Below are 144,179 nucleotides of genomic sequence, written 5' to 3' on the forward strand. Positions count from 1 at the left end.
TTAACTGAGTTCTATGGGAAATTTGTACAGAACTATTCCACAATTGTTCATCCTTTACGATCTTTACTTAAGAAACAGGCAAAATTTGTTTGGAGTAGTGATCAACAGGCTTCTTTTGACATTCTCAAGAGTAAAATTGTTGAGGCACCTTTTCTAAAACCCTTTTCTGTCAATAAGGAGTGCATTGTGTGTGTAGACGCTAGCAATGTTGGTCTAGGTTCAGTTTTGATGCAGAAAGATAAGTTTGGAGAGTATGTTGTCTCGTATGCTTCAAGGACTTTACGTGGTGCTGAGTTCAATTACTCCACAATCGAAAAGGAGTTACTTGCTTGTACTTGGGCTGTCCAGCATTCCCGCCAATTCCTCTGGGGTACAAAATTCTCTTTAAGGACGGATCATAAACCCCTTGTGAGCATGTTATCAGCTGGTGGCGGTAGGATTCTTACTGCTCGCTTAGCGAGGCTTGCTGCTAAGTTGCAAGAATATCGTTGTGAGGTGGTTTATGTTCCTAGAAGGTTAAATGTTCATGCGGATTGCATGTCTCGTTTTCCTGTCTGTGACAGTTCTACTCCTCTCCACTCCGAAGAGTGTGATGTTGCTTTTTCTTTTCGTGCAATGGTTGGCCTGAAGAGAGAAAGTTGAGCGATGACTTGGCTTCTTTCTTTAAAGTTCGGGATGAACTGATGGAAAATTTTGGCATGGTCTTTAGGTCTGATAAAATTGTTCCTCCCAAAAATATTAGAGAGTCTATCTGTAAACTTGCACATGAGGGGCATATGGGGATGTCTACTACCAAGAGGAGGAAAAGAGAATTTTACTGGTGGCCTAGTATGGACACCATGATTGACAGATGGGTCAGGAATTGCACTCCTTGTTCCTTGAGTGATAAAACTGTTAAACCTATTTCTGTTGGTGTTACCCCCATTGAGTTTGCCCAAAGTCCTTGGAGTAAATTAGGAATCGATATTATTGGTCCTTTTAATTACCAGTCTGGCAAGGATATGTTCGCTGTTGTTTTGGTCGACTATTTTTCTAAGTGGCCTGAGTTGAAAATAGTTGAAAGAGTCAACTTTGATGTCATTATAGAGTTTTTGAATGAGGTTTTCTGCAGAGAAGGTTTGCCTGAGGAAATTACAATGGACCACAGTTTGTCAGCGTTGTTTTTACATCTTTATTTCCAGCTGTGGTATTGTTCACAAGAGGGTTTCTAATTATTTTCCTCAAGCAAACGGTCAAGTTGAGCGTTTTAACAGAGTAATTAAAGAGTCTTGCCAATTAGCTTTATGCAGTGGTTTGAAATGGAGAGAAGCTTTGCAAGCTACACTTTTTACTTACCGTATGTCCCCCAATTCTGTGACTGGGATTTCTCCGTTTGAGATGTTACGTTTCAGGAAACCTGCCTCTAAGCTCATGCCTTGGTGGTTGAAAACCTTGGATAGTGATTACTTGGAATTGGATTTGAATGGTGTACGAGATCGTGTTAGTAAATACCAAGCGAAAATGTCACAGAATTCTGGCCAGAAAACCAATTCTCCTAAATTACGTGTTGGTGATTTTGTACGTGTGAAGTTTGGTGGTCAAATTCGCAAAGGAGTTTCTAGATGGTCTTCTCCTGTTGTGGTGACTGAAGTCTTCAGTAAAGCTGTTAGAGTTGAAGGCGGTAAGATTTGAAATTTTCAACGCATTTCCTTATGTAAATCTGATGTTTCTCAGCCTGCTTTACAACAACCTCTAACCTCTAATCTCAAGCCTTCTGTCTACCCACACGTTGTAAATGATGATTCTTGCTTTTCTGGTACTCATGAGGTTTTTGATAATCTTTCTCCTCAGGGTGTAAGCAACTGTCATGACAATGCAACCAACGTTAGTGTTTCTGATAATTCTATTCATGTAAATGTTTCTGATGATTTTGCTCCTAATCCTCCCGTTCTTGATGGTGTTCCCATCAATATTTCCACTAATTGTTTTCAAGATTCAAATGTTTCTTGCAGGAGTTCTCGTGTGAAATTTACTCCTGTTAAATTTAAGGATTTTATTCGTTATTAGTTTTTTTTTTGTTGTTGTTTTTTTTTTATTTTAAGGGGGGAGGTGTGTGGTATTCCATTCCTGTCACGACTACGTGTTTTGGAATCTGTGAGGTCATGTAGAATGTGAGGTGGTAGCGAGGAGTTTCTGTGGGGAGCGGTTGATTATTTATCCTGTTCCCACTTGTGGATGTTAAGCTGTTTCCTTTTCCGAATAAATGCTACTTAAGAACCTACGGACGTGTGGACCTTCTTTCTACAGTAACCAACAAAGAGTTGGTCATCCACCCGGAACTGGTGTGTGCGATCCAAATAGAATGAGAGCGCACATTTTGGGTCCAGACGGTGGAGCCGCTCTTCCTGTTTTGAGGGATGCGGAGGCGGAAAGAAGGTGGGCAAGGTGAAAGACTGCCCGATGTGGAAGGCCGTGACAACCTTGGGCAGGAAAGAGGGTCTTGTCTGCAACACAACCTTGTCCGGATGGACAGAAAGGAAAGGAGGTTTAGAGGAAAGAGCCTGGAGCTCACTCACTCTCCTGGCAGAGGTGATGGCAACCAGGAAAGCAGTCTTCAAACTAAGAAGGCGGATAGGACAGTTGTGAAGTGGCTCAAAGGGAGCGCACATCAGATAAGTAAGAACCAGGTTCAAGTCCCACTGAGGCATCACGAAGGGAACAGGTGGAAACGTGTGGGTTATGCCTTTCAGAAAGCGATTTACAATAGGGGACTTGAAAAAAGATGGTTGATCAGGCAGCCTCAGAAAGGCCGAAAGGGCAGAAAGGTAGCCCTTGATAGTGCCCAGAGCAGAGCACTGTCGGGAAAGAGAAAGAAGGAAGAGAAGAACCTCAGAAAGAGGGGCAGAGAGAGGATCCACAGCCTTTGCTGTGCACCATGCCACAAATCTGTTCCACCTGCAGGCGTATACCGACTTAGTGGAGGGACGCCTGGCTGCCAGAATGATATCACAAACCTCAGGAGGCAAGTCAAATGGCCTCAACTGTCCCCGCTCAATCTCCAAGCATGGAAGTGGAGACTGGACAGGTTCGGGTGGAGGACCGTCCCCTGCCTCTGCGACAGAAGGTCCTCCTGAAGAGGCAGACGAATCGGGGGATCGACTGACATGCTGAGTAGCTCGGGATACCAGTATCTTCGTGCCCAGTCCGGAACCACAAGGATGACTTGGGCCCGGTCGCGTTTGATCTTCTTCACCATTCTGGGCAGAAGTGGTATAGGCAGAAAGGCGTACAATAGACCGCAACTCCACTCGCGACGAAAAGCGTCTCCGAGCGAGTGCCGCCTTGGAAATTCCAATGCCCAGAACTGATGACATTGCGCCATCTCTTCGGTGGCGAATAGATCTAACCAAGGCTCTCCTCACTGCTGAAAGAGGTCTTGCGCCACGTCCGAGTTCAGACGCCATTCGTGATCCATCATGCACCGGCGGCTGAGTTAGTCCGACATGGCGTTCAGAGAACCTGCCAGGTGTTGAACCACCAGGGTCACCCCCTGATGTTCCAGCCACTTCCAGAGGCGCAGAGCCTCCAGACACAGGGTCCACGACCCCACCCCGCCCTGTTTGTTGCAGTACCACATGGCGGTGGTGTTGTCTGTGAACACTTGCACTACACTCCCCCGGACAGAGGGGAGGAATGCCTTCAGTGCTAGACGAATCGCCCGCAGCTCCAAAAGGTTGATATGGAGCCGGGACTCCGCCGGAGACCAGAGGCCTATGATCTCCGCCTCTCCCATGTGGCCTCCCCAGCCCTGGAGGGACGCGTCCGTCACAACTACGTGCTCCGGTTGGGGAAGGGAGAGGGATCTGCCACTGACCCAATCGCGGTCCGTGAGCCACCACTGCAGCTGTCTCGCAGTGCCCTCCGAGATCAGGACATGGTCGGACAAGTTGCCCTGATGCTGGGCCCACTGAAACTTCAGGTCCCACTGCAGAGCCCGCATCCGCCAATGGGCGTGATGCACCAGGAGGATGCAGGAGGCCATCAGCCCCAGAAGCCGCAGCGTCAACCTGACCGAGACTCAGGACAAAGGCTGAAAGATCGGAATCAGAGCCTGTATATCCCAAACCCGCTATTTGGGGGGTTAAACCCGAAACTGCGCCGAGTCGAGAACCGCTCCGATGAAGAGGAGCTTCTGAGAGGGGCCCAGGTGTGACTTCGGCACATTGATGGAGAACCCCAGCTAGTGCAGGAGGTCTGCCGTCGTCTGGAGGTGGCTGACGACTGTCTGGGGCGAGTCCGCCTTCAACAACCAGTCATCGAGTTAGGGGAAGACTGAAACCCCTAACCTGCGCAGATGAGCTGCGACCACTGCCATCACTTTCGTGAACACCCGTGGGGCGCTGGTAAGGCGGAAGGGGAGCACGGTAAACTGAAAGTGCTCGTGGCCTACCGTGAACCGCAGGTAGCGCCGGTGGGCCGGCAGGACGGGGATGTGGAAATAAGCGTCCTGCAAGTCCAACGCTACCATCCAGTCTCCTGGGTCCAGGGCAGCTAAGACCTGAGCCAGTGTCAGCATCTTGAACTTCTCCTTCTGGAGGAAGCAGTTGACATTCCGTAGGTCCAAGATAGGGCGTTGTGGGAGTAGCAACCACACCCTACTTCTGGCCCAGGAACGCGCTCGATGGCCCCCTTGGCCAAGAGGGCTGTAACTTCCTCCTGCAGAAGCCGCCGATGATCCCCCGATACGCGGTGGTATTGCGGTGGCACGGCTTGAGGGGTTGTCTCGAAGGGGAGGGAGTAGCCCCTTCGGACGATTTGCAGCACCCACCTGTCTGATGTGACAGTGCGCCAGTGGGAGTGGTGATGGCGAACCCTGCCCCCCACTGACATCACATGGGCATGAAAACACGGACTAGGAGGGTTTTGAGGCGGATGCTGTGGGGGACTGTGTGGACTGGCCTCTCTGTTGTCCCCGACCGCCTCCAAGGCGATTTCCACGGCCGCCACTGCGTTGGATGTTAGCCTGCGGTGCGTGGCTGACAGCACGTGTGGGGGCGCCCCTTCCTTGGCCACGAAAGGAGCGTAAGGGACCCGTTTGCTGGCGCGGGGCCGAGAGGCCCAAGGACTTGGCCGTAGCCTTGGAGTCCTTAAAGCGCTCAAGCGCATGGTCTGCCTTGTCGCCAAACAGGCGACGGCCATCAAACGGCATGTCCATGAGAGTATTCTGGACATCCGTTGAAAAGTTGGCGGACCTTAACCAGGCGTGGCGACAAATCGCCACCGTCGTTGCCATCGCTCTGCCCAGTGAGTCGGTGGTATCCAGCCCACACCAGATGGAGAAACGTGCTGCATCTCGACCCTCCGCAAGGGCTTGGGCGAGTTTAGCCTTGACCTCCGCCAGGCATTGTGGCAGCACGTCCGCGACTGTGTCCCACAGGGAGTGGGTGTAACGGCCCAAGAGGCATGCGGTGTTGGAAGACCGCAGTCCCAAACTAAGGGAGGAGAATATTTTCTTTCCATAATTCTCATACCTCTTAGATTCCCGATCAGGCGGAGCCGACGGGAATGCGGTCTGGGAATTAGAGGCCTGGATGACCAGGCTCTCTGGGTGGGGTGGGTGGACAGGAAACAAGGGTCGCCCGGGGACGGGTGGTGGCGTCTGGCCACGTTCCTATCTACAGGCTGGCCTGTAGCGAGCCTGGACCAAGTGCCCAAAAGAACGTCTGTCAAGGCCTCATTAAACGGCAGCGGAGGCTCTGTTGAGCTTGACTGCGGTTTAAGGACCTCAGTGAAGTGGTTAGTCCTCACGGCCGCGACGGGGAGCTCAAGGCCCAAGGCCTTGGCTGCCCGCGTCAAAACCACACTGAAGGTTGCCCCCTCCTCCGTAGCCACGGTAGGGGGGGGAGACAAAACCAGTGTCCTGCGAAGTGTCCAGACCACTGGCATCGCCAAGTCCACCTGTCCAGTCCTCCTGGGACTGACACTCACGTGTCAGAGGGTCCTCAGACCCCTCCCAATACTCCTCTTCACCCATCTCCTGATAAACAGGGTTGTCAAAGGACAGGGCCGGTTCATTGAAGTAAAACTACCCAAGCGGCGTTGAGAGCGGCGCCCAGCGGCGCCGCTCCGATGCCGGAACCGGGTCGAGGGAGGTATTGGGGACGGCGCCGCCGGTGAGGTCGTCAGGTCAACCGGCGACGATCCAGAAGCGGATCCAGTGGGGCCCTGTGGCGCCGGGCCCGAAGCACCCAGCGGCGTTGGGGCCGAAGCACCCGACCCGCTAGGGCCCCCAGACGGGTCCGCTGGGCCCGAAGGCGCCGGGGAGCCCGTCGGAGGAGAGAGGGACCTCATGGCCACGAGGAAATGCTCGATCTCCTCCGGCGTCGCTTGCTGCCCAGGGTAAGGGGCAGGTCGCGACGCCCGCGACTCCGATGGAGCCGCGTGGGCGGTGTCACCCGAATCCCCGGCCGCATTGCGCGAGCGTCGGGGGGAGTCGGAAGAGCGATGACGTCTCTTCCACTTCTTGTGCTTACCTGACGACGACTTCGACCCGGAGGAGTGATGCCGACTCCCGGAGCTATGATGGCTCCGCCCCCGCGACCGGTCCCTCGACCTCCGTCCGGACCGAGACCTCTCACGGCGCGGGCCCGACTTCCGGATCTTAAGCCGCTTGCGGGACCGCTCCCGCCTAGCCTTCGAGGTTAAGGCCCGACAGTTGGAGCAGGCCTTGTCGTCATGATCGACGCCGAGACAATGGAGGCACCGACGGTGAGGGTCGGTGACCGACATCCGTCGGTCGCAGTCCCCACAAGGCTTAAAACCTGGCATCCCTATCAGCACCGATCGGAGTCGAAGACTCGAGAAATGATCAAAAAGATCTCAAAAAAGTTAGTCAAAAAGTGACTAAGGTACCACTTTTTCTGGATCTGTGCTGCTGGCGCGGAAAAAAGAAGAACTGATGTCAGCACGCGGAGGCGGCGTCTAAGTACTCCGACGACGTCATCACGGCGCCCACGACGGACGCGGAGCCGCAGACGACACCTACCGACGCGCAAGGGTACTGCTACGCAAAAGTTTCCGGATCCAGTCTGACACCTGGGGATATTCTAAGGTAAGGAATCTAATACTAACCTGTTTCTTTCAGATAATGCATGTATACCACTAACAAGCATTGGCAAGTGTCTTTTGTGTTACTGATAGGTTTAGGCAATGAGTAAGTCATCATGCATGTACTTTGTCTCTCACCCTTGCACTCTTGCATCCATTCATTCATCCACTGACTCATTCTTACATTCTCCCACTGACACAACCACGAAAAAACCTACACAAACTCAACAAAATAATACAATAAATTAAAAAAATAGAAGTAAAAAAATATATATTTTGCTGTCTAAACCTGGCTGATATGGGCTTGCCATAACAAAACTAATCATAGCGGGAGTGTCTTGCAAAAGTATTGTGAATAGTCTAGCATTGATTTATATTCTAGGATGGTCACTCCGTTTGGAACCAACTTGTTGGCCATTTTGACATGGTAAAACAATGATACACTGTGAACATCAGCATTCCATAATAGGCTCCTGGAAGTGGCCATCTGGGATGCTTTGCCCTGCAGATAAAATGAGCAGCAAGCAATTGACCGGTTAGCATTGTCTGGAGAGCGGAAGTTTAATCTTAAGAAATATTGAAATAGAAAGAGAAGCAAAGAAAGGAAAGTGGAACTACAAAAGGAGAACATCAAAATCTTAAGGAATGGCCAATCAGCCCTGCCGCTGAAGCACACTCATTTTCAGGTGGATGTACATATGTGATCAGAAAATGCTGTAATTAGCAGAACATGAGAGCTTATTCCTGGCTCCCGTCATGCGAGCCGCACCAAAGGTCCTCGTGGTGATTGTCACATATTTGTCTGGCGACAGCTGTGCTGTCAAGACCAGACCATAAAAATAACTGCTTAATGTTCTCATGGGAGTAAAACACATACCCATTTATGTATTTCCCCCTCAGTAAAATGGTGTGGCATAAAGTGCCTCTGCTGCCTAAAACAAGATAGAATCAGGTGACGTGAGGCAACTAGTTGAATATATAACTTGAAAATAAACATTAAATGGCACCATTGGACACTGCCTGTGAAGCGGTTTCCTAGTACCTTCTATGTGCACTTTGGCGAATACAGAGTAACTTCCATGTGCCCCTCAGCCCATCCAAACCCATCAGTATGAAAATACCATGGCGAAACCACTTACCTGATCAGGAACAAAGACATCCAGTAAGTGCCGCAGTGAGTCGCATTCAATTACTGGTGGGACAAGGAATGATCAGATGTTAGTGAGTTTATTGTGCAGACCTCTATACACAATTCTATTATGTGAACACATCAGTAATTTGAATTCTCTTCAGTGGTGCCAAAGGGTAAACATGGCAAAACAGAAGTCGAGATGAAAGTGTTATGATTTCTGAATTTTATCGCTCTCTTTTCATGGTTTTTCCTTCTAAGAACGTGGACATTCGTAAGTTAGTTAAAAAAAGTAGGCTTGCTTATTTGTGGGAACCATCTAAACAGGGTCTTCCACTACTTAGGGCTCAGGTCCAATCCTTTAACAGAGTGACCCCTGGCATTGATGCTTTTGCGAGAAGGCTGGGACTTCCCCATGTCAAATCGATACTGGCTCTATACAGATCCAAGAGAGCCTCACAATATCATGTTGTACTGAGGTGTGGGGATACCAGCCTTGCAACCTCTTTCAGGTGGCGGAGAATACATTTCTCATGAGGATCCTGAGGTTACCACAGTCGGTTCCAGCAGAAGTTGTCCATGAGGATCTGGGTGTGGGCTTTATTTCAGATAGTATTCAATTATGCACTTTTCTTCTATGGCTGGCCCTCTGTGTGAATCATACCTAGCATTGGATATGTCGTTTTTTCACAGACGTCTTTTGTTGTACTTCTGACTAAATCTGTTCCCTCACTCATTAGTCAGAAGGCAAAGTCCCTCAGAGGCTGTGATTTGTACCTGTGATAATGTTATTGTACTTGACACTTTACAAGTCGTTTTCATTTGCCCCATTTTCAATATTCTCCGATCTAAATAAATGTGCCATTTACTGTGCCCACTGGGTTTTACACAAGCCAGACCAGTTTTACTTTACCTTCAATTTCTAGACAATCATATAGTTTTTTTTTATATATCATGATTTTAGCAAGAGTTTTCCATTCCTCCCGATAAACTGCAATAATTGTTCTTTGATATTTGTAATGCTTATATATTGTATTGATTTTATGATTTTTTTCATAAATCAATTAAAGTATTTAGACCAGTACTTTGTTTTCACTGTGACATACATAACAATATGGATATCTGTTCATTTCTCATTTATCTTTTTCCTCTGAGACAATGAGGGCACCGCCCTCAAAGATTGTCTTATCTTTGAATTTAAAATTTTAGTAGAAAATGTATATAATTATAACATAATAATTTTGTTAGACCTGGCATAATTGGTGTGGGCTTCCCCTGTACTTTTGCCTTTGCCTGCTGTGATTTTGCTGTGTGTGGAACTTTGTTTTGCTGGTCCAGATGCTTTGGGCACTTTGCCACTGCTGTTCAGTGCCAAAGTGCAAGTGCTCCCTTTGTAAAGTGTTTTTATGGATTGATGTTTCCACAATTGGTGTATTTGATTTCCTTGTGAGTCCCTAGTACAGTGCACTGTGTGTGCCCAGGGCCGGTAAATCAAATGCTGCTAGTGGGCCTGCAGCACTGATTGTGCCACTCACATAAGCAGCCTGTAAATGTAACTCAGGCCTGCCATTGCAATTCCTATGGGCAGTCTAATACTGCCATGTCGACCTGGCAAGTGCACTCACTTGCCAGGCCCTAACCTTTCCTTTTCTTACATGGTCTTCACTACTATGGTAGGCCCAAGGTTCCTCAATGGCAGGGTGCAGTGTATTAAAAAGGTAGGACATGCCCTGGTGTATGTACGATGTCCTGATAGTGAAATACTGCCAATTTCGTTTTTCACTATACTAAGGCTATCTGTTCTCATAGGATAGAATTGGGAGTTTGCTCATAACATCTTATAAACATAACTACCCCTGGGAACATGGTAGGAAAGTAATGTTTAGTATGCTTGATCCATAATCCATAATCTCCTTCTCTCTCACAGGAATCTCTGTGGTTAATAGCCCCAGGTATACACCTGTTACAACGCATTCGTTACTCCGCACTACCATTACAACGCGACTTTTACAGCGCATACCATTACAACGCATTGCGCTGGGGGGCGCTCTAGGATAGGGAATAAGTATAATTTACTATCCAACACCTTCCCTAGGGTCCACGGGGACTGGAGTTAGAATAGTAAATTATACTTACCAATCCAATCCAAGAAATCTTTATTTCGGCCATTAAGACCATAAAAGATGCATAAAAAGACATACAACATTTAAATCTACATTTGATACATGTTATACAAGTGGATACAGTTTTGGGAATAGAGATAAACGAGATAGAAATGGGTAAGAGAGATGCATCACAATTATAATAACTGAATTTAAAATGACATAATATAAAAGACTTTGCCATAAGGGCTAAAATTTGGTTTAAGACAGCGGCCGGAACTCTCATCCTATGTTGGTAAAACCTTAATCAACTTGGACCTAATACGCCACATGGCGAACAGATATTTGGCGACAGCAAAAACAATGTGAGGGGAGGAATCAGATTTCAATATTCTATAAGAAGTTGAATAGTTTCTTATTGCCATGTTTCTGCATAAAGGCACCAACCAGTACTTCCTTGGAGACCTATAGGTGGAGCAGAAAAACAGGACATGGATTTCCTCCTCAACACAGGAATTGCAGCCAGGGCATAATTTGTCCCCTCCATTGGTCCATTTGCTCGTGAAGGATTTAAGGGGGAGGGTTCCAAACCGCCACTGTAAAAAGAGCTTCCTAGCTGCAACCGGATAAATAAAATCCAAAAAAGATTCAAATTTATAGGTATTTTTGGATTGGGTAAAACAGTGGGTTAAAATACCAATGCTAGGTGCAGTTAGTTGGGTCACGAGATTTTGTTGCTTGCAGGCTTTCACTAAACTTTTCCGGGGGACCTTGATACAACCAGTTTCGGGGGCCAACCACAGTTCGTTTAAGCCTAGCCGAAACAGTTCTTTTTTCACAAAAGTCAGCCAAGGGATCTTGTCATTAACGTTTAGATTCATAACATGCACAAGATCACTCCTGTAGTGGTTAAGCTCCTTAGTTGACCAAAGTCTATGCCAGAATCTTATGGGGTTGAGTTCGGCATCCTCCCTGATAGATGATAAGCCCAAGTCGAGACGTAGGGGAAGCAAGGGACTTACCACTATCCAGCACCTCAAAGCGCTATGCGTTGTAATGGTATGCGTTGTAATGGTCGCGTTGTAATGGTAGGTAGTTGTAACGGTATGCGTTGTAACATGGTACATCCATAGCCCCACCTACGTGCGGGCATCCCAGAGCAGTTCTTTCTAAGTCACAATTTTTGCAGCATCTTCACTTCACTTCAGAAAGGCCAGCATTTATGTGTTACAAAAACAGAACATTTGCAGCCTTTAAACAGAATATATTGCAAATCAAATTATTTTACTTTAAGAAACAGGAAGAAAGAAGGCACACAACTTTAAAAGCCATTAAGAATAATTAAAAGTGACCTTTAAAAAACGTTCAACACAATGTTTTACTTTTTTTTTTTAAGTAAATGATAGGGGAAGATGTGGCAATCTACCTGTAAAGTTAAGTATGGGCAGAATTAGCAAATTCGTGATTTGCGAATTCGCACAAATTCGTAATCGCGATTTGCAAAATCCGCCAAATTCCGCGAGCTTGCGAATGTATTTATTTTTGCGAGGTTGCAAGATTTTTTTACCAGTTCGGGAACGAAAACTTGCGCATGCGGTCGCGAACATATAGTTTCCACTTAACCAGCCTGCTCGCGATGCCTTTTTCCTGTTTCGGGTCGCAATGACCTGTCCGCAATTTCCTGTTTCGGGTCGCAATGACGTGTTCGCGCTCGCAATTTCCTGTTTCGGGTCGCAATAACGTGTTTGGGATTGCGGCCTCGAGCGGCTAGCTACCAAAATCTTGCAGCGCACGCGAACAGGGAGGAAAACTCATCAGCGAACGCAGAATCATGGTAAGTCAATGCAGCGCGCGCGAGATAGTATTTTTGAAGCGCGAACAAGAAAAAAAAATCTGCCAACTCGCGAATTGCAGATTTCTGGGCAATTTCACGCGATTCGCGAATTTGCCAAAAATCAGCAAATTCCGCGAGCGGAACGAATTTTCCGCCCATACTTACTGTAAAGCCTGCAGCATTGAAAAATAGGGAATAGAACACTACAACTTTAAGGGCACCCCAACCTTAAGAGTCCGATCATGCTTTGCAAATAGCAGTTTACACAGTTCTCTTTTCTGGCACCTGCTGACAGGATCTTAGAGCTGAGCCTTGCCTTTTTAAGGCTTTTTTACTCAAAATGTTTCAACAGTTTCTTTCCAAAAGTAATTCATTTGACGTCCTTAGGGGGAAGAGTATTTTTGTATATTTTCCTGACAGGAAATGTATATTTTTCCCAAAATGCCATCTCTTTTTGTGAAATGCCATAATGTGGCAGAAAAATGGCAAAAACAGATTTGCAAAGGATCTTTATTTTCTGTTTGTCAGACCCATATGACACTCAGATGTCATCACTGCAGGACCCTCTCCAGGCGCACTTTGAGAGAGAGAGAGAGAAGATTCGCCTACATGGTCAAGTGGAACATCAGAGAAGGCAAGATTCCCTGGCTGGAGAGACATCTGAGGTGCAAGGAGAAACTGTTCCCTGTATGAGTGCCCCTATATCACCCTCCGAGGACACCTGCAGAGACAGATGCAAAAGCAGAAACAATATCCAGGTTCAACATCGACAACATAGACATTGAGAAGAGGTTCGACATTGATAACACACACGCCATCGAGAGGTACTTCAACGCTGAGGCACCGGCCGATATCGAGAGTTTCAAAGACAAGACATGGTTTGACGTCAAGACATCACTCCACTTCCCAGACAAAGACAGAGGCATGGCTTTCACACATGAAAGCTCACAGAATCCCATCTACATCAGACTCTGACTACTCCAGAACCTACTCACTGTCTCAAATGACATTACCAGTCATCATTCCGGATTGACCAACACCTCCTCAAATTCCAATGGAGTCTTCTCCACCTCTTTCTACACCTCCTGCTCATCCACCTCCACAACCACCAGTTCCAGTGGTAATTCTGCTGCCAAATCTGCCAGCCACTCCTTCTCAGCCACCACAGTTACCTCTACCAGTGACATCTCCACCAAGGCACCCGAGATCTGGCTTCCGTCAGGCCAGACACCTTACAGCAACAGGTCTAGCTCAAGGACAAGGTCAATTGCTGCAGGTGCCACCATTCAAGATCGCCCAGGCGATCCTGCTGAAGGCAAAGTTTGAATTCTCCATCTAGATTGTCATCCTCACCATGGGATCATGTGACCTTTTCCTCATCTGGTCTATATTCTCCTGTGAGACTCACCTCCAGCAAGAATATCTCCTATCAATGATATAAACACTTTCCAGGAGGTTCTTATAAGTGACGCCACAAAAATTAAACATTGATTTGCCGACTACCACAGCCACTACTCTGGTACTCTTTGAAACACTCCAGCAGACCATTGCCTCCTTTGTTTTCAGGTCTTTAGAACCAGCTATGGGGCTATTTTGACACTAGCTTCTGCTAAGGCAGCACCATTGCGTCTACAGAAAAAATACTAACCTCTGAATCAGGATCCATCATTCCTTCATACGAATCCTACACCAGACTCTGTCATGGTTTCTGCTAATGGCATGCCACAGGCCCATTGTCAACCGTTCCTCTTGACATGGAAAGTAAAATGTTGGAGTTTGTGGGAAGAAAAGTGTGCCCTACCTCCTCTGTCACCATGAAGGCTGCAAGTGTGCCTGCTCTGCTTGAGCAATATGGCAGGTCTCTTTGGGACTGTATTCAGCAATTCACAGAAGAACTTCCAAGAAATTTCTAAATGAGCGCATGATGGTGTCAAATCAGATCTGCAGCTGATATCTGCTCGCAAGCAGCACATAGATACTGTCATGGTCTAGCCCTTCGCCACTCATCTAGGCTCAGAGTCCAAAGGTTGGAATCTGAAGCCCAACACTAAATTTCAAACCTACTCTTTTCAGGAAACCCCGTATTTAGTTCTCATGCTCAAGACGTTTCCTCTGAAGACTGAACATGGCACTCTAAGAGCTGGTGGATTGGAAAAAAGGAAAGAATATAGGAGACATTTCTAAAGGTCCAGTGACCAGCCATACTTCTATGTTAGGGCTCAAACCCCTAATTGGCTTGAAGGACAACAACAGCTACCTCAACAGCCAAAGTGTCAGTCATAGGACAGAGGAGGTCAGCAGTCATCGGCCCAAGCTACAAAACCAACTAATGGTGGTAAGAAATTAGTTCTTTCTCCCCCTCCTCCATTTTCGACTCGATCAGGGGGAAGCATAACATCTTATCAGTAAGAGTAGAGTAAAATAACCACTGACATATTGGTTCTGAATATTGTAGAACATGGATACTGTGTCAGATTTGAATACCCTCCACCATCCATTCCACCAAAGAAGTCATCTCTTTATCATTGAGAAGAACAATAGCAAGAAATCTCCATCCTCTCACAAAAGCAGGCAGTGTAAAACTTGCCCACTCCTCTCAAAGGAATTGGAAGTTTTTCCCGCTAATTTCTGGTGAAGAAGAAAGGACAGAAGAACGAGTACAGACCCATTTTAGGTCTGAAAAAAACAAAATATGGATTTGTAAAGACAAGGTAGAATGTTGGTTCGTCATCAAATCTATCCTCAACCCCAACAGGGGGACTGGATATATTCTTCAGATCTGCAAGAGACCTATTATTACATCCTGATAGCCAAGAAACATAAGAATCCTTCCTTTCGGTCTCATATATTCACCACAGACTTTGTCCAAATGCATGGCGGTCACGGCAGCTCACCTCAGAAAAGTGAACATTTTAATCTAGCCATATCTAGGCAATTGGCTCAACAGGGCATCATCTTACCAACAAGCAAGATTACATTATCAAATGACTGTTTTGACCCTCAATCGCCTAGGACTACATGTGAATCACGAAAAATACATCTCTGTGCCAGTTCACTCCCTTTACTAGTAGGGTGCAGTACAAGACACAGTGCACATAAGAGAGTTTCCTTCAGAGTAGAGAAGATTATCTATCCTTCAGAAATGTTGCTATTTGAAACTACAGTTCATCCCACGTGCAAGACAAGTTTCCTCTCTGGTAGGATTAAAGGCATCATCTATTTTTTGGTCCCAAATGCACGTCTTCACATGAGGCTGCTACAATAATTTTTGGAAGATCAATGGGATCAACTCTCAGGAAGAAGGGAGGACAGAGTGATCCTAACCACTTATGTATAACACTCACTCAATTGTTGGTGTAGCTAAGAGAAACTTCTGAATGGAAAGAATTTTCATCAAGACATGGATTTAGACAAAAAGATGAGGCAATACAATATTTACGGGATGTTTCAACATCCAATAATGGTTCCTTCACTGACTTCTTGTGTGCGCAGAAAGATTCTTTATTTCATTAATCTCTTTAAAAGTAGGCACAGCCAACACTTTTCGCCCTAGAAAGGGCTTCTTTAGGGCAATGTATTAAGTAAGCACTATCCAAAAAGTCCAGGTGGGAAACACCAGCATAACACTGTACTTGTACCGTTCCTTACTCACTCATGGAATTTTGCTAGTTCATCCAGTGTTTCACTATAGTACCCTTTGGTAAAAGAGTAAGAATATAGATCAAACAATGTTATTCTTATCGTATCAGGCATTTCCGAGTCTGTAGTTTATTTCAAGTAAGTGTTGGGATAGTCCCATGTCCGGAGAATCGTCATCCCTGGTGATGGATGCGTCCCTTTCAAGTTGGGTGCTTACAAGGACCATCTTTAAATTCATTGTCTCCGAAGGACAGTCCCATCACATCAACCAACTGCAGTTGAAGCAGTTTGTTTAAGCCTGAAGGCTTTCCTCCCGTCATTCAGAACAAATGTTCTCCTTCTTTAAACAGACAATACAACGAACAGACATTATCTGAACAAGCAGGGAGGAAAAAGATCAAGTCCTTGGTCGCTGGAGGCACAAACATTCTGGAAATGATTAATAATTAGAGATCTCAGCATTATAGCAGTCAATCTTCTGGAAATGTAGAATACTTAAGACACTCTCAGCAGAACCATTCAAGCGAATAAAGAATAAGAGCCTGATTTAGATCTTGGCAGTTATGGTTCCGCCGTTGCTTCACCGCCCGCCTACTTGGCGGTCTGCCCGCTGTATTTAGATGTCGGAGGGTCCATAGACGAAAGACCACCAGAGTCCCACCACCTCTGCCAGGAATTTTCAGCAGCATCGATGGCAGCATAGACAGAAGTGGCTGTCTGCGGAAGTCCAGCCAAGATGACTGAAAAGCTAATCATGATGTGCCTTCCTTCGAGGCAATTGTGATGGAAATACCTCCAACTTTGAGTTGACAGAATTGAAGGAAATTAGGTAAAAACTTACAATTTTTACTATTTTCTGCTTCCGTTTCCATCTTGGACCTCATTGTCCAGGTCACTCCTTAGCTGTTCCAACTTTACCACAATCCCAAATGACTCAGTTGTTGACGGATCTAAGTTTAACCCCTTCTGTGCTCATGATGGAGCCGCTCCGTCATGAGCCTCGGTTGAGCTGTGCTCATGACGGAGAGGTTCCGTAATGGCCCGCTCGGCGCGAATTTCGCGCCTGCGCGGCGCGTTCCATTGAGCGGGCGCGTTCGTGACGGAACCGCTCCGTCACGAGCACAGCTCAACCGCGGCTCGTGACGGAGCGGCTCCGTCACGAGCATGCGAGCGCTGCTCGACCCCCCCCACCCCCTTAGCGCTGCGGCGGAATTTCCGCCGCAGCGAAGGGGTTAAATACTTTTACAATTGTCTTACCATGAATCGTGTGTTGACAATTGCTGTACCCTTGTGTATATCTGCATTGCACTTACATGCATTTTTTTCATATGTGTAAAGCAGAAGTGTCCATTTTACAACTTATCAAGGTAAAATGAACACACCTGTATTGACACTTAAAAAAAAATTGTGGTTGTGGTGCTTGGGGGTGCTGTCCTTGAGGTGCCTCTGGGTGTGCATTCAATAGAGTGTGTATGTTGTTTGTGTGGTATGCAATCTGTAACAAAAAGGGGCATAACACATTGCACACAAACGCATTAGAAGCCAACACAAACACATATGTGTATTGACACTAGTCTCCACTCCACCAGGGACTGACACATTCAGAAGCGCTGTCAGGACAACGCTAGCAAAGCGGGGAGATGGAAATAGACTTGGTGCAAACCCGCAGACCTGAAAGTGATGGAGTACTGCCAGCCAGCTGAGGAATCCGCCACATCAATGGATGGCAGTCAACAGGACACATCTAAATACGGCGGGTGGAACTCCGTCGACTTGGCGGGGTACTTGAAAGTGCTGCCAAGGAGGGACGGCAGGAGTACCGCAAAGATCTAAATCAGGCCCTAAGTCTTAAATGACTCCATTCTTCACAACATCTTTAGTGACTGAGGTTTCCTTCCAATAGATCTTTTCACAGATGGAGAAAGCAAAAAATGTCCAAACTTCACATTGAGATTTTACCAATCAAGCATGTTGGGAATGCCTTATGAATAGTCTGGTCAGGCAAAGTTTTTACACCTGTCCTCCAATTCCCCTACTGCCAACAAACAGTGATCATCAATTTGTCTCATTTGAAGACTAGAATGATTTTCATTGCTTCATAGTGGCCCCCAACAGTGGTGGATCTCCTTCCCCTTACATTGCATTCACACAGGAGGCTGTTGTGCAGACTTTCTTCAGAAGTTTGGAGGACAAATTCAAAACCCCAGCCTTGGCAGCTTGACTTCTGAACCCATACAATATGGTCACCTGAAGTTCTCTCAGCAATGTTTTGAGAGAAGCCAAAAAGACTGTCCACTTGAACTTTCAATTCTTTCAAATGAAAATATTTTGCATCTGCTGTGCTCAGAACTATTGCAATTCTCTCACCTGCCAAGAAAGAGCAGTACTTCCATAACTGGATAAAGCAAATTTTCATCCATTATAGTGCTGCTGCAGCAATCACCGCCGATCAAAAATGTCCTTGACAAATGTCCTTTTTTAGAATGCCTATAGTTAAGGATTTCATAGAGGGCATTAAAAAGATGTATCCTCCTCTCAGGAGACATCCTTCTCAATGGAAATTACATATTTTCCGGTCTCCCCTTATGGGTCCTCTCTTTGAGTCCATTCAGAAAGCTTCTCTTCAGCAACTATCCTGGTAGGCTTCCTGCTTGGCCTATCTTGCTGCACGGAGAGTTAGCTAAAATCAGTCCCATGAATTATTATTTCATAGTAAAAAGATAGTGATGAGGACCCTTCCTAAATTCCTTTCTAAAGTAGTTTAAGATTTTATATGAACTAGACTATTGCCTTTACTATATTATTTCAAAATCTCTCTTCTGCAGGGAGATTTCTCCATACTCTCGATGTTAGGAGGGTGTTGAAGTTGTGTTTAGATAAGATAAAATCTTTGTGGAGTTTAAAGCAACTTTTTGTGAGCTATGATCCTTTATGAGCAGGATTTGTCACTCCAAAGCAATCCTTGTATAGGTGAATTATTTTCTGCATAATCCTTTTTTACCAGAAAGCCAACACAACCTTACCACGGTAACCTAAAAGCTATTCCACCAGAAGTAAATGCTTTACTTGGAAATATTCCAATTCCTGAGTTTTGCGTAGCTGCAACTTGGAGATTTGTTCACACTTTTCAAAGACATTGTTGTCTTCATTCGGATATGAGGCCAGAGGCCCAAGATGGGCCAGCATCTATAAGAAATCTGTTGGCATAGTTATAGTACTCCTTTATATCTCTTCCCTCTCTGATTTCTTTGAGGATGAGCTAGCTAATATGTCCAGTACCTTTAATTATCAATGGAGATCCCCTGAAAAAGGAAGAATCATTTCTTACCCGCAATCCTAGTTCTCTCTCAGGTTAATCTTCATTGAAATCATAAGCATCCCTCCTCCCTCCCTGAGGAAAGAGATAAAATAGGGATAACCTGGTATTTTTTTGTCAAAAAGAAATAGGTAAACGCTCACCTGCAGGGTATGATGGGACACTTGAGGTCAGGGTGCCCTGAAAGGTGCAGTGTTCTATTCGCCTTGTTTAAGTGCTGCAATTTATACAGTTGTTTTGCCCAATCCTTCCCTATCATTTATTTTAAATGAAGTGAAAATAGTTTGTGAAGAGTGTTTCTAAAAGGCCACTTTTCATTATTGATAGTGAGTTTTAAAGGCATTTGCCTTTTTTCTTCCATTTTAAAGTACGTTAATGTGATTGGCAATATAGTCTGTTTTAAGGCAGCAAAGTTTACATTTTTGCCACATGTGCCTCCTGGCCTTTCCTGGCCTTTTCTGGCCTTTCTGAAGTAAGGCAAAGATGCTGTAAAATTATCTGACTTTGAAAGAACTACTCTGCGGTCCCCCACCTGTGCTGGGCTGTTCGGTGCTTATGATTTCAAAGGAGATTCCCCTGAGAGAGAACTAGGAATACAAGTAAGAAACCATCCCATCTCCACCAGCTCCATTACTAACACCAACACCCCCATTGCAACCGCCACCTTTACCACCACCGGTACCACCAGTATCATAAGCCAGCATATCGAGCATCATAGTCCAACACCATCACACATTCTTACAACCAATATTATAGGCCAATACTCACATTTTTATAGTAACACCATAATCAGCCTATACTCCCACCATCATATGCCTGCATGCCTGCTATCATTCACCCACACAACCAACGTCTTATACCAACACAAACAAGCTGAAAAAATACAAATGATAAATAGCATTTCTAAAGGAGTTAAAGATCGACTTACATGTAAACTGTGACTTTGCCAGCAACACTAAAATGTGAAATTTCACATGTTAATGTGCTGCCTTCAGAGAAATCCAACCTTTAATGGAGTTCATCAGGGAACAGTGATTGATTACATTTTTGTTTCACCAGGCATCTTGCAGCGGTTTATGGCCTATCGCACAGTCCCTACAATCCATAGTGATCACAATCCAGTCCTGCTCGAAGTGGCATGGGGAGCTCATTTGGGGCCATCACCAGTAAAGTACAAACCTACCCATTCCCTGAGGTCTACAGACCAAGCCAGACGCATCAAGTGGGCTAAAGTCATCCCGGAAAACTTTTATGAAAAGTGTTATCCAAAAATTAAAGCACAGGTGGAGCAGTGCAGAGATCCGGGTTCCCAAAGGCATAAAATCATCGCATCATACGAGGCAATCTGTGATCAGGTCTCGAAGGACTTACTCGTCAAACCAATCCAGGGCACCGATGGACACAAGCGCTGGTTTGACCATGCATGTTCCAAAGCTCACAGGGAATTATTGGCGGCCCTCAAATCTGTGCCCAGGGTCAAAGAGGACATTGTGAGCTTAAGGAAAGTCTACAAAGCGGCCATAAAAAACCGCAAAGATAATATTAAGCATGAAACATGGGATAATCTCCTCTCGGCAGCTGTTTTGAAGGACAGTAGGAGATTTTGGGAAATAATCAAACAGCCTTTATTCCTCGACGACACTAACGATCCCATGGACTGCGTGATCACTGACGAGTCTTGGTTGTCCTTCTTTGAAAAAGTATATGGGGGCGATGACGAAGGAACAAAGAAAGACTCACTGTTGAACAGCGATGGTCATCATATCACCTTTAACCTCCAAGAAGTGGAAAAAGCTCTGCTTGCAACCACAAAAAACAAGGCTCCTGGGCCAGATGGAGTACCCGCAGATTTCTTCTTGTTCTCACCTAAACTCTGGGCCGAGGTCCTGACAAACGTATTTAACGCGGTGAACGGAAATTCAGCCCCCACTTCATGGGCCCAATCTATCATCGTCCCTATTTTTAAAAACAAAGGACGGCGGGACGACCCAGCATTTTATAGGCCAATATCCCTCCTGGATTCTACTGTAAAAATCTTGGGCCGAGTACTTCTAGCAAGACTGAAGGAGAATGTTGAGGCCTGCGGGGGGCTGTCCGAACTACAATACGGTTTCAGGGAGAGGAAAGGGACTATCGAACAATGTTGCAACCTGCACCTACTCATCTCCAAGTACACAGTCGCCAAGGAGGGTTCCGTATTCCTCGCCTTCATGGATCTCTCGTCGGCGTTTGATCTCGTAAATAGATCAAAACTGTGGGCGATTTTATTAGAGATGGGTATTGATAAAGCTCTGGTTTCATGCATGGCCGCATTGCACCGGGAACTATTTGCTGCAGTGCGTGTCTCAAACAATGGCAGGTGCACCCCCATGTTCAAATCTTTGAAGGGGGTAAGGCAAGGGTGTTTTCTGGCCCCTACACTTTTCACCCTGTACATTAATGGCCTAGGAGAACACCTGCGCGGTCAGGACGTGGACGTTCCGCGTGCAGGAGATGTGCAAATACCGGCACTCCTGTATGCGGACGACGCAGTGCTGATCGCTCGTACTGGCGTCGGACTGCAGCACCTATTGGATGCCTTTGGCTCCTTTATGGACAATTTGGACTTGAAGGTGAATGTGTCAAAATCTCACACGATGGTTATGGGGAGGGAGTGCACTAAAAAACGTCAAAAATCATTCTTTTGTAATGGGGTCCCCGTCTCGAAAGTCATTACGTTCCCCTACTTGGGAGTCTTGTTTGATAATAAGGGAACATGGGGGCCGCAGGTAACAGCAAAAAGATTGGCGGTAACTAGGTCTTCCTTAGCGATCCTTGGCTTTGCGGGTAAGCTGGGGGCAAGGCCAATGGAAGCCCTTTTAAAGATCTATAGGTGCAAATCTGTGGCCATAGCTCTTTATGGATCTCCGTTATGGGGATATGTTAACCTCGAGCCCATTCAGAGAGCGGAGAATAAATTTATCAGATCTCTCCTCTCCTTACCACAGTCAGCCCCAACTTACTCAATACATCAGGAGGTGGGCTTACCCTACCTGTCGGATCTATTAAGCCTAGCGCCGCTGATCTCATGGCTGAAAATGTGGCTGAACGACGATCTCCCTTTGAACCATACCATCTTGAAAGATGTACTCTCCCTAGATAAATCTAAGAGCATTCCATGGCTGTCCTACTTAGAGAAGTCATTTACCGATTTAGACCGTCCAGAACTTTTCTTAAGCCCAGAAAAAATTAAGGCATCAGATATTGTCCATATAAAAAAGGCATTTATGGAAAAGAAGGCAGCTAGTCGAGAGGATGTCGAATTATTGAAGCCCTCAGTTAGGGCACATAACCTCCTGGTCAGCGCTCCCTTACTTGCCCCTTATCTCAGCTTTGTCTCACATCCCTATCACAGGTTTTTACTAACAAAGTTCAGGTTTAACCTGATACATTTTTACCTGGGTTCTTTTAAGAAATGGCAGAAGCCAGAGTTAGCCCCACCGTGCAGTTGCGATGACTTTTCGGTGCAGGATACAATGCACATCGTCATGTTCTGTTGCCAATATCAGGGGCCGAGGAAAAAATATTTGCTACCCATCTTGAGAGAAGCAGGGTTTACTCAGGTGCGCCCGGCGCTGCTCTATTTACAGCTTGCATCAAATCCACGTACAACATTTTGTATTGCAAATTTTTTAGTGGCCGCAGCAAGGGTGAAAGCTGCTGGTCAAATTTCGCCTTCTTAAATCATTGTATATAGTACCTTTTTAAAACACTCAACTGTATATATGTATTTTTATGCCATGTGCTTTTTTGCTTATGTTTCTTTGTATGACTTGGTTAAAGTCGAATAAAGATATCTTGACTGACATATCCAAACACCGCTGTGCTAAGTCATACTTGATTCCTACCCTGGCTATCAATTGAAAGTGATTGAAATTAGACGTGGTCAAAAGCAGATTTTTGAGTGCTAATTCTTTTTGATTTAGAAGTGCTTTGCCAGGAAAGCATGTTATCCTTTCCATGATGCCCGAGGGCCTTGTCTCTTTCTTGCTGTGGTGAATTAGGGTTGGGGTAATTCATGAGAGCACCTTTATATCTGTCCATCAAACATGTGGCTATGCCTTTTTTATTTTTTTTATTTTGCAAAACAAGTGAAACATACGTCTTCTCATTATAGGCATATTTCTCAATAGTACAAAAGATACAAAATTAGAGAAGCGAAATACAAAACAACCAAAAAGGTACTGGTACTGACACTTCTACATATCATCATTCTGCAGTGTTCAAATAGTGGCTACAATGTTACATCAAAACAATTGCGACAAGCTAGGGTGTGTTTAAACTGTATAATACATCCCACTTTAGGTAAAACAAAGCAAAGGCAGAGACTGAGCTAAGGTATCTCGTGCTGTGACCATCCTTTCTTACCCTCTTTTAGTACTTTCGGCTAGCCTCACATATCCCATCTATGCAGCATAATATGGAAGCTTCACCCCCCACAGCATTTGCAGTACAGCATATACGGTTATCAATCTGCTTCTGGCGTGGTGCTTGTGGTGCTTCGTGTGGTGGAGCCCTCTCTTGTTCGTGACCATTGCAAAAACGGTTCCCATATGTTTTTTGGTCTGGAAGTTGGCGGCATCAGTTCCCAGTAAACACCTAGGGCTAGATGTAGGTAAATGGCATTCACCGATTCGTAAATACCGAATTTTACCGATTCGGTATTTACAAATCTGTAAATGTCATGTAGGTAAATATTCTGTAACAATTACCGAATCGTTAAGATTCGGTAATTACCGAATCGGTATTTGCCGATTCGGTAATTGCCATTGATTCCTATGGGCCTTAAAGGAATCAATGGCAATTACCGAACCGGTAAATACCGATTCTGTAAAATTACCGAATAGTCAAGGGTGGCAGGGTGTCACTTTGACAGCCTGTTACACCCCTGATTCAGGCTTGCGTGCCATGTGGCACACATACATGCCCTAAGGGGGCCCTTAGGGCATGTATGTGTGCCACATGGCACAGATTTGCATGTACACAGGTATTCGTTATTTACCACCAACTAATACTTGGTGGTAAATAACGAATCCTTAAGGCCCTGTGGCACTGTTTTCAGTGCCACCTACATCTCAATTTACCGATTCGGTAAATTTACTGATTCTGTAATTTACAGAATCAGTCAATTTACAGATTCTGTAAATTTACCGAATTGGTAATTTTTAAGCCCCCTACATCTAAAACTCCAAATACCGGTCGGTAACGGACGAAATCGTCCGTTACCAACCGGTATTTGGCCACCTACATCTGGCCCCTAGTTGGGTATGCCCATAGGTAACATCAGATAGCCACTCGGTAAGAGTGGGTACCTTCCTCCTGCCCCATTTAAAAGCTATCTGCCGCCGAGCGTATAATCCTTCACCAGGCCAAGAAGACCAAAGAGTGGGGAGGCGGCATCAGTCCTCTCAACTATCTGATTTACTGCCGAGAAGATGTACTTCGAAAGTCTAGGGCAGTCCCATGCCATGTGTAAGAAGGATGCAGGTTCGAATCCGCATCTCCAACATCTTGCGTCTTCCCTCAACCGCATTCTACAAAGACTAATTGGGGTTCTGTAGTACCGATGGAGAAATTTAAAGTTTATTAGGCGTAATTTATAATTCGGGGACAGTTCTAGCATCTGCCTACAGCAATAGTCCCATTGTTCTTCCAGTAGTGGGGGGTCTAACTCACTGTTCCACAACTGCAAGGATCTGGGCTGTGTTACTGGGGCTTGACATTGCATAGTAGCATACAGGCGAGTTACCAATTTACGTGGGGAAGACCTAGCCAGTATGTTGTCTAGATGCCTTTAAACAGGTATAAAGAGGATCCCTGGAAAGCGCAATTCATTCACTCCTTCATACTAGAAGTAATCACTGGTCATAAACTATTTTATACCGTTCACAGAATTTTTTTTATTAAAAAAACACATAAATAGATAAAACACAATGCATTACATAATACATTTTATCGTTAAAAACAAGGAGAATAACATTCCATACAATAAACAAAAAACAAAATTGCAAACTAATTCATCAATGTCTACAAGTAAATCAACACAAAAAGTGGCACATTTGAAGATGTCAACAAATCCTAACCACATTAATCACAATTTAATCTAAGGAAAATAATACCGCTCATGTGAATCCAAACTGAAACCCCCAAGAGTCAAAAGCAACCGTTTTTGATACTGATTGTAAGATTCATAAAGCCCTTTTGATGTCTTTGGAACAAATCTCACTTTAACTTTTGATCTTATACCAGAGATTTACTGGGCTTGAATTCTATAAACAAAAAGAAATGCGTCGACGCGTTTCGGTGTCTCTGCCTTTAGATATCGGCACACCTTCCTCAGGACAATTGCATAGTAGCATACAGGCGAGTTACCAATTTACGTGGGGAAGACCTAGCCAGTATGTTGACTGGATGCCTTTAAAGCCAATTTATTTAGAAAATAATTTGTGTTGTAACCTGCATAATTTGGTTGAATGTTCTACACAAGATATTCTTGGGTTATAACGTACAATATATCCCTGGTTTTGAATCAGTTACTCGCTTCACTCTCTGGTATTAAGGTAGGTAGTTGGTGCGCCCCCAGTTTGTCAGTTCACCGGCTCCGAGTGGACATGCCCATAGATGACCCAATTATTAGTGTTACTAACACCTGCCTATGTCACTTCACTTTCTCCAGACAGCTGCAAGTAATGTGTCCATTAGGCTTATATCCATATCTTGTTTATTCAGATTTTAACCACTTCAGTGACGGGCTTTAGCCATTTTTTATTTGGTCCCTAACTCCTCTGTTTATAAAAGTTCTAATAATTCATTAAAGTTTGTATGTTAGTGCATTACCTGTCACTACATCTGTCTATCACTACATGGTATCCACTACATAACTGTAATTTCTTGTCTTAGGAGGTTGAAGGGGGAATTCCTATGTGCCTCCCCTTTTTCAATATAGGATACTGTTAACCTATTTTAAATAGCTTACCTCGGAGGATGTTTAGAAGGTGACCTAAATGAGGGAAGTAGTGATAGGTAGATATAGAAGAGGCTCTGTACCTCAGTTGAACGTTAGTCAATACATTAATACAATGATAATTGTCTTACCGTGTGAATGAGCACGCTCATATACATGAACATTATGCAGATGCAGGCAGTGGGCATTGATTCTGAAGGTGGTTATCTCAGACTCTGTCAGTTTACCAGACCGAGCTGTAAAGAAAGCGGAAAATATTAAATTAAGCATCAATGTAAAAATAAAAGTGCAATAAACATCTTAAGTGCTGATTGTGTTAGAGAGAGGGAAACTTATGAATTTAGTTTTAAATCTTTTTATCAGTAAGCAACAAAATGAACTACAGGCAACAACCTCATAAAGGCCGATGCACCCTCAAACATCAGGTGGCCAATTAGGTAAAGGATACATTTAATATACCCAAGTATTTTACAGTAGAGCATTCTTTCCACAAGATTTGTAACATAAAGAATCTATGCGGCTCACTAATGTCCAATTCAAAAAGGTACAGAGGAGAGATAGCAGAAAAACAAACATTATGCCACATAACCATCGACCACTCCTTCCGGGCGGTAACCACATGGCTTGGCAGTGGCTTGCTTCGTTTTTGGAGGAATAAGGACAAGAGGAATGGTGCAACCCTTTCTCTGCCACCTCCCATAAGCTAAAGGTAGGAGTGCCTCAGGGCTCAGCCCTGAGTCCAACTCTATTTAATGTCTATCTCACTCCCTTTGCCTCCTTGGTAAAATCCTTTGGGGCAAAAATTGTCACATGCAGATGACACCCAACTCCTTCTTTCCTGGGGGAAGGATGAGGCTTTCCCAGGTGAGTAAATTTGTAACTGTCTTGCTGCAACGTTCAGTTGGCTATCCAGAAACAAACTTAAATGTAATGCCAGGAAGACCGAGCTCCTCTTTTTAGGCTCAGAGGCTGAGACACTGTGGGAGACTTTCTCCCCCGCTATTTCAAAGACAGGTGGTAAAAAACCTGGGCTTCAAATTTGATGGGCAACTGTTATTTCGTTCCCAAGTTAACTCTGTGGTGGGCACTGGTTTTGCCCTCCAAGTTCTAAGGACATTTTTCTATCTTTTATCTTTTAAGGCTGAACAACAAGTGACACAAGCCTTGATAATCTCACAGTTTGACTGCGGGGGACGGGTTGTATAGAGCATTTCCCAAATATCTGATTGATAGGTTACTGTTAGTCCAGAATGCAGCAGCACGTACCATCTTTGGGCTCCCTCGCAATTCCGTCACTTGCCTTCTTCAAAGCCTTCATTGGCTCCTGGTCAGGAAGAGGATCACTTTTAAGATACTGCTCGGTACTAAGTATGGCCAAATTTTGCGGATTTGCTGTCCGTAAATTCACATGAAATTGCCCAAAAATCTGCGAGTTCGCGAAAAAATTTGCGAACTCGCGGATTTGCACAAATATGTCAATGTAAATTGATAATTGTATAGCGCACTACTCACCCGCAAGGGTCTCAAGGCGCTTGTATGAATACCGCTGTGGAACCCATCCTGGCTTTCCCTGTGAGGCGTCCACTCCTGGGCACGCCCAAGGTGGAGGCCAGGCATCCTTAGCGTTGTGGGGGCCGTTGTGGAGATTAAGCAAGCTATTGCCCAGAGTTGCAGAGTGGGACTCCATGATTGGAATAGGCACGGAGGCGAGAATTATCAGGTCCGTGGAATTTTGAGCCCAAGACCCGCTGAGGCGGGGAATTGAACCCTGGTCCCGGGCTAGACCTCTGCATCAGGGTCTGCCGCTCTAATCATTGAGCCACACTTCTCCACTGTACTTTACTTCTACTGGCTAATCAGTAAGTGCTAGTAAGCTCGTGAAAGTCAAGGATGCAAAGGCCTCCACCAAGCATCACTGCTCATTTTCAACGGTAGATATGGGGAGAAAGCACACCTGCCCAGCCTCGACAGATCGCATGATTTTTTTGGGCTGATTAAGGAGTTACTGAATTTTAGCTTCAACTCGGGCACCTGCTTTATTTATATCTGTAAGTGCTTCCTGTTGAGGTTTACTTTTTGTAACAGTAGCATCGTGCCAGAATTAATCCTGCCCTGCAGCATATTTGTCCAAGAAGACGCCACCGTTTTGTGCAATACCTCTACTCAACTGGAGTACTTTCTACTGGCTAATCAGTAAGTGCTACCTCGTTGGGTAAATGTATAGTGTTTTTCCTACACTGCAGCTGCGTAAAGGGCCAGAGAGTTGTCTCCAGCGACCATGTGTGTGTAACTTTGCCATCGCGCCGAAGGGCCCAGGGTCCCTTGAGTGAGCTGTCCATCCTTGTGGGTAAAGGGTGGGAAGACGGTGCACATTGCTAGTGTGTGGGTCGGGGCCAAACGGGCAGGCTTCTATGCGAGTTCACATGCCTCTTGAGTGTATAAAAGGTCAGAGACCAATCAGAGCAGCAGACGAGGAGAAAGAAGCTCCTGGTCACAGGAACTGCACGGGGATTGCGCTCGTGAAAGTCAAGGATGCAAAGGCCTCCATCAAGCATCACTGCTAATTTTCGCCGGTAGATATGGGGAGAAAGCACACCTGCCCAGCCTTGACAGAGCGCACGATTTTTGGGCTGATTAAGGAGTTACTGAATTTGAGCTTCAACACTTAGAGTTAAGGCAGGTGCCCGAGTTGAAGCTAACTTTGTAACCATTTTAGAATGGCGCCGGCAAGCTGCCAGAGTTGAACTTGCTTACTTGTAAGTTGCAACTATTCTCTGACCCTGCCTCGGGCACCCGGCTGTTTAGGGTCAGGACAGGGTCAGAGAATAGTTGCAACTTGCAAGTAAGCAACTTCAACTCTGCCAGCTTACCGGCGCCATTCTAAAATGCTTACAAAGTTAGCTTCAACTCGGGCTCCTGCCTTCCTTAACTCTGTAAGTGCTTCCTGTGGGCCAGAATGGCATAAAAATCTGCCCGCTCGCCAATTTGCGGATTTTCCTGCAATTTCGCGAGATTCGTGGATTGCAAAATTCCTGAAAATCCGCAAAATCCAGGAGCGGAACGGATTTTTGGCCCAAACTTAATCAGGACCCAGAAAGCACTCCACGAAACTGGCCCAGACTATCTACAAGACAAAATTAAGCTCTACACTCCCAAGAGAAACCTCAGTTCTGAAAATGTTTGTTTAGCTATTGTTCTTCATATCAGAAAGGCATGGGCAGGGGGCTGATGGATTAGTTACTTACCTGTAATCCTAGTTCTATTCCAGGGGTATCCTCATCAAAGTCATAAGCATTAGAATATTCCCGCCCATGCGCGGGACACCGGAAACAATATATTACATGTGCCCCACATATATATACTGAAGGAATTCTCCAACCCCTCAGCCAACTCCAACGACATCACCCCCTCTCAAGCCCTCTGCGACTCCCTAGCCTCATTCTTCCACAACAAAATTGCAGACATCCACAACAGCTTCGACAACCAACCCGGAGACCGACCCACCCAACCATCTGCTGAACACTCTCCCCCCATGAACACCCTCAACGACTGGAACCCAATCTCTACTGAAGACACAATCCGCCTGATGAATTCCATCCACTCAGGCTCCCCCACGGACCCATGTCCTCATCACATCTTCAACAAAGCAGACTCCTTCATAGCACCGCACCTACGAGACGTCATCAACTGCTCCTTCAACTCCGCCACCTTCCCGGAAAGCTGGAAACACACTGAACTCACCGCCCTTCTGAAAAAACCCACAGCGGACCCCACCGAACTCAAAAATTACCGCCCCATTTCGCTCCTTCCATTCCCGGCCAAAGTCATCGAGAAAGCCGTCAACAACCCGCTCGCCGCCTTCCTCGAAGCCAACAAATCCCTCGACTCCTCACAATCTGGCTTCCGAGCAAAACACAGCACTGAGACCGCCCTCATCGCAGCAACAGACGACATTCGAACTCTATTGGACAATGGAGACACAGTCGCCCTCATCCTCCTCGACCTCTCGGCAGCATTCGACACAGTTTGTCACAGCACCCTGTTACAACGCCTCAATAACATCGGAATACAAGGAAAAGCACTTGAATGGATCACCTCGTTCCTCACCGGAAGAACCCAGAGAGTCCGCCTCCCACCATTCAAATCCGAGGCCTCTGAAGTCATCTGTGGCGTACCTCAAGGATCCTCACTCAGCCCCACCCTCTTCAACGTCTACATGAGCCCCCTCGCGGCCATCGCCCGCCAACACAACCTCAAAATCATCTCTTACGCGGATGACACTCAACTAATCCTTTCTCTCACCAATGACCCCAGCACCGCCAAAACTAACCTACACGAAGGAATGAAAGAAGTTGCCGAATGGATGAAACAAAGCCGTCTGAAACTGAACTCAGACAAAACAGAAGTCCTCATCTTAGGTACATCCCCCTCTGCATGGGACGACTCTTGGTGGCCGGAAGCCCTTGGAAAAGCACCCATCCCGACAGACCACGCACGGAACCTAGGCGTCATCCTGGATTCTTCACTCTCAATGAACAGACAAGTCAGCGCCGTTACCTCATCCTGCTTCAACATTCTTCGCATGCTCAGAAAAACATTTCGCTGGATCCCCACCGAAACAAGGAAAACAGTCACCCATGCTCTAGTCACGAGCCGTCTGGACTACGGAAACACCCTCTACGCAGGTACTACCGCTAAACTCCAGAAGAAACTCCAACGAATCCAAAACGCCTCAGCCAGGATCATATTAGACATCCCGCGCAACGAACACATCTCTGGTCACCTGAAAGACCTCCATTGGCTACCCGTCAATAAGAGAATCACCTTCCGACTGCTAACCCACGCACACAAATCACTCTACGACATCGGACCAGAATGCCTCAACTCACGACTATCCTTCTACACCCCCTCCCGCCAACTTCGCTCTTCCAGCCAAGCCCTCGCCACTGTACCTCGCATCAACAAGACCACCATGGGAGGCAGATCATTCTCTTACCTGGCTGCTAAAACATGGAACTCACTCCCCGCTTACCTTCGCCTCACCCAGAACCACCTAGCATTCAGAAAGCAACTTAAAACGTGGATATTTGACAAGTAATCCTCCTCCCATTTCTAAGCGCCTTGAGACCCTCTGGGTAGGTAGTGCGCTATATAAATTCTCTGACTTGACTTGACATATATATATACACATATATATATATCTATACAAATAAGCAATTGCAGCCAAATAAACAGTAGAGCTGAATTATGCTGTAAAGAATTTCCATTATACATAAACATCTGCATTAGAAACATGAGAACACCAAAGATTGTTTAGAAACTGTTTTAATGCTTAGAAAGCAGTAGAAATTCTTATAACTTACTGAAAGCATAGAATGCTCCCAGGCTGCATTGCAAACACACAGTCTAAAAAGACTGAAAAGCTAACCTGTAGCTGCATGCAACAAAAAACTGACATCGTGCCTTTAAGGCACTCATGACCCCCAGCTTCCCATCATGCCTCAGGGCTGACAGTTAGGTCAGTTGTTCTTTTAGGAGACTGAAAAACCATGTAACAAATCGGTTAACCATATCTCCTCATTAACGAATGTCCTTTGCCCGGGGAGGCGGGAGGGTTGCTTATGACTTTAATGAGGATACCCCTGGAAGAGAACTAGGATTACAGGTAAGTAACTAATCCTTCTCTTCCCGGGGATCCTCATCAATAGTCATAAGCATTAGAATAGAATAGCGAGCCTCACCTCATCCCTGCGGGCAAAGGAATAACAAGATAGTAATCCCATCAACAAGCCTTAGTAGGCCATAGGCTACCCAAACAGATTCCTCAAGGGGGCTTACCCTACTTGAGTATCGGCCCTGGAATCAGATTCTAAACAGTAATGCCTCGTAAAGGTATGAACTGATTTCCAGGTTGCTGCCTTGCATATCTCTGACATAGGAATGTCATGTAAGAAAGCTACTGTGGCTGCTTTCCCTCTAGTAGAATGCGCTTTGGGTGACACCAATAAAGGCTTGCCTGCAAGCTGATAGGCCAATTTAATGCAGGAGACAATCCATCTGGAGATGGATCTCTTGGCCGCTGGAAAGCCTGTTCTCATTGAACCGTAGTTCACAAACAGCTGATCCGTCTTCCTGATACCCTTGGTCTTTTCCAAATAGAACTTGAGCACTCTCTTAAGATCCGAGGAGTGCAGTGACCGCTCGGCTGGGGTCATCGGATTTGGAAAAAACGAAGGGAGGGAAATGGACTGATTTATGTGAAAATCAGAAACCACCTTAGGCAAGAAAGATGGATGAGCTCTCAGGACTACTCTGCTGTGGTGGAAAACAGTGTAGGGTTCCTTAGTACAGAGCGCTTGTATCTCACTTACTCTGCGCGCTGACGGAATCGCCACTTAAAAGGCTGCTTTCCAAGAGAGATGTTGCCTTGTGGATGGGTTCGAAAGGAGGTGACATCAACCTGGATAGAACCAGGTTCAATTCCCAAGGAGGAGAAGGATTTCGCACAGGGGGATAGACTTTCTTCAACCCCTGGAGGAAGTCCTTGACCACCGAACCTGAAAGAAAGAAATCTGGTTAGGTGATTTCCTGTACGCTACTATGGCTTACAGATGCACTCTAATGGAAGCATATTTCAACCCAAAAGTTGCCAAAGAAAGGAGGTATGGAAGGACTACTTCCTCCTGCCCTTTAGTAGGATCTAGGTGACGATCCCTACACCATATTTATTTATTCATTAATGAAATTTTTAGAGCGCGAACAAAGGCCCTTGGGCGTCTCGGCGCTATTGTGTCTGCAAAATTCAACCAAGGAGGCTAAGAGTGGGTCTACTGATTAAAAAGCCAAGTCTTGAGTTGTTTACGAAATGACCAGAGTGAGTGGCTTGATTTAATCGAAGGAGGCAGAGTATTCCAAAGTCTGGGGGATGAGACAGATTTGCTGCGTGGGACCACCAAATCATTCAGACTGGAAGAGCGTAAGGTTCTGGACGGACAATAGGGAGTCAGATTTTGAGTGAAAAAAGCAGGTCCCATGTTATGCATGGCCTTAAACACTATACAAAGAACTTTGAATTTTATTCTATTCCTTATGGGTAGCCAATGTAGTTCTTTGATGGTTGCAGAAACAGAATGAAATTTGGGGATTCTGCCCAGGAGCCTAGCTGCTGAGTTCTGGATTAATTGCATTTTGTTCAAAACTCCTTCTTGAGCATTCAAGAACAGGGCATTGCAATAATCCAGGGTCGACCATACCAGAGAGGTGACCAATGTTTTGCCGGCAGAATCTGGGAGAAAAGGAAGGATTTTCTTAATTAATCTCAGTTTGTAAAAAGCAGCAGAAGTGATCTGGTTAGCATGAGGGAGAAAAGTAAGACGGTCGTCAAAAATGACTCCGAGGTTCCTCACCTTGCTAACGGGCTTAGGGGGAAGGCCCAATGACGCGGGCCACCAACAAGAGGACCATTCCGGTGTCAGATGACCGAAAATGACTACTTCCGTCTTGTCGGAATTTAATTTTAGGCAATTGGAAGCCATCCAATTTCCAATTGCCACCATGCCTTGATTAAGGTCAGCTGCTTTTTTGTGTCCATCGTTCTTAATGGCAAGAACCAACTGTGTGTCGTCGGCATAGGAGGTCAGGCTCATCCCGTGGGCACAAATGGTATTGGCAAGGTCCGACACATAAATGTTAAAGAGTGTCGGACTAAGGGATGAGCCTTGAGGAACTCCACATGGCAGCGACAGAGTGGGGGAATGGAACGATCCCAGTGTAACCATCTGTGTTCTATTGGCCAGAAAGGACGCCAGCAGTTTCTTGGCGTTATGTTGGACACCAATGTTTTCGACACGGCCAATCAAGGTGACATGATCGACCGTGTCGAAAGCAGCCGACAAGTCAAGCAGTATTAGAACTGCAGTCCCCCCAGCATCCCGGATAGATCTTATATCATCCGCAGCTTTGATCAGAGCCGTCTCCGTCCCATGATATTGGCGAAGGCCAAACTGGGAGTCGTCGAGGAGGTGGTGTTCCTCTATAAAGGCCGACAGTTGTAGGTTCATGGCCTTTTCGGCTATTTTTGCCAGGATTGGAAGATTGGCAATTGGTCGGTAGCTCTTTAAGTCGTCCATGTCAAGATGAGGTTTTTTTAGCAGGGGTTTGATGAGGGTTTGTTTTAGAGTGGTTGGGTAAATACCTGAGGTGAACATAGAATTGCAAATGGAAGTGATGACAGGCAGCACCACTCCAATTACAGGAAGTAAAACTTTAAGAGGGCATGGATCCAGAGCCGAACCTGATTTTATGGTGGATATAAGATCCTCTACCTGAGAGCTGGAAATGTCTTTGAACTGAGAAAGAGTAGGTCCCGTCCGAGGGGTAGTCAATGAATTAGAGGGGGAATTGGTGTTATTTGCAAAGGCAGCATAGATGTCGTTGACTTTGCTATAAAAGAATTTGGCTAAGGCGTCGCATAGCGACTGAGAGGGTGGGGGGGTTAGATTTGGAGAGCAACCGGCTAACTGTTTGGTAGTTTCATACAGTGCCTTACTGGAGTTTTTTGCGAGTTCAATTTTGTCGCTAAAGAACTTTTTCTTAGCCTCGTGAATCAGAGATTTATATCTGACCAATGTTTCTTTATACTTAATTTTAGCCTTGGCGGAGTAATCTTTCCGCCAGTGCCTTTCTTTGTTCCTGAACTGCTGTTTCTGAATTCTTAGCTCCTCTGAATACCAGGGGGCCGATGGAACGGATCTGTTCCGCGATCGTTGTTTCAGAGGGGCTAGAGAAATAGCTGCGGAACCTACCCACTCATTGAATTGTATGGTGGCAGTGTTGGGATCAACTGAGAGAGACGGGGTGGAAGTGGACAGAAGAGTTTTTAAGCTGGCGGCATCAATATCACTCCAAACCGGGAAAGACTGCCGTGGAGAATGGGAGTGTGATTTGGGAGAGGCGAAATCATGAATCGCCAGCGATGCCAGGATGACATAATGATCTGACCATGTTATGGGGAGGATTTGGTCAACATGTAGCTCCGGTAAGTTAGTGAAGATGCCATCCAAAATATGGCCTCCCTCATGTGTAGGGGCTCTGACCAGCAGCGAGAGACCGAAGGTGGTCATGTCAGCCAGGATGGTAGCTGTGTCCTTGTCCTCAGTGTTATCAAAATGAAAATTGAAATCACCGAGGACAGTTAAAGAGCTATTCAAGGCGGAAGATTCAAGGGTTGCCCTAAGGTCCGACATAAATCCAATCCTTGACCCCAGGGGTCGGTATAGTAAAATCCCATTAAAATTATAGGATGGAGACAGTTTAATGGAGAATTGTAAAGCCTCACATGATGCTGAAGATATTGGGTTACTTCTCACGGTCAAATCATCACGTAGGATGATTGCAATTCCACCGCCTTTCTTACGCTGTCTATCCAATCTCTGGATAGAGAAGCCTTTGGGAACAGCGATTACTAAGTCTGGGTCGGATGAACTGTCCATCCAGGTTTCAGTCAGGAATAGTATATCAATTTTGTTGTCCTCAATCAGGTCAACTATGTCCTGTCGGTGTTTACCAAGTGACTGGACATTAATGAGAGCCATGAGATAAGTTTTGGGTGATTTTGGAGATTTAAGGTGTTGGCAAGAGGGGGTTTAATCAGGAATGGTATAGATATTTTGCAGCAAGAGCAGATGTGGGCAGAGTCTCGAGCAAGGAGTGAAGGGTCAAGTGCAGAGCATGATTGAAGTTGAGGGGGTCGTAGCTGGTGCAGCATACTCGCGGAGTATGTTGTTCGTGAGATCATGGCGGTTGAACCAGGGGGTGTGGCCCTGGGCCCGGTCCAGGCGCGGACGGGCGCAGACGGGCCCGCCTTTGGCGCGCCTTCGGTGCGCCGCCGGCGCGCCCGCTGTGCCCGCCCGCTGCGCGGACGGGTAGGTCTGTTGCTTTTATCCATGCCATATGTAAAACCTTTGCCACTTGAACGCATATGATGCTCTTGTGGAAGGTCTCTTAGCCTCTTTTAAAATGTACATGCATTCGGGAGGCAGGTTCTGATGCCCATATTGCAGGACCTCAGGAGCCATGCTGTCAGGTTCAGTGATGGGAGGTTGGGGTGCAGAATCCTCCCGTTCATCCTGCTCAACAGGTCCGGCCTGCAAGGAAGCCGTCTGTGTGGACACACAGACAGATGCAGAAGGTCCGGGTACCACCACTGCCGTGGCCAATCCGGGGCTATCAAGATTATCTCCATGTCCGACCTGAGGAGCTTGGACACCACCTTCGGAATCAGAGCCAGGGGAGGAAATGCGTAAGCAAATGTTCCTGACCAAGCCATCAGGAGAGCATTCCCTTGCGTCCCTGGCCGGTGGAATCTGGACGCGAAGGCGTGGCATTTGGCGTTTTCGTCGTCTGCAAAGAAATCTATGGTTGGACGACCCCAACAACGAAAGAGCTCTTCTACCACTTCGTCGTTTAGCACCCAGTCTGGCTGATCTTCGAAGTGCCTGCTGAGCGCGTCTACCTTGGTGTTTAATTCGCCTGGAAGGTGCACTGCCACTACTGATAGGCCCTGAGCCAGAAGCCAGTGCCAGATCGTTTGAGCCTCCAGGGAGAGAGGGCGAGATTGTGTGCCTCCTTGTTTGTTCAGATAGAACATGGTGGTGGTATTGTCTGTCTGAACTAGGACTGAGTCGGTGTTTATAGCTGGAAGAAAAGCCTTGAGAGCCAGATGAACTGCTCAAAGCTCCAGCATGTTGATGTGGTAGGTTTGGTGCGGAGATGACCACCAACCTTGAATTTGAAGGTTCCCCATGTGTGCCCCCCAGCCCTCTAGAGAAGCGTCCGTGACCACGGACAGTGTTGGAAGAGGTTGGTGAAAAGGTACCCCCTAGCGACACATTCTGAGGGCGAGTCCACCACAGGATGGAAGTCCTCGGTGCCTGGGACAGACTGATTCGATCCTCCCAATTCCCTGTCGCTTGGTCCCATTGGTCCTCTAGAGCCTGCTGCAGAGGTCGCATTCTCAGCCTGGAGTTTGGTATCAGAAAAATGCAGGACGTCATGGAGCCCAGCAGGGAGGCTACTTGTCTGACTGTTGGATTTCGAGACTGGAGGAGAGTCTTGCACTTCTGTTTCATGGATGATAGTCTCTCCTCCGAAGGAAACATTTTTCCCAAACTTGTGTCCAGAACTGCGCCCAGGTAGTGGATGTTCTGGGTTGGTTATTGGACAGACTTCTCCATGTTCACATGGAGGCCTAGCTTGTGTAACCGTTGAAGGCACAGTCGAAAGTCGCTGAGTACCTGTCGGGGGGATGGGCCTTTTAGGAGCCAGTCGTCCAGGTATGGATAGACGAAGAGCCCCTTCTTGTGTAGATAAGCCGCAACCACTGCCATGCATTTGGTGAAGACTCGTGGTGCCAACTTGAGCCCGAAGGGCAGCACTTTGTACTGGTAGTGCTTGCTTCCTACTACAAATCTCAAGTACTTCCGATGGCGAAGGGCGATTGGAATATGAAAGTACGCATCTTGCAAATCCACCAAACACATCCAATCCCTGACTTGAAGATGTGGACCTATTTGGTGAAGAGCCAACATGCGGAACTTTTCTTTGACCACCACCTTGTTTAGAAGGCGAAGGTCCAAGATGGGTCTGAACTTGTCCTCCTGGTCTTTTTTGGGGACAAGAAAGAATCTGGAGTAGACTCCTTTTCCCCTTTGAGAGGGAGGAACCTCTTCGATAGCTCTTTTTTGAAGAAAAGTCTTGACTTCTCTCCGGAGAAGGTTTAGTCGGTAAGGACGAGACTTTTTTGGAGGTAAGGACTTTGGGATCGCACGGAAACGTAGTGCATATCCATTGTGCAGTATATTCAGCACCCAAAGATCTTTTGTGATGCTGACCCACTCTGCCAGATGTAGTGAAGCACTTCCTCCCACTGGAGTGGGTAACGGCGCCAGAGGAAGCCACTGCTCAAGCTTTCCCTCCTCTCGTTGTGAAAGAGGACTGCTGATGACCTCCTCTACACCTGTTGGACTTCCCTCCTCGAAATTGGGTTTTTCCCGGATTTTTGTTCTGGGACCACTGAGGGGTTTGAACCCTCTGTTGAGCCCCTCTGCCCTTGTTAGATTTGAAGCGTCATTTGAATTCTTTCTTCTTCTCCTAACTGTCCGCTTTTACCGTGTCCAATTCGGTCTTCATCCGGGTCATCTCTTCATCTGCGTGTTCCCCGAAGAGAGAGGACCCAGAGAAAGGAAGATTCAGGATGCGTGTTGAGCATCCGGTTTAAGGCCTGATGAGCGTAACCAAGAAGACCTTCTGGCGCATACTCCATGTGAATAAGAGTGCGCCGCCTACACTGCACCGTCCGCCGCGGTGCTTATCATTTGGTTTGCCACCAGACTTCCCTCTGTTAGCGTTTCCTCAAAGTCCTTTTGGTCTTCCTTCGGGAGCTTGGCTTTGAAACGCTCCATCGAGTCCCATAAGGCTCTATCATACCTTCCCAGCAGCGCGGACGCACTGGATACCTTCAGGGCAGAAGCGGCAGCATTACAAACTTTGCGACCCCATGAGTCCTGCGTCTTACTGTCCTTATCTGGTGGGACAGAAGAAGAAGGATCGACTGCATGGGTCTTTCGAGCCGCTGCCACAATCACTGAATCTGCCGGTGGATCAGATTTGACAAAGACTGGGTCTGAATCAGCAGGTTTGTATTTCTTATGTATGCGAGCCGGCACTGCTCTGATGGTTGCAGGGGTGAGGAAAATGTTCTTGACTGGTTCCATGATTCCTGGGACTAAAGGAAGTAACGGACGGGAAGAAGATTTTTGGTGCAATGTCTCAAAAATTACTGTGGTAGTCACTTGTGGGACAGCCATCTCGATATTTCATTTCTTAGCCCCTCTCTGCAGGACACCCAGATAGGTATTGATGTCGTCCACTGGAGAGACTCTGGAGATTTGGGCTGTCTGTGAGAGTAGGGGAGTAATCCCTAGTGGAAGATCGGGTAGAGAAAGTAGAAGAGATGGAAGGAGATCTTCTACTCCTGCGATAGGAACTGTGTCGCTCGCCCGATCTTCTGGAACGCTCTTCCCTTCTTGGAGAACGAGACCTTCTGGGACGTTGCTCTCTCCTTGGAGAACGAGACCTTCTTGGACGTTCCTCTCTTCTTGGAGAACAAGATCTTCTTGGACGTTCCTCCTTTTTTGGATCTATTCGGCCTCCTTTCAGGTGAACGTGCTGCCTGTTGTCTGGGAGGACTGACTCTGTCTACCTCAGAACCCTGGACGTCCTCGACGCCGAACGTCGACGAGACATCGACGGGGATCGCCTCCTCGACGCCGATCGACGCCTGGTTGTCGAAGGCGGAGGGGTCTTGGTCCTTGACGCCGGACGTCGCCTTGTTCCTCTGGTGGACCTTTGGGCCAGTCCATAAATGGGTTTGCAGTGAGGACGGTCCTTAGGATCATGATGATCAGGTAAGCAAAGCATACAGACATCATGACTCTCTGATTTTGCCTTCTTGTTGCCACAAGAAGGGCAGTTGTCAAAAAGAGAAGGCATTTTAAAATAAAATGCCACACAAAAAACTGTCTAAAAAGACAGAAACCTTACTTGACAAGGTGTTAAAAGTCAAAGTAAGTCCAAAAGTTAGACAATTGAAGCACATTTCTGTCAGAAAAGCCAGAAATGAGTGGAGCTGTGTTACCAGGGTCCTTCCTGAAGGAGCCAGAAAGAACAACTGACCTAACTGTCACCCCTGAGGCATGATGGGAAGCTGGGGGTCATGTGTGTTTGCAATGCAGCCTGGGAGCTTTCTATGCTTTCAGTGAGTTATAAGAATTTCTACTGCTTTCTAAGCATTAAAACAGTTTCTAAACAATCTTTGGTGTTGTTTCTCATGTTTCTAATGCAGATGTTTATGTATGGTGGAAATTCTTTACAGCATAATTCATCTCTACTGTTTATTTGGCTGCAATTGCTTATTTATATATATATATATATATATATATATATATATATATATATATATATATATATATATATATATATATATATATATATATATATATATATATATATATATATATATATATATATATATATATATATATATATTTTCTAGATTAAAAAAGAGAGGATATAGCCAGAAAACCTGTAACAAGGCTGATACCAAATGCAGAATAATCAATAGAAAGGATCTTCTGTTTGCTCAGAAACAAAATCCAGCCTCACAAACACCTAACAAGGAATCCCCGAGACTTATTACAGGGTTTATTGCCTACCACACCCAGGTTAGGAAAATACTTACAAAGCATTGGCCTTTGGTAAGGAACGACCGGACCATTGGAGAAATATGTGGAAATAGACCCTCCATAGCTTTCAGGAAAGCCAATTCCATGAGGAATCATCTAGTCTGCAATGCACCGACCATCAAAAAAACTGCAGATTGGCTTACTAACCAAAAGGGGTTAAAAAAAATTCCAAATGCAAGGCTTGTAGACACGGCATAAACACTACGAAAGTGGAGGTACCCTTTAGACTTAAACCATATACTATCCGAGACAAATACAACTGCAAAACGGACCACGCAGTATATGTTCTAGTCTGTATTTGTGGTAAACGGTACGTAGGAAGCACCATTCACCCAGTGCACGTGAGAGTTCTCCAACATCTCCGAGCAGTGACGAATGATGACCCAGCCTATCCAGTGGCCAGACACATCAATGCGGTCCATGCAGGTGACATTGGAGTACTGTCGTACTTTGTCATAGACAGTCTCCCCAAAAATATCAGGGGTGGCAACCGTCTCCTTACTCTAAGGAGATTGGAATTGAGGTACATAATTCTCCTCAATTCTAAAATACCCAATGGCCTGAACGCTGATGAGGCGCTTAGCGTGCACCTGTAAATCACACAGATGGTCCAATTCCAATTCTGTAATGCCTTCCCTCTTCCCAAAAGTTTCCTCCTTTCCCTTCCTGGAAACATCTACTGTTCATGTTTTAACTTCACGTCACATTGTACATAGGAGCACAATCCCCACCCCCAGACTCTGTTTTATCTGTAGTGGTAGTTCAGCTTACAGCAATAGGCATGTCTTCAAAAACTTTAATAGATGTAATGATGTGTTATCCTCGAATTCACATATGTGGGGGGGATGTAAACCACAATGTTTAATGGGAACACATAATCTAACTAGAGATATACACATAGTAGGAATGTGTGCACAATGATCGCGGGTGCTAACAGTAATTATGTTATCAATATTGGTATGTGTTAACTTTGCATTTATCTATATGAATGTTCCACATAACGCCTTTCCACTTGGAGAAAATGTGTATCTTAGGCTATATGCGGATGTGTACAAATTGTGGAGCACCACTGTTGTATGCTATACAAAAAATTGAGGCACCTGACTACACATTATTTAATATACACGGAGGCCCAAGAGGTCCATTCTGGGATCATTTAGTACTAAACCCACAACATACACAAACCCCACAACCGCACTTAAAGGAGCCACCCGGTTTCTCAACCACAGATAAGCTTCCTTCACATAGCGCTAGACAAGCCAACTATGCATCGTTCTCAGCGCGCGTCTATCAGCATTAACCTGTGACACTATATAAACAAGGTTTTACTTACTCTTAAAAGCAACATGACCGCTCAAGGATTACCGCTCTGCACTGTGTCAAGCGCGCTGTATTAATGGAAGAATCACTAGGCTGTGGCAGCCGTGTGGTTTCTATAGTCACGTGTAAACGTGAAAGGGAGGATGACGTGACTCAGGAATGTGCATGCCTTAGTAACTTTTCTATGTCTGCCGATCTGGACTCCTGCCAAATGTAACCATGGCAACCAGGCAATAGAAGTGTAAAACAAGCTTTATTCTACCACAAAATAAGAGTGAAACATACATGATGTAATGTAAAGTCAAAGGGGTATAAATGTAACCACATACTGCTGAGATGTTTTGAAGAAGGCGGGTCCTTACCGCCGAAACGCGTCAAGCAGCCAATAAGTGAATAAAACTTATTTGGAATCCAAAATTTCACGGAGTCAGTGCCTTTCTTGTATGCAGAAGTTTAGAGTGTTCCTGATATATATATCTATATCTATATCTATATCTATATATATATATATATATATATCTATATATATATATATATATAAGTATATATATGAGGGGCACATATAATATATTGCTTCCGGGGTCCCGCGCATGTGCGGGAATATTCTAATGCTTATGACTTTGATGAGGATCCCCTGGAAGAGAACTATCTCCTTCCTGGACCCTTCTATCTGGAATAAACGGTGCATTAAGGCAACACCTGTGTTCCGGGAAAAAACCTAAAACCTGGCTTTTCTTCTGCCCCTAGTTCTGTCCTTCTTTCTTCTTGCTGACAGTCCATGAGCAGTTGTGCCGGGACACTCTTCGGAGTAACAGTTGCGCTTTATAAATCTCATACACAGACATAGAATGTGTAAGAACATACCAACAACTATAGAATTCGAGGACACGTGAAATGTAATGCCGTGACCTAAGAGTAAAAAACATTAATGGCTGGAGACAGACAGAACAGGCAGTGTGTCACAAAAGTAGACAGATTTGCCAAGCTAGCGGCCCTGCACACATGTATAACAAGCATTTGCAATGCAATCCGTCTCGCCTTCAGGACCTCATATGTATTTAGCTATGCAGCACATTAACCTGGGTGCTGAAACACCCACTGTTCTTTAACATGGAGGGAAAGTAAGCACCAAACTGCTTGACATGCCAGGTATGGGAATACATGGAGAGAAATATTGCCTTTCAGCAGGAAACGGTATAGTCCAAAGCTCTGATTTTAATATAAAATCAGGGCCTTCGGTGGTCATATCACTGAAAATACAAGATTTCATGGGAGGAGCTACGTCGCGAACCAAGATGGCCGCATAAGCTCCCGGCTCCGTCGACCTCCGCCGGCGGCTCGTCTATCCTGGTATTTATCCTCTACCCGCGCCCCACGCCTGGATGCATGAAGGTTGCTTGATGCCAACGGTGCCATCCCGGACTTCCTACCTTATTCAGCGACGGAGTTATGTCGTGTTCCATCTTCGGCCTACTCCTGGGCTGCCGCCGGGACCTCGATTCCTGATCCATCCAAGTGGGGACTGGTCGACATCGGCTGTGGGACCCAGATCGTGGCCGGTCTTTTGGATCCGAATGACTCTTTGCACTTCTGCTTTGTGGCTTCGTTGATGGAGGGTGCCGGAGACGAGGCATCGTGAAGTGCTGTGATCCTCCTGAGCCATGGCTGGGGGCTGTGTGCCCGGACCCCCGTTCCCTGGCCCGGGGTTGCTGGGCTGCTCCCGCGGCTGTGTTGGGCGTGCCAGTTCGGGGCGCCCCTGTTATCGAGATCGTCAGAATGTGTGCCCGAAGTCCAGCGACGTGGTCTGGGGACAATATTCCCCTCCATCCTCAGGACCCCGGGACGGAGGGTGTGGATGGCGCACTTTCGTTGAGATCCGTAATGGCAGCAATTGGGGCGCTCCGCTCCCAAGTCACCGACACGTATGTCTCTCTGGCGGCAAAGCTGGACGATGTTTGCTTTCGACCGGCCACTGACGCTGCGACACCTGAACAGCACTTTGTGGTCCCGTCGAGCGATTTGACCCGCCATTTTAAGGTTCCCGAGCGGCAGCCTGATTTTGCCCAGCTGGAAGTTTTTTGCCCCACTTCTCCTTTACCCGTCACAGTGCTTGGTCTTCCCTTCACGTTTTCTATTCGAAGGAGTGTCATCGCTGGATGTCCTGGTTGTCAACGCCGAGTCTCGGGGTCCTGTCATGGGGGACTGCCGTTCTTCTTCATCCTGGCCCGTCTGCACGGCGGAGGCCGCCATTTTGTGCTCGGACTTTGTTCCATCCCCGATGCCTCGGACTGCCGTGAACGCTTTGTTTGCCTCTGTTCGGATGTGGCTTGGATGTTGCGTGCCACAGGAAAGGTTCGCACTGGTCAGGGCTGATTCTAACTTTGTGTTGTTCCTGCTCCTCGTCCCTGCCTTGGAATACCTGAGACGCTTTTCCTGTTTGCATTTACTGTGACTCTGGCGATGGGTCTCCCCGTGATCTTTTCAGGGTTGACTTTTATTTTTCTGGGATTGTTTAGTTCCTCCTTTGCCGGGATTGCACCGAGTTTCTCACCGGGCGCTGGGGTAGGGGGGGTTCTTCTGGTGACTGTCCTCCCCATATTACTGTCAAATGTTTGCTTTGATTGATGATGTTCGTGCCTTGGGGAGGTCACTGCCGGCGGGGGGTACCGGGTGTCCGGGAGTGTGTCTGTCTCTCTCCTCCTCCACTTCCTTTCCTTTTATTTTTCCCTTCTGTGGGGCAGTTCCGGGGCGACAGGCACGCTGTTAGTGGGTTAGGCCGTAGCCATTACAGGGGTGCAGGGTGGCGGGTGCGGGGGGGAGGGGGGGTTGTTATTTTAGTTTGTTTTGTTCTATGGTCCCTATTGCTCTTTTTCGGCTTTGGGAGGGTCTTTTCCTCTTTAGTAGGGTTGGCTGTCTCTTGGTCTTCAACATGCCTCTGTTTTACTGTCTTTGGGGGTGGGCTTTCCGGGAGGATACTTAGCGATGTTGCTTTCTGTAGTGTCGCCTGTTGCCCAGTTCGGCCGCTGTGGCCGCCTAGATTTCATAGTTGCTGAAGTCATAACCTGTCTCTGACTGTAAGTAGGATACGTCCCCCCTCATCTCCTTTGTGTATTTCTCCTGTAAGGTGTGATGTCCTTGTTGTTGCAGCCCCTACTCCTCTCTTAAATTTAAAATGAAAACCTCATATCCTGTGTACTGGACCTTGCAGCCACGTTTGGAATAACTCCGAATATCCTGATTATTGACCACCCTACGTTTCTCCTGTTTCTATTTCCTGTTGTTGTTGCCGGCCATGATGGATGTGGGCCTGCGCATGCATCTCCTTACTTTTTGAATAAAGGTTTTCACAAAAAAAAAAAAAATACAAGATTTGAACAAAATAGTATTGTCTACAGGCACTCGTGGAAGGCAATTTCTATGGACTGTAATCTAGAGAATGCTAAAGTGATTCTGGTATTTTACTGACCTCTGCTGGTCGTTTTCTATCAAGAAAGTTAAATATAGACAGTTGCCAGAAAAAAAACCAAAATGAGGTAAGTCCCCCAGCAGAAAGCAATTGTGGTATTTTACGGACCTCTGCTGGTCGTTTTCTATCAAGACAGTTAAATAGAGGCAGTTGAACAGAAAAAAATACTTAACCCTTTAAATGCTTAGAACGTTCTGCGCCAGTGCAGAACGTTCTATTGAGCGGGCGGGGCCGCGACGGCCAACGGACGTGCGCAGCACTACAAAGGTAGTGCACGCGGCAGCCGTTGGCTGTCAGAAACAGCGATGAGGTTAAGCGGATGCAGACTAGTTCTAGGGCTGACCTCCAGAGCCCACAAAATGCATACACATTTAAGTATATAATAAGTATATACAAAAGCTCTCGAATGTTTGACCTAATAACTAAAAAAAAAAAACACACATGAAGAAATCACTAGGGAGCTGCCTAAATAATTGCTAAACGATCAAAGCAAGTAAGATGGGTGATCGTCATTGTACAAAAGAATGCTGAGCAATTTACATAAATTTTATTTTAATTTTGTTATCTCTACCAGCACGTGGCCTTTCCAAAAGGCGCAAAACACAAAGAGATACTTTTTTTTCCTGAGAAAGATGGCAAACCTATCTCACCTCTAAGACAGTGCGTCTCACTCCTGAAGAGTGTAACTTGAAGACCCTATCGCACAAGGCTGGAAGCAAAGGATATGAAACTGACTGTCACAAGACAATAACAAAGTACGTAGAGGTTTTTTAGAGGACTGCATCCGTGCCTCCATCACAGTAGTGCGACTTCTCAGGGTAAATAAAGGGTACAATTGCGGGAGTTTCCTTTCGCTCACCACACGCCCATATAATTTACAAAGACCCTTGTTTAGGAATTATACTATTTCAGTGCCTTACGTTGGAGGATGTCGAAGAAATACATACCTTTAAGCGATTTAATTGATCGTGCAATGCTGCTTTGATCTTGAGAAGCGTTTCATCCTCTAGCTTTAGCTCGTGGAGGCGCTCAGCATCCTCATCCCCTCCGCTCACCCTCAGGCGTCAGTAGCCCACCTCTCGGCCAGTCATAAACCCCAGCCGCCTCCCGGTAAACACCATCATTCGTTTGGGGTTGACACGTGACTTAAGCGTCACCGAGCCAGAGACAGAGAAAAAAGAATTAAATCGTGAGTGCCACAAACAAGTCGTCACTAACATCCACCTCGAGTAAAAGTTCGGTAAAACGTCTACGCTGGTACCCTGCAACAAGTGTCTACGGTAAATTTCACGGCCAAGGACCAATCAGCAGAAAGTTTCTGTTGTGTTTCAGGGCTCTGCAACAAGAGACTGGTCAGGGAGGCGAACTTCCCATTATCACATCGCAGGACACATTGCGCGCGCGGTGGGACCAAAGTACATTTGGGGACCAGGGAGAACTGTGAGCGGCTCCGTAGCATTTTTTTGGAACGTGGGGGGAAATTCAACCCTCATCGAAATGAGGCTGTTTTAAGATATATAACCCGGCGGGAGACTGCACTTCCAGTGTAATTACTATCCTCATAATATTTGGGTTCTAATCTCTTTACCACCACCTGGCCTTGACTGCTTGGTGTTGCTACTTTTGAGAGACCATACCTGCCAACTCAACTTACCCCGTTCAGGGGGTCACTTCGGGGCGCACAGCAGACTGGCCGGCTCCCTCTAATCCAGTCCCTCTCCCACAGCACCGAGACAATGAGTACCTTTCCTCTATTTACAAACTCCCTTACTTTTATTTATTTATTTAATGCGATTTTATATAGCGCGAACATTACCTGAATGTGTCGGAGCACTTTACAAAATACCCAGTTGCGTTACAAAAGTACTTTGGATTACATGAGTTACATACGAGATGCAAACAGAACAAGCATCGCGGCACCTGTGTTCCACATCCGGGCCGGCGAGGAGACAGAGGGGGGGATAGGAGTGCGAGGGCTGCTCGCACATGCGCTGTTCCTGAATCTTCGGCTCGTGCAGAGTGGCAGCGAGGCAGACTTTAGGGGGCTCCTGTTATCACGACGGAGCCGCCGATGAAGACACAAGACCAGCGCAAAGTCACCACAATTGTTGGTAAGTGGAGTATATCTACATTTAAAGCATTTAAAGCCTTACATGTTTAATGCTGTGTTGTTTACGTGTCCACTAAAATCCTGGTCTAAGTGCAGTATCGACGCGAAAGTGAAACTGCATGCTTTAGCCTCGGGACAGGAGATGTGCGCGTGGCTGGACGTGCGCGTCCACAGACCACAATCTGCGCGTGCTCCGGTCTGTCTCCTTTGAGAGGCATCTCAACGACAATAGGTCTTGAGAGCGAGACCTAAAAAGAAAGCTATCTGCTGAAGCACAAGGTGTTGCAACTCCCCTTGAAGAAGAGGCTCTCAATCAAAATCACAAATTAAAAAAATCGCTCCACAGGCCCGAAAACAGTCTCTTTCACAAAGTATAACATCACTATATGGACAGCTAGAATCAGAAAAGAATATGTATCACTATTGACACAAAATAAGGGAGGACCACCGCCTGATCCAACTGAAAACGTGACATAACTTGGGCGAAAAATCAGGACCAAAACAGAAAATCACAAAATCAGACAATAAACGTAAATAGGGGGCAGTACACACTAAAGACACAAATCACCCAATCTGAGTAAGGAGTAAACCACCGTTATAAACACTTTTGTATGGAAATAGGTCCATTGATATCCCGTTTAAGGGTTCATATGGTTCAAGTGGAGGGCCTATAGCATGGACGCCAATTCACCAAAATGCCAGGGGTAGCAGAAGAGACATTCTCTTCCAGGGGATCCTCATCAAAGTCATAAGCACATGAATATTCCCGCCCATGTGCGGGACCCTGGGAAATATATATCATATATGTGAAAACCATATATGTAGCTCTAAATATATGTATATAAACATATATAAACACATAGAATGCAGCCCTCTCTGGACATGCTGAACAATGCTGCAATAGAAGTCTTTGCACATTCCAATAAAGCAGGTAGAAATAAAGCCTTTGAGAACTGCTTTATTATATAGCAGAAAAGGTAATCCTGCAAGGAAAGTGAAAGCATTGCCAGCACATAGGCTTCATTGTAGAGGAAACAACAGTGTATAAAGCTGAAAAGCTAACCCACATAAACAGTAACAATAAACTGGCACTGTGCCTTTAAGGCAGCCATGACCCCTAGCTCCCATCATGCCTCAGGGGTGACAGTTAGGTCAGTTGTTCTTTCCGGCTCCTCCTGACAGGACCCTGGTCTCTAAAGCTCTACTTCTTTCTGATTTTTATCAGAAATTACTTCACTTTTTGAGGTAAAACCTTTTTACTTCAGCATTTTTTCAGTGTTGAAGTACTTTTCAACTATTTTTGAAGGGTTTAGACATTGTCTTCCACACAGAAATGCCTTCCCTTTTTTATCTTTGCCCCTCCTGTGGCAAAGAAGGCATAATCAGACTCTCATTCGGTCTGTATTTTATGTTTGCCTTCTGGTCATGATCCTCACACCTACCAGCATTTCCGACTCCTGTCCAAAAGAACTTTGAAGTACAGAGAGAGGATTAGCCTCTATGGGCTGGCAGAGAGAAGTAGATCTTCCTCCAGAGGCAGGTCAACGTTGAAGAAGAAGGAGAGAGCATCCACAAGTAAGATCCCAGTGTGCTCTCCATCGGCGTCGGGCTCGGCGCCTGGAATCCCTTCTTCAGCGTCGAAAACGGCGACCAAAAGACCATCGATGGTGGGCTCGCCATCGAGAGAAGACGGGTCTTCATCGAGGATCACAGGTACGTTGTCGCCAACCAGGCGGCGATCGGCGTCGAGGTAGTGATCTCCGTTGGTGCGGGCTCAGTCGCAGTCGAGGCAGCATTCGACATCGAGACATGCTCCGTCATCGCAGAGTCACCAGCGATCGACGTCGAAGCGTAGATCTCCGTCGGCGTCAACCAGGCGATTGTCGACGTGGAGTCAAGCTCCGCCATCGCAGGTTCATCAGCGACCAGCGTCGAAGCATACCTCTCCATCGACGTCATCCAGGCGGCGTTCGACATCGAGACAGGTACCATCACCTCAGTCGGCGTTGAGTTGATGTTCGACGTTGAGGTCTAGATCCCCTCTGGTGTTAAATTCGATGTTGAGGCCAAGAAAGTGGACGTTGAGGGATTGTTCGACGTCGAGGTGGATTTCTCCGTCGAACCGGTCATCAAGGAGATTGCAGGAATGCTCTCCCTCAAGAGCAAGAAAGATCTAGAGGCTCCTGGTATTCGGTGTCACTCCACTCAACGTCAGGGCATTCAGAAAGATCAACGTCGAGGAGACGTTAAGGATCCAGAGTCTCTCCCATCATGGTGACGCAGAGCAGATCAACGTCAAGGCACTCGCCATCGACATCTCATTGCTCTTCGCGATGGAGGTCGCGCTCAAGAACCCAGGGGGCCTCTTCGCATTCTAGCATAAGTCCCCGCAGACAATTGCGTCATCTCGCAGTGCATCCATGCATTCCAAAGGACCTGCAGGTTCTCCTTCAAGAAGTTCTCTGAGGAGGCAGAGATCCCCTTTGGTGCACCTCTCTCCCAGGTGGATGCAATACCTACATCTATGGAATCCAGGATCGGCAGGTGCTACGCAAAGGGCAGCTGAATACTCTAGCCCGTTGCATAGGTCTCCTTTGTAGCGCTTGGTGCAGAAAGTGGACAAGTCACCTAACACTCGCACCAGAGAACGCCGGGGCAGATCCCCTGATCGAAGGTCTGCACATGGCCATCGTAATAGGTGGAGTACACCTTCTTGGTCGTCATCATCAACACACTCATCTAAGAGGGATTACTCTCCCACCCTCACAGATAGTTCGCCCAGCTGAGTGTCACCCATTGACGATGTGAAAACTTTCCTTAATGTGCTTACCAGGGGGGCACAGAAGTTGGGCATTACCATGGCCACAACTCAAACGACCACGTCCATTATCTTTGAGACGCTGCATCAAAGATCGGTGTCGAGACAGTTTCTCCCCTTGGTACCGGGAGTCATCGAACCTGTAATGGATGTTTTTCTAGCTCCAGCTTCATCAAAAACGGATTCTGCACGGACCTTAAAGATATACAAGCCAGCGGCATCGGATCCTCTGTTCCTGAGATCTGATCCTCCCCCTGATTCAGTTATAATTGCAGCAGCTAAGAAAACACACTCAGTGGCATCTTATTCCGCTGTTCCTCCGGATAAAGGGGAGGAAAGCATGTGGTTCAGTGTCTTCCACGCTACAGGTTTCCAAAGCTGCAGCCCTGTTGGGGCGAAATGACAGACCCCTGTGGGATTCTTTGGCTCATTTTAAAGAGAAGCTTCCGAAGGAAAATCAGCAGGACTTCTCGCAAATTATTCAAGAAGGTGCTCTGGTGTCCAACCAAGTAATAAGCACAGCAGCTGATGGCGTATCTCTGGCGGCTCATTCGTATGCGCATGGCGTTTGCGCACGCCGTTCCTCTTGGTTACGCCTCACTGCATTAAAGCCTGATGCACAGCAGCGCATAATGAATGTTCCGTTCTCGGGTACCTCTCGGTTTGGCGCCCATACAGACGAGGAGATGGGAAGAATGAAGGCTGAATTGGACACTTTGAGGGCGATGAGCTTTGAGAAAAATAAAGAGTTCAGGAAGCGTTACAGGCCCTACAATCGTAAAGGTAACCAACAGAGAGTTCAAACCCCTCAATGGTCACAAAACAAGCAGGGGAAATCCCATTATCAGGGCCGACACTCATCCAGGTGAAGAGGAGGACACCAGCAGCAATCCTCCTCCACATCCAAAACTGTGGGGAAGCAATGGGTCAATGCTTCCTCCAGCACTGTTGCGCACTCCAGTGGTAGGAAGTATAACACATTACGCTCAAGAGTGGCGCAGAATAACGAAAGATCAATGGGTGCTAAATATACTAGACAATCGATATGCGCTACGTTTTTGCACGGCTCCAAAAGACTCCCCTCCGGTAAAATCCAGACAACATAATTTTGACCTCCTGCGTCAGGAAGTGTCGACCCTTCTCAAAAAACAAGCAATAGAAGAGGTCACCCCAATGCAGAGTGAAAGGAATCTAAGATAGGTAGTAGTGTTCCCACAGGGAAACGTCCGCACAACTCTCTAGAGGATAGTCTTATACATAAACAATTTGTACACACTGGTGGTCTAGATCCAAAAAGGAAAAGTTTGCATGAAAGGGTGCTACAGAAACTCAGGGCACCTACTACCTCGAGGTGCTATTGGCACACACAAGTGTGTGTCACATCGACTGCAAGGGGTTGAGATTCTAATAACAGCACTCCTGTGGAAAAAGGTACGGGCTGATGACCTTTTTCAGAGTTGCCCGGCGCTTACTGCCTCTAATACCACTCAAGTTACCAAACAAAGAGGCAGGCGCTGGAGACTGGAAGGCAGGAAACAGGAGTTTTATTCCGACGGAGCAGAACACATCAATTCAGACAACAGGGTATCTTCACGAGGTGCTCTAATCGCATCTCTGAGGCCTGGCCTCTTATACACAGGTTTATGATCTTTATTACAGTTTATTGCATGTGGCACATTCTTGCAAATACTTTGAAGTACGGAAAGGCATTCTCGGAATCCCCGCTTCAAGCCCGTTCCCACAAACATTTACAGGAGGAGTCCCCACCCCGGTCACAACGGGTGACGATTGTCGCGCAGCTGGACATTCCGCCGATTCACGGAATGTATGTGGTCGATCGGATCTCATGGGGTGGGGACTTTGATCAACTCGTGGATCCTTTGATGGGAGAAGCTTCCTACTGTATGGGGGGGGGGCAATAAACAGCATCCGTAGGGCCAGGTGGCGGCCTGGGAACGAGCAGGACAATCGGGCACAGTGGAAAGGGGGTTTTATCAAAGGACCCGGGATCATGAAAGGAATGGAGGGAGGTGTTGAGCTGGGAACAGGATGGGGTTCCGAGGCAGGGTTGCGATGAAGAGGGGTTTATGGCCCAAGCATGTGAGAGCGGGGGCTGTCAGCGCGCGGGGGATGGCTGCGAGGTCAGGAGAGAGAGAGAGAGACGCGCTGGCTATCAGCGATGGGCAGAGAGGTCATGGCATTTAAAATGGCTGCCGCTTACGCGCACGAATGGGCCCAAAAAAAGGGAGCAAGATGGCGCCGATAATGTTGACACTGCAAACTAGATTTTAACAGTCCTCCCTTTTCAACATATCTAGCCAGCTTGTCTACTCGATGTCGATCTGCATCAAATTCCTAACCTCGACATCATACAGTGCTCTCATGCGTTCTTTCTCAAAGTCCACGGGCTTAGGGCAGATACAATTCGTACATAGTGAACACAGAGGCGGCAGGCATTGAATTCCCAAGCAGAACCCACATATTACAACCACAGGAATTAGGATATCAGTAAACAGTCTCCAGCCCCAGTTCTTAACAGTACTCCAGAACCATCCACCAAGCGACCATTCTTCTTGCTCCTGGTGAACTTCTGAGGAGAGTCTGTGAAGATGTTCGATAGCTTTGTACACCGAGGGTGAATTGTCCGGTATATATGTACAGCAGCTGGACCCAATAATGCGGCATGCTCCACCACGATCCGCTAGAACCACATCTAGAACAAGGCGGTTCTGTAGAGCCACCAGGCGGACCGCTTGAAGCTCGGCTGTATTGTTTGCAAGGATGCTAGCTGTGATGTTCATTGTTGTCTCGACTGCCTGAGTCAAATGTCGGATGGCATGGCTGTTCGCCATCGGGCCCCAGAGTGGAACAAGTCCCTTCATTGCATCGAGGAACTGTGCTCCTGTGGAGTCGGCTTGTTCAAAGTCCTTGGCTCGTTTTTGTCTATGGTGATTCGCTGGAGCCACATAGGTCGGAGGGAGGATGAAGGAGATGAAACAGGTGCCCCCCCAGCCTTTGGGGAGCCAGGTGTAGGCTTTTGTGCCGCAAACAAAGTACATGTTTGGAGAAGATACAAAGGAAGGTGGATCGGTGGAGTCCAAAGTTCTGGTGATGCGGCAGGCACTGCGGCCCACCAGCTGTGTCCCAAGCCCTTCTATGCACATAAGGCCTGTGACGTTGATGACGGATAGGGCCACAGTCAGGGTGGCAGCTGTTCGTTTCCGGAGGTAGGAGAAGGTGGGTCTGGTCGGATTGTTAAACACCTGCATTTCGATTTGTTCTTTGACAGGGATGTCCATGTGGATGGAGTCGTTGGAGGTCTGCGGGCAGAAGTGTGTCTTCGTTTTGTTTCGCCAGACCTCCTGAAAGAAATGCGTCATAGATTTGCTGGAGGTGGCATTATCCCTATAGCTCTCTTGCAAGAGGATCAGCCAGGCAAGGCAGGAGCCGTGAACTGAGAAGGGGGAAGGGATGAAGGGTATTGAATGTCCAGTGGCGTGGGGTAGCAACCCACAGATCCAGCAGTTGGTGGCATTGGTAGCAAGATTGTGCTGGTGCAGCAGTTGCACGAAGGAGTTGTTCCAAAACTTCTTTCGCCTTTCTCTGAGTTGGGGTGAAAGAGAAATCAGATAATGTTCCTTCATGGTGGTAGGCTGTGCAGTGGTCAGGAATGTCTCATGAGCGGGTGTGCTTTCTTCCACAATCCAGAGGGTGGTCATGAGGAGGAGGCAAAAGAGGATCGCAATAAAGAGTGCAATTGTCTTTGAACTGTGGATTTTGTCAGTCTTTGGGTTTTTGTAGTGAATCTTCGGATGTCCGGTTGCTTCCATCATCTTCTTATCGGGCGCTTCCATCACCTTCAAAGGAGCTCGGTAGCGGGCAGAACCAAAAACGTCGTCTGGCTTTCTCTCCTGAATGCCTTTGTAGTATTTAGGCCACCGATCTGAGAATTATGACTTAGTTAATGGTCTGCTTAGCCGAAACTCCCTCCTTTCGTCGCAGGTTATACCCTTCTCTGGATGGCACAGTGGGGTCAGGAATCTTTGCCAGTTCGAGTGTCTCTGTGTCCGGATAGCAGTTCAGTGAGGGTCGGTCTTTGTTCAGGAGCTCTTCCTGGGTGGTCACGCCTTCGGTCGTCGTCAGAGTCGAGGAGATCCGTTTACAGTGGTGCGCATGCACCCAGTTGTGTTTTCCCTCCACTCGAAGAGCTGTTCGGGTGGTGAGGAGGACTTGCCAGGGGCCCGTCCACCGGGGTTCCAGACTCTTGGCACGCTGGAAGTTTTTTATTAACACATAGTCCCCGGGTTGCAGGTTGTGTCCGGGACCCCTGGAAGCGTCAGGGATGGCATGCAGCACCTGTTGGTGAATAACAGACAGGGTTTCAGTCAATTTATACAAGTAATCAGACATTAGGACGTCCGGGACGTCATGAATGGAAGTTGGTTTTGGTGCAGACCAGACGCTCATGGGCCGGCCGAAAACGACCTCGTAAGGTGTCAAGTGGTGTTTGGTGGGGGTGGAACACATCGATAGCAATGCCAGTGGGAGAGCGTCTGGCCATTTCAGTCCTGTGGTAGCCACTATTTTAGCTAGTTTTAGTTTTAGTGTGGCATTGTGTCGCTCAACAAGCCCAGCAGATTGGGGGTGGAAGACTGCATGGAACTTCTGATTAACTCCCAGCCCCTTCAAGATGAGCTGGATAACTTCGGCTACGAAGTGGGGGCCATTGTCGCTCCATAAAATTCGGCAAAGGCCGTAGCGAGGGAAAAATTCCTTTAATAGTACCTTTGCAGTGGCCATAGCAGTGTTGTCGCGGGTTGGATAGGCTTCTACCCATTTGCTAAATGCACACACCACAACAAGTACGTATTTCAGGCCTTGGCATCTTTCTAGTTGGATGTAGTCCATCTGCAGGACTTCAAATGGGTGATTGGGAACCCCAAACCCTCCCCGGGGTACTACAGTTCCTTTCCCAGGGTTATGTTGCAAACATATCAAGCATTGTTGGACCAGACGTTTGGCGGAGTCTGTGATTTTGTCGTTGTGCCAAACTCTGTAGACAAGTTCGATCATGGGGGCTGATCCTATGTGTGCAGGGGAGTGTGCCATAGTCAATATGGGAATCAGGTATGAGTCAGGTAGCAACCATTTGTTCGTGTCTTTTGTTCGCCAGCAGCCTTCATCGTCTTTCAGTCCCACCCGTGCCCATTCAGTCAATTCGTGTTGCGAGCTAGCCATTTGAATGTCCCTAATAGTGTCCCTGGCGTCTGTCCATTTCTCTGCTTGTGACCTGGTCACGTACATGCGTGTCGTCGTCCTATTCTCTGCTGTGGTCCGAGCAGTGATGTCGGCTAGTGCATTTCCCTGTCCAATAATGTCTCTCACTTTCTTGTGTGCCTGGCATTTGATGACTGCAAGTCGTTTGGGGAGGCGGACGGCTTCAATCAAGGCGGAGACTAGATCTCCGTGTAAGATGGGGGTGCCGTGTGAGGTCAAAAATCCCCTCTCCTTCCAAAGGAGTCCAAAATGGTGAACCACCCCGAAGGCATGCTGTGGCTCCTGCTGCTAGGATGCATGCTCGTGTCAGGGCAATTAGTTCTGCTGCCTGGGCAGATCTTTGTGTGATGCGGGCTGTCTCTACTACAGTTCGGGCTGTGGTGACCGCATAAGCGGCTGAGGTGGTGCCATTAGGGAGTTTGATGCAAGAGCCGTCCACCCACAGCTCTCCATCAGGGTCAGAAAAAGCTGTGTCCCTGAGGTCAACCCTACTCCTAGTCTGTTCGTCTGTGAGGGTCACACAGTCATGTACAGGGGGCACATTGGGATCGTTTTCTGGTAGGGGCAACAAGGTTGCCGGGTTCAGTGTGGTGCATCTTTTCAGGGTGATGTGGGGTGCAAGCAGAGTTGTAGAAAAAAAAAGGGTAGGGCTATGACTTTTTTTAAGATTTGCCCGGCGCTAACCGCCTTTGTACCATTCAAATTACCAAGCAATGAGGCAGGCGCCGGAGACCAGAAGGCAGGAAACAGAAGTTTTATTCCGACGGAGCAGAACACATCAGATCAGACAACAAGGTATCGTCTCGAGGTGCTCTATCAGCCTCTCTGAGGCCTGGCCTCTTATACCCTGGTTTATGACATGTGAGCATTCTTTATTGCATAAAAGACTCTTTAAACTTATGAAATGACGTCCCCATAATCCTCGTGTCAAACCCACCCCCACATATATCCACAATAGAGGTCCTCACCCTGCTGATAACAGGAGGGGGCTATCACGCGGCTGAGTGTTCCGCCGATTCTTAGGATGTGTGCGCCTGATCGTATCCCATGGGGTGGGGGAGGCCATGATCAATAGTGGATCCTTTGAAGAGGAGCGACTCCATACAATAAGGGGCAGTAAACGGTATCTCCCGGCTTAGGCGATGGCCTCGGACCTGTGTGGACAGTCGGACTCGGGGGAAGGGGTCATCAAAGGAGTGGTATTCATGCCGCGTGGACAATCAAGCTCGGAGGGATGGTTTATCAACAGTGGGGTATTCATGGAAGGAGAGGAGGTGCTGGTCAGGCGCGGGCGTGATTCCCAAGGACAGGGTCATGCAGGAGGAGAAGGGTTATGCTCATGTGAGGGAGGGAGGGGGAGCCAGGGTGCGCGGGGGATGCTTGCAGGGTCAGAGGAGCGCGCTGGCGATCGATCGTGGACAGGGAGACCATGATACCTAAAATGGCTGTCGTGCACACTGTACGTAGGTGACAAGCTGGCGCAGATGATGTTCAGCTCGTAAACAAAAATTCCACAGTCCTCCCTTTCAACATGTCTCGCCAACTTGTCAGTTCGGATTTATCCCCATAAGGCCACGTATCTCTACTTCATAGAGGGGACTCATGTGCTCATTTCGGAAGTCCAAAGTCTTTGGGCACATACAGTTAGAAACGAGGCTGAATAAAGATGGCAGACATTGGATACCTAAACAACACCCACATAATATCACAACAGGTATCAGTACGAAGGAAAACAACCTCCAACCCCAGTCCTTCAAAGTGTCCCAAAACCAGCTCCCAAGCGACCATCCTTCTTGTTCTTGGAGAACCTGTGAGGAAAGTCTGTGGAGGTGTTCAATTGCTTTGTAGACTGAAGGCGAGTTATCTGGCACGTAGGTGCAGCAGCCAGCTAGATCCGATGATGCGGCATGCTCCTCCTCGATCGGCTAGAACCACATCTAGAACCAGGCGGTTTTGAAGGGCCACAAAGCGGACCTCCTGAAGCTCAGCCGTGTTGTTAGCGAGGATGCCAGCCGTGATGTTGATCGTTGTTTCTATTGCCTGGGTCAGGTGTCGGATAGCGCGGCTGTTTGCCATTGGGCCCCACAGGGGAACGAGTCCCTTTGCTGCATCCAGGAACTGTGCTCCAGTGGAGTCGGCTTGTCCAATGTCATCTGCACGCCTCTGCCGGTGATGGTTAGCAGGGGCTACATACGTGGGGGGGAGAACGAAGGCAATGTAGCAGATACCCTTCCAACCTTTCGGGAGCCAGGTGTAAGCTTTGGTGCCACACACAAAGTACATGTTTGGAGAAGCAACAAAGGAAGGGGGATCAACTGAGTCCAATGTTCTGGTGATTCGGCAGGAACTGTGACCCACCAGCTGTGTTCCCTGGCCTTCGAGACACACAAGACCTGTGACATTGATAACAGACAGAGCCACAGTCAGAGTGGCGGTAGTTTGTTGTCGCAGATGAGAGAAGGTGGATCTAGCTGGATTGTGGAGCACCTGTACTTCGACACGTACTTTGGCTGGAATGTCTTTAAGGAAGGCGGCGCCCGTGAGCGCAGGACACAGGGGAGCAGAGGTCTTTCCGGTTTTGTTCAGCCAAAACCCAGAGTAGAAGTGCGACACTGTCTGACCAGAAGTGGCGTTATCCTTATGACTCTCTTGCATGAGGATCAACCAGGCGAGGCAGGAGCCGTGAACTGAGAAAGGAGAAGGGATGAAGGGGATGGAGTGTCGAGTGGCATGCGGGAGCAACCCGCAGATCCAGCAGTTCGTGGCATTTGCAGCAAGGTTGTGTTGGTGCAACAGTTGCACAAAGGAATTGTTCCAGAACTCCCTGCGTCTCTCTCGGAGCTGAGGTGACAGGGAGATCAGGTGGTGCTCTTTCATGGGGGTTGGTTGTGCAGTGGGCAGCAATGCCTGATGAGCGGGTGTGCTCTCCTCCAGGATACAGAAGGAGGTCATGAGGAGGAGGCAAAAGAGGAAGACAATGAAGAAGGCGATTGTCTTTGATTTGTGCAGGTTGTCAGCCGTTGGGTTCCTGTAGTGGGTATTTCCGGTTGCTTCCATCATCTTCTCAACTGGCGCTTCCATCATCTTCTTATCTGGCGCTTCCATCATCTTCAAGGTGCTCGGTGGTGGGCAGAACCACAGACTTCGTTTGGCTTCTCTCCGGGTAACCCTTGGTTGTGTTTAGGTCACCGTTCTGAGATTCAACTTAGTCCGTGGCCTACTTAGCCGAAGCTGCCTCCTTTCGACGCAGGAAATACCCTTCTCTGGATGGCACAGTGGGATCAGAGAATTTTGCAAGTTCAAGTGCCTCAGTATCGGGATAACAGTTCAATGTTGGTCGGTCTTTGTTCAGGAGCTCTTCTTGGGTGTTGACGTTTTCTGTCGTGGCCAGGGTCGTGGAGACCTTCCGGCAGTGGTGTGCGTGCAGCCAGTGCCTCTTCCCCTCCACTCGAAGCGCCGTCCGTGTGGTGATCAACACCTGCCAGGGGCCCGTCCACCGGGGTTCTAGGCTCTTGGTCCGTTGGAAGTTTCGGATTAGAACGAAGTCCCCCGGTTGGATGTCGTGGCCTGGGCCCCTGGAAGCATCGGGGATGGCCTGCTGCACCTGTTGATGAATGACAGACAACGTTTTAGTTAACTTGCACAAATAATCAGACAGTAGGACGTCCGGGACGTCATGAATGGAGGTCGGTTTGGGAGCAGTCCAGAGGTTCATCGGTCGCCCAAATACAACCTCGTAGGGAGTCAAATGGTGCTTGGTGGGAGTGGAGCGCATCGATAGCAAAGCCAGTGGGAGGGCATCCGGCCATTTAAGTCCGGTGGTGGCCACTATTTTTGACAATTTCAACTTCAGCGTGGCATTATGGCGCTCCACCAGGCCGGCAGATTGGGGGTGGAAGACCGCATGAAATCTCTGTTTCACCCCCAACCCCTTTAGGATTAGTTGGATAACCTCAGCTATGAAGTGGGGGCCATTGTCGCTCCACAAAATTCGACAAAGGCCATAGCGAGGAAAAAATTCTTTCAGTAGTACTTTGGCAGTAGTCATGGCAGTGTTGTCACGGGTTGGATAGGCCTCTACCCATTTGCTGAAGGCACATACAATGACTAGTACATACTTCAGGCCCTGACACCTCTCCATCTGGATGTAATCCATCTGGAGGACCTCAAAGGGGTGATTGGGGGTCCCAAACCCTCCCCGGGGTACCACAGTTCCTTTCCCGGGGTTGTGTTGCAGACAGATAAGGCACTGCTGGACTAGGCGTCTGGCTGAGTCGGGGATTTTGTCGTTGTGCCAGACTTTGGAAATGAGTTCGATCATGGGTGCAGATCCTATGTGTGCGGGGGAATGAGCCATCGTCAGTATGGGGATCAGGTATGAGTCAGGCAGCAACCATTTGTTTGCATCCTTTGTTCGCCAGCAGCCCTCATCATCCTTCAAACCCACCCCTGCCCACTTAGTCAGTTCGTGAGGGGTGCTGGCCGACTGGATGTCTCTGATCATTTCCCTTGCGTCAGTCCATTTCTCTGCTTGTGACCTGGTCACATACATGCGTGTCACCGTCCTATTCCCAGCTGTGGTTCGTGCAGTGATGTCGGCCAGTGCATTCCCTTGTCCGACTAAGTCTGTCACCTTCTTGTGTGCCTGGCATTTGCTCACTGCTAGTCGTTTGGGGAGGAGAACCGCTTCAATCAGGGCAGAAACCAGATCTCCGTGGAGGATGGGGGTGCCGTGGGACGTCAGGAATCCCCTTTCCCTCCACAGGAGCCCAAAATGGTGAACCACCCCGAAGGCATACTGGCTGTCTGTATATACGTTCGCGGTGGTTCCTGTGGCTATGATGCACGCTCGTGTGAGGGCTATCAGCTCTGCTGCCTGGGCAGATCGTTGTGTGATGCGGGCTGTCTCAACTACTGTTCGGGCTGTCGTTACTGCATAGGCAGCTGAAGTGGTGCCATCTGGGAGTTTGATGCATGAGCCGTCTACCCATAGCTCTCCATCAGGGTCGGTGAAAGCAGTGTCTCGGAGGTCAACTCTACTCCTAGTTTGTTCGTCCGTGAGGGTCACACAGTCGTGTATGGGAGGAACGTCGGGGTCATTTTCAGGCAGGGGCAACAATGTGGCAGGATTCAAAGTTGTGCATCTCTTCAGTGTGATGTGGGGTGCAAGTAGCGTCAATTCGTACCCAGTCAGTCGTGCGCTAGTCAAATGTTGAGTCTTGGTTTGGTTCAGAAGGGTGTCGACAGCATGGGGTACTAACACGGTGAGAGAGTTTGAAAGTACAATTCCTTCGCTCTGACGGATAGAGACAGCAGCGGCAGCTACTGCTCGAAGGCAGGCAGGCAAAGCTCTGGCTACAGGATCATGAGTGGCGGAGAAGTAGGCACAAGGGCGCTGCTTTGGACCTATAGACTGAGTCAGGACAGACAATGCACACCCCTCCCTTTCGTGAGTGAAGAGGGAGAAGGGTTTGGAGTAATCCGGGGTTCCCAGGACGGGCGCTGAACAGAGGGCATCTCGTAATTCCTTAAAGGATGCTTGACACTCAGGGGTCCAAGGAAGCGGGAAGGGGGCATCTTTGGCCAACAGGGCAAGTAGGGGTTTTATAATGAGGCTGAAATTGGGTAACCATTGTCTGCAAAAAGAGGTTAGGCCAACCAAAGAGCGGACTTGCTTTTGTGTTTTTGGGACGGGGGTGTCTAGGATGGTTTGGATTCGGTCGGGTGTGAGTTTCCTCCCTTCTTTGGACAGGAGATGGCCTAGGTATGTCACTTGTGGCTGGCAGAACTGTAGTTTCTTTTTGGAAACTTTGTGGCCATTTTCTGCAAGAAAGTGTAGGAGTTGAACAGTGGCTGTGATTGCAAGTGGGGTGGTGTCGGCCGCCAAAAGGATATCATCGACATATTGGATCAACACCACTCCATCCGGTAGCTGGACGGCGTCCAGCTGTCTTTTGAGGGCCTGGGTGTAAATACTGGGACTTTCAGTGTACCCCTGGGGAGCTCAACAAAATCGGTACGAGCGGGATTTCAGGGTGAAGCCGAAGAGATAACGGCTGTCTGGATGGATGGGGATAGAGAAGAACACATTCTTGAGGTCGATAACAGTGAAGGTGGTGGCAGTGGACGGGATGAGGGTCAGAATGGTGGTGATATCTGAGACTACGGGGTATTGGGGTACAACCACTTTGTTGATCTCTCGCAGGTCGATGATGAAGCGGTACGCTTTCTCATCTCCCTCGCCTTGCTTCTTGACAATGGGTAGGATAGGGCTGTTGCAGACATTGCTAACCACTTCTTCGACCACTCCTGCATCTACCAGAGACTGAATGATCGCTACCAGTGCCTTCTCACCCTCGGGCGATATCCGATACTGCGGGAGTTTCGGGAGCATAGCGTCCTGTCTCACCGTTATATGAATAGGGTCAATCATCATTCGTCCCACGTCAGAGTCATTTTTGGCCCATAGGTACGGAGGCAGGGTATCAAGCAAGGACAGGTCAGCATCAGTTATGGAGCACATGTGTCGTGCAGGGCAAGGTTTGGGTATGTCTGGGTTGTCGTACAGGATGACACGGACTCCATCCGGGGAACACCTAATGGTAGCTCGAAAATGCTTCAGTAAGTCAATGCCCATAATGGCGTCAGGGGAGTTGGAGGAGAGCAGAAATGTTGTGTCAGTGGTGTTGCTTTCTAGGTCAAAGGTGACAGGTACGGACAGGGGGTTAGTGGAGGGCGTCCCATCGAAACCTATCGATGTAATGTGTGAGCCAGACAAGGGTGCCCTTGGAATCAGTCGTTTCGATAACACACTACGTGTCGCCCCAGTGTCTACCAAAAATGGAGACTCTGTACCCAGGACCTTAGCAGTGACATAAGGACCTTGCTGGTCAACACAGAGCTCGACTGGATCCCTCCATTGCCCCTGGCAGTCCTATGCAAATTCTGGGGCATTCTCACCGTCGGATAGTTGATACTGGTTCTGTCGGGGGCGGTCAAATGTGTTCGATCTCCCTGATCTGTCATTGTTGGTGTCGTTTGTTTGCCCTCGTCCTTGTCCCCTATTTCTCGGTCCACCCGCTACGTCCTTGGGGTCCCTATTTCTGGTCATTTCTAGCAGAACCGGACACTGGGATTTCCAATGGCTGAATCCTTTGCAGAAGGCACATTGGTCATCGCTAATGTCTCTTCGTCCAGTGTGGGGTGTTGGGGTGTGATCTTTAGGAGGTGGATTTCTAGGGATGGTCGATTGGTAGTTCCCCCTTTGGGGTTCCCTTCCGACCGCTATACCTTGTATCTGGGCTAACATCACCCTTTCTTTCAAATCTTTCTTCTTTTTCTCGGACGCCCTATCATTCTCATTTTTCTGGTGCTCGTAATACTGAGCCATCTGAAGGATAGCTGCGGGTTTGGAGGCCCCCCAACTACTCTCACTCGTCTGCAGTTTTTGGGAGACCTCTTGCGATAGGCCCTTCACATAGTTTTGGACAAACAGGTGTTGTCCGGTTGCGGTGGTCATGTCTTGGCCACTGTAGTCGGAGAACACTGTCTCAAATCGGGAGAAGTATTCTGATACATCTTCCTGGGGTTTCTGACGACAGGCCGTGACTATCGACCAATCTACCTTTTTCTCTGGGATCAGTGTCTTTAACTTCTGAACTAATTTGTCTGGGAGTTCTAATATGTCCTTTACTGGTTTCCTTCCAGGCTCTCGCTGTCTATCTAGTTCACTGAGTTGGTTCCAGGTATGTCCAAACAGATCTGTGTGGTCAGCCTTCCGGATTTGCTTCCACACGTCAGCTGGCAGGCATAACCCGAAAAACAAGTCAATGTCCGCTAAAGTCATTATCGTCGAACCCAAGGCTGTGCCCAATTCGGTATAGAATGCTGTCGGGTTCTTTCTTAAATCGGGCAGAGTTTGTCTAAAAGTTAGGATATCTTGTCGGTCCCATGGTTGGTAAACCCAATTGTACACAACCCTCCCTTTTGCATCTGCGTGATTAATATCATTGTTTGTTCCCAGACCACGTGGCGGAATCCAGTAAGGGGCCGCTTCTCTGATGGGCATCATAGTGTTGGCTACTTCTACTGAGGTCGTTTCAGGGACTGTAACCTTGGCTTCTGGTTTTTGTTCCGTGAGGTGGCGGAAGACCTCAAGCATCTGCATGAAGAGCTCCGTTGCCTCACACTCAGTCCCATCTCCAACATCAACCTTCCTATACAGCGTTGTCAGTTTAGCGGGGCCCTTACTTTGATACCTATCCTCATATGCGTTCAGGGTGTGGTAGCTGAATCGCAAAATGAAATGCCGTCTGTGGCTGTCGGCATGCGAGTTATACATGTTCATTGTGTATTCTTCGCTCTCCCCTCGTTCTACTAGTGTCTTTGCTATTTTGTCAATCCCATCCCGCTCAGCTTTGCTCAACCTATTTGGTCTGGCTGATGGGTGCTTGCTAGTCTCGAGGTCATCAGGTGGTGCTGTTATTGTGGCTGGTGCGGAGGCCGTGAGGGCTGGTGCACTAGCGCTAAGGTCGTTCTCGTTCGCACTCAGGGCCTGCAGGTGTTGTTGGCAGGGGGCATATGGAGGGGGCATGTAGATGATCGGGGGACCTAGCAGTAACTCATCGTTTGCCCGCTGTTTGGAGGGCAGTTCAGGGTAGAGCGCAGAGGGGGTCCTAACGGGACATTGACCTGTCGATCCTGATTCTTGGTTTCGTGTAGCTTCCTTTCTTTCTTTTATTTCTTCTTCTAGTTGCTTAGCGGCTAGGTGGGCTGCCTTTCGTAATTCTTTCCCTATTTTTGCTTCTTCTCTTTTTCTTCGCTGTTCCGTTTCTTTGCGCCACATGCCGATACTATCGAGCATAGTGGGCGTAGTCTTATTTTTCTGGAGCGCTATTTCTAATGTTTTTATTTTATGATCATCAAAGGAACCTATCAGTGGCCACTGACTTTTGAGGTCCGTTTTTGTGTATTTATGCCATAACCTAGTATAGGCAATAGCGACTAGTCCATGCTTGGTGGACATGTCCTTATTAGGGGTGCCCTCCAGTGGAGCCGGATGGTTCATCTCTAATAAGCGGTCCGGGCTGAACAGGCTACCAATCAGTGGGGAGAAGATAGGCATGACGGGTTACAACGGGGACAAAGGTCTGCACTACCTATCTTATCACGGCGGGCAAAGACTAGACAGAATATTTCTATTCTCCGTTGTTTGCAGGCGGTGAATACCTCAAAAGAACCAATATCGAACAATCAATGTTCGGTCAATCAAACAATCAGTGGGGAGAATAAGTGGGTACGACGTGTTAAAGGTTTGCGTTACCCACTCTTTCTCTACCTGCAAAGAGAGACCTTGTTCTTCCCTGTTTGTAGACAGAGAATCTCCAGACAACAATCCACGAACGACAGTTCGGGAAAACAGTGGGGGAGGAAGATAGGCACGACGGATTACAATGGGGACAAAAGTCTGCGTTACCTATCCTTCACTGCTTGCAAAGAGAGAGCCTGTTGTTTCTCCGTTTGCAGACGGTGAATCTCCAGAGGGATCAACAAAAGAGTAATACTAGTATTATCCAAATCAAACAATCATTTCTCAATTTGTCGTGTTTACACGACCTTACCCGGACCGCATGGACGGTTTCCTGTCTTCCGAATCCAGCGCCCGATCGTCCTCTATTCTTCATGATGTTTGTGGCACTCCTGATGGTTCCCAGTCAGGACCGTGGATCACTCGAGAGAGGTCTGTTTGGAACTAGTGAAGGTCGGATGATCGGCTGTCAGACGAGGGTCTATCGGACACGAGCTCTCCCGATCGTTGCAGTCGTTCACTCTGTCGTCGGGACCTCTCCCACTGGATCCACGTGTCGCTGATAGGCCCCACGCTTTGGGACGCCAATTGTAGAAAAAAAAGGGTAGGGCTATGACTTTTTTTAAGATTTGCCCGGCGCTAACCGCCTTTGTACCATTCAAATTACCAAGCAATGAGGCAGGCGCCGGAGACCAGAAGGCAGGAAATAGAAGTTTTATTCCGACGGAGCAGAACACATCAGATCAGACAACAAGGTATCGTCTCGAGGTGCTCTATCAGCCTCTCTGGGGCCTGGCCTCTTATACCCTGGTTTATGACATGTGAGCATTCTTTATTGCATAAAAGACTCTTTAAACTTATGAAATGACGTCCCCATAATCCTCGTGTCAAACCCACCCCCACATATATCCACAATAGAGGTCCTCACCCTGCTGATAACAGGAGGGGGCTATCATGCGGCTGAGTGTTCCGCCGATTCTTAGGATGTGTGCGCCTGATCGTATCCCATGGGGTGGGGGAGGCCATGATCAATAGTGGATCCTTTGAAGAGGAGCGACTCCATACAATAAGGGGCAGTAAACGGTATCTCCCGGCTTAGGCGATGGCCTCGGACCTGTGTGGACAGTCGGACTCGGGGGAAGGGGTCATCAAAGGAGTGGTATTCATGCCGCGTGGACAATCAAGCGCGGAGGAATGGTTTATCAACAGTGGGGTATTCATGGAAGGAGAGGAGGTGCTGGTCAGGCGCGGGCGTGATTCCCAAGGACAGGGTCATGCAGGAGGAGAAGGGTTATGCTCATGTGAGGGAGGGAGGGGGAGCCAGGGTGCGCGGGGGATGCTTGCAGGGTCAGAGGAGCGCGCTGGCGATCGATCGTGGACAGGGAGACCATGATACCTAAAATGGCTGTCGTGCACGCTGTACGTGGGTGACAAGCTGGCGCAGATGATGTTCAGCTCGTAAACTAAAATTCCACAGAGTCAGTTCGTATCCAGTCAGTCGTGCACTCGTCAGGTGTTGTGTCTTAGTTTGGTTCAGGAGGGTGTCAACTGCATGGGGTACTAACACCGTGAGGGAATTCGAGAGCACGATCCCCTCACTTTGTCTGATAGAGATAGCAGCGGCAGCTACAGCTCGAAGGCAGGCAGGCAAGGCTCTGGCTACGGGGTCAAGAGTGACAGAGAAGTAAGCGCATGGGCGTTGCTTTGGGCCAATGGACTGGGTCAAGACAGACAAAGCACATCCCTCCCTTTCGTGGGTGTAGAGGGAGAAGGGTTTCGTGTAATCGGGGGTTCCTAGGACAGGGGCCGAGCTGAGGGCATCTCGTAGTTCTATGAAGGAGGATTGGCTTTCAGGGGTCCAAGGGAGTGGGAAGGGAACATCTTTAGCCAGCAGAGAAAGCAGCGGTTTCACAATGAGGCTGAAGTTTGGCAACCAGTGCCGACAGAAGGAGGTGAGGCCTAGTAGGGAGCGGACTTGTTTCTGAGTTTTAGGGACAGGGGTCTCTAGGATGGTTTGGATCCGGTCGGGAGTAAGTTTCCTTCCGTCTTTGGACAAAAGGTGGCCTAAGTAAGTGACCTGGGGTTGGCAGAATTGCAGCTTCTTTTTGGAGACCTTGTGGCCATTTTCCGCAAGGAAGTGCAGGAGTTGGATGGTGGCTGTGACTGCAAGTGGAGTGGTATCGGCCGCCAAAAGGATGTCATCGACGTATTGTATCAACACCACTCCATCGGGTAACCGGACTTCGTCCAGTTGTCTCTTGAGGGCCTGACTGTAGATGCTGGGGCTTTCTGTGTATTCTTGGGGTGCTCGACAGAATCTATATGAGCGGGCTTTTAGGGTGAAGCCAAAGAGGTATCGGCTGTCTGGATGGATGGGAATAGAAAAGAAAGCATTCTTGAGGTCAATGACAGTGAAAGTGGTGGCAGTAGAAGGAATCAAAGTCAGGATAGTGGTGATGTCTGAGACCACGGGGTACTGGGGTACAACTACTTTGTTGATCTCTCGAAGGTCGATGATGAAGCAATACGCTTTCTCATCTCCCTCTCCTTGTTTCTTTATGATGGGTAAGATAGGGCTGTTGCAAACATTGCTAACCACTTCCTCTACCACTCCTGCGTCTATCAGTGACTGAATAATTTTTACCAATGCCTTCTCGCCCTCGGGCGATATCCGATATTGTGGAAGTTTCGGGAGTATTGCGTCCGGTCGAACAGTGATGTGCACTGGGTCGATCATCATGCGTCCTACGTCCGAATCTGTCTTGGCCCACAGATACGGAGGCAGAGCGTCAAACAGGGACGAGTCAGTGTCAGTGATGGAAAACATGCGTCGGGAAGGGCAATGTCTGAGCAGAGTTTGGTTGTGGTACAGAAAAACTCGAACTCCGTCTTGTGAACATCTAATAGTAGCCCGGAAATGTTTCAGTAAGTCAAGTCCCATAATGGCGTCAAAAGTATTAGAGGAAAGCAAATACGTCGTGTCAGTGGTGTTATTCTCTAAGTCGAAGGAGATCGGTGTGGACAAAGGGTTAGTGGAGGGCGTTCCATCGAAACCTATCGATGTTACAAGCGAGCCAGACAAGGGTGCCCTTGGAATCAGTTGTTTAGATAACGCACTACGTGTCGCGCCAGTGTCTACCAGAAATGGAGACTTTGTACCTAGGACCTTAGCGGTGACATAAGGACCTTGTTGGTCAACATTGAGCTCGACTGGATCCCTCCCTTGCCCTAGGCAGTCCTATGCGAAGTCGCGGGCATCGTCGCAGTCAGACTGCTGGTACTGGTTTTGTCGGGGACGGTCAAATGTATTCGGTCTGTTTGATCTATCGTTATTCGTGTCATTCGTGGACCCCCGTTGCTTTCCTCTATTTCTCGGTCCACCCGCTACGTCTTTGGGGTCCCTATTTCTGTTCATCTACAACAGGACCGGACACTGGGATTTCCAGTGGCCGAATCCCTTGCAGAATGCACACTGGTCCTCGCTAATGTCTCTACGTCCAACATGGGGTGTTGGGGTACGGTCTTTAGGGGGTGCGTTCCTAGGGACATTTGTCTGGTAGTTCCCTTTGTATTGCTCTCGTCCTATAGTCGCCCCTTGCAACTGAGCAATCATCACCCTTTCCTTTAAGTCTTTCTTCTTTTTCTCTGTCACTCTATCGTTTTCATTTTTCTGGTGCTCGTAGTATTGGGCCATCTGGAGGATAGCCGCGGGTTTAGAGGCTGCCCAACTACTCTCGCTGGCCTGTAGTTTCTGAGAGACCTCCTGCGACAAACCTTTTACATAATTCTGGACAAACAGATGGTGTCCGGTTGCAGTGGTCATGTCCTGGCCGCTGTAATCGGAGAACACCGTCTCAAATCGGGAGAAGTATTCCGATACGTCTTCCTGGGGTTTCTGACGGCAGGCCGTTACTATCGACCAGTCCACTTTCTTTTCTGGGATCAGGGTTTTCAATTTCTGTACAATTTTGTCTGGGAGTTCTAAAATGGATTTCAAAGGCTTCTGTCCAGGTTCTCGTTGCCTATCTATGCCATCGAGTTGTGACCAGGTATGTCCAAATAGCTCAAGGTGGTCGACTTTCCGGATTTGCTTCCACACATCAGCTGGCAGACATAACCCGAAAAATAAGTCGATGTCAGCCAGGGTCATAATCGTTGAACCTAGGGCTGTACCTAATTCAGTGTAGAAGGCAGTGGGGTTTTTACGTAAATCGGGCAGAGACTTCCGGAATGTCAGAATATCCTGCCGATCCCATGGTTGGTAGACCCAGTTGTACACTACCCTCCCTCTTGCATCTTGGTGGTTAACGTCATCGTGTGTTCCCAGACCTCGTGGGGGAACCCAGTAGGGGGCAGCCTCTCTTATTGGCATCATGGTGCTAGTTTGCTCAGTTCGTGATTCGGTTGCTACGGGTGTCGTAGGTTTAGCTTCCGATTCTTGTTCAGTGAGGTGGCGGAAAACCTCAAGCGTACGCATAAGGAGGTCCGTCACGTCACACTCGCCCTCATCCCCGATATCGACCTTTCTATACAGAGTTTTTAGGCTCTCTGGACCTTTGTCTCGATATCGGTCCTCATACATGACAGGGCATGATAACACAATCGTACGGCAAAGTGCCGTCTGTGGCTCCCTGCATATGAGTTGAACATATCCGTGATGTGCTCCTCACTCTCCTTTCTTTCTACCAGTGTCCTCACTATCTTGTCGATCCCTGCTCGCTCATCTTTGCTTAGCCTGTTCGTTCTTGTGGAATCTGTCTTTCGGGCCTCTGGGTCATCTAACACTGTTGCTTGTGCTGTATCTAGTACAAGGGGTTCGGTCGGCGCGGAGGCCATGGGGACCGAAGCTCTGGTACTACTCTCGCCTGTGTTTGGGGGTAGTGGGTGCTGCGCTAAAGGTTGGGAAGGGGCATATGGAGGGGGCATGTAGATGATCGGAGGACCTAACAAGAGATCATCGTTGGCACGCTGTTTAGAGAGTAATTCAGGGTAGAGCGTAGAGGGTGTTCTAACTGGACACTGACTTGATGTCGCTAACTCTTGTTTCTGTTTGGCTTCTTCTCTCTCCTTAATCTCTTCTTCTAATTTCCTAGCAGCTAGGTGGGCTGCCTTTCGTAGCTCTTTCTCAAACCTAATTTCATTTCTCTTTTTACGTTGTTCTGTTTCTTTGCGCAACATGCCGAGGCTATCAAGCATAGTGGGCGTTGTCTTGTGGTTCCCAAGGGCTGTTTCTAGCGCGCTTATTTTATCCTCATCGAAGGATCCTATCAGTGGCCACTGACTTTTCTGATCCTTCTTCGTATATTTATGCCACAGCTTGCTATAGGCTATGGCGATCAATCCATGCTTCATAAACATGTCCTTATTAGGGGTGCCTTCCAGTGGAGCCGGATGGTTCATCTCTAATAAGCGGTCCGGGCTAAACAGGCTACCAATCAGTGGGGAGAAGATAGGCATGACGGATTATAATGGGGACAAAAGTCTGCACTACCTATCTTATCACTGCGTGCAAAGACTAGACAGAATATTTCTATTCTTCGTTATTTGCAGGCAGTGAATACCTCAAAAGAACCAATATCGAACAGTCAATGTTCGGTCAATCAAACAATCAATGGGGAAAATAAGTAGGCACAACGGGTTACAATGGGGACAAAAGTCTGCGTTACCTACCCTTTCACTACCTGCAAAGAGAGAACCTGTTCTTCCCTGTTTGCAGACAGAGAATCTCCAGAAAACAATCCGCGAACAATAATGTTCGGGTCAAACAATCAATCAGTGGGGGAGAAAGATAGGCACGACGGATTACAACGGGGACAAAAGTCTGCGTTACCTATCCTTCACTACCTGCAAAGAGAGAACCTGTTCTTCTCCGTTTGCAGACAGCGAATCTCCAAAAAGAACCAACAATTCAAAGAGTAATACTAGTATTTTCTAATCAAACAATCATTTCGCAATCTGTCGTGTTACACGACCTTACCCGGACCGCATGGACAGTTTCTTGGCTTCCGAATCCAGCGCCCTATCGTCCTCTATTCTTCGTGACCGTCGCGGCACTCCTGATGGTTCCCAGTCAGGACCGTAGATCACTCGAGAGAGGTCTGTTCGAAACCAGTGAAGTTCGGATGATCGGCTGTCAGACTAGGGTCTATCGGACAGGAGCTCTCCCGATCGTTGCAGTCGTTCACTCTATCGTCAGGACCTCTCCCACAGGATCCACGAGTCGCTGATGGGCCCCATGTTTGGGACGCCAATTGTGGAAAAAGGTACGGGCCGATTACCTTTTTCAGAGTTGCCCGGCGCTAACTGCCTCTAATACCACCCTAAGTTACCAAACAAAGAGGCAGGCGCTGGAGACTGGAAGGCAGGAAACAGGAGTTTTATTCCGACGAAGCAGAACACATCAATTCAGACAACAGGGTATCTTCACGAGGTGCTCTAATCGCATCTCTGAGGCCTGGCCTCTTATACACAGGTTTATGATCTTTATTACAGTTTATTGCATGTGGCACATTCTTGCAAATACTTTGAAGTACGGAAAGGCATTCTCGGAATCCCCGCTTCAAGCCCGTTCCCACAAACATTTACAGGAGGAGTCCCCACCCCGGTCACAACGGGTGACGATTGTCGCGCAGCTGGACATTCCGCCGATTCACGGAATGTATGTGGTCGATCGGATCTCATGGGGTGGGGACTTTGATCAACTCGTGGATCCTTTGATGGGAGAAGCTTCCTACTGTATGGGGGGGGGGCAATAAACAGCATCCGTAGGGCCAGGTGGCGGCCTGGGAACGAGCAGGACAATCGGGCACAGTGGAAAGGGGGTTTTATCAAAGGACCCGGGATCATGAAAGGAACGGAGGGAGGTGTTGAGCTGGGAACAGGATGGGGTTCCGAGGCATGGTTGCGCTGAAGAGGGGTTTATGGCCCAAGCATGTGAGAGCGGGGGCTGTCAGCGCGCGGGGGATGGCTGCGAGGTCAGGAGAGAGAGAGAGAGACGCGCTGGCTATCGGCGATGGGCAGAGAGGTCATGGCATTTAAAATGGCTGCCGCTTACGCGCACGAATGGGCCCAAAAAAAGGGAGAAAGATGGCGCCGATAATGTTGACACTGCAAACTAGATTTTAACACTCCTGACAAGATTTGTTTAGATTATAATAGTCTGGGCATATAGTACACATGGCCCTAATTGTACCACACTCTATTTGTCATAGAGAATACCGGAAGGGACAAACACCAAAGTTCAATTCAGTGGGGGGTTCCAGAAAGATTCAAAATGCAGTCCAGTTTTTGATTTTCTTCAGTCTTTATTCAAATTTCATAAAACAAGTTCTCCCAGCACGTAAGATCGCCAACACGTGTTTCGTCCTACACAAGGACTTCATCAAGGCATAAATGTGGTGGAGTGTTCAATCATCAGAATACACGACGCTGACTATGTTTTTGATTGAAGCTGTATACCATCCAATTTGATGATACGATGAATTTGAGTATACGTTGATTTAGTATAGGTGCAACCATGATAAGTTGCATGAACCGAAAGTTAAGTCATGGCACTTCCAGAAACCTTCGTTTTTTTTTTTTTTTCCTCGCTCTGGGGACGAAGGTGTCTGGAAGTGCCATGACTTAACTTTCGGTTCATGCAACTTATCATGGTTGCACCTATACTAAATCAACGTATACTGCCCAACTCTTCACTGTGTATCTAGACTAATGCCAAACTGAATCGTATACAGCGAGAATACACTATCCCCAACATACTTGATTGATGTCGATTGGGTGATTAACTTGAACAAATCCATCACTTCACACTACAGGCATTCATCGTATCATCAAATTGGATGGTATACAGCTTTAATCAAAAACATAGTCCGCGTCGTGTATTCTGATGATTGAACACTTCACCACATTGGTTCAAGATGTTAGGACTAGTGTTGTGATTGGATAGTGTTAGGGCTAGGGTTCCCATTGGCTGAAGGGGTTACTTGATTACTAGGGCTACAGAAAAGGCCAGACTTAGGGCGTCTCAGCCCGGGCGTCTCGGCTAAGGGTGGAGAGGACAAGGGTAGTTGCCTGTTTGGGCCTGTTCGAGACTGGTCGGGACTAGGGCCAGAAATGCTACCCTTTTTCTCATTAAAAAAACAAAACCTTCAATCTTTTATCCCTCCACTATCCTTTTTCTATCAAAAGTAACAGACTAACATGTTCACTTCTCAAATTCCATGTTCCATATTCAACTATACTAATATACTGCCCAAATAACTGGATAACATATCTACTACACAAATTACTTCATATTTATACTATACTAATTTTCAACACTAATCCTTTATGGGTTCCGGAGTGGCGTGCTACTCGCCAAAAAAGCGCTTCAACACCCATCAGGGGTAACAAGTGCTATATGAATGCAAATCTTTCTTCCCCTTTTATCCATCCGCTATCCTTCTCACGCCAAGTAACACACTAATATTCACCACTGAAATGACCTCATATTTCACCATATTAATTCACCACTAATCCTTTATAGGCTCCCTGAATAGCATGCGTCAACAAGCGAGCGATAAATAAATACTAACCTTTGTCCTACTCTATCCTTCTGCTATCATTCCAAATCCAAATAACTGACTAACCTATCCACCACTTAAAATGTACTTGCATGTTTCACTATACTAATTCAAAACTAATCCTCTGTGGGTCCCGGAGTAGCGTGCTACCCGCCGAAAAAGCGCTTCGACGCCTCGTCAGGGGTAGTAAGCGCTATATAAATGCAATTACAATACAATACAATACAATACATTTATGCCTTGATGAAGTCCTTGTGTAGGACGAAAGACGTGTTGGCGATCTTACGTGCTGGGAGAACTTGTTTTATGAAATTTGAATAAAGACTGAAGAAAATCAAAAACTGGACTGCATTTTGAATCTTTCTGGAACCCCCCACTGAATTGAACTTTGGTGTTTGTCCCTTCCGGTATTCTCTATGACAAATAGAGTGTGGTACAATTAGGGCCATGTGTACTATATGCCCAGACTAATATAATCTAAACAAATCTTGTCAGGAGTGCTGTTATTAGAATCTCAACCCCTTGCAGTGAAAGGAATCTATTCAAGATACTTCCTTGTCCGGAAAAAAGACCAGCCGAACAAGTTCAGACCCCTTTTAGATCTGCAGTTTCTGAACAAATACATCAAAAAAGAAAAAATTTGGGGCTATCTCTTCATCAAATTTTTCCACACTTAAAGAAAGGCAATTGGATGTGCTCAGTGGACCTTCAGGATGCATACTTCCACATCCAGATCACAGTATGGCATCGCAAGTTCCTACGTTTCACAGTAGGGAAGGATCATTACCAATTCAAGGTCTTACCCTTCGGTCTAAAGTCAGCTCCAAGGGTATTCACGAAATGCATGGCAGTAGCAGCGGCTTTCTTGGCTGCTAAAGGAATCATCTCCTCTCATGGTACAGGAACACCTTCTCATGTGTCTGAACCTACTTCAACGTTTGGGACTGCAGGTCAATCTGGACAAATCGGTCCTTCCACCGACCCAGTCGATCCACTATCTGGGAGCCACTATCAGCTCCGCCCTAGGAAAAGTGCTTCCTTCGGCGGAAAGACTGTCATCAGTGAAGGTCAAAGGCAACATCATCCTTCAAGTTCCTCAGCCATCAGTAAGACAAGTGGCTTCTCTGCTGGGCTCCATGGCCTCCTGCATTTTCCTCATACCCAACGCCAGGTTGAGGATGAGGCCACTTCAGCAAGACCTAGAAGACAAAGTGAATCAGTCCTCAGGTCAGTGGAACGACCGGATTCTAATATCCCCATTACAAAGAAATCCATCCTCTGGTGGATGCCTCCACAGATACTCATGGTGGGAGTTCCTTTTCATCAGCCTCTGCCAGTGTAATCCCTGAATACAGACGCTTCTCTTCAGGGCTGGGGGTGCACATCTAGGTCCCATTCAAACACAGGGAAGATGGACTCCCAACGAGCAGACTTCTCCTCAAAAGCACTCTTAAAATTTCTCCATCAGTTACCTTCTCCCCTGGCCTGTCCAGAAACAGAGGGCTCACAAAAACTATGTAATAAGCTACTTTTTTCAGCATAAAATTGCAAACATCTAAATGGAGCATAATGCCCATTACACAGCAGAGGAAGGTAATCTTAGGATCAGCAGGGAATTGCAGTGGAGTCTGCTGGTACTTGTAGAAGATAAGGAGAAGCTTGTGCGGATGTATGAGGTTTTCTCTCCTCTTATACAAGAACTAACTGAACTGAATTGTATCTCCTTATCACCAAAGTCTGATCCCCTATGGAACCATGCGCCTCTAAAGCTTTGCAATGCGCGGCCAGCATGGTCTCCCGTCCTCTAACTGCAATCCTAAACGCGTCTATAATGACAGAGCACTATCCACACCTGGGGAAAGAAGCAATGATACAGCCGTTACTAAAGAAGCCGAAGCTGGGTCCCAATGACCTTCAAAACTATCGGCCTATTTCTCTGCAGCTAGTTCCAGAGAAGAATCTGGAGAAACACTTTAATCAAATCTTGATGGGAAATGCGGAGGAATAGGATCTGTTGGATGCATTGCAGTGCGGCTTCCATAGTAATCGTGGAACTGAAACAGCTTTGCTACCTGCAATGGACAGCATCAGACGTTTATTTGATGCACGGTAGTCCATGGGCTTGATCCTGTTGGATCTTTCCGTGGCCTTTCATGACATCTCTTCGACCTTGCAGACGGAGCGCCTGCAGGATACTGGGAATTAAAGTCAGAGCCCTGAACCTGTTTTCTTATTGATAGATCTCAGAGGGTGGCAATGAATCAGTTCCATTCAGAACCTTTCTCACTGCCATATGGGATCCCTCCGCACTATTTAATCTTTATTTTTTCCCACTGGCTAAGCTGTTCGTTCCTTTGGGCTAAAGGCAGTGTCATATGCCGATTGCACACAGATAATTGTGTCCATCTCTAAAGACATATGTGTCATATGCCGATTGCACACAGATAATTGTGTCCATCTCTAAAGACACTAAGGACACAGCAGCCAACTTCAACATTTGTATGAAGGCAATAGCATCTTGGATGGGCAGGAGCTACCTGAAGCTAAATGGAGAAAAGACTGAGGGCCATATGTAGGTAGCCCAAAAACGGTCGGTAACAGTGAAATTCGTTAAATTTCACCGTTACCGACGGTATTTAGGCATTTGAGATGTAGGGAGGATTAGGTATTAAGGAATCAGTAAAAACCGATTCCTTAATACAGATTCCTTATGGCCTTGCATTTAAGGAATCGGTAACACCGATTCCTTAAATGCAATGTAGGTAGCACTTAAAACAGTGCATCTCAGCCTTAAGGAATCGCTATTTACCACCAACTCCAAGTTGGTGGTAAATAGCGATTTCCTTTCAAAAAGCACTTTTTTGCTTTTTGAAGTTCGCCATGTGGCACACATCCATGCCCTTAGGGCATGCATGTGTACCACATGTGCACACATGCACATTTCAGGGGTGCAACACGGTGTCCTTCGGACACCCTGGCACCCTTGAAATAATGAATGAATGAATGAGTACGCTCTTCTATAGCGCATGGCTACCCTCAGGCGTCCCAGCGCTGTAAGACCCAAGAACAAATGTAAGGACACTCAATGGAACAGGAATGTCTTCAGTTGCTTCCTGAAGGCCAGATGATTAGATTCAAGCCTGATGTTGTCAGGTAGTGTGTTCCAAAACTTGGCTGCTTGGAGAGAGAGAGTTGGCGACCGCCCATGCGGGCCCGCTTCACCCTCGGGACTGCCAGCACATTACGCTGGTTGGATCTCAAGGCTCTAAGAGATTGCTGACGGCAAAACAGGAGGCGAAGAATGGCCGGGCCATTATTGGAAATGGACTTGTGCGCCATGCACATGGTTTTAAACAGGATCCTTTCCTGTATCGGCAGCCAATGAAGAGACCGAAGTGAGGCCTTCGCCGAGCTGCGCCTGGGAACATTCAAGAGTAACCGTGCTGCGCAGTTCTGCACAGATTGCAATATTTGAATAGATCCTGCCGGGGCCCCAAGATAAACGGCATTTGCCTAATCCAGCCGGGAAAGGATCAACGACTGGACCAGCACGTGTCGGGCCTCAAACGGAAGAAGAGTCAGGACCTTCCTGAGCAGACCGTAGCAGGTCGCAGCAACTTTTTTTGCCTGCACTTGAAATCCCAAGGTGGAGTCCAGCCAGACCCCAAGGCTTTTAATTTGGGTCTTTGGGGTGGGAGGAAGGCCCAGGCAGTTTGGCCACCAGAGGTCCAGGTTAATGGGAGCTTTATAGCCTAGCAGCATGATGTCGGTTTTGGACCCATTTAACTTCAAGAATGAGGCAGTCATCCAGTTCAAAACCTTATTGAGACAGGGGGTCAGGTGGGTAATCCCCTGGTCTATGGTGTCATCCCTGGCCAGTGAAACAACCAACTGCGTATCATCGGCGTAGGTGACAAGCTTTATTCCCCAGGGAAGCACCACCTCAGCAAGAGGTCTCATGTAGATGTTAAACATGGTGGGGCTGAGTGATGATCCCTGGGGAACGCCGTGATGCAGTGGACGTTGTTCCGATGACACCTCATCCTCACAGACGGAGAAGAATCTCTCCGACAAAAAGAACTGGAGCCATCTGAGGGCCATTCCGAAGACTCCCGCCCGACGGAGACGGTTTAGCAGGAGGGGGTGGTTGACTGTATCGAAGGCTGCGCTAAGGTCCAACAGGACCACCGCAGCGCAGCCTCCGGCATCCACAATACTCCTGGTCGCTTTCACCACCGCCACCAGAGTAGTTTCCGTCCCCTGTTTGGCTCGGAATCCCGTCTGGGTAGGATGGAGGGCTCCTATAGTTTCTACAAATGAGGATAGCCCTTGATTGACATGTTTTTCGGCTATTTTGCTAAACCCAGGTAGCATCGAAATAGGCCTATAGTTAGATAGATCTTCAGGGTCCAGATTGTTTTTTTTTTAAGAGGGCCTTGACTTTAGCCATTTTCCAAGTAGAGGGAACCACCCCTGTCTGCAGGGAGGAGTTTATGACGTGCATTATAGCGGTACACACAGTCGCAGACACCTGTTTGAGTGCCGAGGGCGGCGCAACATCCATGGGGGAGCCGGATTTAAGATTGCCAAGAAGCCTTTCCACCATGGCTAGATCGAGTAACGGGAAGGAATCGAGACTTCCATGAGAATCTGGGACGGCCGCTAAAGGGACAGTGTCCCCAATCTCCATCGGGACAGGGGGCTAGACTCCTGGGAGAAAGCCAGAGTAGATGTTAGTCACCTTAGCAGCAAAAAAGGTGGTGAGGTCGTCACATCGTTTCTGGGGGTCAGGGGAAGCATTAATAGAACGGGGGGGCGGGAGACCAAGGATTGAAATATTTTAAAGATTTCCCTGGGCATATTGGCTGCGTCCGCGATCTTTTCCTGGAAATACACCGATTGTGCATGTTTTAATTGGTTCTTATACGTTCTAAGCGCTAATCTGGATTCATTTTTACTGACGACTGAAAAATCTTTCCTCCATTTCCTTTCAGCCCGTTTGTAACATTGTTTGAGACCCTTTATTTCCCCAGAATACCACAGCTTTTTATTAGGGCCAGACCGATGGCACACTTCTTTCTTGGGCAGGGTGGAATCTAAGGTAGTATCTAGCCAATTATTGAAGGCTGCGTTTGCGATGACGGGATTGTCTTGAAGGACCAGGGGATACCTCTTCAGGGCGACGTCCCATTCCTCCGCGGATAGCTTCGACCATGTTTGGTTCGACTTCTTAGAAAGGCTAGCTATATGACTTTGAAAAGGTGGGGACCAGACAAATGAGAGCAGAGCATGATCCGACCAAGGAACGAAGGTGGGCTGATCACTGTTAATATTACCCAGGTTACTAAAGAAGTGGTTGATTAAATAGCCTGCTGAGTGCGTTGGTCCAGAGACAATTTGTTTGAGTTGGACTACCCCTAGGGTGTCCACTAGATGTTGCGATGAAGAAGCCTCTGAGTTATCAAGCTGTATATTAAGGTCACCCATGATGGAGAAATTAGGGATACTACTGATGCAGAGGGAGATCTTGTCAAGGAGGTTGTTGCAGAAGCTGTTATATGCTTCCGGTGGCCTATAGACAAGAATACCAGAGAGAGTACATATGGGGGAGAAAGAAATGGAAAATCCTAAGCTCTCACAGTCCGCAAGAGGGCTCATGGTATTACCGATTCGGTAATACCGAATCGGTAATTCAGAATGTCTTCACACTCATTCCTATGGGCTTCCAAGACCATATGAATGAATGGGTAGGTATTCGTTATTACCGAATCTCAATTATCGATTTGGTAAAAACGAATATTTAGAATTTGGTATTTTTTACCGAATTCTTACCTACATCTGAAATACTGATTCCTAAATACCGAATCGGTAAAATTCGGTATTTAGGAATCAGTATTTCCCAGTTACCTACATCTAGCCCTGAGTGAGGTACTGGTCTTTGGAGGTCAACCCTCGATCTGAAATTGTAACCGGTGGCCTGACATGCTAGGTACTTTACCCAGTCCAGTTGACACTGCTAAAAATCTAGGTATCATTCTGGACAGCGAGTTGTAAGTGGACTGCCAGATCAATGGTACAGTGTCAACCTGCTTCTGGACAATTAGAATGTTGAGTAATATATTTCTATTTATGGCCCTTTTGGCTCGTAAACATGTCGCTATTGCTTTGGTCTCCTCAAGGATTTACTACTGTAATGCGTTCTACCTGGAGACCAACAAGCCAACCTTAGCAAAGCTGTCAATCAATCAGAATGCAATAGCAAGGCTTATGTTGAATATTCCCAAGCGTCAGTCGGTGTCAAAGGGTCTATGAGCACCGCAATGGCTTCCGGTATAGAAGCGTATCCTGTTCAAGACATTAAGCACTGTCCATAAAGCTCTCTACACAGCAATACCAATTGACATCAAAGGCATATCCCAGTGCTAAGTTCCTGCTAGGAATCTCCGCTCAGCAGCACACCATAACTAGGAAACGGTCTCCAGAAAAGTAGAAATGGGTAGGCTGAGCCTTCTCAGTCACAGCGGCAACGCAGTGCAACACTTTACCCCATCCTCTCACATCCATGAAGTTGTATTTCCCTTCTCGAAAGGTCTCAAAAACCTAGTTGTTTACTATATAGAAAGAAACTGCAAAATTAGAAGTTTCTCTAACAGTTCAGGAAGACTATAGCGCCTAGATGCCCACGGGCCCTGGAGCGCTTTATACATTTTGGTTATATCATTGGTCATGTCATTGGTTACATGTCATGTTAGCAGAACATAGAATAAACAGAAAGGGCTTTAGATCAGCCTCCGTCAGCCCTTGTTTGGGAGACCTCTCATTAGGCATTATCTCGCATGGAATGACACATTTTTATATCAGTCCAAAACATTCATGCATGGGTTTTTACCATTTCTGCATTGACTATTTGTAATGATCGGTCTTTAATTTGCTCATCTTGAACATTCGCTGCATCCTTTGCATTTCAAAGTGGAGCACAAAAATGCTCTCTTTGGACCCAAAGGGGAGACATTCATCACAACGCAACTTTTACTACGCACTACCATTACAACGCAGGATTTACAACGCAAGTCATTACAACGACTTGTGCTGGGGGGCGCTGTAGGATAGGGAATAGTTTAATTTACTATCCAAAACCTTCCCTACTATCCACGGGGTCTGGAGTTGGATTAGTAAATTAAACTATTCCACTATCCAGGACCCCCCAACGCAAGTCGTCGTAACGACTTGCGTTGTAAAACCTGCGTTTGTGTAGGCATGCGTAGTAAAAGCATGCGTTGTGGTGACATACATCCGACCCAAAGCACACACCTGCATGGACACTTGCATGTCAAGAGCTTTCTGCAGCAAAGCAGGCATGAGGAGCTGCTAATTCTGTTCTGAGCCCAGACAAGAAACAGCATTCATGGGGCCCAGGAGACTGTACAAACCATACAGACTAATCTATCAGCCTAAACCCTGCCATGAACCGGAAGTAGATTTTATATGTAACCCTGGGAATCTGCCACCTCTGTTTGCCCATCACCTTCATCCTACAATGATATTTATCAAAGAAGTCTTCCATATCAGTTTGCAGTTGGTCTGAGGAAGGCCGTTTTCTAGGTTTCGATTATATTTCTGTGAGACATCCAGCTGTCCTGTCACAAGTCTTTACACCCCTGCTCTAGGCAGGGTAAATACATTTATTATAGTTTTACCTTCTATATATTAGGACATTTTTTGTCGCTTAAATGATAACACTTGCTAGGATTCACTTACCGAAGATCCACCTGAGGATTGTGAGTTGGGGAGTGTAGCGTGTGGGATCTACGTCCCCGCAACCCCAGCCGGGGTTGTCCCTGCATTCTCGCCGCTGAGGGCCGCCCAGGGTCTGTTGTTGTATGGGAGAGCCCGAGTGGCTCTCTACAGGGAGTTCATCAGCCCGACGCGTGCCGACTGCGGCAGCAACACCAGAGTGAGTCCCTTAGAGTTCAAGGAAACAAACGCGCTTGCAGGTTGCTTGAAGAGGAAGTGTCGCGGGGTGCACGGGTGCCTTGTAATGACAGTACATCTGACTTTTGTAATGGCTCATTAAGCCTTACAGCGCCAGAACCATGCCCCTCCACCCCTTCTCACTCTCTGCTCTCACTCCCCCTCCTTCTTAGTCAGCTTCATTTTCCTTCATGCTTTTGAGCTTTAAGAGTTTCGCTTTCCTAATTTTTACATAAATAGAGTGCGAGCATTTTGCATTTTAAAATCATGTGCTTATTGCAGTCCCATGACGTCCTCGTCTTATCATTAATAATGCTTTTGTGATAAAGTGTGCCGTTTTCTTATTCGTAAAGAACTAGACTGCGCGCATTTAGCATTAGCATGTCAAACAACCTGTACTTGCATACACACTGTTGGAAATGGTATCTTAGGACTGGCCGAGCGAGGTCGAGAGGCCTCCTGGGGAGGTTCCTCTCCTAGGATCGTACAGACGAGCAATCACCCCCCTACAGATGGACACCACACAGAGATAGGTTCTTAACGTTTTTATCAATACTTTGAGGCAGGATATCGTAACGATACAGGGATACGTGGATCCAGGGATCCTTTCTAGCTTAGTCTCTGAGGGAAGGGGGTAGCGGGACAGTCTTGGTACCAGCCTCGTACAGAGATACCCGGCGCTCAGCTCTCAATCCTCGAGCCGGGGGGTTCTTTGATATGGGCCGCGGCAGCGCCAGCAGGGCTCCAGAGATGGTTTCACGATGATGGGCCGCGGCTGTCGGGGCTGCGCTGGGTCTGCGGCTGGGGTCGGGCCGAGGCCACGAGGCCTGGTCGTGAAGGGCCCAAGATGGAGGCTGGATCGGAGGTGGTGGTCCGGGATAGGGTTCGGACCAGCCGAGGGTGTTTGAGGAGAGGTTGTCGAGTTCCAACGGGGGAGAGCCGGTGGCTGCCCGGAGGGGCGGCTCTCGTGGAGGGTGGATAGGGTTGTGGAGAAGTGTGGCTCAGGGGTTAGAGGCGGCAGACCCGGAAGCTGAGATCGGCCCTGGACCAGGGTTCAATTCCCCGCCTCGGCGGGTCTTGAGCTCAAAAAAATCCACGGACTCGATAATTCTCGCTCCGGTGCCTTCTCAACTCACGGGTTCACACTCTGCGACTCTGGGCAATAGCTTGCTTAATCTCCACAACGGCCCCTCGCGGCGGGATGCCTGGCTTTCACCTTGTGGATACCCTGCCGGGGTTATCTCACAGGGGAATACCAGGACGGGTTCCCTAAGCAAGCGCCGGGAAACCCTTTGTGGGTAGCTGTGCGCTATATAAGCTCAAATACATTTACATTTACATTCTCGGCCGGGGAACAGGGGTCGGGGTAGTCCGGGACCCGCCATGTGGGAGAAGGGCGACCACGCCACGAGGCCGGGTCCAACACACAAATTTTTTTTTTTACATGTGAACTAATTTACTAAAAAACACGCAAACCTTACACATTGCATCCAAAGCATTGGATCATAGCTAGAAGTCATAAATGATTAGAAGTAATTCAGTGCACGCTTCCACCAGGCACACACACCACCAGCCGCCAAGGCACGCTTCCACCAGGCACACACACCACCAGTCGTCATTGCATGCTTCCACCAGGCACACACACCACCAGCCGTCAGTGCACGCTTCCACCAGGCACACACACCACCAGCCCTCAGTGCACGCTTCCACCAGGCACATACACCACCAGCCGCCAGGGCACGCTTCCACCAGGCACACACATCACCAGCCGTCAGTGCACGCTTCCACCTGGCACACACACCACCAGCCGTCAGTGCACGCTTTCACCAGGCACACACACCACCAGCCGTCAGTGTACACTTCCACCAAGCACACACACCACCAGCCGTCAGTGTACGCTTCCACCAGGCACACACACCACCAGCCGCCAAGGCACGCTTCCACCAGGCACACACACCACCAGTCGTCATTGCATGCTTCCACCAGGCACACACACCACCAGCCGTCAGTGCACGCTTCCACCAGGCACACACACCACCAGCCCTCAGTGCACGCTTCCACCAGGCACATACACCACCAGCCGCCAGGGCACGCTTCCACCAGGCACACACATCACCAGCCGTCAGTGCACGCTTCCACCTGGCACACACACCACCAGCCGTCAGTGCACGCTTTCACCAGGCACACACACCACCAGCCGTCAGTGTACACTTCCACCAAGCACACACACCACCAGCCGTCAGTGTACGCTTCCACCAGGCACACACACCACCAGCCATCAGTGCACGCTCCCACCAGGCATACACACCACCAACCCTCAATGCACGCTTCCACCAGGCATACACTCCACCAGCCGTCAGTGCACACTTCCACCAGGCACACTTCCACGAGGCATACACACCACCAGCTGTCAGTGCACACTTCCACCAGGCACACACACCATCTGTCGTCAGTGCACGCTTTCACCGGGCACACACACCACCAGCCGTCCGTGCACGCTTCCATCAGGCACACACACCACCAGCCATCAGTACACGCTTCCACCAGGCACACACACCACCAGCCGTCAGTGCACGCTTTCACCAGGCACACACACCATCAGTCGTCAGTGCACGCTTGCAATGGGCAGACACACCACCAGCCGTCAATGCACACTTCAACCAAGCACATACACCACCAGCCGTCAGTGCACGCTTCCACCAGGCACACACACCACCAGCCGTCAGTGCACACTTTCACCAGGCACACCCACCATCAGTCGTCAGTGCATACTTTCACCGGGCACACACACCACCAGCCGTCAATGCACTCTTCAACCAGGCACACACCACCAGCCATCAGTGCATGCTTTCACCAGGCACACACACACCACCAGCCTTCAGTGCACGCTTTCACCAGGCACACACACCACCAGCCCTCAGTGCACACTTTCACCAGGCACACACACCACCAGCCGTCAGTGCACGCTTCCACCAGGCACACACACCCCCAGCCGTCAGTGCCCGCTTACACCAGGCACACACACCACCAGCCATTAGTGCACGCTTCCACCAGGCATACACACCACCAGCCATCAGTGCACGCTTCCACCAGGCACAAACACCAACAGCCATCAGGGCACCCTTCTACCAGGCATACACACCACCAGCCGTCAGTGCACGCTTCCACCAGGCACACACACCATCAGTGCATAATTCCACCAGGCACACACACCACCAGCAGTCAGTGCACGCTTCCACCAGGCATAGACACCCCCAGCCATCAGTGCACGCTTCCACCAGGGGCACACACACACCGCTAGCCGTCAGTGCACGCTTCCACCAGGAATACACACCACCAGCCATCAGTGCACCCTTCCACCAGGCATACACACCACCAGGCATGCACACCACCAGCCATCAGTGCACGCTTCCACCAGGCACACTTCCACCAGGCATACACACCACCAGCCGTCAGTGCACGCTTCCACCAGGCACACGTCCACGAGGCATACACACCACCAGCTGTCAGTGCACACTTTCACCAGGCACACACACCATCTGTCATCAGTGCACGCTTTCACCGGGCACACACACCACCAGCCGTCCGTGCACGCTTCCACCAGGCACACACACCACCAGCGGTCAATACACGCTTCCACCAGGCACACACACCACCAGCCGTCAGTGCACGCTTTCACCAGGCACACACACAATCAGTCGTCAGTGCACGCTTGCAACCGGCACACACACCACCAGCCGTCAATGCACACTTCTTCCAAGCACACACATCATCTGCCCTCAGTGCACGCTTCCACCAGGCATGCACACCACCAGCCGTCAGTGCACACTTTCACCAGGCACACCCACCATCAGTCGTCAGTGCATGCTTCCACCACGCATACACACCCCCAGCCATCAGTGCACGCTTCCACCAGGGGCACACACACACCGCTAGCCGTCAGTGCACGCTTCCACCAGGAATACACACCACCAGCCATCAGTGCACCCTTCCACCAGGCATACACACCACCAGCCGTCAGTGCACGCTTCCACCAGGCACACTTCCACGAGGCATACACACCACCAGCTGTCAGAGCACGCTTCCACCAGGCACACATACCACCAGCCGTCATTGCACACTTTCACCAGGCACACACACCATCTGTCATCAGTGCACGCTTTCACCGGGCACACACACCACCAGCCGTCCGTGCACGCTTCCACTAGGCACACACACCACCAGCTGTCAGTACACGCTTTCACCAGGTACACACACCACCAGCCCTCAGTGCACGCTTTTACCAGGCACACACACCATCAGTTGTCAGTGCACGCTTGCAACGGGCACACACACCACCAGCCGTCAATGCACACTTCTACCAAGCACACACACCATCTGCCCTCAATGCACGCTTCCACCAGGCATACACACCACCAGCCATCAGTGCACACTTTCACCGGGCATACACACCACCAGCCGTCAATGCACGCTTCCACCAGGCACACACCACCAGCCATCAGTGCATGCTTTCACCAGGCACACACACACCACCAGCCTTCAGTGCACGCTTTCACCAGGCACACACACCACCAGCCCTCAGTGCACGCTTTCACCAGGCACACACACCACTGGCCGTCAGGGCACGCTTCCACCAGGCACACACACCACCTGCCGTCAGTGCGCGCTTCCACCAGGCACACACACCACCAGCCATTAGTGCACGCTTCCATCAGGCATACACACCACCAGCCATCAGTGCACGCTTCCACCAGGCGCAAACACCACCAGCCATCAGTGCACCCTTCCACCAGGCATACACACCACCAGCCGTCAGTGCACGCTTCCACCAAGCACACACACCATCAGTGCTTAATTCCACCAGGCACACACACCACCAGCCGTCTGTGCACACTTCCACCAGGCATACACACCACCAGCCATCAGTGCACGCTTCCACCAGGCACACACACACCGCCAGCCGTCAGTGCACGCTTCCACCAGGAATACACACCACCAGCCATCAGTGCACCCTTCCACCAGGCATACACACCATCAGCCGTCAGTGCACGCTTCCACCAGGCACACACACCACCAGCCATCAGTGCATAATTCCACCAGGCACCCACACCACCAGCCGTCAGTGCACGCTTCCACCAGGCACACACACCACCAGCCGTCAGTGCATGCTTCCACCAGGCATACACACCACCAGCCATCAGTGCATGCTTCCACCAGTCACACACACCACCAGCCGTCAGTGCATGCTTCCACCAGGCATACAGACCACACGCCGTCAGTGCATGATTCCACCAGGCACACACACCAGCAGCCGTCAGTGCACGCTTCCACCAGGCACACACACCACTAGCCGTGAGTGCACGCTTTCACCAGGCACACACACCATCAGTCGTCAGTGCACGCTTTCACCGGGCACACAAACCACCAGCCGTCAGTACAGCAGGCAGGTTCTTCTCACCATTATCTGTGCTAATCCCCAACAAGTTGAGGACTTCCTCAAGACTCTCAAGCGCCGATCACCGCGTCGAGATTCCAATGACCGCGCTTCCAGATCCTCATCCCCTACAGCGAGCTGACTCAAGAACTAGACACTAACACATTGGGGTTCGACTTCGGATCCACCCACTCTTCATGCTGCTTGCTACGCCCTGCTCACTCTCAGATGGTGCTGTTATTGCCTGCACCCACTAAGCGGAACATTACAAGCTTTTCTGATGGTTTCACACTCCTACAGCTAGCCATAGACAGATTAGTGTATCTTGTATGCTACATGCTCTATATAGCTTAGTGGTAAGCTTTTTGTTTTTTGTAGGTTTGTTCTGGACTTTGCCCAGCACTCTACCCCCTTTATCACTCCCCTTCTCATCCCTGTGTCACTGGGACACTGCTTCGCAGTTCTGGTTGGGAGATGGGAGGGTTTTGTGGCCCACAGGCACCCACCACATGGGAGATCCTTCATATTGCTTACTATTTTGTTGGACTCTCTTGACGGGGACTCTAATATCAAGTGTTATTTGGGGTATGGGTGGGCAATCATGTACCGGCACCATTGGGGTGCTGTTGTGGATAGGGGTGGTTTTGTTTTTGGGTGACCAATACAATTTCAGCACGTTTGGGGGTGTTGGTGTGGGTGGGGGGATGTTTGGGACTGTTGGATTCTAATGTTGCATATTTGTCACATGAGCAGATAGACATGCCAATGCACATTGTACTCCCTATATACTTACCATACATTGAGACATCATTTCTGAAGTACCATTTCCTTTGGAATGCCTCCACACTCTGAACAGTTGCGATTAAAATTGCTTACTTGGAACGTCAGGGGTCTTGGCGACCCACGAAAATGTAGACAAATCCTTACATACCTCAATAGGCATCACATACAGGATGCACTGCTTCAAGAAACGCACACTGACTCCCGTCGCCCTCATTGCTTCGGAAGCAAATGGGCCTCTGACCATGTGTTTTCTTCCTATTCTACATATTCGCGAACTGATCTCTAGGCTTCAATCAATCAATCAAAGCATTTGTATAGCGCGCTACTCACCCGGAGGGTCTCAAGGCGCTTGGGGGAGGGTGGTCCGCTACTGCTCGAACAGCCAGGTCTTGAGTTGCTTCCTGAAGGCGAGGTGGTCTTGAGTCAGGCAGAGGTGGATGGGGAGGGAGTTCCACGTCTTGGCAGCCAAGTAGGAGAAGGATCTTCTTCCCGTTGTGGCTCTTCGGATGCGGGGGACAGCGGCGAGGGTGCGGCTGGTTGATCGGAGCTGGCGGGTGGGAGTGTAGAAGGTCAGGCGGTCTTTGAGGTATCCTGGGCCTTGGTTGTGGAGAGCTTTGTGTGCGTGAGTGAGGAGTCGGAACGTGATTCTCTTGCTGACGGGGAGCCAGTGCAGGTTTCTCAGGTGTACGGAAATGTAGTTGTGTCGGGGATGTCCAGGATGAGGCGTGCTGAGGCGTTCTGAATGCGCTAGAGTCTTTTCTGGAGTTTTGCTGTGGTTCCGGTGTAGAGGGAGTTGCCGTAGTCCAGTCGGCTGGTGATGAGGGCCTGGGTGACTGTCTTCCTGGTTTCGGTGGGGATCCACCGGAAGATCTTACGTAGCATGCGTAGGATGTTGAAGCATGACGAGGAGACGGCGTTGACTTGTCTGGTCATGGAGAGAGAGGAGTCCAGGATGAAGCCCAGGTTGCGTGCGTGGTCTGTTGGTTTGGGTGCGCTGTCCAGGGCTGGGGGCCACCAGGAGTCGTCCCAGGCGGAGGGCGAAGATCCCAGGTTGAGGTCTTCCGTCTTATCTGAGTTCAGTTTCAGGCGGCTGTTCATCATCCACTCGGCTACGTCTTTCATCCCTTCGTGTAGGTTGGTTCTGGCAGTGGCGGGGTCGTTGGTGATGGAGAGGATCAGCTGGGTGTTGTAGACATAGGAGATGATGTTGAGGTTGTGTTGGCGTGCGATGGCCGCAAGGGGGCTCATGTACATGTTGAACAGCGTGGGGCTGAGTGATGATCCTTGTGGTACGCCGCAGATGACTTTGGTGGCCTCTGATCTGAACAGGGGGAGGCGGACTCTCTGTGTTCTTCCGGCGAGGAAGGAGATGATCCATTCCAGTGCCTTCTCCAGGATTCCGATGTTGTTGAGGCGCTGCACTAGGGTGCGGTGGCAGACCGTGTCGAACGGGGCGGAGAGGTCCAGGAGGATGAGGGCCGCTGTTTCCCCATTGTGGAGCAGGGTTACTTCGGATGTCGTCGGTGGCTGCGATGAGGGCGGTCTCGGTGCTGTGGTTGGCCCGGAAGCCGGACTGCGAGTGGTCGAGGGATCCATTCATCTCGAGGAAGGCGGCCAGCTGTCTGTTGACGGTCTTCTCAATGACTTTGGTAGGAAAAGGAAGAAGCGAGATGGGGCGGTAGTTTTTGAGGTCGGTGGGGTCTGTTGATGGTTTCTTCAGTAGGGCGCTGAGTTCGGCGTACTTCCAGCTCTCTGGGAAGGTGGCGGTGTCGAAGGAGGCGTTGATGATGTCCCGTAGATGGGGTGCGATTATGGAGTCGGCCTTGCTGAAGACATGGTGAGGGCAGGGGTCTGTTGGAGATCCGGAGTGGATGGAGTTCATCGTGCGGATGGTGTCTTCGGTGTTGACCAGGGTCCAGGCGCGGAGGGTGGTGGTGGGGGGCGTTGGTACAGTCGTAGGGTGCGTTGGCTGTGTGCTGAAACTGTTGTGTATGTCTGCGATCTTGCTGTGGAAGAACGAGGCGAGCGATGCAGAGGTCTTGCGAGGGAGTGATGTCATTATTGTTATTAACTCCGCCAATATTCTTATCATCGGGATTTTAACTATTGGCCAACTGACCCCCGGGAGAGTAATACCTCCGAAGATTTCACCGATCTCCTACTTGGTATGAATTGCAGTCAACATATCACTGTAGCTACCCATAGTTAAGGTCATAATTCTTAACCAAGTGTGGACCACCAACCTAGATATCTCTCCCCCATCAGTGTTTCCTTGCCCTTGATCCGACCACTCCTTTATTTCATTTTCTATTAATTTCACTCGGCCTGCCCTTCCTACCCCCGTCACTAATTTTACTGCCCGCAACTGGAAACGTGCTAATCTTGCAGAATTCCATGCCATTTTGGCCTCCACTGTCCCTAGTGATCAGGCCTCGTTGTCTGATCAGGCTCGCCTCCTCGAGCAATGGCTGGAATCCGCCAGCGACAAAGTGGCCCCGCAAAAAAATATAAAAACTAAACGTCCCCATGACGCTCAGCGCTGGTTTACAGATCAACTAAAATCGGATAAACTGTCCCTCCGCCAAGCGGAGCGCCGATGGAGGCGCAACTACGACCCCACATCCAAAATGGAGTACATGGATCTACTGAAACAATATAAAAAATCTATTTTATTGGCCAAAACCTCCTATTTTTCCCAGAAAATCATGGACTCTGCCTCTAAGGCTAAGGACATCTTTTCCATCGTTGAGGAGCTCACCCTGCCGGATCGTGTGATGACCCAACCCCTACCCACCCAGGCTCTCTGCGACTCTTTGAATTCGTATTTTATTGAAAAAATTGTCACCATTAAAAATAACATCCCCTCCCCATCCTCCTCCACTCCCCCTCCCTTGCCCCCTATGAGCCCCTGCCGATTCGACGTTTTCCCTCCCATTTCCTTGGCTGAGTTCACTTTATTTCTACACTTAGTGAGCTCTGGCTCCCCTAATGATTGTTGTCCCCCGCAAATTCTTAAATACACCTTCCTGGCCTGCCCTGACCCCCCCTGTCACTTCTTAATAAATCCCTTGCCACCGGCATCGTCCCAGCCTCTTTCAAACAGGCGGTCGTGCTGCCCATATTCGGTCATGAGTAACTTTCGACCAATTTCCCTTCTTCCCTATTTGGGGAAAGTCTTAGAGACCTACGTCACCCGTTGCCTCAGTGCATTCATCAAGAGCTCTGCCTTTTTGGACAATCAGCAAGCAGGCTTTCGACCAGCGCATTCCACCGAAGCTGTTATTGTGGCTGTGATGGATGCACTGAGGCAAGGTTCCGACAAGAACATTGCCCAAGCCCTTGTACTGTTGGACCTGTCGGCGGCATTTGACACGTCGATCATACCATCTTGATCGACCGTGTCAACAACGCGGGCATCCAGGGTGTGGCCCTCTCTTGGATCACATCTTTTTTGCACCAGCGCTCTCAAGCCGTCCACCTGTCCACTTACTCTGCTTCTTACTCCCCCTTATCTTGCGGAGTCCCTCAGGGCTCTGCTTTGTCACCGCTTTTGTTTAATCTTTATATGCAACCCCTTTTGGCCTCTCTTCGTCACACCCCCGTTACCATTTTCAATTATGCGGATGATTTATAACTGATTTTCCCACTTCATCCCTCCCCTTCTTCCTCCTCCAATTTCCAATCAACTATGCTTGCGATCTCTGAGTGAATGCATTACAGCCAGCTCAAGCTCAATCCTAGCAAGACTGAGTTGGTGTTGCCTGGTGGGCCAGATAATCCTTGGACTTCCAGCTTCTGGCCGCAATCCCTTGGGCCTTCGCCCTGCCCCGTGAACTCGATGAAGAGCCTAGGGTGACATTTGAAAGTGGTGGGGCGTAAAAGTTCTGGATGAGTGGCTGGTGGCGAGTAAGCATAGCGTACGCGCCTCAGTGTCATAAAGAGGGTTCAGGGGAGTTCTCCCCCTGGGAATTTCCTTTAAAAAGGAGGGGGCAAACGGTGCATTTTCAAGCAAATTTGAGAAAGCAAGAAGGTTACTAAAGCAATTTTGAAAGTGAAGTTGCCAGGTCAGTTCGGCGGCGAGAATTACACATAGTAAAAGGATTTTGCGGGAAAGCTGCTCTTTGGTCAGCTGGACCTGCAGTTTATGCGCAGTGATCTGAATGCGCCTCTGATGCATCAGTGCGCTACCTGAGAATGACGCAAGTGTTGCTATGGGTGGGCCTTCGTGTGACTTGTTATCGCATCATGCGTTGTTGTAGTAGGGGATTTCAGGTATGCTGCACACGTGTTTATTCTTGAGATTCACGACAATCAGACATAAGTATCACAAATTAGTGATGCAAATATGCAAGGTCAATTCTTATAAACTGCAAGACGCTTGATTTCCCCCATGTGCTTACAACTTGAAAAGGCCAGTCATTATAAGTTCGAGAAAGCCAACAGAGTTGTTTATATCAAGGTAATATTCTAGTTTGTTCCACTTTCTGCTTTTGCGGCGATCATATCACTGCTGATTGGACACAGAGTTGGTTTCTAACGCGAAGCAGTACATTTCCAGATTACACGCTCGCTGGCACCCGCTCATGCGGGGAAGGGATAAGTGTTCTGTGCGCTCTTCAATTGGTTGAATAAAGGAGAATGGGTTGAGTTCAGCATCAGTGATCTCGATGGAAAATATACTTTCTGCCTACATTGAGAGATAAAAATGGAATGCAATGCCAGGTGGAACTACTTTACGGAAGCAAGGCAAAACGCTGAAATAACGGAAGGTGGCCAGGCCAGACCATGTAGGGACGCATGTGCGTAACGAGCCCTCCAAGTTTGCTGGCAAGCCTCATACTCAAATGGCTCTCCGGTAAGTGGTGAACAACAGGATGCGGACAATCAGATCAAGCATGCCACATAAGCATGGACCTGGATCACAATGCCCTTAATTTCTAGCACTCTGTGGGGTGGTCTTTCAGAGGGTAGTTCACTAGGTTTTGGGGGGGGGGTTAATACAATGTAAACAAGTTTATACTAAAATGGTTGATAGAAACGGGGGGTGCAAGTAGCATTTTGATGGAAAGCATGTATAAAATACTAATACACATTTAGAAAAAAACAATATTTGGGTCAGAACTTTATGGCAGGAAGGTATAGCATAAAATATTAAAGTCAGATAGTGGGTGTGTGCAAATAATGTAATTCGGTTTCGATTTATGGACCTCGTAACAAACATTCAGTGTCTCATAAAGACGCCTGAGAAAGCAAAAACTGCCCGGGTAGGAGTTATGAGCAAAATGCTTAACTAGCTTTTCTCAGCTTGCTCCATCTTGAAATATTACAATCCTGTAGATTGATGATGACATTAGCAAATTCGAGTCTGGCTTGGGCTCTGTATAGATTGGGGTCTCCACCATTTTCTGAACTGAGAGCTACTTATGTTCAATTATTAGGGTTGTACAATCTCAATTTTTGTATATGTAAATTAATTCAACCAAAGAGAAACAGACAATAACATCTAGGGCCAGCTGATTGTAAGTGTGAGATTGCTATGCACGACAATACCTACCCCGACTCCCAACACACCTCTCCTGATTGGGGGGGGAGAGGGGGAATCACCATGTCAACGGGACACAAACTGTCAACGGGTGCATTACACTCCTCCTGGGGGGGAATTACCATGTTGACGGAACACCAATTTACAACGGGTGCACCTCAATTTATCGCTCATCCTTTCTGCTTCTCTTCCAAAACCAACACAGCATGGTTCCTCCCACCACCACTGAGATCTGCTGACGCATGCACGCGGCCTGCAAAAGTTCCCGCAGAATCCTTGCCACTGACACTCAGCTTCTAAGCAAAACAGAAAACTGCTATCTACTTCACTCCCTTTCTTTGCCTGCTTTACGTCACTGCCTCGAGTGTCTGCACACCCGTCTGCCTATGTACGCCTGTGAAACTCATATCTGTTCGTGCATTCTACATACTTTGTGTTGGGCAGACTGGCACTGCCGGATGGGCCATCATGAAACGGTCAGTTTGGGACGTATTTATTCTTGCTTTCACTGGTAGGCCACGAGGCCCCCCAAAAAGCATACACATTGATTGGTCCCTTCAAGCGTGCCTATCCGGCAGCGACAGGCTGCCTGAAAAGCCAACCCTAAACCGGCTTGAGCATGTCTGCCGTACATACTTGCAAGTCATCATTCGTGTGTCTGACTACTCATGCGTCATCATACCTCTCTCTCTACCTGCATCACTTAACCTGCCTGCGACGCTTACATCAATGAGCGTACCTTACTGTGTACGTCGTGTCGTGTGTGAGGCCCATTACTTTGCATGTGTGTTTATAATGTGTGTTCCACTCGTGTCTGCTAACATGTGCCGCCCTCGCATGTGTGTCAGTGACAATCATAGCTGTGCTCGTGTTTTCCATTCATGGCCTAGTGAGAATAAATCTATCCTGTTATCAAAATGTCAATTGCGACGACTGGATTTGCACGTTTAATATGGCAAAAACAACCGAAGGACTATTGCATCGTGCCACAAATTTAAAGGAAGAAGAAAACTTACCCGCCGGTCAGCCGCATCTTCTGGGACCTTGGCGCCTTCACTGGAGCGGAAACCGTTACCCCGCCTTCCGTCCTCAGCCAATCCTGGTGCTGGAGCAGTGCCAGGATTGACACAGGGCATGGTTGCTTTCTGCCCGCCTGCCCATTAGGAGAGCGAGGTTTCGCTCTTCATCCAACAACCGAGCAGGCACAAGTGCGTGGGCAAGGCTGAAAAATGTGCCTCCGTCCCCACTCATGCGCACCTGTGCTGCTACCTGCCTACCTGCCTGAATATGCCTGTCAGTCAACATGACACAGGACCGCCCACCCCCTTCAGACTTTGAAGGGGGTGGGCGGTACTGCATCATGCTGACTGACAGGCCTTGTCCCTCGGCGTCTTTGAACTTAAGTAAACTGAGAGTTTACTTCAGTTCAAAGACGCCGAGGCCGGGAGCTGCGGGTGCGGGCAACGCCCCAACGCCCCCAATGGACGCACCGCCACTGTCCATGAGGCCTCAAATTAACGCAGTAACATCCTCCTGCTTCTTCCATCTATGCAGGATCTGCAAAATCCTGCAAAATTCGTAGATTCCTCAACACCGAGGCACTCACTCTTGTCATCATGGCTCTTGTCACTTCGCGTATTGACTACGCCAACATCCTCTATGTTGGAATTCCTGCCTACCATCTCCATCGGTTGCAGCTGGTGCAAAACCAGGCGGCTAGACTGATCTTCCATCAGCCCAAATTCCAACATGTCTCGCCCCTGATGAGCAGATTACACTGGCTCCCCGTGGCCTATCGCTGCCTGTTCAAACTTGGCTGCACGGTTTTTAAGGCCCTCTCAGATCTTGCCCCAGCCTTTACTACATCCAGCCTCCAGCGCTACACCCCCGCTAGAGACCTTCGGTCGGCTTCTCACAACCTGCTGTCGATCCCTAGGTTCAAACGCAAAAAGCATGGAGGCTCATCTTTCTCTTTTCTGGCCGCCACTATGTGGAATTCTCTCCCTATTTCCCTCAGGATCTGTCCCCGTTATGTTTGCTTCCGCAAATTCCTCAAGACCCACCTGTTTCAGTTAGCCTATTGAGTTTTTGTGTTGTCCTGTCCCCCCGCAATTGTTCTGAGCGCCATGAAACCGATTGGTGACCGTGCGCGGTACAAGCACTTTTAGCATAACATAACATAACAATCGCACAGAACACTGATTTTAATGAAGAAAAACACCCCTTAAGGTGGCACCTTCAGCGACCCCTTGGGTAGAGAGTTGCATGCTCTGGGGGCACACTGGGTACACAGTCAGTTGTGCTTGTTTGTTGCTATGGACCAAACATAGACGATCCAGATTATTTCACCACCCTTTGGGGACAAATTCTCAAGGTGGGGTCCACTCACGTCATGTGGGGGGGGGGGGGGGGGTGACTGTAACACTACTTTATGCCCTTCAGCTGATAGGCCCAATCCCCCTCCACATCATTACACCAAAACCCAAGACACGCTATCTCGGCTGTTTCTCGATCATGGGCTCATCGATGTGTGGCGTCATGTCCACCCAGATGAGAGAGAAGGCACCTATTACACTTCAATGCACTTGTCCTGCTCGCTCCTCGACTCCTGGGTCTGCACCCAAGGGGTTGGCCCCTGGATCCTTTCGGCTGAACATATGGCCCGGTCCTACTCCGTCCACGCACCATTCTGTATGACGATTGCGCCCCCTAATTTGATTTCGAATCCACGATGCTGGAGGCTAGTACCTGAGGCACTGCTGGATGCTGTCCTTAAGACAGAGCTTGGTGAGCAGATTCCGGATTTTTTTTACGCATAACAAAGGCTCGGTCACAAATGTGGGCACAATCTGGAAGGCATTCAAGGTCACGATACATGGCACCTGTATGTCGAAAAGTTTGGTAGTTCTCCGGGTATTCATCAGAATTTGCAACGTCTTGAAGGTGAAACAACTCGAGAGAGGTCTTTGGAGCGAGACATCAGATGCAGAGCGGGCATTACTTCGGGAAAAACACACGGACTATACCACCACGGCTGAACGGGAGGCCAAATTCCGGCGCAATACTTTACGGCCCGACACTATGGGGAAGTGGAACGACCCAGCAGGGCTCTGGCGGCTGTAATTGGACAACCCCGTTTTTCTAATTTCGTTCTGGATGGTGTGAATGTGTTACATTGAGAAAGGTATCTTGAGAGGTAAACACATCCAATAGTCGTAGGTATTCTTAAGTTGGTTTATTAGTCATAGTTGGTAGAAAGGAAGGCCCCACCGGGAGCAGCATCCAGCTGCTCAGCCCCACTCACTCAAACTGACCACACATTCAAACCATGCATACACGAACATTCTAATGACATCACACACACAGGCTGAGCAGCAGAGAAGGAGAAGACCAGAATTTAACAGAATGGTGCTGGGGTGCACCACAGGGATAGTCTCAAGATCCTGCGCATGTTCACTGAATTCTATACTGACCTCTACAGTACTCGTAGAGCTGCTCCCACCAGATCTGTCTCACAATCTCGAGGATGTTGCATTGGGCTGTCTAGGGGATAACCAGAGGGAGTTCTTAGCAGCTCCATTTGAGGATGATGAGCTCTGCTCAGCTATTATGCAGATGAAATCAGGGAAAGCCCGGGGGTCAGATGGGCTCCCCATAGATTTTGACAAAACATACCTCGACCAATTACTCCCTGTGCTGGAAGAGGTCTATCTGGAGGCCCAGGAGACTCTGATTCTTCCAGCGACAATGAGGAAGGCACTCATTATCTCCTGAAACCTGGCAAACCTGCGGACCGCTGCAACTCCTATCGCCCCCCTCTCCCTTATCAATGCTGACGCGAAAATACTTGCTAAACTAACGGCTAATTGCCTCAGTCTCCTGATGGAGAAATTGGTCTTGCCGGACCAACCCAGGTTCATACCCGATAGGGCGACTTCTCATAATCTCAGGACACTTTTTTCAATTCTGCAAAATGTCGATCCCCAACTGGCACTAGTGGCGGTCTTCTTAGATATCACAAAGGCTTTTGATTCGGTTGAGTGGGAATACCTATTTACCATCCTTCAGTGCAGTTCATTGGGTTTTTAGCTTCCCAGAAGGCGAAAGTTCTGATTAACTGCCATGTCTCCCTCTCTTTTCCTCTCTCCCGCGGCACCCGGCAGGGATCCCCGTTATCCCCCCTCCTGTTTGCCCTTGCCATAGAACCTCTGGCTGCTAAGATCCAGCAACATCATCAAGAGAAAGCCCTCTGCTGCTTCCTTCGCCCGATTCTCATTTCTCTGTATGCAGATAATGTTACCCTATATGTCAAAGAACCCCAGCAGAACCTTAACCCGCTCCTTTGGGAATTCGTCAGGTTTGGTGGTCTTTCTGGAATCCACATAAAATGGAACAAATCTCAAATCTTTCCAGTTACTGCTTCGGTGACACCGTTTGACATTAACTACCCCAGAGAATGGTGCTCTACTGAGGTCAAATATCCGGGAATACATGTTACTGCAGACGGCAAGGAATTGATGAGACTAAATTTTGGGCGAACACTCGATCATGTCACTGGTCGAAAAACTAGGTGGAATGCACTTCCCCTCACTATGGCGGGCCGTATCTCCCTTATTAAAATGGTGGTCCTCCCAAAAATCTTGTGCCTGTTTTTAAACATTCCGTAGGACCCGCACGGAACAGCTCCGACTTGTGTGGGGTGGCAAGCAACCGCGTATACAATGGGACACACTCGTGAGGCCATACTCCCAGGGTGGCTTTGGTTTTCCCAATTTTGAATTGTACTACCTGTGTGCCCAGGCACATTATGCCTACTACTGGTTCCGCCCTCCCAGGTATACGCCCCATGTTGCGACTGACATCTGGCTTGCAGACCCTATCCCTCTGGGCGGGGTTCTACTGGCCACACTCGCACCCTGTGCACTCTGTCCGACCTCTGTCGACTCCACAATTAAGGCATGGAACCGTATTGCTCACTGCCTACACACTCCCATACTATATTCCCTGTTGTTGCCTCTCACCTACCATCCGAAGATGCCCCTATTGCAAGAAGGCCTTTTTGAAAGAGTTAAACTTCAGAGCCATCTCCAGTGTTAGGGCAACCTCTACTTAGATGGCAAATTTTGCATGCTCCAACAATTATGTTTGGACCTCCCCACCCTCCGCCATGGAGACCTTCCTTTATGTCCGACTATGCCAAGGGATTAAAGACTGTACTCCCGCATACCCTCAGGAAACCCCAGTGGTCCCCCACTTGCACCACACATTATGTGCGACCGCCGCCTCTCACCTAGTCTCTACACTCTATCATAACCTCTACACTGACAGTGAATATCCCCTGTGTGCTGCGGGTTAAATGGTCGGCTGAGCTCGGGCAAGACATCATGGATCAACAGTGGGTGTTCTGCTGCAAGCAGACAGAACAGGTCTCTTCTAGTAGTCGGTTACGCATCACCCATTATAAATGATTACAATGCATCTATTACACACTGGTTAAGCTATACCAATTTGGGTTGCGGGACAAAAGCCGGTGTGACAGAGGTAGGGCAGAAGGTGCTGATTTCTTCCACCTTGCTTGGGAATGTTGCTCGGTCCACTCCTACTGGCACCAGGTGTTTGCAGCACTGGACCTTATGACCTCCATCCGTCAATCCTGCTGTCTCCTCTCCTGGTGTTACTTGGATATACAGAGCCGATACCAGTAACACACTAAAAATATGTCTCATTTAGCCTGCAGGTGGGGTTGGGACAGGGCACCCAAATTCAAGGAATGGATTGGGGACATGATACTCTGACAAGATCAAACAAGCACATATGCTGAACTCCTTCCGGCCTCCTCACGCCCCCGGGATATTTGGGGCCCGCTCTAATCGTATCTCCTGGAACATCCTACAGACAGTAGTCGCGATCCATGATCCATATTCTCATTATTGTGACTTATGGCTTGCATATTACCTGTTACTGTATGTTTCCATCTTTCATTTTTTGTCGCCTACTGGGATAGAGAATCCGATGATTTTGGCATAAGTGTCTAACGGCCCCTCCTACAGTATGCGCATGCACTCAAAGTAACCCAGGATAGGAGTCTTTGAGAAGAGGTATTGGTAGAGATACGGATGTCAGCCTGAAGCAATTCATTCTTAATCTTTAGAATGGACAGACATTGGCAATGTACCAGCACGTGCCATGAGAGTTCGCAAATGTGCACACTGATATTTCTGGGCCGAGTTTCTTCTTGCTGTTACACTTACTTAAGAAGTGGAGCTGAATCTTTCCATCGGTCGCTTCAAATTTCATGAGCAGGCAGTCCTTGCAAGTCTGGATGAAGGTAACATTATCACCTGTTTTTGAAAAGAGAACAATGATCTCATGAGATCAGATAGTTTATTCAAGGAACACACAACAAACAATGACTACAGAAGCACAGTCAGGTGACCTGTCTCTAATAAAGATTTCACAACATTATTACTAGAAAATGCTCAGCATGATCTCAGTGAGTGAGATACCCATTAGGATCTTGTGCAGAGGCGCTAGATTTGGCATCAGGGATTCTGGGACTAAGGATGGTGTAGTACAGTTGAGTTCAGCTTGATATCAGGGATTGTTGGACTTGTGGCACTCACCTACTCTCAGTGAGTGTTAGACACATGATGCTGCAACACTGAAAACGCTTGAGTTGGTGTCCCTTGAAGCTGTAGTACAGGGGATCTCAGCTTGTTTTAAGTGAATGAGGTAGAAATGATACTGAAGTACTAGACAGCTAATCTTGGTGTCGGTGAGTATGGATCTAACAAGCTCCTACAGTGAAGAATATAGCTCACATCTGGACTCATGTTGCTGTACTACTGAGAGTGTACTTAGTTGTTAGTGCGTGTATGGCCCATGAAAACGCAATTTTGCGACATTTCATTTTATATCAGTCAGCTTGGGACCCACAAATCTGCATATCTGAGATATCTCTTAGAGATCTTATCTTGGCATTTGTGAGTGAAGGACTAATCAAGCTGTGGTTCTGGAAGATGGCATCTGGGTTTCAGCAGGTGTGGGACTCAAGAAGCTGAGTTATGGAAAATTGTATTAAAATTTCGTCTTGATGAAAGTGAGCGAGCGTCGCATGAGGCTGCAGTCGCGAGATGACTCATTGAGACCTCTTGGCTTTAGTGAATGGGATCTCTTGAAGCTGAAGATCAGTGAAATTTCCTCCTGGTTTGGTGAGTGTGGGATACCCGAAGTTCACTCACCTTTGTGAAAAATCTTAGGTCCTGTAACCTCCACTTCTCTCAAAGCCTGCATGAAATCAAAAAGAAGAGTCAACTTACTAGGCAACACCAACCAACCTGTAGTTAAATTATAACATTACAGCACCTAACAGTGGTACTGGAAATAGTTGTTGTTGGTAGCCAATGTCAGCTGGAAGATGCTTACTGTTTATGTACTTCTTCTTTTGAAGGTCTGTCTATGGAAAAACAAGTGAACGGACTTACCGGGACTTGCTTTGCACTAATCCTGGCCCTTAAGAAACTATACCTCTGCTTGACCTGCCAGCACTTGGAGAATTTCCTGTAGAAACTCTCGGGTGGACTGTGAATCTGCCTGATAAGGTGGCGGTTTGCGTTTAGTAGAATAAATATCTTCTAAAACTGCATCATCTAATTCTTCATCAAGTCTACTTTTCTTTTGTATTTTCTTTTGACCTGGTTCTTCAGTAATCATTATTCTCACTGGGTACAGACCATCATACATGTCTACTTTTCTCCAGCGCCTCACTTTGTCTTCATGTGTTTCTCTATTTACAATATATTTTGAGTTTCTAGGTACTGAACATTTGCTTTCACGTTCCAGTTCCTTCATCTCAACTTCCCATTCAACTAAAGCTTCAAATTGTGTAGGTCTAGGCTTTGGCATAAGAGCCATCATTTTTTCTCTCAGGTTTCTCAAAATTTTCATATTAAATGACCCATCTTCTGGCCAGGCTAATACGCCATCATTTTTTTGTATAATGCATCCAATTTTCAAACCAAATTACTGTATGATAACCATATTCGCCTTCCATATAGGCTGCGGGTGTTTTGTACTTATGAAGTAATTTCCCACCACGCGTTTCAATTTTCTTGTCCGGCGTAAATACATTTTTCATTTTCTGAAACCATGAAGGCTTCGTTTTCTCTCTATCGTACCAATAACTCATGTTTTAAAGACAATTACTTATTCTTAAAAGATCGTAATGTTTTCTTGATGTTCCGCTACTCTAGCCAATCCGTACGCGAAAGACACTAACAAGCCAATCAGGTTAAGCTACGTCACCACCTTGCTCAACCAATAGAAATACTCAATCAATCAATCAATCAGTGACACTTATTAAGCGCGCTACATACCCGTAGGGTCTCAAGGCGCTGGGGGGGGGGGGGGGGGGGGGGGGGTGCCGCTACTGCTCGAACAGCCAGGTCTTCAGCTTCTTCCTGAAGGAGAGGTGGTCTTGGGTCAGGCGCAGGTCGGACGGGAGGGAGTTCCAGGTCTTGGCGGCCAGGTAGGAGAAGGACCTTCCTCCTGTAGTCGCTCTTCGGATGCGGGGGACGGCGGCGAGGGCGTGGTTGGCTGATCGGAGGTGGCGTTTGGGAGCGTAGAAGTTGACTCTGCTGTTGAGGTAGCTCGGGCCTTGGTCGTGTAGGGCTTTGTGTGCGTGGGTGAGGAGGCGGAAGGTGATTCTCTTGTTGACGGGGAGCCAGTGAAGGTCTCTCAGATGTCCGGAGATGTGGCTGGATCGTGGGATGTCGAGGATTAGTCTGGCTGAGGCGTTTTGGATCCGCTGGAGTCTCTTCTGGAGCTTGACGGTGGTCCCGGCGTAGAGGGCGTTGCCGTAGTCCAGTCGGCTGGTGACGAGGGCCTGGGTGACGGTCTTCCTGGTCTCTGTGGGGATCCACCAGAAGATCTTCCGTAGCATGCGTAGGATGTTGAAGCACGCCGAGGAGACGCTGTTGACTTGCCTGGTCATGGAGAGGGAGGAGTCCAGGATGAAGCCCAGGTTTCGTGCATGTACTGTATTCAGAACTGACCAATCAGCTGTCAGCCAGTCACTGTCACGTGAACCAATCAGTGCAATTGCTGTGACGTATGTTAGCCAATCACAGTGCGAACCGAATGACGTTCACTGCCGCTGCAGCTTCGCTGTGTGTTACTCCGTAAACTCACCCCTCCTTCACAAAAACTTTTCACAACGCCATTTTAAACAATTCTTTTCAATGAACTTCAGTTAGTAACTACAAATAAACAAACCATTTGTCTGTTTCTCTGAAAAGGATAGTTTTAACAGTCATTCAGAATTCCTCTCGCATGAAATAGACGACGCTATTTTACAAACTCACACATTCAAAAACGGAAACCCCTGATCACGCACACACGAAATCTTGGCAGGACTTTAACCAACCATAGAAATCCACAGACGCTAATAAGAATAGACGATGCCTCCTTACCCTTCGCTCAAGCTCGAATAGTTCTATTACTCTTTTCACAGAAAGTTTTAAAACGGGCTCACCAGGTCCCTATACTTAATGCTACAATTTCATAGACAATCCTCACTATACATTTAACCAGTCACATCTAAGTTCCCTAAACTTGTGTTGTACGTCTGCAACACTTGTGATATACTCTATACCACAATTTTGAAACAGATCAAATGCACTGTGTAACTTCACCTGTCACACTACTCTTTTGCCGGCAATAACCAGGAATTTTTCACACTGCAGGAAAAATCCTTTCGACTACATATAACAAGTGAACAAACATAACAACATGTTTTAGACATGTATCCTATGTAATTAACATGTAACATGTCAGTTACCATAGTAACCGAACTCTGCTACCAGAAGAATTGATCCAGAGCCTCTATAGAAATTCTGTCTCAACTACACAATTCACTACCTAATACTCACCATACTATAATATCACAAAAGGCCCATGTGACTGAGACAGAAAATTGAGCAACTGAATCATGTGGCCTAATTAATCAAGCTATCTAAACTTTATATGTACAAAATATACAACTGCAGTATAACATTCTGACCATTAATAAACAATGGAAACAATTAATTAAGCCACTTTTGGCCAATGAATCAACTAATGGTAAGGACTAAATTAATCAAGACCAGCTTGACGTTTTAAGTCTTTTATTTTTAAAAGTTAGAGCTTCATTTCAAATCACTTTATTTGCTGATTTTATAATTTGCAAACATTTTATTAAATCGGTATCTTTTTATTCAGGTAAAAGGCACAACAGTCTGGCATTTCAAAATTGCTCAAAAATCATGAATAAAAGCAAACATAAACCCTAATTCCCTAAATTAAGCTTTCTGACCTGTAAAGGAATAAGTCATTTAAATGTATTAAGCAATCTTACGTGTCCCAAGAAATCGGACAGCACTTCGCCCTCAGGAACAGTCAGCCCCCCTCCTCTCAAAAGGCTAAGTCTGTATACCTTTCTAACTCACTAATCTAACTAAAATGTTATTATTTAATGTCTTTCAGCAACCTGATTGGTTGCTAGTCGTCAGACCATCGTGAGGCCACTTTTTCAAAACACCAAAACGTCATTGCCATTGTCCTTTCACGTGAAGCGACACCAGCTTCCGAGGTTTGCAACATTTTACTGAAAACAGTTCACAGTTTCCTCCATAGCTCGGCCAATCCGCCACTTGTCACTTCCTTAGCCTTGGAAAAAATAACTTTTCAGAGCAAATCTTGCACATTAGTTCTTGTTTAGACTTCAGTTTATTCAAAGAAATGTCTTTATGGAAAAGCTTTCCATCATGGCTGTGCTTGGCTCATCTCTGTCAGGCTAACCAACATTCTCCAAAAATCACAGGCCTCAAGCCTTTTACTCGGGCTAGTATTCAAACAAACACAAAAGAATAATTAATTTCAGGTTATGAAAGTCATTCTGTTACCCACCCACCATTGCTAATGTTAAACCATTAATATATGTTACCTAGCAAAAGCACAAAGAAAAGCAGCATTTAATAAAAATCTACCATTCTTCATAATGTCCAGCAGGATTCTTCATATATCTGAAAAAGATAAACAGACACAACATAGACAAAAGCACATATAAAATAAGCACATGCCATTAATTAATCAGCCGCATTAATGTTGACAAAGACAAAAGGACAAACAAAACAACATTAGTTATGTATTATTAAACATACTTGCAAATGCAACATAAAGCACATAACGTTAGTCCCGTGTAATGGTGTTTGGAATTTTACTCTAGGTTGATTTAATAATACAAAACATACAAAAATCTATTAATATAATTAATCAAGTTATAGGAGATTAACTTCACGAGCCAGAATAAAATCATTTCTGAAACTCGCTCCATCAGTAGTCTGTGAAGACAAGATAATGTGTTAAATGAAGGAATCTCATTTATTGAAAATAAATACCTTATTCATATTAGGCATTTATTAGCACGATTATTTGTTTAGATTACTTTGTTGTTACTATTCTAAATTTAGAAAAATACTGCAATAGATTTACTTTAGTTGCAAATATCACAACTTTGTGGATATGTATCAATAATCAGGCTGGGAGGGAATAAAGAACTGGCACATAATTACTTTTGGACTTCTTTTGTGCATGTAGCCAATTGGATTATACATACCTGCCTGAAGCTAAACGCTGACAAAACTGAGGTGGTTGGAGTGGGCCTTGCCAGATGCTCTAGGGTAATGTCCCACTCCTACTGCTGAAAATGTTACTACGTGTTTTCCCATTTGATGATTTTTAATATAATTCTCCCCTTCCAGCCTGATAATACTCATTTTCGCATTATTGAAGCCATTGCTGTCTCTAGTCTGAGTTGTGCTACTGCTTTATATTTGGAGCTGCCGCTTTGAGAGTTCAACCTCTTCAACTAACTCAAAAGGAGTCTGTCTCATTGGTTACCTATTCATATACAATCCATGTCTATATCTTAGCGTCGCCTGAATGTTCTTCCTCTTTTTTTTCTCAATCTCTCAGTCTCTTTGCAATAAGCTCTCTGCCTTCTGGTCAAACAACATTGATTCAATTTGCAAGTCTTCCCCTTCTACTTCCTCTGGCTCTGCTCGTACGCCTGCTCATTCAGTATGGCCTGACTCTCCTACTTCACCTACTCTGCTTAATTTAATTCCTTTATCCCCATAACTCATTGATGAACTCCTGTCTTCCACTCAATCAGGTTCTGCGCTTGCCCTTTGCTTGCTGCACTTTATTTTATTGCGCATATCAGTTATTGCACAGCTCTTAAAGACATCTTAAACAAATATGTGGCCTGACCCATTTCCCTCCTCTTTGAAGTAGTCCCTTCTGATTTCACTCCTGATTTTTCAAATTAAAGTTCTAGAAGAAGCAATCAACAAACAGTTGTCTACATTTCTGAGTACCAATGATATCCTTGATATAGGTTAGCCTGGGCTTTGTCATTCCGGTAGCACTGATTCAATGCTGACCTCTATACGACCTCTGCAAACTTGTTGACCAGGGGAGCTACCCTGCTCTAGTTCTCCTTGATATTTCTACAGCCTTCTTTACAGTCTCTCTTGACGGTCTCATTGACTGCCAAGCGACATCATGAATCCAGGGCAAAAATCCTGATACTTTTTGAGGTGGGCTCAGACTGTTAATCTTGCCCCTTTTCGCTCTGATTTTGAACATCTCTCCCTATGCTGTACCTCGGGCTCCTCTCCAACCCCACACTTTTCAGTCTCTATGTTCTTACCCTATCTCAAGTCTTCCGGTCTGCCAGTTTCCCCCTCATGTGCTGCTCAGATGACAGTTTGGTATTGACAATCAATTCCTTGCAGCCTGGGAGAAATTTCAAAAGTGTATTTGAGATTCAGTTGCCTTGATGGGAAACAATTCTGTGAAACTCAATACAGACAAAACTGAGTTCCTGGTGGTATTAATAACCTCATGCCTGGCCCTCTGACGCTCTCAAATTGGCTTGTCTCTTCCTTCCTCATCTGTTCACAATCTCAGAGTACTTTTTTAACAGGACCTCTCTCTCACAATCCTGTCTTCCCTTCGTGTTTTCTCCATATGTAGTCCCTTAAGTCCAGTCAATTCTTAATTTTGTTTATCACCATCTCAAAGCGGAAGCATTTATTTTAAGTTGGCTCGACTACTGCACCTATTTATACCTCAATCGCTATTGTTCTTCTTGCAACATTTTCAGTGCTTCTAGAATGCTGCAATGTGTATAATCTTCAAATCTTCAACATTCCTTTCCTTTCCTCTATCTCTATTCACCACAACTCTCTTTACTTATTACTTGTCCCTAAAAGGATCAACTTCAAGTACATGGTTCTCAAGGACTTTCACCACAGTGGTTCTCTTTATTTTCAACACAAGTGTATACATTCCCCCACAACATCTCAGCTCTATCAATCATATCCTGCCTTTCAGGAAGGCCTTAGAAGCCTGGCTCTTTCTTTCCTAAACTATTGTCCCCTACCAGGATTCCTATATAAGTAATTACACACTTTACAAAAACCAGAAATAAATATATCAATAAATCAACTCCAATATTACAGCATAGTGTTATGGAATGAAGAGGAACGTCAATAGGCCTCAATTGTTGAGTCGTTGTATTGATAATTGAGGCAGTAATGATTTTGGATCAGATAAAGGGTCTGAAAGAGTGACGGTGAGATGTTTGAAGGAGGGTAGTCTATGTTGTATTTGAAGTCAGATGTTGTTGTTATGTGCTTTAGTATTGATAGTTTTGACTTTGTGTAATCCTCTTTAATTTTGTAAAGGCTATTCAAGCTAAGCTTGACAGTCAACAGTCTGCAAATCCTCCTCTTTTCGATACTGAACCTTTCAATGGTGTTAATGCCAACATTTCTCTCCATGTTTCCTCCCTTTGCATTTACCCCTGTGGGGGTCTTTGATGGGACAGCTGGCATATATTGGCCTTAATCACAACCCTCTCACTTCTCTGTTCTTAAGTTTTCAAAACCCATGTGTATAACTGCAGTCAAGAGAAACACTGTCATTTTAGACGATGATCAAATGTGGAGCATGGACAGACTAGTCAAGTCTCAACAAGAACAAAACAGACAGACCCAAAACCTTTCCAGTTCTGAGCACCCATCCGACCTTACCCCTATCCAGAGAACACGCAAGACACCGGGTTGGCACAAGGACTTTATTGTGTACAAATGAACCTCCTCCTGGAGACATGTGATGTTAGACTGTATTTATTTATTACATTGGTTCTAAGGGGGGAAGATGTGTTACAATCTTATATGTGATCTATCTGTTGCGTTATATTTTAATAAGTACAACTTTGGTATGTTCCGTATACCCCCGTGCTGACAGGCCTGTTGGTACCTGCCACCTGTGAAGCTTAACTTAGAATGTTCATATGGAGAATGAGAGATTGCTGGAGAGCGGAGCAGTGATGAATAAAGGCAGTTAAGCTTCTATGGTGAAGTTCTTTATTTAACAATAGACTTTATAACAGTTCACTTGTACATATTACGACAAACACAAAATCTTCCCTGCTATTTGAGTCAAGAAGGCATGTGACCTTATTCCTCCTTCTTGGTTCCAAAGAGAAAAATATTTTTAAAAATGCATACACTGTATCAAAAATTATGAAAATGCCAAAGCCTGGTAAAGACTTGGAATTTTACTGCACAGTCTAGACTGCACTCGGGGAACCTGGAAAAAAAAGCAGAAAAGCAGTTTCCAGGACAATGCGTGATAAGATTCTAGAGCTGCTTGCGGCCATCTGACAGAGAATATTTCAAATTTCAGCTAGCGCACTAAAATCCCAGTTCTATAGGTACTTGTAGCCCAGACATGCACTATTCCCCACATATCCAACCTCGAGAAGGTCCCAGAGTTTAGTCCCATGGAGGCAAAGCTGGTGATGTCTCATCTTCCTTTGCTGGGGAAAGGTTCCCACATATATTAAACCCAAGAGATGAATTCACCTGTCATTTTTAACTAACTGATAAAAGCATGGGAGGCAGCTGTAGGTTCTCTGGACAACGAGGAAGAGCTGGCTACGCTTATGGCTCCACATGAGGTATCAATCTCCAATCCGCTTTGCCTCAGAACAGTTTACAGGAATGTTTTGCAAAATTAATTTTTATGAAAATCGAATCTCGAAGCATAATGTATTTGTTCCTGGGAATATTGATATGCCAAAGCCTCCATCAATAAAAGATAGGATTTCTTTAATATTAATTTTAAGCACAGGTGCTCGCCCAATGCGGATCTTGCTTACCTTACGATCATCTGTATGGATGGATGCATGTATATGGTATTTCCTTAGCACAACACTATCCAGAATGCAGAGGAGCGCTGTACAGGGTCAAAGACGAAGCATAAAGTCAACAAGTGATAGGAGAGGTAGCAGGTTAGTGAAGTTCAAAGCATTGTGACATAGTGTGCTTTAAAGAGGTGAGTCTTCAACTCTTTCTTAAATTGGAGCAGCATTCCAGCAGTCCAGGTGGATACAAGGATGTTGTTCAAGATCCTGGGTGCATAGATGCAAAAGGCCTGCTGTCTTGTATTTTACTTTCTTACACTTCCTAGTCTGCAGTCTTATGGTGTCCCGGCTGTGGGTTTCCCAAAAAGTACCAGAGATGGTGAGCTTGCCTGGAAGATAAGCAGGGGTACTGGTTGTGATGGCCTTGGATGAGACATGGTGTGGTGTGTATGATAAAACGCACAAGGTGATGGACGGAATGTTGCACATTGCACCCCCGTCACAGATCTGGGTTTAATCCATCGTTATTTTGCTCACCACGCCACCCCAGTTCAGACATGGTCATATGCAAATTAATTTTGACCCTGTGCCTCAAGGGAACAGTCCAGACCGACCCGCCTGGCCATGTCATCCATGGACCGGAATCAAGCATCCTAGGACCGGTTTCTGGCTATCAGCCGTCTTCAGCCAGGATAGCTTGCCTCCAGTGGTGCAGTGAGCACGGGACCCACGTCTGGGCATACCCTTCCCACATAGGGTGAACAGCAAAACACACAAGGTGATTGACGGAATGTTGCACATTGGCAAAACATTCACCCTCAGTCACAGATCTGGGTTTAATCCATTGTTATTTTGCTCACCACGCCACCCCAGTTCAGACGTGGTGTGTATAATACCCAAAAAGGATGCCATTATGGAATCGGGGAACCTCTAGAGCAAAGCTTTACCACCATCCAAGTGCTAGAGTACAAGGGCTTGTGCAGCAGTTCTGAAGTCCCTTTCTGAAAGAAATGGTTTGATTTTCTTTACAAGAGAGAACTGGTACCAGGCTATTTTTGTTTCTTGGCAGTGTGTTTATTGAAGGTGACCAAAAGTCTGACTTTAGACCTTAAGGCTAAGTTTAGACCTATACTTTAACTTAGACCAAAAGTCTAACTTTGCTACTTTTTGTTATTCACAAAGGTAAGTTACTACTAGTACGTTTACTACCAGTAAACTTACTGTTGTGAATGTATCTAGGACCCTAATTAAATATTCCAGATTTATGCCCCTATTTGGTTATAATAAATCATGTCCTTATAGAGGCATAAGAATCATACCCATATTTAGTCATAGCCCACGCAGCCCAAATACGGCAAGGCTACTTCCTTAGATTCTGAGAGAGCACAACGAGTTCTTTTGACACACCAAACCTCTAGCAACCTGGGAATTCCCCATGCCATTGTTTTGATTTGTCATAGAACTCCTGCGAGCACTAAAAGAACGGCCCGTTCTTAGTGACATCTTCTGTTGACGTCTTATGTCCAACCTTACGTCAAACATGGCACCTTCCAGGTATAAATTTACCAACACTTGCCTTAAGCAACACACGGTGGTGTGGAGCAGAGCGGCTATCTACTTATCCGAAGCCCAGCTGATGCGAGAGCCGAAGGAAGCGGTCCCTCCCTTTGACACACCGGGAAAGAAGCTGTCTTTTTCTCCTGCCAAGAAATCCAGCTCCGGTGTTTCCAGTCACCCTTGCGGGTTACTGGGAGATCAAGTCCTGAGAAAGAGATACAAGACTTCCTTCATTCTATAACCAAGGTACGGAGCTGATTAAAACCTTACAGAGAATTCTTGATTCAGATTCTTGGCAAAAACCCAACTTAACTTAAAACTGCAACTTACTTACTCCTTCCCACGTATTAGGCTTAGGTCAGGTACACCGGGGTAGGCGTATCTTAGAAGCACCAGTTGAGTTTGTTAGTCAATGTTTCTATGTATGTAAATATTTTATCCGTTTTTAAGTATCATATGGCTAAGAAACCATATCAATGCTTTTACAGTATTATTTCAAAATACTCCTTTTACTGTACGCACTTTACTTCATGATAAGTATTGCAATTGTGGCAATTCATTTCTCTTGCATGAGAAAGAAGACTGCTCAATAAAATAACACCTTTTATTGAAATTGCCCGTCTCTCTATTTCTCTGCACTCTGGTGAAACTAAGCATGCACAATTGACTGAGTGAAATAGTTGTCTATTGTTTTCACACGACTCTGGAGATATACTCCTTATTCTGGGGAAGCAAAGTTGTCATGTTTATGCGGTTGTCAGAAGCTGAATCCTTTCTTGTCTAATCAGGGAATTTCACTCCTCTCTGTTCATTCAAGAACGTTTCTAGTGATCTCTGAGCTAGCTGGCAAACCTAAATTAAGTCTAACATATTCAATAGAGACCTAGTCGACCTCAGTCCTACGTCTAAACTATCGTTTATGTTATTCCAATGTGCAGAGCCTATTGGGAAAATAGGAACTACACTACATAGCGCCCAATGTTTGGTATGGCGATAATCTAACGCAAGATACTAGAGTAACTCAGTCGGGCTTTTTCACACAGACCCCTTTTTCCTGTAAAAACTCCAATAGACGTCTGGAGTGGGTGAAAGGTTAATATCCGCCGAAACTTAGTAGGATGAGAATCCTATGTATTAGTTTACGGTATAGTCAACGTTGAAGGATACAGTGTTCCAAAATATTGTGCACCTAATCTTTGTTTCCTTGAAACTTGATCTGCAACAACAGACTCTCTATCAGTAAAAATGTCAGACAGTGAGGAAGAGAGGGAGAGAGTTAGACTAGCAGCTCAACTCTTAGCGGATGACACAGTTATCCAAAATGACGACCCGAATGCAATACTCATCCCGGTCAACATAAGAAAAACCATAACTGTAAAACGTATCGAAAATGGGGTATCACCGAGAGGTGGTACAGTTGTATTTGTGGTAGAGGCCCATGAATATCGGCAGACAGAGGCATTCTATTCCTCTGTCCTCTGGATAACTTTTCCAGCAGCACACGCTGTGACACGTGAGTTCCACTACTATAAAATAGCGGAATCTCCAGAGGAATACTCTCCTTTCGAGGAAGTTGAAATTCCATTAACATACCAAGAGCACCTGCTCTTATTTAATGGCGCCCTAAAACATCAAAATCACATTACCAGGCTCGGTCCGCTAGGTAGACCAGGAGCCACGTGGCCGGTTCTAGCCAGCTACACACCACACCCATAACTTTCTACAAGAACAATGAATCAGAACTTATCCAATTAGAGAGCATATATTATTTGAAACAGCTCTACTCAATTAATGATGAACATAAGAAACCGGCAACAACAACAAGGTCCAAATTATACGCAATATTTTTAATCTATTGTCATATGCAAAATTTGTAGCACAAATCACAAATTTTTATATATTTTTTCTATATGTCTAGAAATCTTATTGCCCCGTATATAGCGTGCAGTATAGCAAAGGGTGTCAAAGAAAGTGCAAGTGATAGGGTGAAAGGGAAAATTGAAAGAAATCACACACAATTTATAAAAAACAATTTCTATTATTTCAAAAAATACCAGCCAATGAATGCTGGACCAAAAAACCTGACCACATTCAAATAGTCCAAAGGGACTCTCTAATATTGTTTTCAGACGTAAGATGTAACGATTATCTGCACTATATCACAGAGAGGGATATAGGTAGTGGTCCAGGTATTAAATAACTGTCGACGTTTCGACTCGTCTTGCGGCCTTGCGGTCGGTTATGCCTGGGCCATGCGAGTCTTCTTCAGGACATATTGGACGGGGCAACACAGGGATCTTTGATGACCCTGTAAGAGATATAATGGACCGTAAGAAATTGGGGCTGTTGCCTAATTGATGAACTAGGGACAAGGGTACAAAGATGCTTACCCTATTTGGGGAGTAGTGGTCGTTATTTCACTCCAACTGGGTTCAGTCCATGTAATCCACAGAATCCTATTCTATACACTGAAACAAAGACCAGGTTTCTGAAAAAAGTAATGAAGGACCCATGTAATAAATATATATATATATATGGTCCTATAGTCACAGTCATATCCAGGTAAAACATAAATGTTAACTCCACAATGAATCAAATGGTTATATGCTTGCAGATCGATCTCTTGTCAACAGGAGGCTGTAACAATTCATAACAGTGCTTTTTTTAAAAACTGAACTAGGTCGACAAAAGTTATAAATTATAGCTGTTGTTTAATAAATTGGTCTCACCGTTTGTCAGAGTCCAGAGCTCAATCTGGAAGTTAATTTGTACAGCTCTACGATTATTTGAATAAATCCTCACACTGTGAAAATAAGAAGGGGAGAACCAATTGGTGCGATGGCTCCCAACAGATTTATGTATTCAATTATATAAAAAGGCTCAAGGGATTTATTACCTTGCTCCATGAGTTCTCTTCTCTTAAACTACATTCCCAAACAAAGTGATGGTTGATAGTCAGAGGTGGACCCACCGTGATGGTCGAAAGTCAGTGATCGACTCACTGTAGGATAACTGAAAAAACAAAACGAAACGAGTTGCCTATCTGTTTGTTTACATATAAGGATGGTGTGCTACAAACAGATGCCTATAAGATTGCCCTGGGGGCTTACCGTTTTTTAACAGGACTCCATATAACCACGCGTCTCCAAGGTTAAAGCGGCAAATGCTCACTCGTGAGGTAGCGTCTACCGAGGCGCCATGGAGTTACACGCGCCGGTAATACTTTCGTTCATGAACAGCGACGAAGTACTACGGCGATATCTAGCAGTTTTCACAGAATTAAGTGAATCGAACGGTCCCTAAGGACTTTCTGCATGATTTGTTGGCGATTGGTCATAACGTTTCGATAATGTGTGCCATTAAATTACGAATTTTAAATATTCATATAACCATGTATGTTGAAGGCCAGTAATTAAGAAGGGGCTCACAAAACAAATAAGAAAATTGTGGTACAAAAAATAGTGAGCTTAATCCTCAAAAAAGATAACAATTACCTATGTTGATAATGATGGCGGCCATCTTCGATTGGGAATGTAATTGCAGCAGAATGGTTCCATGGGTGCACATGATAAAACCAAATATACACTATGTACATATTTACACGCAACATTGATACAAAAAACACACTTATTGGTCATATTTACAGAGCATTGTTAACAGACTTAACACATATATACATATAAGCATTAGTGATCATTATGCAGTCATATTCAACGACGACTAAGTGCAAGGGATTAAAGAACTGCCACCTGTCTGTTTATTTCCTCCAGTTCATTTAATCCCTTCCTGGCCATATCAAGGAGATATATCCAGCGGCATTCCCTTCTGCTCAGAGTACTTTGGAAATCGCCACCTCGCTGGTTTATCTGCACCTTCTCTATCACCCACCATTTGATACTCTCAGGTTCGTGGTCAAATGTAGTGAAGTGTTGCACGAGGGGTGCTCCCACAGTTTTGCAGCGTATCCGACTGACATGTTGGAGAATCCTACACTTTATTCTCTGTATTGTCTGTCCCACGTACATAAACCCACAGGGGCACAGGATGGCATAGATCACCCCTGAGGTGTTACAGTTACTATGTACTCTCAATGTGTGGACCTGGTCATTGTGTGAAAAGGTGGTGTATTCCAAAGTCAAAGGACAAGCTTTACATTTCCCACATTTCTTGTGGCCCATTACTGGGGGTAAACCCCATAGTGTGGTCTGAGAGGGAACTGTCATTACTGGGAGTAGTGATTTTATTAGATGGTCCCTGATGCTTCTCCCTTTTCTAAAAGCATGTAAGGGTGTCTGAAGTCCACCTACTTCGTCTTTGACCAAGTGCCAGTGTCGATTTATGGCTTTTTTAATCTGGTTACTTCTGGTATTAAACGTTGTTACACACACCAGCCTTTCTTCACTCATACCCTTATCCTGTACACTAAGCAGTTGATCACGATGGTTGTGCCAAGCTCGCTTACCCGCTTTCTTGAGCAGGCGTAAGGGGTAGCCTCTCTCACGAAGTCTGGCAATTAGGAGGGATGATTCATCAAAGAAATCCTCCTTTCTTGTACAATTCCTGCGGAGCCTCAGGAATTGCCCAAAGGGCAGATTATCCCTGAGGTTCCGAGGGTGGTGGCTGGAATACCTAAGGAGCGTATTACGCTCACTACTTTTTCTATATAGAGTAGTGTACAGGCAGCCACGGTCAGATTTTATTTTAATGTCCAAGAAATTTATCGAATGGTTGTCACACTCCAAGGTAAATTGGATATCGGCTAGTTGTTGATTAAGCCACTTATGGAATTCAGTTAGGGACAATTTATTACCACTCCAAATCAGAAGGACATCATCGATGTACCTGGCCCAAAGTTGGAGTTGATCTCTAAATGGGTTGTTTTGACTCAACACAAACATGTGTTCATATTCGCTCATATATATAATCGTAAGATTGGGTGCGAAGCTCGCACCCATAGCCACGCCTTTTGTCTGTACGTAGAATTTGCCTTGAAAAGTAAAAAAGTTCTGTGTCATGGCTGTGTCTAAGAGTTTGATAATAAACTCAGTGGGGACCCTATGTGGGGCCGGTCTGCGATTCAAGACAGTTTCAATGCACACCAGTGCTGCCTGTTGGGGGATGTTTGTATATAGGGCAGTAATGTCCATTGTGGCAAGCAAACAGGTTTCCGGATCATACTGACGTCCATCAACTAATTGTATAGTTGCCATGGTGTCTCGTAGATAGGTGGGGGTAGAGATCGCTATGGGTTTGAGAAATATATCGATGTATTTACACAGGGGTTCCAAAATGGAACCGCACCCCGAAATGATGGGTCTCCCCGGTGGATCCTCAAGGCGTTTATGCACCTTAGGGAGCGTATAAATCGTGGGCATGCGTGGGTGTCTGTTGTTTAAGAAATCAAACTCATGTTTGGTGATGTACCCCTCCTGTAGTGCAATGTTGGTAACAGCACTAACAGTTTGACTGATCACCTTAGTCGGATCTTTTTTTAGAAGCTTGTAATTGCCTTCCACTTGTAATTGAGATAGTATCTCGCTCTTATAATTCTCAACATTTTGAATTACAATTGCCCCCCCCTTTATCCGCAGGTTTCACTACGATATTGGTGTTGTTTCCCCAATTGTAGAGAGCAGTTTTTTCTTGTTTGCTCATATTATATGGAACATACTGTCTAGTTGTTAAGATCTGTTCTACATCCCGTGTAACCACCTGTTCATAAGCTAGTATTTTACTGTCCACCATATGTGAGGGCGGATTAAATTTAGACGGAGGTCTCAGTCCACTGGCTGAAAAGGTAGGATTATGTGGGACCTTCTGGAAATAGTGTTTAAGTCGAACCTTCCTGAAAAATTGTTGTAACTCCATCTTCAGATTGAAATCATTAGGCATGGCTGTCGGGACAAAAGACAGCCCCTTTGAAAGCACACTCTGTTCGTCTTGAGTCAAAACATAATCTGACAGATTTATAACCGGATTCTCTGGTCTATGTACTACCATCTGTAGTGTTGGCGCCTCGTTCTGATCTCGCCATGAGAGTCTGACTGATATGTTTTCTTCCCTCTGCCTGTCCCTCGATTCCATGTCACTCCCCGTGTTCCCCTGGGTCGTCCCCAGGGGCAGCCTCTGCCGCGTGGTCCCCACCATTGGTCCTCGGCTAAAAAAGGCTGTTGGTCCTGGAAATTCTGGGCCGAGGAATTGGACCCTGTGCTGGTACCTGGGCGATCAAATTCACTATCTGAGCCACTGCTGGCTGAGGAACCCGAGAAGGTATTGTAACGTCTATACCCTCCCCGGCCTCGGCTAGAGAGACCCCCTCTCTGATCCTGTGTGTAATATCCTTCCTGCAGGTAGGGGTATGTGACCTTTTTGTCGTATGCTTTGATGTCCTTTGCCACTTTTTCGAATTTGGTTCCCTGTGTATATATGTCAAATTCCCGAATGGTTTTCTCTAACCTCTCCAAAGCCTCCTTGGCATTGACTAGAGCTTTGTCATCAATAATTTCTTTTCTCAAGGTAGCTATCTCTCTAGTAAGCCTTTCCACTTCTACTACAGCGGTTTTAATGCCCAAGACCATCCAATGTCTTGAGCATGTATTAGATAGAAAGCTAAAGCCCTCCTTAAATTTTGGGTTCTCTAGGAAGATAGCTGGTTCATTACGGACTTGAAGTCTAATTGGGATGACGTTTGACCTCAAATATTTTGCTAGGGTGTGCCCATGTAGCCTGGTTCGTATTAACTTCTTTTCTAGGCGTTCTAGTTTTGTGATCTTCTCATTCAATGACAAGTCACTAGTGGTGGTGTTGTCGGCAAGGAAAGTACCACTGCCTTCCTCCAATAAGAGTTTATCTATATAGTCCTCAATATATGATAAGGTCTCTTTCTCCGACATCCTATGATCTACAGTTTTTTATTCAAGATAATCTCTAGACTGCAACACAAACACTTTATCAACACAATATTTAACATTTAAACAAACAACCCTCGCAGACAAACTGCTCAAGGTAACCATTAAAGAAATGGGGTAACCCAAAAAGGTACTGGACCTGGGTATTAAATTGATATTAACAAACAATGGTCCGAGACCTATAACTTTCTACAAGAACAATGAATCAGAACTTATCCAATTAGAGAGCATATATTATTTGAAACAGCTCTACTCAATTAATGATGAACATAAGAAACTGGCAACAACAACAAGGTCCAAATTATACGCAATATTTTTAATCTATTGTCATATGCAAAATTTGTAGCACAAATCACACATTTTTATATATTTTTTCTATATGTCTAGAAATCTTATTGCCCCGTATATAGCGTGCAGTATAGCAAAGGGTGTCAAAGAAAGTGCAAGTGATAGGGTGAAAGGGAAAATTGAAAGAAATCACACACAATTTATAAAAAACAATTTCTATTATTTCAAAAAATACCAGCCAATGAATGCTGGACCAAAAAAACCTTACCACATTCAAATAGTCCAAAGGGACTCTCTAATATTGTTTTCAGACATAAGATGTAACGATTATCTGCACTATATCACAGAGAGGGATATAGGTAGTGGTCCAGGTATTAAATAACTGTCGATGTTTCGACTCGTCTTGCGGCCTTGCGGTCGGTTATGCCTGGGCCATACGAGTCTTCTTCAGGACATATTGGACGGGGCAACACAGGGATCTTTGATGACCTGTAAGAGATATAATGGACCGTAAGAAATTGGGGCTGTTGCCTAATTGATGAACTAGGGACAAGGGTACAAAAATGCTTACCCTATTTGGGGAGTAGTGGTCGTTATTTCACTCCAACTGGGTTCAGTCCATGTAATCCACAGAATCCTATTCTATACACTGATACAAAGACCAGGTTTCTGAAAAAAGTAATGAAGGACCCATGTAATAAATATATATATATATATGGTCCTATAGTCACAGTCATATCCAGGTAAAACATAAATGTTACCTCCACAATGAATCGAATGGTTATATGCTTGCAGATCGATCTCTTGTCAACAGGAGGCTGTAACAATTCATAACAGTGCTTTTTTTAAAAACTGAACTAGGTGGACAAAAGTTATAAATTATAGCTGTTGTTTAATGAATTGGGCTCACCGTTTGTCAGAGTCCAGAGCTCAATCTGGAAGTTAATTTGTACAGCTATACGATTATTTGAATAAATCCTCACACTGTGAAAATAAGAAGGGGAGAACCAATTGGTGCGATGGCTCCCAACAGATTTATGTATTCAATTATATAAAAAGGCTCAAGGGATTTATTACCTTGCTCCATGAGTTCTCTTCTCTTAAACTACATTCCCAAACAAAGTGATGGTTGATAGTCAGAGGTGGACCCACAGTGATGGTCGAAAGTCAGTGATCGACTCACTGTAGGATAACTGAAAAAACAAAACGAAACGAGTTGCCTATCTGTTTGTTTACATATAAGGATGGTGTGCTACAAACAGATGCCTATAAGATTGCCCTGGGCGCTTACCGTTTTTTAACAGGACTCCATATAACCACGCGTCTCCAAGGTTAAAGCGGCAACTGCTCACACGCGAGGTAGCGTCTACCGAGGCGCCATGGAGTTACACGCGCCGGTAATACTTTCGTTCATGAACAGCGACAAGGTACTACGGCGATATCTAGCCGTTTTCAAGGAATTAAGTGAATCGAACGGTCCCTAAGGACTTTCTGCATGATTTGTTGGCGATTGGTCATAACGTTTCGATAATGTGTGCCATTAAATTACGAATTTTAAATATTCATATAACCATGTATGTTGAAGGCCAGTAATTAAGAAGGGGCTCACAAAACAAATAAGAAAATTGTGGTACAAAAAATAGTGAGCTTAATCCTCAAAAAAGATAACAATTACCTATGTTGATAATGATGGCGGCCATCTTCGATTGGGAATGTAATTGCAGCAGAATGGTTCCATGGGTGCAAATGATAAAACCAAATATACACTATGTACATATTTACACGCAACATTGATACAAAAAACACACTTATTGGTCATATTTACAGAGCATTGTTAACAGACTTAACACATATATACATATAAGCATTAGTGATCATTATGCAGTCATATTCAACGACGACTAAGTGCAAGGGATTAAAGAACTGCCACCTGTCTGTTTATTTCCTCCAGTTCATTTAATCCCTTCCTGGCCGTATCAAGGAGATATATCCAGCGGCATTCCCTTCTGCTCAGAGTACTTTGGAAATCGCCACCTCGCTTGTTTATCTGCACCTTCTCTATCACCCACCATTTGATACTCTCAGGTTCGTGGTCAAATGTAGTGAAGTGTTGCACGAGGGGTGCTCCCACAGTTTTGCAGCGTATCCGACTGACATGTTGGAGAATCCTACACTTTATTCTCTGTATTGTCTGTCCCACGTACATAAACCCACAGGGGCACAGGATGGCATAGATCACCCCTGAGGTGTTACAGTTACTATGTACTCTCAATGTGTGGACCTGGTCATTGTGTGAAAAGGTGGTGCATTCCAAAGTCAAAGGACAAGCTTTACAATTCCCACATTTCTTGTGGCCCATTACTGGGGGTAAACCCCATAGTGTGTTCTGAGAGGGAACTGTCATTACTGGGAGTAGTGATTTTATTAGATGGTCCCTGATGCTTCTCCCTTTTCTAAAAGCATGTAAGGGTGTCTGAAGTCCACCTACTTCGTCTTTGACCAAGTGCCAGTGTCGATTTATGGCTTTTTTAATCTGGTTACTTCTGGTGTTAAACGTTGTTACACACACCAGCCTTTCTTCACTCATACCCTTATCCTGTACACTAAGCAGTTGATCACGATGGTTGTGCCAAGCTCGCTTACGCGCTTTCTTGAGCAGGCGTAAGGGGTAGCCTCTCTCACTAAGTCTGGCAATTAGGAGGGATGATTCATCAAAGAAATCCTCCTTTCTTGTACAATTCCTGCGGAGCCTCAGGAATTGCCCAAAGGGCAGATTATCCCTGAGGTTCCGAGGGTGGTGGCTGGAATACCTAAGGAGCGTATTACGCTCACTACTTTTTCTATATAGAGTAGTGTACAGGCAGCCAGGGTCAGATTTTACTTTAATGTCCAAGAAATTTATCGAATGGTTGTCACACTCCAAGGTAAATTGGATATCGGCTAGTTGTTGATTAAGCCACTTATGGAATTCAGTTAGGGACAATTTATTACCACTCCAAATCAGAAGGACATCATCGATGTACCTGGCCAAAAGTTCGAGTTGATCTCTAAATGGGTTGTTTTGACTCAACACAAACATGTGTTCATATTCGCTCCTAAATATAATCGCAAGATTGGGTGCGAAGCTCGCACCCATAGCCACGCCTTTTGTCTGTACGTAGAATTTGCCTTGAAAAGTAAAAAAGTTCTGTATCATGGCTATGTCTAAGAGTTTGATAATAAACTCAGTGGGGACCCTATGTGGGGCCGGTCTGCGATTCAAGACAGTTTCAATGCACACCAGTGCTGCCTGTTGGGGGATGTTTGTATATAGGGCAGTAATGTCCATTGTGGCAAGCAAACAGGTTTCCGGATCATACTGACGTCCATCAACTAATTGTATAGTTGCCATGGTGTCTCGTAGATAGGTGGGGGTAGAGATCGCTATGGGTTTGAGAAATATATCGATGTATTTACACAGGGGTTCCAAAATGGAACCGCACCCCGAAATGATGGGTCTCCCCGGTGGATCCTCAAGGCGTTTATGCACCTTGGGGAGCGTATAAATCGTGGGCATGCGTGGGTGTCTGTTGTTTAAGAAATCAAACTCATGTTTGGTGATGTACCCCTCCTGTAGTGCAATGTTGGTAACAGCACTAACAGTTTGACTGATCACCTTAGTCGGATCTTTTTTTAGAAGCTTGTAATTGCCTTCCACTTGTAATTGAGATAGTATCTCGCTCTTATAATTCTCAACATTTTGAATTACAATTGCCCCCCCCTTATCTGCAGGTTTCACTACGATATTGGTGTTGTTTCCCAAATTGTAGAGAGCAGTTTTTTCTTGTTTGCTCATATTATATGGAACATACTGTCTAGTTGTTAAGATCTGTGCTACATCCCGTGTAACCACCTGTTCATAAGCTAGTATTTTACTGTCCACCATATGTGAGGGCGGATTAAACTTAGACGGGGGTCTCAGTCCACTGGCTGAAAAGGTAGGATTATGTGGGACCTTCTGGAAATAGTGTTTAAGTCGAACCTTCCTGAAAAATTGTTGTAACTCCATCTTCAGATTGAAATCATTAGGCATGGCTGTCGGGACAAAAGACAGCCCCTTTGAAAGCACACTCTGTTCGTCTTGAGTCAAAACATAATCTGACAGATTTATAACCGGATTCTCTGGTCTATGTACTACCATCTGTAGTGTTGGCGCCTCGTTCTGATCTCGCCATGAGAGTCTGACTGATATGTTTTCTTCCCTCTGCCTGTCCCTCGATTCCATGTCACTCCCCGTGTTCCCCTGGGTCGTCCCCAGGGGCGGCCTCTGCCGCGTGGTCCCCACCATTGGTCCTGCAGATAAAAAGGGGGGGGGGGGCAATTGTAATTCAAAATGTTGAGAATTATAAGAGCGAGATACTATCTCAATTACAAGTGGAAGGCAATTACAAGCTTCTAAAAAAAGATCCGACTAAGGTGATCAGTCAAACTGTTAGTGCTGTTACCAACATTGCACTACAGGAGGGGTACATCACCAAACATGAGTTTGATTTCTTAAACAACAGACACCCACGCATGCCCACGATTTATACGCTCCCCAAGGTGCATAAACGCCTTGAGGATCCACCGGGGAGACCCATCATTTCGGGGTGCGGTTCCATTTTGGAACCCCTGTGTAAATACATCAATATATTTCTCAAACCCATAGCGATCTCTACCCCCACCTATCTACGAGACACCATGGCAACTATACAATTAGTTGATGGACGTCAGTATGATCCGGAAACCTGTTTGCTTGCCACAATGGACATTACTGCCCTATATACAAACATCCCCCAACAGGCAGCACTGGTGTGCATTGAAACTGTCTTGAATCGCAGACCGGCCCCACATAGGGTCCCCACTGAGTTTATTATCAAACTCTTAGACATAGCCATGACACAGAACTTTTTTACTTTTCAAGGCAAATTCTACGTACAGACAAAAGGCGTGGCTATGGGTGCGAGCTTCGCACCCAATCTTGCGATTATATTTATGAGCGAATATGAACACATGTTTGTGTTGAGTCAAAACAACCCATTTAGAGATCAACTCCAACTTTGAGCCAGGTACATCGATGATGTCCTTCTGATTTGGAGTGGTAATAAATTGTCCCTAACTGAATTCCATAAGTGGCTTAATCAACAACTAGCCGATATCCAATTTACCTTGGAGTGTGACAACCATTCGATAAATTTCTTGGACATTAAAATAAAATCTGACCGTGGCTGCCTGTACACTACTCTATATAGAAAAAGTAGTGAGCGTAATACGCTCCTTAGGTATTCCAGCCACCACCCTCGGAACCTCAGGGATAATCTGCCCTTTGGGCAATTCCTGAGGCTCCGCAGGAATTGTACAAGAAAGGAGGATTTCTTTGATGAATCATCCCTCCTAATTGCCAGACTTAGTGAGAGAGGCTACCCCTTACGCCTGCTCAAGAAAGCGCGTAAGCGAGCTTGGCACAACCATCGTGATCAACTGCTTAGTGTACAGGATAAGGGTATGAGTGAAGAAAGGCTGGTGTGTGTAACAACGTTTAACACCAGAAGTAACCAGATTAAAAAAGCCATAAATCGACACTGGCACTTGGTCAAAGACGAAGTAGGTGGACTTCAGACACCCTTACATGCTTTTAGAAAAGGGAGAAGCATCAGGGACCATCTAATAAAATCACTACTCCCAGTAATGACAGTTCCCTCTCAGACCACACTATGGGGTTTACCCCCAGTAATGGGCCACAAGAAATGTGGGAATTGTAAAGCTTGTCCTTTGACTTTGGAATGCACCACCTTTTCACACAATGACCAGGTCCGCACATTGAGAGTACATAGTAACTGTAACACCTCAGGGGTGATCTATGCCATCCTGTGCCCCTGTGGGTTTATGTACGTGGGACAGGCAATACAGAGATTAAAGTGTAGGATTCTCCAACATGTCAGTCGGATACGCTGCAAAACTGTGGGAGCATCCCTCGTGCAACACTTCACTACATTTGACCACGAACCTGAGAGTATCAAATGGTGGGTGATAGAGAAGGTGCAGATAAACCAACGAGGTGGCGATTTCCAAATTACTCTGAGCAGAAGGGAATGCCGCTGGATATATCTCCTTGATACGGCCAGGAAGGGATTAAATGAACTGGAGGAAATAAACAGACAGGTGGCAGTTCTTTAATCCCTTGCACTTAGTCGTCGTTGAATATGACTGCATAATGATCACTAATGCTTATATGTATATATGAGTTAAGTCTGTTAACAATGCTCTGTAAATATGACCAATAAGTGTGTTTTTTGTATCAATGTTGCGTGTAAATATGTACATAGTGTATATTTGGTTTTATCATTTGCACCCATGGAACCATTCTGCTGCAATTACATTCCCAATCGAAGATGGCCGCCATCATTATCAACATAGGTAATTGTTATCTTTTTTGAGGATTAAGCTCACTATTTTTTGTACCACAATTTTCTTATTTGTTTTGTGAGCCCCTTCTTAATTACTGGCCTTCAACATACATGGTTATATGAATATTTAAAATTCGTAATTTAATGGCACACATTATCGAAACGTTATGACCAATCGCCAACAAATCATGCAGAAAGTCCTTAGGGACCGTTCGATTCACTTAATTCTGTGAAAACGGCTAGATATCTCCGTAGTACTTCGTCGCTGTTCATGAACGAAAGTATTACCGGCGTGTGTAACTCCATGGCGCCTCGGTAGACGCTACCTCGCGTGTGAGCAGTTGCCGCTTTAACCTTGGAGACGCGTGGTTATATGGAGTCCTGTTAAAAAACGGTAAGCGCCCAGGGCAATCTTATAGGCATCTGTTTGTAGCACACCATCCTTATATGTAAACAAACAGATAGGCAACTCGTTTCGTTTTGTTTTTTCAGTTATCCTACAGTGAGTCGATCACTGACTTTCGACCATCACGGTGGGTCCACCTCTGACTATCAACCATCACTTTGTTTGGGAATGTAGTTTAAGAGAAGAGAACTCATGGAGCAAGGTAATAAATCCCTTGAGCCTTTTTATATAATTGAATACATAAATCTGTTGGGAGCCATCGCACCAATTGGTTCTCCCCTTCTTATTTTCACAGTGTGAGGATTTATTCAAATAATCGTATAGCTGTACAAATTAACTTCCAGATTGAGCTCTGGACTCTGACAAACGGTGAGCCCAATTTATTAAACAACAGCTATAATTTATAACTTTTGTCCACCTAGTTCAGTTTTTTAAAAAAGCACTGTTATGAATTGTTACAGCCTCCTGTTGACAAGAGATCGATCTGCAAGCATATAACCATTCGATTCATTGTGGAGGTAACATTTATGTTTTACCTGGATATGACTGTGACTATAGGACCATATATATATATATATTTATTACATGGGTCCTTCATTACTTTTTTCAGAAACCTGGTCTTTGTATCAGTGTATAGAATAGGATTCTGTGGATTACATGGACTGAACCCAGTTGGAGTGAAATAACGACCACTACTCCCCAAATAGGGTAAGCATTTTTGTACCCTTGTCCCTAGTTCATCAATTAGGCAACAGCCCCAATTTCTTACGGTCCATTATATCTCTTACAGGGTCATCAAAGATCTCTGTGTTGCCCCGTCCAATATGTCCTGAAGAAGACTCGCATGGCCCAGGCATAACCGACCGCAAGGCCGCAAGACGAGTCGAAACGTCGACAGTTATTTAATACCTGGACCACTACCTATATCCCTCTCTGTGATATAGTGCAGATAATCGTTACATCTTATGTCTGAAAACAATATTAGAGAGTCCCTTTGGACTATTTGAATGTGGTCAGGTTTTTTGGTCCAGCATTCATTGGCTGGTATTTTTTGAAATAATAGAAATTGTTTTTTATAAATTGTGTGTGATTTCTTTCAATTTTCCCTTTCACCCTATCACTTGCACTTTCTTTGACACCCTTTGCTATACTGCACGCTATATACGGGGCAATAAGATTTCTAGACATATAGAAAAAATATATAAAAATTTGTGATTTGTGCTACAAATTTTGCATATGACAATAGATTAAAAATATTGCGTATAAATTGGACGTTGTTGTTGTTCAGGTTTCTTATGTTCATCATTAATTGAGTAGAGCTGTTTCAAATAATATATGCTCTCTAATTGGATACGTTCTGATTCATTGTTCTTGTAGAAAGTTATAGGTCTCGGACCATTGTTTGTTAATATCAATTTAATACCCAGGTCCAGTACCTTTTTGGGTTACCCCATTTCTTTAATGGTTACCTTGAGCAGTTTGTCTGCGAGGGTTGTTTGTTTAAATGTTAAATATTGTGTTGATAAAGTGTTTGTGTTGCAGTCTAGAGATTATCTTGAATAAAAAACTGTAGATCATAGGATGTCGGAGAAAGAGACCTTATCATATAGTGAGGACTATATAGATAAACTCTTATTGGAGGAAGGCAGTGGTACTTTCCTTGCCGACAACACCACCACTAGTGACTTGTCATTGAATGAGAAGATCACAAAACTAGAACGCCTAGAAAAGAAGTTAATACGAACCAGGCTACATGGGCACACCCTAGCAAAATATTTGAGGTCAAACGTCATCCCAATTGGACTTCAAGTCCGTAATGAACCAGCTATCTTCCTAGAGAACCCAAAATTTAAGGAGGGCTTTAGCTTTATATCTAATACATGCTCAAGACATTGGATGGTCTTGGGCATTGAAACCGCTGTAGTAGAAGTGGAAAGGCTTACTAGGGAGATAGCTACCTTGAGAAAAGAAATTATTGATGACAAAGCTCTAGTCAATGCCAAGGAGGCTTTGGAGAGGTTAGAGAAAACCATTCGGGAATTTGACATATATACACAGGGAACCAAATTGGAAAAAGTGGCAAAGGACATCAAAGCATACGACAAAAAGGTCACATACCCCTACCTGCAGGAATCAATCAATCAATCAATCAAAGACATTTATAGAGCGCACTACATACCCGTAGGGTCTCAAGGCGCTGGGGGTGGGGGGGTGCCGCTACTGCTCGAACAGCCAGGTCTTCAGCTTCTTCCTGAAGGAGAGGTGGTCTTGGGTCAGGCGCAGGTCGGTCGGGAGGCAGTTCCAGGTCTTGGCGGCCAGGTAGGAGAAGGACCTTCCTCCTGTAGTCGCTCTTCGGATGCGGGGGACGGCGGCGAGGGCGTGGTTGGCTGATCGGAGGTGGCGTTTGGGAGCGTAGAAGCTGATTCGGCTGTTGAGGTAGCTCGGGCCTTGGTCGTGTAGGGCTTTGTGTGCGTGGGTGAGGAGGGCGAAGGTGATTCTTTTGTTGACGGGGAGCCAGTGTAGGTCTCTCAGATGTCCGGAGATGAGGCTGGTTCGTGGGATGTCGAGGATGAGTCTGGCTGAGGCGTTCTGGATCCGCTGGAGTCTCTTCTGGAGCTTGGCGGTGGTACCGGCGTAGAGGGCGTTGCCGTAGTCCAGTCGGCTAGTGACGAGGGCCTGGGTGACGGTCTTCCTGGTCTCGGTGGGGATCCACCAGAAGATCTTCCGTAGCATGCGTAGGATGTTGAAGCACGCCGAGGAGACGTTGTTGACTTGCCTGGTCATGGAGAGGGAGGAGTCCAGGATGAAGCCCAGGTTGCCTGCATGGTCTGTCGGTTTGGGTGCGGTGCCCAGGGCGGGAGGCCACCAGGAGTCGTCCCAGGCGGAGGGTGAAGAGCCCAGGATAAGGACCTCCGTCTTGCCTGAGTTCAGTTTCAGGCGGCTGGTCGTCATCCACTCGGCTACCTCTTTCATCCCTTCGTGCAGGTTGGCTCTGGCCACGGCGGGGTCGTTGGTCAGGGAGAGGATCAGCTGGGTGTCGTCGGCGTAGGAGATTATGCTGAGGTTGTGTTGGCGTGCGATGGCCGCGAGGGGGCTCATGTAGACGTTGAAGAGAGTAGGGCTCAGCGAGGATCCTTGAGGGACGCCGCAGATGACTTCGGTGGCCTCTGACTTGTACGGTGGTAGGCGGACTCTCTGTGTTCTTCCGTCGAGGAAGGAGATGATCCATTCCAGCGCCTTGTCCTGGATTCCGATGTTGCTGAGGCGCTGTACTAGGGTGCGGTGGCAGACAGTGTTGAATGCCGCGGAGAGGTCTAGGAGGATGAGGGCCGCTGTTTCTCCGTTGTCCATCAGGGCTCGGATGTCATCGGTGGCGGCGATGAGGGCGGTCTCGGTGCTGTGGTTGGCTCGGAAGCCAGACTGTGAGGGGTCGAGGGATCCATTCGTCTCGAGGAAGGCGGCCATCTGCTTGTTGGCGGTCTTTTCGATGACTTTGGCTGGAAACGGGAGGAGCGAGATGGGGCGGTAATTCTTGAGTTCGGTGGGGTCCGCTGTGGGTTTCTTGAGTAGAGCGCTGAGTTCGGCGTGCTTCCAGCTCTCAGGGAAGGTGGCGGTGTCGAAGGATGTGTTGATGATGTCTCGTAGGTGGGGTGCGATGACAGCGTCGGCCTTGTTGATGACGTGGTGAGGGCAGGGGTCGGTCGGCGATCCGGAGTGGATGGAGTTCATCGTGCGGATGGTGTCTTCGGTGCTGATCGGGGTCCAGGCGTGGAGGGTGGTGGTGGGGGGTGGTTGTTCGGTCGTGGTGTGCGTTGGTTGGTTGTTGAAGCTGTTGTGTATGTCCGCGATCTTGTTGTGGAAGTATGAGGCGAGGGAGTTGCAGAGGTCTTGCGATGGGGTGATGTCGTTGTTTCCTGCGCTGGGGTTGGATAGCTCTTTCACGATGTTGAAGAGTTCCTTGCAGTTGTGTGTGTTGTTGTCCAGCCCTTCCTTGAATGTGGTTTTCTTGGCGGCGCGGATTAGCTGGTGGTGCTTCCGGGTGGCCAGCTTGAAGGTGGTCCTGTTGCCCGGTGTAGGTTCCCTTCTCCAGACTTTCTCGAGGGCTCGGCAGTTCTTCTTGGAGCTCTTGAGTTCGTCGGTGAACCATGGGGCTTTCTTGCTGCCGGGTCTGCTGGGCGGGGTCCTCAGCGGGACGAGCTCGTCCGCGCAGTTGCTGATCCACTTTGTGAGGTTGTCGGCGGCCTGGTTGGGGTTCGCTGAGCTAACAGGAGGGTGCTGGCTCAAGGAGGTGGCGAGCTGGTCTGCTGTGATCTTGTTCCAGCTTCTGCGGGCAGCCTGTTGCTGGTGGTGGTGGGTCGTCGTTCTTTTGAAGGTGAAGTGGACGCAGCAGTGGTCCGTCCATTGAAGCTCTGTGGCGTGGCTGAAGTCGATGTCTGTGCTGGATGAGAAGACTGCGTTGAGTGTGTGTCCGGCGAGGTGGGTGGGGGTGGACACCAGCTGCTTGAGTCCAAGATTGGCGAGGTTGTCGAGCAGGGTGCTGGTGTTGCGGTCGTTATTGTTCTCCAGGTGGAAGTTGAGGTCCCCCAAGAGGATGTAGTCAGCGGAGGGGAGGGCATGCGGGCTGACGAAGTCGGCGATGTCCTCGCTGAATTGTGTGCGTGGTCCCGGGGGTCGGTAGATCAGGGTGCCTCTGAGGGTGGTGTTCGGGTCGGTGTGGATCTGGAAATGCAGGTGTTCGGCGGTGGTCAGGGTGTTGTCGGTGCTGGTCGTGAGACGGATGGTGTTCCTGTGGACGATGGCGATGCCTCCTCCCATCTGGTTGGCGGTGCGATCCCTCTGGGTGATCTTGTAGCCCTCTGGGATGGCGATGGCGATGTCGGGAGCTGAAGAGGCGTTCATCCAGGTCTCTGTGAGGAAGGCAACGTCAGGGGCTGTGGCGTCTAGGAGGTTCCAGAGTTCGATGGCGTGTCTGTGGACGGAGCGGTTGTTGAGCAGGATGCACTTGAGGTGGGTGCTGCTGGTTTTTGACTTGGCGGGTGCTGGTGCGAGGCAGGTCCGGATGCAGGTGAACTTGCAGGCGTGGCAGCTGAAGGGTCCGTGGGTGCGTCGTGGTGTGGCTTGGTGGCATCCTGGGAGTCGGCCGGTGTTGAGTGCGATGAGGGTGGCGGCGGAGTACGTCAGGCGGGTCGGTTGGGGTCCTCGAGGGCCAGGGGTCCTGGCACTGGGCGCGGTCCAGGCACGGACGGGCGTAGACGGGCTTACCTTTGGCGCGCCTTCGGCGCACAATCGGCGCGCCCGCTGCGCGTGACCGCTGCGCGTTCGCACGGTCGCCATATAAGGCGAAGTGCGCGGGTGGGCGGAGCAGCTGGGAGGCGGGAGCGGGGAGGGTACAGAAGAGAAAAAGGGGCGGGGTAAGCGGCGGTGGCGGGAAGCGGGGAGGGAGAGCGGAGGGCGGCGAGGTAGGCGGGCAAACAGGAAGGAAAACGCTAACACGGGCACAAATTACAATAAAACAGGCACAATGGAGAGCAAAACAAGACAAAAAAGCTTACAACAGTTAAGGCAGCCGGCAGGCGAGCACGGACCACGCCGCTCGGAGGAGGGGGCGTGGTCAGCGGTAGCGAGGCAGGCGGCGAGGCAGTAGGGCACGGCAAAGGGGCACACGCAGCAGCTGGTGGCCGTGCGGCGCGGGGGTGTCCCATATTACACACAGGATCAGAGAGGGGGTCTCTCTAGCCGAGGCCGGGGAGACGTTACAATACCTTCTCGGGTTCCTCAGCCAGCAGTGGCTCAGATAGTGAATTTGATCGCCCAGGTACCAGCACAGGGTCCAATTCCTCTGCCCAGAATTTCCAGGACCAACAGCCTTTTTTAGCCGAGGACCAATGGTGGGGACCACGCGGCAGAGGCCGCCCCTGGGGACGACCCAGGGGAACACGGGGAGTGACATGGAATCGAGGGACAGGCAGAGGGAAGAAAACATATCAGTCAGACTCTCATGGCGAGATCAGAACGAGGCGCCAACACTACAGATGGTAGTACATAGACCAGAGAATCCGGTTATAAATCTGTCAGATTATGTTTTGACTCAAGACGAACAGAGTGTGCTTTCAAAGGGGCTGTCTTTTGTCCCGACAGCCATGCCTAATGATTTCAATCTGAAGATGGAGTTACAACAATTTTTCAGGAAGGTTCGACTTAAACACTATTTCCAGAAGGTCCCACATAATCCTACCTTTTCAGCCAGTGGACTGAGACCCCCGTCTAAGTTTAATCCGCCCTCACATATGGTGGACAGTAAAATACTAGCTTATGAACAGGTGGTTACACGGGATGTAGAACAGATCTTAACAACTAGACAGTATGTTCCATATAATATGAGCAAACAAGAAAAAACTGCTCTCTACAATTTGGGAAACAACACCAATATCGTAGTGAAACCTGCAGATAAGGGGGGGGGCAATTGTAATTCAAAATGTTGAGAATTATAAGAGCGAGATACTATCTCAATTACAAGTGGAAGGCAATTACAAACTTCTAAAAAAAGATCCGACTAAGGTGATCAGTCAAACTGTTAGTGCTGTTACCAACATTGTACTACAGGAGGGGTACATCACCAAACATGAGTTTGATTTCTTAAACAACAGACACCCACGCATGCCCACGATTTATACGCTCCCCAAGGTGCATAAACGCCTTGAGGATCCACCGGGGAGACCCATCATTTCGGGGTGCGGTTCCATTTTGGAACCCCTGTGTAAATACATCAATATATTTCTCAAACCCATAGCGATCTCTACCCCCACCTATCTACGAGACACCATGGCAACTATACAATTAGTTGATGGACGTCAGTATGATCCGGAAACCTGTTTGCTTGCCACAATGGACATTACTGCCCTATATACAAATATCCCCCAACAGGCAGCACTGGTGTGCATTGAAACTGTCTTGAATCGCAGACCGGCCCCACATAGGGTCCCCACTGAGTTTATTATCAAACTCTTAGACATAGCCATGACACAGAACTTTTTTACTTTTCAAGGCAAATTCTACGTACAGACAAAAGGCGTGGCTATGGGTGCGAGCTTCGCACCCAATCTTGCGATTATATTTATGAGCGAATATGAACACATGTTTGTGTTGAGTCAAAACAACCCATTTAGAGATCAACTCCAACTTTGGGCCAGGTACATCGATGATGTCCTTCTGATTTGGAGTGGTAATAAATTGTCCCTAACTGAATTCCATAAGTGGCTTAATCAACAACTAGCCGATATCCAATTTACCTTGGAGTGTGACAACCATTCGATAAATTTCTTGGACATTAAAATAAAATCTGACCGTGGCTGCCTGTACACTACTCTATATAGAAAAAGTAGTGAGCGTAATACGCTCCTTAGGTATTCCAGCCACCACCCTCGGAACCTCAGGGATAATCTGCCCTTTGGGCAATTCCTGAGGCTCCGCAGGAATTGTACAAGAAAGGAGGATTTCTTTGAGGAATCATCCCTCCTAATTGCCAGACTTAGTGAGAGAGGCTACCCCTTACGCCTGCTCAAGAAAGCGCGTAAGCGAGCTTGGCACAACCATCGTGATCAACTGCTTAGTGTACAGGATAAGGGTATGAGTGAAGAAAGGCTGGTGTGTGTAACAACGTTTAACACCAGAAGTAACCAGATTAAAAAAGCCATAAATCGACACTGGCACTTGGTCAAAGACGAAGTAGGTGGACTTCAGACACCCTTACATGCTTTTAGAAAAGGGAGAAGCATCAGGGACCATCTAATAAAATCACTACTCCCAGTAATGACAGTTCCCTCTCAGACCACACTATGGGGTTTACCCCCAGTAATGGGCCACAAGAAATGTGGGAATTGTAAAGCTTGTCCTTTGACTTTGGAATGCACCACCTTTTCACACAATGACCAGGTCCGCACATTGAGAGTACATAGTAACTGTAACACCTCAGGGGTGATCTATGCCATCCTGTGCCCCTGTGGGTTTATGTACGTGGGACAGACAATACAGAGAATAAAGTGTAGGATTCTCCAACATGTCAGTCGGATACGCTGCAAAACTGTGGGAGCACCCCTCGTGCAACACTTCACTACATTTGACCACGAACCTGAGAGTATCAAATGGTGGGTGATAGAGAAGGTGCAGATAAACCAACGAGGTGGCGATTTCCAAAGTACTCTGAGCAGAAGGGAATGCCGCTGGATATATCTCCTTGATACGGCCAGGAAGGGATTAAATGAACTGGAGGAAATAAACAGACAGGTGGCAGTTCTTTAATCCCTTGCACTTAGTCGTCGTTGAATATGACTGCATAATGATCACTAATGCTTATATGTATATATGAGTTAAGTCTGTTAACAATGCTCTGTAAATATGACCAATAAGTGTGTTTTTTGTATCAATGTTGCGTGTAAATATGTACATAGTGTATATTTGGTTTTATCATTTGCACCCATGGAACCATTCTGCTGCAATTACATTCCCAATCGAAGATGGCCGCCATCATTATCAACATAGGTAATTGTTATCTTTTTTGAGGATTAAGCTCACTATTTTTTGTACCACAATTTTCTTATTTGTTTTGTGAGCCCCTTCTTAATTACTGGCCTTCAACATACATGGTTATATGAATATTTAAAATTCGTAATTTAATGGCACACATTATCGAAACGTTATGACCAATCGCCAACAAATCATGCAGAAAGTCCTTAGGGACCGTTCGATTCACTTAATTCTGTGAAAACGGCTAGATATCGCCGTAGTACTTCGTCGCTGTTCATGAACGAAAGTATTACCGGCGCGTGTAACTCCATGGCGCCTCGGTAGAGGCTACCTCGCGTGTGAGCAGTTGCCGCTTTAACCTTGGAGACGCGTGGTTATATGGAGTCCTGTTAAAAAACGGTAAGCGCCCAGGGCAATCTTATAGGCATCTGTTTGTAGCACACCATCCTTATATGTAAACAAACAGATAGGCAACTCGTTTCGTTTTGTTTTTTCAGTTATCCTACAGTGAGTCGATCACTGACTTTCGACCATCACGGTGGGTCCACCTCTGACTATCAACCATCACTTTGTTTGGGAATGTAGTTTAAGAGAAGAGAACTCATGGAGCAAGGTAATAAATCCCTTGAGCCTTTTTATATAATTGAATACATAAATCTGTTGGGAGCCATCGCACCAATTGGTTCTCCCCTTCTTATTTTCACAGTGTGAGGATTTATTCAAATAATCGTATAGCTGTACAAATTAACTTCCAGATTGAGCTCTGGACTCTGACAAACGGTGAGCCCAATTTATTAAACAACAGCTATAATTTATAACTTTTGTCCACCTAGTTCAGTTTTTTAAAAAAGCACTGTTATGAATTGTTACAGCCTCCTGTTGACAAGAGATCGATCTGCAAGCATATAACCATTCGATTCATTGTGGAGGTAACATTTATGTTTTACCTGGATATGACTGTGACTATAGGACCATATATATATATATATATTTATTACATGGGTCCTTCATTACTTTTTTCAGAAACCTGGTCTTTGTATCAGTGTATAGAATAGGATTCTGTGGATTACATGGACTGAACCCAGTTGGAGTGAAATAACGACCACTACTCCCCAAATAGGGTAAGCATTTTTGTACCCTTGTCCCTAGTTCATCAATTAGGCAACAGCCCCAATTTCTTACGGTCCATTATATCTCTTACAGGGTCATCAAAGATCTCTGTGTTACCCCGTCCAATATGTCCTGAAGAAGACTCGCATGGCCCAGGCATAACCGACCGCAAGGCCGCAAGACGAGTCGAAACGTCGACAGTTATTTAATACCTGGACCACTACCTATATCCCTCTCTGTGATATAGTGCAGATAATCGTTACATCTTATGTCTGAAAACAATATTAGAGAGTCCCTTTGGACTATTTGAATGTGGTCAGGTTTTTTGGTCCAGCATTCATTGGCTGGTATTTTTTGAAATAATAGAAATTGTTTTTTATAAATTGTGTGTGATTTCTTTCAATTTTCCCTTTCACCCTATCACTTGCACTTTCTTTGACACCCTTTGCTATACTGCACGCTATATACGGGGCAATAAGATTTCTAGACATATAGAAAAAATATATAAAAATTTGTGATTTGTGCTACAAATTTTGCATATGACAATAGATTAAAAATATTGCGTATAAATTGGACGTTGTTGTTGTTCAGGTTTCTTATGTTCATCATTAATTGAGTAGAGCCGTTTCAAATAATATATGCTCTCTAATTGGATACGTTCTGATTCATTGTTCTTGTAGAAAGTTATAGGTCTCGGACCATTGTTTGTTAATATCAATTTAATACCCAGGTCCAGTACCTTTTTGGGTTACCCCATTTCTTTAATGGTTACCTTGAGCAGTTTGTCTGCGAGGGTTGTTTGTTTAAATGTTAAATATTGTGTTGATAAAGTGTTTGTGTTGCAGTCTAGAGATTATCTTGAATAAAAAACTGTAGATCATAGGATGTCGGAGAAAGAGACCTTATCATATAGTGAGGACTATATAGATAAACTCTTATTGGAGGAAGGCAGTGGTACTTTCCTTGCCGACAACACCACCACTAGTGACTTGTCATTGAATGAGAAGATCACAAAACTAGAACGCCTAGAAAAGAAGTTAATACGAACCAGGCTACATGGGCACACCCTAGCAAAATATTTGAGGTCAAACGTCATCCCAATTGGACTTCAAGTCCGTAATGAACCAGCTATCTTCCTAGAGAACCCAAAATTTAAGGAGGGCTTTAGCTTTATATCTAATACATGCTCAAGACATTGGATGGTCTTGGGTATTGAAACCGCTGTAGTAGAAGTGGAAAGGCTTACTAGGGAGATAGCTACCTTGAGAAAAGAAATTATTGATGACAAAGCTCTAGTCAATGCCAAGGAGGCTTTGGAGAGGTTAGAGAAAACCATTCGGGAATTTGACATATATACACAGGGAACCAAATTGGAAAAAGTGGCAAAGGACATCAAAGCATACGACAAAAAGGTCACATACCCCTACCTGCAGGAATCAATCAATCAATCAATCAAAGACATTTATAGAGCGCACTACATACCCGTAGGGTCTCAAGGCGCTGGGGGTGGGGGGGTGCCGCTACTGCTCGAACAGCCAGGTCTTCAGCTTCTTCCTGAAGGAGAGGTGGTCTTGGGTCAGGCGCAGGTCGGTCGGGAGGCAGTTCCAGGTCTTGGCGGCCAGGTAGGAGAAGGACCTTCCTCCTGTAGTCGCTCTTCGGATGCGGGGGACGGCGGCGAGGGCGTGGTTGGCTGATCGGAGGTGGCGTTTGGGAGCGTAGAAGCTGATTCGGCTGTTGAGGTAGCTCGGGCCTTGGTCGTGTAGGGCTTTGTGTGCGTGGGTGAGGAGGGCGAAGGTGATTCTTTTGTTGACGGGGAGCCAGTGTAGGTCTCTCAGATGTCCGGAGATGAGGCTGGTTCGTGGGATGTCGAGGATGAGTCTGGCTGAGGCGTTCTGGATCCGCTGGAGTCTCTTCTGGAGCTTGGCGGTGGTACTGGCGTAGAGGGCGTTGCCGTAGTCCAGTCGGCTAGTGACGAGGGCCTGGGTGACGGTCTTCCTGGTCTCGGTGGGGATCCACCAGAAGATCTTCCGTAGCATGCGTAGGATGTTGAAGCACGCCGAGGAGACGTTGTTGACTTGCCTGGTCATGGAGAGGGAGGAGTCCAGGATGAAGCCCAGGTTGCCTGCATGGTCTGTCGGTTTGGGTGCGGTGCCCAGGGCGGGAGGCCACCAGGAGTCGTCCCAGGCGGAGGGTGAAGAGCCCAGGATGAGGACCTCCGTCTTGCCTGAGTTCAGTTTCAGGCGGCTGGTCGTCATCCACTCGGCTACCTCTTTCATCCCTTCGTGCAGGTTGGCTCTGGCCACGGCGGGGTCGTTGGTCAGGGAGAGGATCAGCTGGGTGTCGTCGGCGTAGGAGATTATGCTGAGGTTGTGTTGGCGTGCGATGGCCGCGAGGGGGCTCATGTAGACGTTGAAGAGAGTAGGGCTCAGCGAGGATCCTTGAGGGACGCCGCAGATGACTTCGGTGGCCTCTGACTTGTACGGTGGTAGGCGGACTCTCTGTGTTCTTCCGTCGAGGAAGGAGATGATCCATTCCAGCGCCTTGTCCTGGATTCCGATGTTGCTGAGGCGCTGTACTAGGGTGCGGTGGCAGACAGTGTTGAATGCCGCGGAGAGGTCTAGGAGGATGAGGGCCGCTGTTTCTCCGTTGTCCATCAGGGCTCGGATGTCATCGGTGGCGGCGATGAGGGCGGTCTCGGTGCTGTGGTTGGCTCGGAAGCCAGACTGTGAGGGGTCGAGGGATCCAATCGTCTCGAGGAAGGCGGCCATCTGCTTGTTGGCGGTCTTTTCGATGACTTTGGCTGGAAACGGGAGGAGCGAGATGGGGCGGTAATTCTTGAGTTCGGTGGGGTCCGCTGTGGGTTTCTTGAGTAGAGCGCTGAGTTCGGCGTGCTTCCAGCTCTCAGGGAAGGTGGCGGTGTCGAAGGATGTGTTGATGATGTCTCGTAGGTCGGGTGCGATGACAGCGTCGGCCTTGTTGATGACGTGGTGAGGGCAGGGGTCGGTCGGCGATCCGGAGTGGATGGAGTTCATCGTGCGGATGGTGTCTTCGGTGCTGATCGGGGTCCAGGCGTGGAGGGTGGTGGTGGGGGGTGGTTGTTCGGTCGTGGTGTGCGTTGGTTGGTTGTTGAAGCTGTTGTGTATGTCCGCGATCTTGTTGTGGAAGTATGAGGCGAGGGAGTTGCAGAGGTCTTGCGATGGGGTGATGTCGTTGTTTCCTGCGCTGGGGTTGGATAGCTCTTTCACGATGTTGAAGAGTTCCTTGCAGTTGTGTGTGTTGTTGTCCAGCCGGTCCTTGAATGCGGTTTTCTTGGCGGCGCGGATTAGCTGGTGGTGCTTCCGGGTGGCCAGCTTGAAGGTGGTCCTGTTGCCCGGTGTAGGTTCCCTTCTCCAGACTTTCTCGAGGGCTCGGCAGTTCTTCTTGGAGCTCTTGAGTTCGTCGGTGAACCATGGGGCTTTCTTGCTGCCGGGTCTGCTGGGCGGGGTCCTCAGCGGGACGAGCTCGTCCGCGCAGTTGCTGATCCACTTTGTGAGGTTGTCGGCGGCCTGGTTGGGGTTCGCTGAGCTAACAGGAGGGTGCTGGCTCAAGGAGGTGGCGAGCTGGTCTGCTGTGATCTTGTTCCAGCTTCTGCGGGCAGCCTGTTGCTGGTGGTGGTGGGTCGTCGTTCTTTTGAAGGTGAAGTGGACGCAGCAGTGGTCCGTCCATTGAAGCTCTGTGGCGTGGCTGAAGTCGATGTCTGTGCTGGATGAGAAGACTGCGTTGAGTGTGTGTCCGGCGAGGTGGGTGGGGGTGGACACCAGCTGCTTGAGTCCAAGATTGGCGAGGTTGTCGAGCAGGGTGCTGGTGTTGCGGTCGTTATTGTTCTCCAGGTGGAAGTTGAGGTCCCCCAAGAGGATGTAGTCAGCGGAGGGGAGGGCATGCGGGCTGACGAAGTCGGCGATGTCCTCGCTGAATTGTGTGCGTGGTCCCGGGGGTCGGTAGATCAGGGTGCCTCTGAGGGTGGTGTTCGGGTCGGTGTGGATCTGGAAATGCAGGTGTTCGGCGGTGGTCAGGGTGTTGTCGGTGCTGGTCGTGAGACGGATGGTGTTCCTGTGGACGATGGCGATGCCTCCTCTCATCTGGTTGGCGGTGCGATCCCTCTGGGTGATCTTGTAGCCCTCTGGGATGGCGATGGCGATGTCGGGAGCTGAAGAGGCGTTCATCCAGGTCTCTGTGAGGAAGGCAACGTCAGGGGCTGTGGCGTCTAGGAGGTTCCAGAGTTCGATGGCGTGTCTGTGGACGGAGCGGTTGTTGAGCAGGATGCACTTGAGGTGGGTGCTGCTGGTTTTTGACTTGGCGGGTGCTGGTGCGAGGCAGGTCCGGATGCAGGTGAACTTGCAGGCGTGGCAGCTGAATGGTCCGTGGGTGCGTCGTGGTGTGGCGGCATCCTGGGAGTCGGCCGGTGTTGAGTGCGATGAGGGTGGCGGCGGAGTACGTCAGGCGGGTCGGTTGGGGTCCTCGAGGGCCAGGGGTCCTGGCACTGGGCGCGGTCCAGGCACGGACGGGCGTAGACGGGCTTACCTTTGGCGCGCCTTCGGCGCACAATCGGCGCGCCCGCTGCGCGTGACCGCTGCGCGTTCGCACGGTCGCCATATAAGGCGAAGTGCGCGGGTGGGCGGAGCAGCTGGGAGGCGGGAGCGGGGAGGGTACAGAAGAGAAAAAGGGGCGGGGTAAGCGGCGGTGGCGGGAAGCGGGGAGGGAGAGCGGAGGGCGGCGAGGTAGGCGGGCAAACAGGAAGGAAAACGCTAACACGGGCACAAATTACAATAAAACAGGCACAATGGAGAGCAAAACAAGACAAAAAAGCTTACAACAGTTAAGGCAGCCGGCAGGCGAGCACGGACCACGCCGCTCGGAGGAGGGGGCGTGGTCAGCGGTAGCGAGGCAGGCGGCGAGGCAGTAGGGCACGGCAAAGGGGCACACGCAGCAGCTGGTGGCCGTGCGGCGCGGGGGTGTCCCATATTACACACAGGATCAGAGAGGGGGTCTCTCTAGCCGAGGCCGGGGAGACGTTACAATACCTTCTCGGGTTCCTCAGCCAGCAGTGGCTCAGATAGTGAATTTGATCGCCCAGGTACCAGCACAGGGTCCAATTCCTCTGCCCAGAATTTCCAGGACCAACAGCCTTTTTTAGCCGAGGACCAATGGTGGGGACCACGCGGCAGAGGCCGCCCCTGGGGACGACCCAGGGGAACACGGGGAGTGACATGGAATCGAGGGACAGGCAGAGGGAAGAAAACATATCAGTCAGACTCTCATGGCGAGATCAGAACGAGGCGCCAACACTACAGATGGTAGTACATAGACCAGAGAATCCGGTTATAAATCTGTCAGATTATGTTTTGACTCAAGACGAACAGAGTGTGCTTTCAAAGGGGCTGTCTTTTGTCCCGACAGCCATGCCTAATGATTTCAATCTGAAGATGGAGTTACAACAATTTTTCAGGAAGGTTCGACTTAAACACTATTTCCAGAAGGTCCCACATAATCCTACCTTTTCAGCCAGTGGACTGAGACCCCCGTCTAAGTTTAATCCGCCCTCACATATGGTGGACAGTAAAATACTAGCTTATGAACAGGTGGTTACACGGGATGTAGAACAGATCTTAACAACTAGACAGTATGTTCCATATAATATGAGCAAACAAGAAAAAACTGCTCTCTACAATTTGGGAAACAACACCAATATCGTAGTGAAACCTGCAGATAAGGGGGGGGGCAATTGTAATTCAAAATGTTGAGAATTATAAGAGCGAGATACTATCTCAATTACAAGTGGAAGGCAATTACAAACTTCTAAAAAAAGATCTGACTAAGGTGATCAGTCAAACTGTTAGTGCTGTTACCAACATTGTACTACAGGAGGGGTACATCACCAAACATGAGTTTGATTTCTTAAACAACAGACACCCACGCATGCCCACGATTTATACGCTCCCCAAGGTGCATAAACGCCTTGAGGATCCACCGGGGAGACCCATCATTTCGGGGTGCGGTTCCATTTTGGAACCCCTGTGTAAATACATCAATATATTTCTCAAACCCATAGCGATCTCTACCCCCACCTATCTACGAGACACCATGGCAACTATACAATTAGTTGATGGACGTCAGTATGATCCGGAAACCTGTTTGCTTGCCACAATGGACATTACTGCCCTATATACAAATATCCCCCAACAGGCAGCACTGGTGTGCATTGAAACTGTCTTGAATCGCAGACCGGCCCCACATAGGGTCCCCACTGAGTTTATTATCAAACTCTTAGACATAGCCATGACACAGAACTTTTTTACTTTTCAAGGCAAATTCTACGTACAGACAAAAGGCGTGGCTATGGGTGCGAGCTTCGCACCCAATCTTGCGATTATATTTATGAGCGAATATGAACACATGTTTGTGTTGAGTCAAAACAACCCATTTAGAGATCAACTCCAACTTTGGGCCAGGTACATCGATGATGTCCTTCTGATTTGGAGTGGTAATAAATTGTCCCTAACTGAATTCCATAAGTGGCTTAATCAACAACTAGCCAATATCCAATTTACCTTGGAGTGTGACAACCATTCGATAAATTTCTTGGACATTAAAATAAAATCTGACCGTGGCTGCCTGTACACTACTCTATATAGAAAAAGTAGTGAGCGTAATACGCTCCTTAGGTATTCCAGCCACCACCCTCGGAACCTCAGGGATAATCTGCCCTTTGGGCAATTCCTGAGGCTCCGCAGGAATTGTACAAGAAAGGAGGATTTCTTTGATGAATCATCCCTCCTAATTGCCAGACTTAGTGAGAGAGGCTACCCCTTACGCCTGCTCAAGAAAGCGCGTAAGCGAGCTTGGCACAACCATCGTGATCAACTGCTTAGTGTACAGGATAAGGGTATGAGTGAAGAAAGGCTGGTGTGTGTAACAACGTTTAACACCAGAAGTAACCAGATTAAAAAAGCCATAAATCGACACTGGCACTTGGTCAAAGACGAAGTAGGTGGACTTCAGACACCCTTACATGCTTTTAGAAAAGGGAGAAGCATCAGGGACCATCTAATAAAATCACTACTCCCAGTAATGACAGTTCCCTCTCAGACCACACTATGGGGTTTACCCCCAGTAATGGGCCACAAGAAATGTGGGAATTGTAAAGCTTGTCCTTTGACTTTGGAATGCACCACCTTTTCACACAATGACCAGGTCCGCACATTGAGAGTACATAGTAACTGTAACACCTCAGGGGTGATCTATGCCATCCTGTGCCCCTGTGGGTTTATGTACGTGGGACAGACAATACAGAGAATAAAGTGTAGGATTCTCCAACATGTCAGTCAGATACGCTGCAAAACTGTGGGAGCACCCCTCGTGCAACACTTCACTACATTTGACCACGAACCTGAGAGTATCAAATGGTGGGTGATAGAGAAGGTGCAGATAAACCAACGAGGTGGCGATTTCCAAAGTACTCTGAGCAGAAGGGAATGCCGCTGGATATATCTCCTTGATACGGCCAGGAAGGGATTAAATGAACTGGAGGAAATAAACAGACAGGTGGCAGTTCTTTAATCCCTTGCACTTAGTCGTCGTTGAATATGACTGCATAATGATCACTAATGCTTATATGTATATATGAGTTAAGTCTGTTAACAATGCTCTGTAAATATGACCAATAAGTGTGTTTTTTGTATCAATGTTGCGTGTAAATATGTACATAGTGTATATTTGGTTTTATCATTTGCACCCATGGAACCATTCTGCTGCAATTACATTCCCAATCGAAGATGGCCGCCATCATTATCAACATAGGTAATTGTTATCTTTTTTGAGGATTAAGCTCACTATTTTTTGTACCACAATTTTCTTATTTGTTTTGTGAGCCCCTTCTTAATTACTGGCCTTCAACATACATGGTTATATGAATATTTAAAATTCGTAATTTAATAGCACACATTATCGAAACGTTATGACCAATCGCCAACAAATCATGCAGAAAGTCCTTAGGGACCGTTCGATTCACTTAATTCTGTGAAAACGGCTAGATATCGCCGTAGTACTTCGTCGCTGTTCATGAACGAAAGTATTACCGGCGCGTGTAACTCCATGGCGCCTCGGTAGACGCTACCTCGCGTGTGAGCAGTTGCCGCTTTAACCTTGGAGACGCGTGGTTATATGGAGTCCTGTTAAAAAACGGTAAGCGCCCAGGGCAATCTTATAGGCATCTGTTTGTAGCACACCATCCTTATATGTAAACAAACAGATAGGCAACTCGTTTCGTTTTGTTTTTTCAGTTATCCTACAGTGGGTCGATCACTGACTTTCGACCATCACGGTGGGTCCACCTCTGACTATCAACCATCACTTGTTTGGGAATGTAGTTTAAGAGAAGAGAACTCATGGAGCAAGGTAATAAATCCCTTGAGCCTTTTTATATAATTGAATACATAAATCTGTTGGGAGCCATCGCACCAATTGGTTCTCCCCTTCTTATTTTCACAGTGTGAGGATTTATTCAAATAATCGTATAGCTGTACAAATTAACTTCCAGATTGAGCTCTGGACTCTGACAAACGGTGAGCCCAATTTATTAAACAACAGCTATAATTTATAACTTTTGTCCACCTAGTTCAGTTTTTTAAAAAAGCACTGTTATGAATTGTTACAGCCTCCTGTTGACAAGAGATCGATCTGCAAGCATATAACCATTCGATTCATTGTGGAGGTAACATTTATGTTTTACCTGGATATGACTGTGACTATAGGACCATATATATATATATATATATTTATTACATGGGTCCTTCATTACTTTTTTCAGAAACCTGGTCTTTGTATCAGTGTATAGAATAGGAATCTGTGGATTACATGGACTGAACCCAGTTGGAGTGAAATAACGACCACTACTCCCCAAATAGGGTAAGCATTTTTGTACCCTTGTCCCTAGTTCATCAATTAGGCAACAGCCCCAATTTCTTACGGTCCATTATATCTCTTACAGGGTCATCAAAGATCTCTGTGTTGCCCCGTCCAATATGTCCTGAAGAAGACTCGCATGGCCCAGGCATAACCGACCGCAAGGCCGCAAGACGAGTCGAAACGTCGACAGTTATTTAATACCTGGACCACTACCTATATCCCTCTCTGTGATATAGTGCAGATAATCGTTACATCTTATGTCTGAAAACAATATTAGAGAGTCCCTTTGGACTATTTGAATGTGGTCAGGTTTTTTGGTCCAGCATTCATTGGCTGGTATTTTTTGAAATAATAGAAATTGTTTTTTATAAATTGTGTGTGATTTCTTTCAATTTTCCCTTTCACCCTATCACTTGCACTTTCTTTGACACCCTTTGCTATACTGCACGCTATATACGGGGCAATAAGATTTCTAGACATATAGAAAAAATATATAAAAATTTGTGATTTGTGCTACAAATTTTGCATATGACAATAGATTAAAAATATTGCGTATAAATTGGACGTTGTTGTTGTTCAGGTTTCTTATGTTCATCATTAATTGAGTAGAGCCGTTTCAAATAATATATGCTCTCTAATTGGATACGTTCTGATTCATTGTTCTTGTAGAAAGTTATAGGTCTCGGACCATTGTTTGTTAATATCAATTTAATACCCAGGTCCAGTACCTTTTTGGGTTACCCCATTTCTTTAATGGTTACCTTGAGCAGTTTGTCTGCGAGGGTTGTTTGTTTAAATGTTAAATATTGTGTTGATAAAGTGTTTGTGTTGCAGTCTAGAGATTATCTTGAATAAAAAACTGTAGATCATAGGATGTCGGAGAAAGAGACCTTATCATATAGTGAGGACTATATAGATAAACTCTTATTGGAGGAAGGCAGTGGTACTTTCCTTGCCGACAACACCACCACTAGTGACTTGTCATTGAATGAGAAGATCACAAAACTAGAACGCCTAGAAAAGAAGTTAATACGAACCAGGCTACATGGGCACACCCTAGCAAAATATTTGAGGTAAAACGTCATCCCAATTGGACTTCAAGTCCGTAATGAACCAGCTATCTTCCTAGAGAACCCAAAATTTAAGGAGGGCTTTAGCTTTATATCTAATACATGCTCAAGACATTGGATGGTCTTGGGCATTGAAACCGCTGTAGTAGAAGTGGAAAGGCTTACTAGGGAGATAGCTACCTTGAGAAAAGAAATTATTGATGACAAAGCTCTAGTCAATGCCAAGGAGGCTTTGGAGAGGTTAGAGAAAACCATTCGGGAATTTGACATATATACACAGGGAACCAAATTGGAAAAAGTGGCAAAGGACATCAAAGCATACGACAAAAAGGTCACATACCCCTACCTGCAGGAATCAATCAATCAATCAATCAAAGACATTTATAGAGCGCACTACATACCCGTAGGGTCTCAAGGCGCTGGGGGTGGGGGGGTGCCGCTACTGCTCGAACAGCCAGGTCTTCAGCTTCTTCCTGAAGGAGAGGTGGTCTTGGGTCAGGCGCAGGTCGGTCGGGAGGCAGTTCCAGGTCTTGGCGGCCAGGTAGGAGAAGGACCTTCCTCCTGTAGTCGCTCTTCGGATGCGGGGGACGGCGGCGAGGGCGTGGTTGGCTGATCGGAGGTGGCGTTTGGGAGCGTAGAAGTTGATTCGGCTGTTGAGGTAGCTCGGGCCTTGGTCGTGTAGGGCTTTGTGT

General features: G+C 47.2%; 1 long non-coding RNA gene across 1 annotated transcript; it reads right to left on the reverse strand.

The window, feature by feature from the left end:
* Positions 1 to 26,234: 26,234 nt before the first annotated feature.
* Positions 26,235 to 100,290, reverse strand: LOC147717811 (uncharacterized). The gene is made up of 3 exons (XR_015295821.1): positions 100,243 to 100,290; positions 99,253 to 99,342; positions 26,235 to 26,345 (listed from the first exon to the last, which is right to left on the reverse strand). It is a non-coding gene; the product is annotated as an uncharacterized LOC147717811 (long non-coding RNA).
* Positions 100,291 to 144,179: the final 43,889 nt, after the last annotated feature.

The sequence above is a fragment of the Lissotriton vulgaris genome, chromosome 5, assembly GCF_964263255.1.
Source record: "Lissotriton vulgaris chromosome 5, aLisVul1.2, whole genome shotgun sequence".
NCBI classification, from domain to species: domain Eukaryota; kingdom Metazoa; phylum Chordata; class Amphibia; order Caudata; family Salamandridae; genus Lissotriton; species Lissotriton vulgaris.